General features: G+C 40.7%; 7 protein-coding genes across 7 annotated transcripts; 3 read left to right on the plus strand and 4 right to left on the minus strand.

Moving 5' to 3' along the window:
- Window positions 1-1,493: 1,493 nt before the first annotated feature.
- Window positions 1,494-6,592, minus strand: slc30a1a (solute carrier family 30 member 1a). The gene is made up of 2 exons (XM_068576939.1): window positions 5,579-6,592; window positions 1,494-4,089 (listed from the first exon to the last, which is right to left on the minus strand). Exons 1-2 carry the CDS (start codon window positions 6,150-6,152, stop codon window positions 3,194-3,196), a joined length of 1,470 nt encoding a protein of 489 aa, XP_068433040.1. The 5' UTR covers window positions 6,153-6,592; the 3' UTR covers window positions 1,494-3,193.
- Window positions 6,593-7,401: 809 nt separating this feature from the next.
- nek2 (NIMA-related kinase 2) lies at window positions 7,402-11,594 on the minus strand. The gene is made up of 9 exons (XM_068576940.1): window positions 11,229-11,594; window positions 10,226-10,443; window positions 9,837-10,077; window positions 9,643-9,725; window positions 9,402-9,528; window positions 9,088-9,322; window positions 8,633-8,687; window positions 8,430-8,506; window positions 7,402-8,153 (listed from the first exon to the last, which is right to left on the minus strand). The coding sequence occupies exons 1-9, from the start codon at window positions 11,322-11,324 to the stop codon at window positions 7,948-7,950; spliced, it is 1,338 nt and encodes a 445-aa protein (XP_068433041.1). The 5' UTR covers window positions 11,325-11,594; the 3' UTR covers window positions 7,402-7,947.
- Window positions 11,595-16,170: 4,576 nt separating this feature from the next.
- On the minus strand, window positions 16,171-53,670 carry lpgat1 (lysophosphatidylglycerol acyltransferase 1). Its single transcript, XM_068577348.1, has 8 exons — window positions 53,072-53,670; window positions 52,144-52,396; window positions 39,412-39,530; window positions 37,837-37,932; window positions 34,830-35,109; window positions 30,415-30,541; window positions 19,760-19,866; window positions 16,171-19,044 (listed from the first exon to the last, which is right to left on the minus strand). The coding sequence occupies exons 2-8, from the start codon at window positions 52,379-52,381 to the stop codon at window positions 18,893-18,895; spliced, it is 1,119 nt and encodes a 372-aa protein (XP_068433449.1). The 5' UTR covers window positions 52,382-52,396; window positions 53,072-53,670; the 3' UTR covers window positions 16,171-18,892.
- A 1,365-nt stretch (window positions 53,671-55,035) lies between these two features.
- On the minus strand, window positions 55,036-63,971 carry ints7 (integrator complex subunit 7). Its single transcript, XM_068577705.1, has 20 exons — window positions 63,768-63,971; window positions 63,483-63,612; window positions 62,714-62,860; window positions 62,503-62,640; window positions 62,367-62,413; window positions 61,734-61,933; window positions 61,051-61,173; window positions 60,848-60,965; window positions 60,548-60,682; window positions 60,314-60,411; window positions 59,908-60,147; window positions 59,471-59,608; window positions 59,060-59,266; window positions 58,609-58,803; window positions 57,850-57,953; window positions 57,686-57,754; window positions 56,741-56,873; window positions 56,287-56,385; window positions 55,724-55,909; window positions 55,036-55,435 (listed from the first exon to the last, which is right to left on the minus strand). The coding sequence occupies exons 1-20, from the start codon at window positions 63,859-63,861 to the stop codon at window positions 55,154-55,156; spliced, it is 2,883 nt and encodes a 960-aa protein (XP_068433806.1). The 5' UTR covers window positions 63,862-63,971; the 3' UTR covers window positions 55,036-55,153.
- Window positions 63,972-64,904: 933 nt separating this feature from the next.
- On the plus strand, window positions 64,905-70,988 carry dtl (denticleless E3 ubiquitin protein ligase homolog (Drosophila)). Its single transcript, XM_068577177.1, has 15 exons — window positions 64,905-65,082; window positions 65,438-65,575; window positions 65,673-65,765; window positions 65,847-65,908; window positions 66,145-66,265; window positions 66,585-66,650; window positions 66,794-66,909; window positions 66,997-67,070; window positions 67,182-67,288; window positions 67,383-67,487; window positions 67,949-68,061; window positions 68,172-68,261; window positions 68,389-68,512; window positions 68,722-69,371; window positions 69,934-70,988. The coding sequence occupies exons 1-15, from the start codon at window positions 65,031-65,033 to the stop codon at window positions 69,997-69,999; spliced, it is 1,977 nt and encodes a 658-aa protein (XP_068433278.1). The 5' UTR covers window positions 64,905-65,030; the 3' UTR covers window positions 70,000-70,988.
- Window positions 70,989-71,252: 264 nt separating this feature from the next.
- ppp2r5a (protein phosphatase 2, regulatory subunit B', alpha isoform) lies at window positions 71,253-106,283 on the plus strand. The gene is made up of 13 exons (XM_068576688.1): window positions 71,253-72,362; window positions 87,421-87,617; window positions 95,136-95,237; window positions 95,691-95,783; window positions 100,271-100,401; window positions 101,268-101,327; window positions 101,813-101,921; window positions 102,246-102,299; window positions 102,473-102,523; window positions 102,611-102,730; window positions 103,125-103,252; window positions 103,677-103,778; window positions 104,285-106,283. The coding sequence occupies exons 1-13, from the start codon at window positions 72,215-72,217 to the stop codon at window positions 104,544-104,546; spliced, it is 1,557 nt and encodes a 518-aa protein (XP_068432789.1). The 5' UTR covers window positions 71,253-72,214; the 3' UTR covers window positions 104,547-106,283.
- Window positions 106,284-108,814: 2,531 nt separating this feature from the next.
- opn8c (opsin 8, group member c) lies at window positions 108,815-114,199 on the plus strand. Its single transcript, XM_068577702.1, has 4 exons — window positions 108,815-108,908; window positions 110,641-110,934; window positions 112,910-113,241; window positions 113,690-114,199. Exons 1-4 carry the CDS (start codon window positions 108,815-108,817, stop codon window positions 114,197-114,199), a joined length of 1,230 nt encoding a protein of 409 aa, XP_068433803.1.
- Window positions 114,200-118,203: the final 4,004 nt, after the last annotated feature.

A 118,203-nucleotide genomic window follows, 5' to 3' on the forward strand; every position in this document is an offset into this window, starting at 1 on the left:
GGATACTGCAATTATGGACTAAATGTAATTGCAGTGTGACACTTCACAACTCGCTCTTCAGGCTTACTTGTGACCATTATTACTGTTTAGAGTCGCTGTCTGAGGTTCAGCAGACAGAACCATGAGCCACACACTTCCTGTTGTAGATCAACATGTGTGAAGCTGAACATACAATCTGTTTGTTCATGTGGTTTATGTGGCAGTTAGATTTAAATTCTAGCTCTGTTGATGGTATCAGTTATTAATATATCAGTCTTAAAACATGTATTTGTTCTATGGTCTCTTATTGTCATTCTATTGTTAACCTCAATCAACATTGTTGTATTAACATTATTTACTTATTTACTCAAGTAGTCCACTGTAAGTTTTGAGGTAGTAAACCTTGAGTGCACCACATTTCAGTTAGGAATATTGTACATTTATCAATAGTTATTGTGTTATATTTAGCTGTGTGCCTCTAAACTATGCTGCATTGTTCAGGGAAAAAAGTAAGATTAGAGAATAAGTCAAAGGGAAAACATTGGGAAAGAAATCTGGCATTGGAGTTAGGATATTTCAACCCGTTTCAAATGCAAATCAAATTGGTACAAACTTTGGCTTAATTGTAGTGCATAGTGTCTTATACTTTGTTTTAAGCCACAGGCACTTGTTCTTTGTAAATTTGAAAAAACAGTTAGTTTGAAGATATACCAGGTTGTAATAATTTTACTAAACTGCAAATGATTCTTTTAAAACAAATGTATTGAAATACATTTGTTTTAAAAGCTCACTGAAATAAAGGCTCTGAATAACTTCTACCTTTACAGTGTGTGTAGGATTCTTTTGTGTATTCGGTGAGTTCTCATAGTTGCGTGCTCACAAGATGTGCTTTCCAGAGCAAAGTAAAACATGGATAATTTCTGTTGGAAACTGGAATGTAGACATGAGTGTATTAAATACCGGCCTGTGCACAACCCCTGTTCCTTTAAACCTAAATCTCCTCTTTAATCTCCTTTCTTTGGCTAAAGTGGATTAACTCTGCAAAAGTCAACTACAGATCAAAGTTTGGATCAAAAAAATAAATTCAATACTTTAAAAATAAAAGTTCCTCCAGTTTTACTTTTAGCAATTGATTTGGCCCAAAACATTAAGACTCTAAGAATTTAAGTTAAAAACAGCACAGTATTAATAACTCCACTATTTGTTCGATGTAATAAATGAACGCTAAATGAACAAAGTATCGTAGCATGAAACTATACCAATTAGCCTTGAACCGTGTACAGATTAAGAGACAAGTCTCTGGATACAGACTATAAACATTATATAGACGGGTAAAAAGCCCAAGCACTCGGACTGGAAGAGACGAAGAACATTCACGACAGCTTTGTGGTCATTGGAAGTCTTCGTGGTCAGTTTTCTCTCTTTGGTCTATGAATGTAAAAAAAATAAATAAACACTACATTATCTATTTACTGAAAGGGTTAGAGAAAGTAGAAATAAGGCAAAAGACAAAGTTGGGTTTATCAACTGTACCAAGCAGCCATTTTTTATTTCACAATGACACATTGGACAGGTACTGTAGATATATAGTATATCAAAAACACATCAGTTGACGTCTTATATCTAAAATTAAAAAAACACTTGTTTTCAATTTGCACATAGAGGTCAAGTCTTAAAAACAACAGAATAAAAGTGACCAAACATGAAAGAATGGGTCATAATACATTTCTATATTGCATACACATTTACTCAGGAGTGGGAATCCAAACCACATCAATACACCACCATTAAATGATATCTGTGGTGATGAGGGAAAATTCACCAATTGCAAAGGCCACCGTATGGACTTCAATTCAGCAAAAACAGCCTGCTCAGCTGCCCAAAGCAGGAGACAAAAGCTATAAGACGAGTCATTCCCTACAGTTATATGTAATGTTGGAGGATACCAGCAGGTACTGGTAAGCAGCAACTGGAGCTCCAAGTAGCGCTCCTGAAGTTTGGTCATGCAAAATGTAGAAGAACATCCTAGAAATATAAAAACTCCCTCAGCACAGATTGTGACATGGTGCCAAACACATTCATGAGGATTTTAAATGAAAACCAACAGCTATCACCAGAAAGCTTTCCAGTTCGGATTCATACAGAGAATAGTGTTTCATTAATAGCGTACAGTACTCATTTTCTTCACAACACACCCAAACTTCAGGCTGCTGACTGTACCAATACAAGACGTTCAGTTACACTATGTCCCCTACTTAGTATATACCGACCGCAGGTCTTTTGTATTTAAAAAGGCAAGGTGAGAGGTGTTGATACGGATTCTGTATCCAACTAATGACTGCAGGTAAAACTGAGTCATGGCCAGAGAAGACTCCCGAGAAACAAAATCATTAGAAAATGTCACATTTCAAAAAAAAAAAAAAAAAAAAAAAAAATGCCTACAGCATAGATGGTCTGTCAAAAAAATGGAGACAGAAAAATTGCAAAAGGTTTTGCTATGATCCAAACTAAATATTACAAACAGCATTTCACAGAGAGAAATATATCCTTTCTAATAACTTAAAATACTTAAATTATTAAACAAAACTCTTCCATTTGGGGCCAGAGGGTAAGAAAATAGATCTACTCAAAGCCTGCGCAAAAAAACAAGGTGCCTACAGGCCCAAATGCTAAGCAACATAACCTAGTGAAGTGTGCTCTGACTTGCATGTATTGTGTGTCCATTTAGAGGAGAGGATGTCTCTCAGATCCCTTCAGTCTTGCAGTGAGAAGCTTTGGCACATAAACACCGTGGGACTAGATGACGCATCACAACACGGTGCTAATGAGGAACACTCATGCAGGCCTCGCTCCAGTCCTGGAGGAAATAAGGTATGTGAACCCCAACATGCATCGCGGCCGTACTGCCAGGGCAACAAGAGAGGGGCCAAGTGACATAGGAGAGTGTAGGAGAGAGGGAATGAAAATAGGTACACAGAGAGAGGAATGAGGACAAGAATGACTCAAATACAAGGACACAGAGGTTTTTTTGGGAGGGGAGTGGGGGAGAGGGGGTTCAGTCATAACAGGGGGGTACTGACAGAGAACAAAAGCTATGGAAAAGGATTTCTTCTTCAAGCCACAGGTCAAAAAGATAACAGCACCCATGACAATGATTTCAGTCCAGTGTGGTGGTTCTCCAGCTTTTCCTCCGTTTCTCTCTATCCCCTCCATCTCACAGAGACGACTCCACCTCTCTAGTGATAGTGATCTCAGGCTCTGACCGAGGGACAACCTCAACCACTGCAGCTTGCTCCGGGGTCTCAAGGATCACCTCCAGGGCTGAAGTGGCAGTGGTCTTGCCATCACCACTGTTCTTCTTATCAGTGTTCTGTTTGTCTGCAGAGCCGCAGCACAGCTTGGGAGCACACTGAGTCCGACAGGACAGCTCACACAGGGAGTCTCGAGAATCTGAGTTGAACGTGACAAACTCGGGCTGGATGGTGGTGGCGTGGATGCCCTCATCGTGGAAGAAGTCCTTGATGCGCTTTGCCACCTCCATGTAAGATGTGGGGTCGTGGCACTTGATATGTGCCGTTGCGATGATGCGACTGCCAGCCAGCTGCCAGATGTGCAGCTCGTGGATAGCCAGGACGCCTTCCAGACTGAGTAGGCGCTCGTTGAGTCGGTGCATGTTGATCTGCTTAGGCACGGTCTGCAGCAGGATGAGGGCAGACTCTTTGAGCAACGGGTAGGTAGTGTACAGCAGGATGCACACCATGATGATGCAGAGTGTGGGATCCAGGTAGAGAACCCAGCAAGGGCCGGCGAACTTCACGGCCGACATAGTGGGACCATCCAGCAGGTCCACCAGTGTGTGATTGATATGCTGGTGGTCTGTGGTGTGGCTGTTGATACACGGGTTCACACATATCTCACCTTCTAGGCAGGGCTTCCACACAAAGGTAAATATTAAAGAATTGACCACCACAATGACAGAACCGAGGGCGTCACCCAACACATGGAGGAAAACGCCACGCATGTTGAGCTGCCCCGCAGTGTCATGGTCCATATCCTCATAGTGGGGGTTGCCATTCATCTGCACCTCTGTGTTGTCTTTACAGCTGATTTCTGAAGAAAAAAACAAAAGTTTAGTCTAACAGAACTTGAAGTGAACTTTTGATAATCAACTGAACTTCAACACTGATAAACTACTACAGCATTCAAAATAGATATATAGACAGAACTGAAACCATCAAAAATCTAAATATTTCTTTGAGAAACTTCAGGAAAAAAATACAATAAGCTGAATGCAGATCCAAAACAAATTAGCCAGCAAGACATGAGATGCATCGATCAGATCAGTGGCAGCCACTTGCTAAATTGCCGAGTTACATCATTTGAGGTCAAAGCCCAAGCCCGTTCGAAACTTGAAACAAAAAAGCCAAAACTCAGCCTCCGATGTTATTAGGTGAAACGTGTTGCTCTATCAAAATGTCAGGAGGATGATGACTAAGTGCAATTTACTAAGACACATAGTGGTGATTTTTGTTGTCTTGCCAACAATGCCCGAGCTTTGACCATAGCAGACAATGAGTGACCGAGTCAGTACTATAACCGGTCAGGGCTACAAAGGCCATGCTGGATTATTTGAAAAGAAAACTCCCAGAATTTGGGATTCTAAATGCTATGAAGCACTCTGCAGTTATTCACATTAACAAATTAAATTAGTAATTGCAGTCAGTGTGGTAGAGTACACAGCTCTGAGGGAATAGCACCTGAGCAATGGCTGCTCTCTTCCAATCCCAGGACGCCACCGGGTCATTCATCAGCGGCTAATGGTGTGGCTGGGGCTGTAGACTCCACGGTTACACTGATGTATGACCCAGTAACAGCCATCAGTGCGAGATGAGGGCAGCGAAGGGGGGTTATAGCCTCCACTTATTGAAACCGGCAGGGCCTAACAGCGTGGGGGAGAAAAGGTTTTCTGCATGGGTTTAACCCTTCCGTGGACAAGGACAAACTATTGGGGGTTGGTCGAGTGCTTGTTGGTTTAATTTACTACTAGTGTATGAATCCAAGAGTACCTTTTCTCAGAAATTGTGAGCATTAAGAATCATGCTTAAAGAATTTTGATCGATGAGACGCTTAACATGCAAGTTTTAACTTGTGAAAAAGAGGGTGTTACTCATCTTCTACATATCTGTAATTACAAGCCATCTGATAGTGGTCATTGTTTCAAAGCCTGAAAGCCAAGGCCTCCACTCACGATGGCCACGTTTCCAAGGATAGAATAACCCACTCAGATAAATGTCTGATAACAGACGCATTTGTCTAAATGCCACTACCACCGCAGAAACAATAAGAATTAGTCATTGGGAAAAGGTGTCTCCTGGGACATCGAAGCTATGTACTGTTATGCAACCAGGACTACTTATAATGGAGACAAGGTTTGGCACAACGCTGTCAACGTCGATGTGGGACACAATGATGCTGGAGTCACAGGGTCGGGACACCATACACTGACATGCACTGTAACATTAAATTACATTGTTTTACATCGGGGAGAGAAATAATATACTCCCTACACACACACACACACACACACACACACACATACCATTTCTCGGTCTTGCATCTCCCGGGCTGTTGTGATTCGCCACCAAGTTGTTGGTCTCTTCGCCTGAAGATCCATTGCCAGCCTTCTGGGACTTGCCGGTTTTGCTCCTCTTGTGTTTATTCCCATGAGAGTGACCTCCGTGGGAGTGCCCGTGGCCTCCGCCGGCGTGGCCGCGGAACAAGCAGAGTCCGAGCAGGTTGATTAGGAGCCCCGCGGCACCGACTCCGGCGACCACCAACGGGGTATCGATCTCCTGGGGCTCGGTGAACCGCTCGACAGCCTCCAGGACGATGGTGAAGCACAGCGCCGTGAGGAAGACGGCGTTGACGAGCGCCCCCATCACCTCCGCCCGGATCCACCCGAAGGTGTTTTTGTTGGTCGCTTGGGTTTTCTCGGCGAATCGCACCGCGACCAGAGCCACGACCAACGCAATAACGTCCGACAACATATGAAAGGAGTCCGACAGCATCGACAGGGATGAAGTGATCCGACTGACCACCACCTCCACGATAAAAAAACCAAAAGTCAATGAGAGCATGCATAGCAGCCGCACGCGATTAGGCTCGCAAGCCATTTTCTATTTATTCTCAGTCCTTCGTCGAGTCAAGTTTCGAGTTAACGTTCAATAACGTTTTACTTTGTCTTGAAACGAGTTCACTGGGACATCGGCTAACGTAAGCTAACGCTAGCTATCCGTTTGAACACCTCTCCGCGCTAACGACTGGCGTTAAGCTAGCGGGCTCCCTGAGACAATACGGTCGATGCTAACAGCGTTTCTACACACTGTTGTTTCCCAGCGACGGAAGCATCACTCGGCTAAACTTAAGACAAGCAACGGCTAAATGAATCCGGCAAATTATTCGATCTCCCGTATACATATACTGCGGTCGACACCAGCATATTCCAGATACGTTTGCCGACGAGCTCCGGTTTGCAGACGGCTGAAACTTTGCACCCGAGCCGGTAAACTTTCCACACGGAACATGGCACCATGATGCCACGCCCCGGACGGTTCCTATTGGTGGAGAGGACCCAAAATTGAATCTGATTGGTCGGACTGTGCAACTAGCCCAAGAAGGCGGAGTAAACAGCGGTTGCTAAGCACGCTAACTGCGCCTGTAATCTCGCGATGACTAATATATGTAAATCTAAGTATCGGCCCCTCGTTTAGAAAACGTGATTAGATTCAATATTCATGTTTTAAAAAGGGGGAAAACGCTTGACCTTTGCCTCATTCGCCATTTACATTGATTACTTTAGAGTGTTTATCATTACTAAACATGAGGCAAACAAAGTTCTCATTTAAATATAGGTCTCTAAAACATTGGTTTGTTAAAGGTTTGATTTTGTTTGTCATTAAATACAGTTTAGTATTGTTTTATTATTGAGAATATGCTGTTTTACTGGTGATACTGTGATAGCTGTATTCCCTTACTGTACTGTGTGTTAATACAGAACAATATTCAAGAGTTTGCAATGGTGTTAAATCAAATGTGGTTATGTCTTTTGTCAAAACTAAATATTTGGTAATAATTACTTATCTTTTACTGTTAAAAACTTATCAAAACTGTTGATTATTTAATGAACTATAACTTGGAGGCTTTGAACAAAAGCATAATATAATTATATCCTCTCATCTGCTCTTAATCAAGCCCAAACAACATTCAGGTGTGAAGGCATATTGTCTATAATCATTGGCAAAAGCTCAATTGAGTGGCCAACTTTTCATGGGTAACTGATGACCCCTTGTGGGAGTTATCTTTATAAAATATGTATTTGTAGTAAAGTGTGATGGAAATTGAAAACAATTCACTTTAGAGTAATTGGTTTGGTATATGAAGTACATTTTTATATTTAATTTGACTATGTACATATATATTTGACTATGCATACTGAGCATCTTTGGCAAAAAATGTCATTCAGGATTCACAATATTCTTATATCTACAATAAGCAGCTGAAATTAAGGTATGCAAGATCGAAAGTCACAATCATTCTTTCAGCAGAGTTCATTGTTGCAGGTTCAGCGGTTTGTGTTAGTACTCTTGTCCAACCACAGTAGTTTTTAGATTTAAGTGCAAATCAATCTGTCCTTTTTTTCCCTCAGAAGCTGAGACACTTTACCAAGAATATACAGGAACGTCCCCAATAACCACCTATAAAAAAGGATCACATTTGCACATCAAACTAAATACAAATCTGACACTACAAAGCTTGCAATAACATACGCATGACTAAATTATTTGGTTTCCCTACCATCACAGCTAATGGATTATTATAAATACAACTTAAATTAGATCCAGTTATTATGACTACTCTCTTGCAGAAGATTTCACATCAGCCACAAGTCAGACAGTGGCAGAGGTACAATCAGCGGATGCCCAGAATCTGCCTGCTTTTGAACTGGCAGGTCTTCTCCACTTCATTTAGTGTTTGAGCACGTAGCTTAGTCGCCTGCAGCCTCCTGAAAATCAGCTCCTGGGACGTTAGAGTCTGTCGGCCGCCAGGCTTCTGGTTCTCTTTACTCTCACCAGCAAAGTGGACCTTCTTCTTGCCAGGGGAGAGGTTCTCGACATCTAGGACCAAACGGTAAGGAGTCACTGATTAACAAGGATCAACTTTACATCATCAAGTGGCCGCTATAACAAGCCAACATGACAGCTAGATTTCAGATTGTAAGGTGTGTAATAATTCTTTATTGATTTACAAAAACACAATTTACATGATTTTAAAAGTAATACATTAACATAGTTTAAATCATCCACATTCAAAACAGAAGTATAAAGCCATAAAAAATGTTCAGGTCTTGTTTTTGGTCAGTAAGTCCAGAGGTCTTCGTCTAATTCCATTACCTATGTCTTTGCCATAGAGCGGTGCCAGATCCCTCTGCTGCTGTAGACTGTTGTAATTCCTCAGCAAGGTCTCGGCTCTGTAATGGTAGATTGGAATAAAGAGTTTACACTAATTAGTTGGTAAGATTGACATTTTAGAATGAAAGGAGGACATATGACAAAAGTATTCAGTTTTACTTTGAGCGATAAAAAATACATTTTACCTGGTAAGCCTCTCATCTGACAGTCGCTCACGTGCACAAAGCTCCTGCTCTCTTTCTGTGACAATGGACAAAATAGAAGCCTTTATTTTTCAAATTTGTAGCACTTACTTGCCATGCGACAGTAACCGTTCTGCATTTGCACATACACATTTTACAACATTTGGCTGCAACTCTTCTGTCACAAGCAACACAAACACCTGTTCCAGGTACGAGTTTAGTTGTAGAACATTTAACTTTTAGGCCTCAGTGGTTTTAAATGTTAAATACACATGATGTCACTTGTATATCCCTAGTCACTTTATACATATATTATACCAGAATGGTAGGAAAAAAAATACTTTTCACAAAAGTGTTTTTCAATGCGACAACCCCAGCTACAGGTGAGGAGCCATAATGTCACACAGCTGTGGGTCAGCATAGGACAGAGGACAGTAGAAATAAAAAAAAAGTCTTACTCTCCAGCCTCTCCTCACGTTCCTTCAGAGCCTTTTCTCGGTCTCGCAGTGCCTGTTCCCTGAGTTTGAGCTCTGGAGCAGAGGCAGGCATTGGTTCAGCCGGCTTGTTAAGGGGACAGTCAGAATCTGCTGACCTCCTTCGGAGTCGCACTTGTGCGACCCTCTGCTCCTCAGCAACCGCATCAGCCAACAGGCGGCTCTGCAGAATAGACTCCACAGAGGGCCTCAAATAGTCCTGTCAACAAAGTACATGAAAACACAATCTGTTTCGCTGGTAGCGCAAGTGAAGTTTCTGACAAAAGTGTATTTCTAACCTTCAGGTTGAGCATTTTGCAGAGTAAGGTGTTCAGTTCCTCAGAGTACCGGTATGGGATTCTTCTGAACTTGCCCTCTCTGATCCTCTCTGCCAGTTCTTTTTGGTTGCGAGCAGTAAATGGAGGGCTAGACAGGAGAAATTCAGGGAACAGGTCAGATTCAATCAACAAACCACATAGTGGGAACATTTGCTCAAAGAGGCAATTTAAAAAATACATTAAAAAAATTTAAAAAACTTACGATAATGCACACAGTTCATACAGCAAACAACCCAGTGACCAAATATCTGATTTCTCGTTGTATGACATCCGGTCTATTTGTTCCTGAAAGATAGTGGCGAATGTGGTTAATTAGACTAGGAAGGCCATGTGATCAGGTCAAATTTTAGTAGTTTGCAAGTAAAACCGCAGACACAGCAGGATTAAACAACTCACTGGAGACATGTAGTAAGGTGTCCCAACAAATGTCTTTGCAAAACTGGTGTCATGGTTCAGGATCCTTGCAAGGCCAAAGTCTCCAAGCTTCACATTCTGTTTGATGTCGAGGAAGATGTTTGCTGGTTTCAGGTCTCGATGAAGAACCGTAGCCCTGCCATCACTGCGTCTGTGGCACTCCTTCAGGGCTAACATGAGCTGTGCCGTGACACGCAAGACAAAGGGTTCTTCCAAATAACGCCTGCCATGGTGAGAACACACACTTTTAATTCTGCGAGTATTTTCAGGAACGACAGAAAGACAGGAAACTGAACCAATATCCTTTACAATACACATAAAAACACACCCTGCAGTACTTTGTGTAATTCAAGACCAAGAATCATAGTCACCTTTCCTTGATGCACCGGGTGATGAGACTGGACAGGTCCCCACCTTCACAGTGCTCCATAACAATGTATAATGTTGCGTTCGTCCGGTCTATGATGCGGTCGTAGTACCTCACTATGTTTGGGTGCTTTAGCTCCCTAAGGAGGTTCACCTCCGACACCAACATCTGCTTTTCACTCTCCGCCATAGTGCCATAGTCCAGCTCCTTCCACACAAGGATCTAGGGACAAAAGAGTTCAAAATTATTAAAAGAGAACTCAACATTTATGATTAAAAAAAAGTAGTGTAAAGCAAGCAGAGTCGAAGATCAATTAATAAATCATCTTACGTAACCGACTTTGAGTCCATCATGATTTCCCCAACAGTTGCCACTGGTATTTATTCTTGTTTCAAAAAGCTACATAGTTGTATATACAAAGGCTGGCCTTCAGCAGCTATACGTTTTTACTTGTCAGACACAGAAGTACCTTTAACCTCATAGCCCACTAGACTAATCTGTTCAGCTGTAAATGTTGGCGATAGATCAAGGTGTGCGCGATTACCTAAACACCTGAATAGAAAGAAGCCATTGACATGACATTTTAACTAATTGACTTAACTATGCACACCTGGGGTTCATACTTTTGTTCGGATATGTGTTGGTTTTGGCAAGTAGAACAACGTAACACTACCTGCCATCTGTCGTTTTAGCACCCATTACCCCTAAAATACGCACGTTTAGTGCAACACAATTTCCATTCATCTTCCAGTGCCTGGATAGATGTTGTTGCTTTAGGTTGTGCTCAAATAATAATACAGGTTACATATATATTAAACAAATCACACCATCAATGGTATCACGGTAGACGGGTCAGCCGATAACTGTCTCTAACGTAAATTGGCGGTTACACGTTAACGTTTAGTTAATAGAGTACCGATAACAGACGGCAGGCAGGTAACTTCGCTAAACGTAACGTACAGGTGGGCAGCGGTTATCTTGTGACAAAACATGTGAACGTTACTCACTTTGCCATCATGTTTCCGTCTTATTTTCTGACACTTTCCATAGGAGCCCGAGCCTATAGTGAACAACACCTCGTAGTCCTCGACACGGGAGGGCATTTTACTTTTTTAAACCCGAATCTAACGTTTAAAGTTACCGGACTTAAACGAACGTTAAGTTTGACTGGGTTGCAGTTGAACCAGCGACTTCCGTATTAGCCTCTGAATTTACGTTTCTGCTGAGGATGCTTTTGTTCCCGGTGAAGAGGCTGAATTAGACCAAATGTTTGGTTTCTTCGGTCGTTCACTCGTGTGTATTGAAATTACGCTAAACAAAACAGGAAGCGTTTGCTCTTCGTTTAAATTGGTGCCTAAATCCTCAATCGTGATTGGTCAGCTCTCTCGTTATGGTGACTCCTGATTGGACAATGCGGTAATACAAGTTCGGAGGTTGCTAAGCGCCTGAAACCCGCGAGAGTAGAGCGGGTAGATGGCGCGCGCTCACCTCGCCACGGGTTGGCGCTAGAAACACGCGCTCAAGTCATAGCCATGTTCAAAGAAAAAGGGTTAAAATCATGAAATGCGTTCAATTGTTTTGGACAATTGATAAAAAAAAATGTAAAAAAACATTTCTAAGATAGTTTGATATATTTGAAATAAGATCAATAGATTTCTCTTGGTTTCACTTGCAACATGTGGTTTTATTTGGAAAACTAATCAAAACTTGTTGATATTGATTAGACCAATGAGGTTATTTCCTGTTTGATCACAGAGCCTATTCACGTGATGTCAGCATCACCTTGACAATGTCAGCAGCTAACTCTAAATGAATTAGTATTTAGAGGTTATTGTCTGTGTTTAGATATACTACATTTAGGCAGTATAGTCACATACCGTGTGAGGAAAATGTATAATAGGCCTGCTAAATGGATTCTGATTGTTTCATTAACGCTTCCCCTTTTTTATTTTATAACATTTTATAACAAGCAGAACATCCATGGCAGGATGTTCTGCTTCCCTCTCTTATGTTTCTGTGAATTGATCACCTTTGGTTTTGGACTGTTAGTCGGAGAAAATAAGCTATTTTGAGATGTTACCTACAGAGAGGCAGTTTTCACAAAAATATCTGACATTTTACAAACCCAAACTTGATTGTAAAGTTACTGACAGAGATTGATTATATATACAATATTATGTATATATATATATATATATATATATATATATATATATATATATATATATATATATATATATATATATATATATACATACATGTTTATGTATTTACATTATTAGGTTCAAACATGCCTTTTTTTGATATTTAAATATGTTTTTTCCCTTAAGTAAGTTGAGTGAACACCCAGATATGAATTCATGGTTTTACAAGGAACATCCTCCGTCTAGTCTGCACTGAGCTTATCTCTGTGATGTTGACGATATATTATTTACTGGTGTTATGTCTACGTTTCATTTACATAAAGATCATCTTGTTGAAACATACTGAGATCAAACTGGTTGGATCTGGTTATTTGCTGGAGTAATATCAGGGACATTATTTCATTGCATTTCAGATTTCCTGCATGTAACAGATAAAGGATTTTTTACATTTTTATTACAAGTTAATTTTTATATCCCCGCTCGAGTCTTCTGTCGGTAATGTCTCTCTCAGTGGGGAAGCCTCAGTAACAGTTGTGTTCAAACGATCCTCTTTCTGCTCTCTGCTGCCTGTACCACACACTGACAAAACTCACACCACCGAGCCAGTGAGAGCCAGAGCCGGTCTGTCAGTCTGCCTCTGCAAAGGTCACTCCTACAAAGAGCTGGAGGAGTTTGGAAATCAGCCAGGAACAGTGGAGAGAGGAAGGGAGGGAGTAGAGCGGAGAACTGATGGCTAAAAACAACAGTCAGGTACCCGAAGGCCGTTCAGGGTTCGCTGCTCCTGTTGAAGGCCAAGAGTTGAGAAAGAGCGACAGACAGCTACATTACAAGATGATCTTTTCACCTCTGCCGGGGTCATCGTGCTGCTGTTATGAAGGTGACCGACGTTTAGCTTAGCTAAGCATAAAGACCAACAGGTGGAAAAGGCAAGCCTGACTTTGTCTGAACACAAAATCGCAGTTCCTGCACCTCTAAAGCTCCCACAATACATATAATATGTATTATGTGCAGAGAGATGATATTTATACTGAGAGATTATGTTTATACTGAGAGATAATGCCTCTGGTGAGACGTTTTACCTCCATTTTATTGGGCTGGAGACAGAAACCATCTGCATGGTTTGACATAGGAGCTAAGGAGACCATATATTTCTTGTGATTTTGATTTGAGGAACATGTGATCCTAACAACACCGAGGGTCCGACCAGCCGCCATCATGCTCTCCTGTGACAGCAGGAAGGGCCGGAGACTCCACTGCTCCTGCAGTGACATTCAGCCCGGCCCTCCTCTTCATAGCTGGATGTTTTAGTGCTTGCTGACTCAAGGGACACGGACACCACCGCAGCATTCACGAGGGAGCAGGCATCAAAGTGTGACATTAAAGACCTTGGGAAGCAGTACCCGTGAAATAGTTCATTGCAGGCGTCCGAAGAGGAACACCACGTCTGCAGAGGACACACAAGTTCCTCTGGAGACTAATTGGCCTGTGTAATGTGGGTGACCTTCGGAGGAACCGTACTTCCAATGCAGGGTGAAACTACTCACCACACCATGTGGCTCCTGACTGTTAGCCCTTTGGTTGTTGAAGCTTTGTGCATATTTAATCCCATTTTCCAGCTCACATCCTGCTGTTTTCAACCTCAATTGCCATTGGCTGCTTGAAGCGTGTTGCTTTCCGTAAGACCCACCACAACGCTCAAACTGTTAGTATGATGGAAACTCATGTCAGCCGTGGATTGTAACTAAATACATTTATTCGAGGACTGTAAAGAAATTGTCTGATATTGCGGCACATACTCTTTGTCTTTCTTATCCAGAGTAAGACGAGAAGTTCCCCACCGCTACGATAGATATGAAGCTAAAGCAGCTAGTTAGCATAGCTTAGCACAACTACTGGAAAGAGAGGGGAAACCACTAGACCGTCTTTGTTTCAAAAGGAACAAAATCTGCCAACCAGCACCAACTAACTTATTCTCACTTAACATTGTGTATCTTGTTTGTTTAATCCAAATAAAAACATAAGTTATGAAACGACTTCTTGTTCGAGGATTAGTAACTTCCTTAGGTCTTTACTGGTTGCCTGACCACTGGTCCCAGTCAATAAATAATATAGTACATATTTAATGTATGATCTTTAAAGGGACAGCTGGACAAATAGTTGAACAGCGTAAGGCTAGCACTTTCCTTCCGTTTACAGTCTTTGTGCTAAGCTAAGATAACTGACTGCAACTCTCTGCCAGTAGATAAAATTCCAAACGTGTCAAAATATTCCTTTTCTTTTTACAGTTTTGCTGTACTTGACTCTCCATTGTATGCCTCATTTTACCACATTAATTCAAAGGGAAATGTACTACTTCCAACAGTTACTACTTTGCAGATTATTTTTTATTCTAATCCTTTATACAAAAAAACAAAAAAACACCATGATTATTCAAGGAAAAAAATGAAGCCTTACATTAATAACTAACAGCAACAAAAACGCTGCCCATATATCAATGCACAGGTGATAATACATACTGTAATATACTGTATAAAACAGTACTAGCAAGTACTTTCGCTTTTGTTCCATTAACTTTATTTTGCTGAGAATACTGTATGATTGTGAATGCAGGCCTGAGTACCTTTACATTGAGGTATTAATACCTCTGACTGGGCCTCCTGAGAGTGCTTCCCTCTGTCAAACCTTGAACCTCACCTCAATATACATATATATTTTGTCCATACAGTACTGCACAGATGTACAGAAGGGCTGTTCCAGACAGGTAACACGAACGATCCCTTTGTGGTTGATGCAGCAGTCGACCGCCTGCAAGGGTCAGAGTTCACACCAACACGAGTCCACCACCAAGAGACTGGGCATCGCAGCTAAAATCAGATCTCTGTAACGTAAACCAGTGACTTTCAACAGCTGGTGACTGACACCGTTTAAACAACAGACACAGGACGGAGCAAACACTGGAGTCCATTCTCAGCCATGACTGAGTGACGAGACAATGGGAAAGTTGACGTTTATGTTTGCAGATGGAAGAGAATACCTGGAACAAAAGTGTGATTTAAAATCAGTTACAAACCACGCTTTAAGTTTTTTAAATTTCTATAAGAACCTCAATATTCCTACAATTTGTTAAATAATAATTAAATAGTTTAACATAGGGAAACATGCTTATTGCAGAGTATGATATGTTTTTGCAGAGTTCATGTTAGACGAGATAATTGATTTGACTTGCTGCTTGTTAAACTTTTCTGGCTGGCGACACATAACCCCAAAAATACAGGCAAAATTAAGTAAAAATTATCGGCGCAAGTCACAAAAAACCCAGAATGAACCAAGAAATATGAGATAATCAAAATGAAATGTAAAAAGAAATATAAAAGCATCATCATTTTTCCTTTAACCTCAAATCAGTTAAATAAAGTAAAAAATAATTCATTTCTCAGCTCCATCCGATTCAATTTTTCCTTGCACGTTTTTTTATTTTCTATCAATCAACATTTACTTTTCCTGATCACATTTGAATAGTTTTTAAAGATTATTACGCTTCCCTTCCCTCATTGCTTGCAGTCTTTATGACAATCTCAGCAAGCTGGCTGCAGCTACATATTTAACAGACAGATGTGACACATTTTGTCATCTAATCCTCAGCAAGATGCATAATTCCAATATAAAAAATAAATAATCCTTCAAGATACCCTTCAAATGTCCAATGCATTTATACCCGAAAACCTTTGACTAAGGAGGAACTGAAAAGGGATACACTATTTAAGTGTCTAAAATGTGTTAAATGAAAAGCGTAACACTGTTGGGCTTCTTTATGATGTTTTATTCCAGCACAAGTCTTTTGTGTTGTAAAATGGCTGTGTAGCTAGGAATTAAAGGAGAAGTACAAAATGGAAAATTACAGACAGCTCTAGTATAATTTGTTTAAATCCCTATTGTGTTTATTTCCTAAAACCACATCTAGGAAAACATAACTTCCCTGCCTTCTTTGGAAATATGGTCAGAAAATACATTTTCAAAAAAGAAGTGAAAAGGTGAAGAAAAAGATAAATGAAGCTTTATTTCAAGTCACTCTCACGGTGGAGGGCACTCTGAAAGGGCCGCTGGATGCATCACATGTACTGCCTGCTGAAAGAAGGTCTTTACTACCCAGTCAGGTAGCCCTTTTTTCCATTTCACATAGTTTCTACCAACAGTGGCACACGGGGAGGGCAGTAAACTACTATAATGCACATTTTATGCATTGGTTTATGACGATGATAATTGCTGCTCTGCTATAATTTTCCTAATTTAAGCAGGCTATAAGAAATTACATATAATGGACCTCAAAACCACCAGACAAGTGTATTTGAGAGGGACCAGCTGTGTCATTGCAGGGCCCTGCCAGAGTTTCCCTCTGTAAGTGAAGAGCGGTCTCTTCCTCAATGGCCCAGTTTTAGCTTGACACCAAGAAACTATCTTTTAAACAAAGGTTTGCCAAGAGAGTGTGAAGAAACAGCATCATTTGGGATTGTGGTCCACCAGGACATCAGGTAAGGCTTGATATTCAAGGTTTTCCACTAAATCCTGATGAGTTAAAAGTTTGAAACTGGGCCCATTTGTCGCTGTGCAAACGTTGTGTCAGCCAGCACACGGGCGAACAGTAGCTCTGATGTTTGAAGCACACAACGACTTCCTGGTCAGGAACTCAACAAAAACGAACAATTAAAAAAACAAACAAAAAAAAAAGCACAAGGTCAACACTGAGAAATGATGGGAAAACCCTTTCTTTCTTTCTTTCCTTCCTTCCTTTTTTTTTTTTTTAAAAAACATAGATTTTTTTTAAACTAAAATTCTCTAACGTTATCACAGAACGAAAGAGAGAGAAACGCTGCCGTCATTTCCAACAATGAAAACTCTTCCTCAGCTTTGTTATGTACAAGATTTAAACATACCATGACATGAGGACGACAGTTTCATGTAATTTAAAATGAAATCAAATTTGACCACTTGTAGTGAAATTGCCGCCACACTCTGATGTCACAGAGCAACACGACATGAATCATAAATATCAAAAAGGGGAAATAGGACAACCACACACACACTCACTTAGGCAGGTTATGCTGTAAATTTACAGTAATGACACCTATAGTTCTGTAAGCCAAAATCTCTATTTTAGAATGCTGAACATTAGGGTAGCTTTCTATAAAAATCATATTTTTCATTTCTTTTTCCCCACCCGACAACACTAAGCGTATGGCTTAAATATTTGTAAAACTATGTAGTCCAATGGGGGAATTAGAGTCTCTGCCTTCTCAGTCTGGCTTGCTGAGATGATCCTTAGCGACAGATGTCTACTCTGCTGTGTGTAGCTGCACATGGCTGTGTATGTGTGTGTGCACATGTTTGTGTACGTGTGTGTGTACGAATGTTGGAAAGCAGAGCATGAAAAGGGGGAATCCACAACGAGGGCGTTAGATCAGACTGCAATTCTTGCTCTATGTGCCGCCATTTTTTTTCCCTTCCTTCCTTTTTTTTTTTTTTTTTTTTTTTAAATAAGCACTTCGGCACAGACTCCTCTTCCTCTGTTCAACACCTTACAAAGAAAAAACATCCTTAAATCAAGAGCCGCATCATAGCCACTATCCCTTTAGGCTTTCAGCAGGGCTGCCAGTGTAAACATGATCCTCCTTTTTCAGTGAGCTCAGAATACTGACTCGACAGTGGGAGATAACGGGAAATAAATTCAACAAAAAGACAACAACAAATACAATGGCCGTTGTTGTGGAGATATGCAGGTTAAGGGAAAAAACAAAAGAAATAATAACATTTGACAGCTACCACACAGGAATATTTACTGGGACAGGGAGCAGTTCGGGCAGTATGGATCCTTAGTGCAATGAAGGCCAGAGGAGCAGCGGGCTTCGCCGCCTCATCGTTCATACAGCCGCTCGCTCTGGAAGGTGTGGCCAGCCGGCTCGTCGGCAGCTGAAAGAGGTCCAGTGGGCTTCAACAACTCTCGCCAGGAAGAAGAATAAGGGCAGACATTATGCTTCTAGTCACATATATTCACTCACACAGTCCATACACACTTTATACTCTGTAAAACTACGACGGCTAAAGCCAAAGAGGGGAACAGAGAGAGTCTGGTCCAGAGCGTCCTCTGGAGGAGTCCTGAGCCTCATGTCGTTCACTTTTAATAAAAAGTTATGTACCTGTGAGCGTCTACGTGTATGAGGACGTGTAAACATCGAAATGTGTGTCGTGAAGAGTGCGAGAGATTATTCTGCTCGGCCGCTGGAGTGGGTGTGTTAGGGCTGTGTGCAAGTTAGCGATGCCTGTGACCAGTTTCCTATTGTATTGGTATTTGTCTTCTGTGTGTTTGTGTTCTTCATATGTTTTTTTATTATTTTTTATTCCTGTTAAGTCTCTCCACGGTCGTAAATGTACATTCATCCATCGTAGGGGGAAGGTGTGACGCTGGGCCACACACCAACTGATCCTGAGGCTTTTCCAGTGGTCCAATAAAGACTCTCGCCTCATCAGCGCACTCAAAATAAACAGCAGTAGAGGTACTGGAGGACGCTGTACCAAACGTAGCCGGAGGCGAACGCAACCAGCTGGATAAAGCACAGCCACACAGGGTCCAGGGTCATCTGCCGGGAGACCGCCTCCTTCTGTCCGTCTTGAGAGGGGAATGATCCTGATGAGGAAGGGAGAAGTCTGAATTTTGCTCTGATGCATATTTCTTAACATTTGTTGAACCAAGATGTTGTGATTTAAAGTCAGACTGAAATTTAAGTTAATTTTCCCCTTTTAAAAATTAGCATTAATGGCTATTTCAACGTGTGTACTTATTGTAAGAGTGTACGTTTCCTTTGGGAGAAATGCCAGTTTTATGCATTTCAGCTCTTGTCGATATGTGAACGTGGCGTTACTCCATGTTGGGATTGAGCCACAGAGTAACGTATGGAGGACCGAGCTTACAGGACTACTGTTGCTGCGAGACGGCCGACGCTAGCTTCAGTAAAACCTCTCTTTGCATTCGCTTGCAGGAGATGCCCGTCATAAATGTCAAGTTAGAGACTGCTTTATCTATAAAGAAGATATATTAAAGATAATGTGAGAAGAAAACTGATTTCCATAATCAGGGTTTTCCTGGAAAAACACAATTTCTTGGTCATGCGTGCTGGGAATCACATTTTTAAATTGGCTTGGATCTGATGCGCCAACTCTCCGTTCTCCATATGCCTGCTCACCAAAACGTGGCTCTGCATGTTGCGTCTCCGAGCAATTGTAGCCCTCAGAAGTCAACTGTTGGCATGTTGCTGTTTCATTCTAGTTTATATGCATTTTCATCAAATTGAGGAAACTCAGATTTCAGTTCAACTTCAACAAACTGACATGGTGAGACAGACCTGTGGCGTAGAAGTGGGTCAGCAACTCTTCTTTCTCCACAAACCTCTGATACAGCCAGTCAGTCAGGGCCTCCGCCTCAAAGGGAACCTCTTTTATTGGGTACATCCTGAAGGAAAAGAAAAAAGGAAATGGAAGAACGATGAAACACAAAAAAAGAAAGAATGACGTTTCATTTAGCGCAAATGGTCTGCGTCGATCTGTCAAGGATGCCGCCGTCCGTTTCAGACTATGTCCGTGTCAGTCTACTGAAAGCTCCAGCACGCTTTGAGTCTTCATGAGCGGGTCGGCTCGTCAGTGCTGTGGAGATCCTGACAGACGAGTTGTGAAGCTCCACAAAATGCTTTAGTGTGTGGGAAGAAAAAGTTAAAAAAGAAATTGTTCAAGGAAAAAAAAAGGGTGTTTAAAAATGATGCATTAAGAATACAGAATATGTCGGGAATTGAAAAATGTTAATTAAATGGGTTTAGTTTAAATATGTAATTTTCTCAAAAATATTCTGAAGACATGTTTTACTTTATGAATTTTTTTTTTGTATATATTAATTCATAAACACAAAAAAAGAAAGTGTGATGATACGGTTTTGTTTATCCATGGTAATTAAACAGCGCCATGCGCTCTACATACTGGGTAATAATATCAAACAAAAGCACATCTGTGCCTTTGAGGAGAGCTTCTGTAAGAGTGTTGCAATGCCTGTTACAGTATTGATTACTGGAGTGATCAATACAGACGTCCTCCTGTCAAAGACGAGATAACCAAAACCAGGCAGGAATGTTTTAATCTGCTCCAGTTAAACTCACACTACCTAACATTTGTTCATTCTCAAAGTAAGAAATTGTCCAATCAATAAGCCCAAAACCTCTCAAATATTCACTTTACTATCATAAAGGATGAAAGAAACAAGCGCATTCTTTTATTTAAAATTAAAGTCCCGAGTTTCAACTCTATTCTTTAGCCAGGCTGACATCTAATTGTCGACCTTTACTAGCTGTTTATTTATCAAAGTAAACATCTCCAGCTGGCAAAAACACTTAAATAAAAACAACAACACAATGACCGATGCACTGGTTGACATTGTGAAAGTAATGAAGGGTCCTTTTTATGAGCCTCGAGCAGAGTGCTGATGAAGTCTCGTCTCCAGCCAGAAGGGGTCCCTAGTAGGCCGAGCAGCTGCTGGTCACCTTCAAATAGAGGTTACAGTCTCCTCCCTCAGACCAGCACTTCCTCTGTGCTCAACATTTGGATAATAATATCAGCCATAAAAGTACATCTGCGCCTAAAAAGGGAGAGCCGCTGTACGATAACTGTATTATGTGTTACTGTATTGATTACTGGGTGTGATCAAAATAAATAAATAATACTTTATGATTATATTATTAGATTATAATCAGGAGTGTGTCTTTGAAAAGGGTCATAAATTCAGCCTTTTTGCTCAGAATGAGCCTATATTCTGAGAATTAGAAGTCATAAGGTGAGCGGAGAGGACTTATTGAGGCAGAAAATGATCAGCAACTAATTTCATGAATGATTAAGTAATCATCACGTTACTGTTCAAGCAAAAATGCCCAACAGATTTGACAGATTGTCAGATGAAACAAGAGACCTGATTTGAAGACGACTTTGTTTCTGGGAAATTTGAACCGTTTTCCTCACGTTTAAATTGAGAACATAACAAGCAGATCAGTTGATAATGAAACGTGTTGGATGCAGCCCCAATTTCTTCAAAAGTATTCACACAACCCCCTAAATACAATGATAAACGTAATGAAAATACAAAGGGCTGTCCACATGACAAATGTGGTTCCCATAAAGCTTTCTTTTCCTCGTTGAGCCCGTATACTGAATATTATTAGTGTAAAAAGCAGAGGACGTCAGTGCAGTAAAAACATGGTCTTTGTACTGAAGCAGCCTGTACCGCCAAACCAGGAAAAGACTCTGCGTCGTCGTTCCACAGATCAGAAGGGCAGGGCCTGACAATTCAGCACAGACTTCCGCTAGGTTAGAGTGTTTTAAGTGCACATCTACAGACCCTTCTACTTATTATCCGTCAGTTCATGGTGTGCAAGTCTGAACAAGATCCTCTTTGAGTAGAGCAACTTGTATGTCCCCAGAGGCATGGGACTCCAGTTGAATAAAAGATAAAACTGACTTAACATCCACTTTTCATTATTTACAGTTCTAGTAAAGCCGACTTAAAACAGCTTTCGACCAACAACAACTACACCAAAACTGGAGCTTAGCTGCTGTGGCCGCCTGATAGGCCAATTAGAGTATAAAGCAAGACGGTCCACAAGGTTTCTCCCACTGAGTCGGTGGATATTGGGCGTCTTTCATGTTACTGGTGTGCCAAAGAAACCAAACGGCTGGATCCTCAAAGCATCAGAAAGGACAAAGCACATTCAGAAAGAGGCTGACAGTAACAGACACGCCAGTGGCCCTTGAAAATAACAGATTCGATAATATGTGGACACAAAGTAGCAATTAAAGCAAAGTAACGCTCAAGCAAGCCATCACGAGAATAAAAGCTGTGTTTTTTTCCCTGTTCTGCGTCACAGTTTTGGCGATAGGTGGTAATTTGTTGTTTTGGGCTTCACACGTCTTTCCTATTAAGAGTAGTTTTTTTTTCACAGCAGAGATTGTTGAATGTGTCCTTAAATACATGTAATAATTCATTCATTTATTTACTTATAAACACATGGGAGCATGGAGAGCGTTTCACACCAACTTCAGCGCGGTCTGCTTGCCAAAGTCCTTCTACTCTACTCTTACATGTAAACAGGCGCCGTAATCCCGTCAGAGGAAAATAGAAGCCGGCTTGGGCCAATTATCAGGAGGTTTGAGCAATTAGGGATTTGAGTAGTAGGGGGCAGTCACAGAGCTTTCCTTCAGCGAAAATAGTCATGCAGAAACCTGAATCTTTTGGCGTGGAGTTGAGGTTAACGGAGGTGCTGCTGATTCAGTTCCAGAGCAAATAAACGTGCTTATGCTCATTGGCTTGTGAACCAGGTTGGTTTGAAGGACACATGTCTGTCGCCCCGCACGGCCAAAATCAAACCACATGTTGAAGTTCACAGTACTCACTTATTGAAAAAATTTCTCCTTGGAGATTAATAAAGTACTTTTTATTCATTCTCTGAACGTTCCCGACTTGCTACGTTCAGGCGGCTACCAACAGCGCCGCCTTGCTCCAGTCATATGGGCCATTTCAGATTAGGGCGACAGGTAACCGTAATCAAATCCTCACATTTGAGAAGCTGGACTGAGCAAAGGTTTGGCAGTAGTGGTGGTGGGATCTGGTGGCGGTGTGTTGGCGTGAGGCCATGGCAGCACTCTTATTTTCACCCTAACCCACTTGGCAGCAGCCGTCTTGTTACCAGACACCCTGGCGGACGCACAGACAGCTGCGAGAGAGCTGCAGTTTCTTCTGTAAATAACCATTAATCTGGTTTTTAACGTCTCTGTGTTGGACGTTTTTAGGCTAAATGTCAATACAATATATGGACTAAAAGTTCAGTTTAAAGCCAAAGTCACATGCGAGATGTCAGAGGCACTTTTATAGAAACATAAAATCATAGCACGTGACAAAGTTAAGCTATGTTTGCGACAAATAATTGAGGACTGCTTGAGTTCAATAAATTCAACAATATAATGCTGCCATCTGAGGGCAACACAGACCCTGGACTCTTTTAAGACTGGTCTAAAAACCTTTTTATTCAAGAAGGCGTTTTCACTTTGAGTTGACTTTTATGACCTTAATTTTATGACTTTGATTTTAACTATGTGGCACTCTGAGATTCTCGGATGAAGAGTGCCTTACAAATAAAATGTATTATATTATTATTATCATGTTAAAGAATATTATTCCATAATTAAAGTTATGATTTAATTTCCTCCCATAACAATTGTAAACATGCTGGGCTAAAATGAAACCAGTGTTTCCTTCTTATGCAAACTGAAACCGCAACTGTACATTTACAAACACAACTCCATGTGCATGTTTTGCAGAAGCGGAGGCAACATAACAGCAGTTGCACTTTTTCAATTGAACGAGCAACGGTTGATGCTGTAACGGTATCACTCACTTTAATCAACTCATCCAATATGTCATTTGCAAATATATCAATATGCCGTCTTAGTAGCGCTAACATCCAGTACCTGCACTATGTTTTATGAAAGATGGATAGAGTTTTCTGGACATGTGAACTCCTTACATAAAAGGTCCACGGACAAGTGACAACACCGGTAAATTCAGGTTATGAAGTTTGCAAATCAGATGCTTCTGATCCTCCATACTTCCTGCCCAATATGAACCATGTAACTTCTTTAAAGCTCTTATTCTTCAGGTAGTTTCCCCGTCGAACTGGCCTGGAAAGCTAATTTAATTTGGACTGTAGCTGGAAGAGTCTGGTCATTGTTTGGGGATTCTGTACGTCCCTAAATCTCTCTTGCTCTGAAATCTTGAGAAACAAAGAGGTGCCCTGGGAGGCCTGCTCTCGGGCAAAATGTTGCAAAAGGTGAATATTGAAATTAACAGCCAGTGTTGCTCGGGGAGCAAAGAAGTCTCCCACCCTGCCCTCTGTCTCTTTCTAGTTAAGATAACAGGCCTCGTCTGTGTGCAATGAAGCTCTTAATCTCAAACCACTACTTTTGAGTTCTTTCTCTCAACGCTCCTGTGACAAGAGGGTCACCAGCTTTGAACTAAAACAAATAATGAATAAAGTATGCTAAAGAATACATATTAATACAATTTGTGCTACACTGAATTACTTAAGATGGTGCTTTTCTTGTATAATTTTTCCTTTTGAGGCTTGTTTGCAGAACACCAAACACTCAAATATCTGCAACGAGAGAAAAGTTGAGTGCACTTGTTAACGCCTCCATTTAGACATTAATCTACTTCCTCGTTCACTCAAAGATTTCTATGTTCCAGGAAATAGTTTGGACATGACCAAATCTTCATGGAAAAATTTGCATCAGTTATTCTTGTTCTAATGCGCTGTCACATTGTTGCTCAGTATTTTTGCTGACTGATGAACATTTCCATTATGTTCTAGTAATCATACACTGATGGCTCAACATACACTGATGGCTCAACTCTCACAAATGATGTTACATGTGCACTAGTGTCACCTGATGTTGTCATCAGGTGTTTTAGAGTCGTTAAATATCACATCCTGGTTGCAGAAATTACACATTGTTTCAACAAATATATAATCCCCTTGTGTGTGCAGTGCACTAATGCCTCTGTGACGACACAAGAGCCAAGCGGCTGACACAGAAGTCTTGAATTTCCGTTTAGTTTATGATTGTCTTACTCTAATAAAGTAAACAACTGAAGGGGAAATCCCATCTTTAGTCTTAGTTGTTTGCAATGATGTCGTCGTCATATGTAGTAAATTCCTCGCATCAATAAGCTTAATAACGTTTCTAACTTGTGCAGAAAGTTGATATCATTATGTTTTGAGCATTATTGACTATCTGTGAGTTAGAAATCAATTTAGAAATGACCCAACATCTGTTAAAGTAACTCTTTGTTTCCATCATGCAGAGTGGACATCACAACACAATGTCACATTCTGCAGACTGACCAGACATAAACGCGTCATATTTATGCTTTCAGTCTCATATCACATGTTTATAATTCCCCTATATTTACATATTTCACAGCCGGTATACAAAAGGTGTCCGTATCGCAAGAATAGTGAACTGAACTCTGGTGGTGTGTCCTAAACCACTGAAGGTCTCGGCTCATGGCGTGAAAGCAGACCGTCCACGTGTAACTAATACTAAACCCATCTTCTGATTGTGAACTACCAGGAAAGTGATCTCTTGATCCGTTTCAGTAGTGCATATATACATGTATACACATACATACATACATATATATATATACATATATATATATATATATATATATACACACACTATATTTATACCAGTTTCTTTTCTAACCGTGGTAATGCATGTTCACGTCATCATGTGACAGACGCGTGTTGAGCTCAAGTCCCGTTCCTCTAGTAAAGGTAAAACATTGACGTGATTGAATGTAGGCGTGTCTCTCTGCTTCAATCCTTGTTTTTTTCCAACAGGCACATGTTCGGGTGATTTTTCCCTGACGATAGTGGGTGGACATTGAACGGAGATTTTTCCTTCACAGGACAAGGCTCACATGTCCCAGGAACGGGTGAACCAAAAAATAAATAAATTATAGCTCTATCATTTATATTTTTAATCATGTTTCATCGATGAGTCCCTAATTTTTTACCTGATTTTGAACTTTTTTTAGGGTCCCAAATGATACCTGTTATTAGTTTTATGAGAAGTTCTAAAGGGTAAAATAAAAGAAGAGTACTTTAATTTGCCTTGTATTGTTATATTTTGATGAGAAGTATTTTTTATCAGGTACATTATATATCGGGTAAAATACACCCGAGTGCATTACTATTTGTAACGTTTGTGTTTTAGGTTTAATGCCCCATTTCTGTACATTAGTAACCACTTATGATATCCCAGGACGAGAAGCAGTCAAAGAATAATGCTGATTATCAGTTATTTCTTTTTGTGATGCCACAGAGTATATATACACGCATAATAAGCACCAATTAAGTGTTGCATGGCCTGCTGATGATAAAAGATAAACCCTCAAAAAAACTGATTTATGAACTTTATGGTTCTCGGGTAGTAAAAAGTCAGCGTTTTCCTTCGACTGCACCAACTGAACCACAGTTATCATTAATGTCGGTTTTGGACGTGAACTCGAGTGACGAGCAAACATAACCATGCTTTTCTTTCACTTGTCCTCACTTCACTCCCGAGTCTACGTGGCAGGAGCACACTTTCACCTGGTCACTGCCCGGGCCAGATGGAAGGTGTGGGAGGAGCCATGTGCAAGTTAACAACAGCTTAACACGGGAGCGTCGACCTCTTATCAGTGCCGAGGTCAGACGTAGGAGGCCATAAAGCCCCCGTCATCGGTGGATATGGACTACACGACCTGTGCCGACTTTATAGTCACACAGATGTCAGCGCAACCTGATCTTTATGAGGGAGAATGACTGACCTCAGCTTCAGTGTAAAGTGGTGAGACGCTCTTTTTAAAGACAAACTGCATCTTCTCCAACACTGATTCTCAAGTGGGTACGAGTACCTCTGGAGGTACTTGATATTTAAAATTAGCATACATTTAAAAAATCCTTTAAAAATAGTAATTTATTAAATATTGAATAATATAATGTGTAAGTTTTTACACTGAATTATATATATTTTATAATAAATCAGATACTGATGGCACAGCACTGTGCATTATATATTTTTGTATATATTGCTGGTTAGGGAGTCCTTGTCTGGGAAAAACATTTCACAGAAGGTTGAGAACCACAAGTGTACAATACTTATTTTCTCTCTCTTCTGTTTTTATAAAGCATTCGTTCTGATTCTCCAAAGTTACACAACACAAAAAAAACCCGACCGATTTTCCTGATGGAAAAGATGTATTATCTTTTTTCCTGACCTGCGCATGTCGAAGCGTGATTGAAAGATGATTCATCCCGTCACCTGCCAAGGATTTTTTTTAAGTGCCGGCCCTACAAACAGTTCCCAAAGATGGCTCCTCAGATGGCTGAAATCAAGTCACCTTCTAAAGGGATTTGCTTTTTCGGTCAAGTCATTTCAGTGTCTTTTAATAAGACCTGCAGATACCCTGTCTTCACCCATCTATTGAACAAACTAAATAAGGACGGGGATGACTTCTGTAATGTGTTTCTATGGCAACAGATGTCCTCTGAAGACCCACAAGAAATGTTGGGATAATTGAGTCGAGTTTTTTTCTTTTTCTTCTCAAGACACCACCTCTAACAACTCATCACACTCACAGGTAAAACACATGTAAGAAATATTGATCCTCGGAGAGGTGTGAACCTCATGAAATAAAAAAGAAAAGACAGCGTCTGATTTACAGATAGTAAAGACTAACTTGCAACCTTCTTACAAAGTGCCTCGAGAAAATAAAAATATCAGGCTCAGATTTCCTAAAGCGGTAACGGCTGCTTCCCCGTCTCGGAGAGAACGCCAGGTGTGCAGCTGGAAAGCATCCGTGTGATGACCGGGCAGACTCGGACCCAATAAATCATATCACCTTTCAGATATTTTCAAACAGCAGCTTTCAGAAACGCACACAGCAGCACAAAAAAAAAGAGAACGAAAGAGCGGAGATGGTGCATTTAAAAGAAAAGGATTTCAACATATTTAACACCCACTGCTGCCCTTGCTGTGCCTCTGTACACCCACCTAGCTCTCCCATCTGCCATTCACAGAGGGCTTATGATGCTGCAATCTGGAAGACTGAGATTATACGGAGAGAGGGCAGGAGACACTGCGAGAGAAGGAGGGTGGGGCTGAAGGATGAGGTGTGGAGGCAGCAAGAGAAAGAGGGAGTAGAAGTATTTAAAAAAAGTGGTCAAGGTAGAGTCATCTAGATTCTAAAATAATGCAAAATTCTCAGCTGCCTGTTTGAAGGCGAGGCGCAGTACTGATCGAGCATAGTAAAACGTGCCAACATCGAGGTCAGAGAAACCACCAGACTGCCGTCGGATTTAGGGTTTAGGGCCCAGACACACCAACGATCATGTCATCTGTTACAGCAGTGGACTTGAACACACCACTGAGACGACAGCTGACTCCTGTACAGCTACATTCAGCGCCCACGAGGGAGGAAATAACTATTCAGTCTGTATCAATAGCCCCAAACCCATCTCACAAATAGAAAATAAAAAGAGAAAACTAGCCAACTATTTTCGTGATATTGTGTATCTGCTGAAACGGTCTCTGTCTGTTCGTAGAACAACAAAAGTAGAGAAGAATATAACCATTTAAAAAAAAGGGAGACTTTGCAGTAAATGGGTGAAGTCACTGATTTGCAAAGCTGAACATCCAATCAGGCAGCTCTAAAACACACAGCATGCAAACTGCAGATTCGACATGCTGAATCACAAATCGGAGCCAACAGCTGACACTCTGCTGAGGTTTCCCCTTTCTGCATGTTTTCTGACAACACCATAAATTGTTGGGTTATAATAATAGAAATAACAAGAATATAAAAGTGGATTGGGAGGCATGAAACACTCAAACTGAGGCAGTAGATGACGCATCATTGGAAGTTTTTTACTTACAATGAGCAAAACAAATCATTTTAGTTATTCTTGTCATGTCGGGTGGCCCTCTCATCTAGCAGACTCTCCTGTCTGTATCAGCAAAGTGCATCACACTGCTCACTCCCCCACAGTGTTCCCTTGATCGGCAGGCAGATTAATCCTCTTGTTGACTCTGCACCTCTCCATGGGCCTAACTTCTGGCTGATCAGCGTCATCTACACGACTGGAACAGAGTGTGCCCACTTGGACCTGGAACAGATTATTATCCCAACCTTTAGCTTGGTTGGGTTGGGAACCTCCCTGTCCCTCGCCCACCTGTAGAGCTGCTGACCAAGCGAGGGAAGCTGATTGTGTCAATGGCTGATTAGAGAGTCTCAAAAGGTGGGGTGGGAGTAGTGCATCCTCTGCTCTTCTAATTAGACTTAATGAGTGCTGAGCTTTAGCCCACATGGGAAAAGAAACCTCAAGAGAGGAGCCAGTAAGCCAGGGTTCATAAATCATCTTTAACTTTGCGTTTTTATACCCTGCACCCAGAGGTGAACACACACACACACACACACGCTGCAGTCAGGAGGTTTTTCACGACAACACGAAGATGACTTCTACTTGATGACTGTTTGGTTACATCACTAATGATCTACTCTGTCAAGACAATGCACAGAGGGCGATATATACACTGAGCACAGCCTGCAGAAAGTCTAATCCTGGCCCACCTTTATCATATCCTCGAGTGGTGTGGATTAGCAACAGAGGGGAACCTGGAGGACACCGACGGCAGGACAATATGGAGGCAAATGCATTTTCTCCATTAGAGAAGGGATATTCTTAGCAACAGAACATGTTTTATTACTGCTTTTTTTTTTTTTTAAGGTGAAAATCGGCAAATCCTCAATTAAAAAAAACATTAGAATTATGAAAATTGTTGCTGCTAATTGTTTATTATTGTTCATCTCTGTAAATGCTTAGAAATGTCACACGAGTGCAGGCGATAAACAAACAGTTATGGAAAAGTTGCTTCATACTCGAGGTCTAAAACATTAATGTCAGGTGTGTTCTGCTGACTCACTAAAAAGGTGGGTATTTCTGTCGTGAACATATTTTCACATAGTGGGTGAACAACCCTCAAATTCTCCAACGAAATAAGTAAACGCTGCTAATGTGAGTCACACAAAGTATCAAAGTCTCCGTTCCAGACCCAAGTGACGCGTCGCTTTTTTATAGACCGGTGGTGCGACTCTCTGGCTATATAGATTCCTCCTATGATGGAATGTATATTTTACTCTGGTTTGTTGTGAAGACACAGATATGAAGTTGAACACACAGATATGAGGTTGTCTCCAGGGAGGAGGGCAAGCCCAAATGGCTACTGTTTTGTCAAAAAAAACTATGCAGTATATTGGCAATAATACAATTTTCAAACACATTAACGATACAAAACTGCAAGTATTAAGTTGCACTTATTCAAAGATGCAATGTGATGCATCTTCATGTGATGGTATTCTTACCTGTAGTGTACATGTGTGACTGTAGGAGGTCTGTAGCCAAAGATCCAGGTCTGGATGTCCATGGGTCTTGCTTTGGGGTACGCTATGGTCACATCTATTACCCACTGCAGGCCTTTACGTTTATTACCTGCCATGGAAGAAACACAAAATACGGGAAGTTAGGATGCATTTGAAAAGGCAGGCATCTAGGCTCGAAGTTGATCCAGTATTTTTAGGACGGCAAATAATCCACACAGTAAAGCCTTCTTGGTTAGCCACAACCAACACGGCTCTGAGGTCAGGGAATATGCGGTAGAGAGTCAATGGCACTTCAATTAACCCTGGACATCCAGCTTAAAAACAGAGGCCGGCAGTTACAATTATAAGTCACAGGAAAAGAAACATGACAACAAAAACAGCAGAAGAAAAAGAAAAGCCTAGCGGACTCTCCCTTTATGGCAGGGTAGGAAAAGTAAGACAGAAGGATGAATGGTGACAAGAGGGTTTGCTAAACATGTGATAGTTAATGCTTATATAGGCACACTGCTGAATGAATGAATGAACGAACGAACGAACTGCTGAATGACCCGTGTAACCAGAAATAAGATTAAAAGAAAGCTGTATTTTCCTCTTTGTCAAACCTCTTGCCGGTTATTTATTGCAGGACTACGGTTGACATTACTTACTACAGTTTTAAATCTGTGTGACTATTGGGAGGGGTGAGAAACAAACAAGCACTGATCCACTAATGTGACACTGCTGAAAGCCATATTTCTTCACTTTTGGCAGAAGCTACTGTACATGTTTCCTTCTTGCATTAAGCATTAGAGCAGAGCTATTCCAAGCCAACCCCAGATCTGTCCTTGTACTGAACGCACAGATATGAAACGACCTGAACAAGTGCATGAGCTAAACGCTGGCGTGTTCCTTTTAGCTGAACAAGCTTGTCAAATGTAAAAGGAGAAAGCACCAGCAGCCTCAGTCGGCATGGACAGATCTATAATGAGGTTGATTCAAAGCAGTGCATATTTGACTGCTTGGCTAATGTCACAGGCTGCTGTTACTGAGCAGCAAGCACTTCCCTCTCGGAGCACACTGGCGTCTCTATGCGAGGTAAACATACCGCGCCTGTGTGACAGAGTGGCTCCATTTTTACAACTGATTTGCCAAGTTAACACACCATAAGTCAACAGCAGTAAAACTGGAAATGTTCCTCATGAGTATAAATTTTAACATTTCACACCCAGTCAAATGTAGAAAAGTGTGAGAGTCTTTTAAAGAGACATTACCAAGTTATTGGAGAACGGACAATTATGGTTTACAGAGTGTCTTTGATGTTTAAGGCTGATAGTATACATACTCTGTCAGTTATAGTCCCTCCCTCTCAACAGACCATGCTCCCAGTAGTAAATACAAGTCACTTTGAGTGCGAGCTACAGGTAGATATTAAATATGAAGTGAGATCGTGACGTCGCTGCACAGCTAATCACCAACATCATGAATGACACAAGTCCTTAAAATGAATGCACATCTCGGTATACTTAGTATATTCAGCAGCAACGACTAAAAACAGTTCAGGAACAGGCTCCTGACTCATTTATATCAATGATACAGTTACTTGATAGACATCCTTGGTACTAAAGGGAATGGCTAACACCACAGCTACCCCTGCGCGGGTAATTTGATCTAGAAGACTGTCCAAGTGCGTTGAAAGGCAGCCATCGTCTCTTGTGAGTGGACGGACAGCAAAGGAACCGGGTCTTGAGCCAAGGTATCACTGGTGCCTTGTGTGCTGTGACAAACAATACTGTAATAACAGTCGACACGGTAATTTAAAATGGCATCAGAGAGGCCCTGTGCTTCTGTAAACAGTCCAAGGAAGGAAACACACTGGCAGATATCTGGCGCTCCATCAGGCCACGTGGGCCAATTACAACACTTGAAACCCACACATATCCCCTCCCACGGACTAAAACGTGGACAGAAACAGCCTCTGATTGGTTGGTGCTAATAAACACAGTTACCTTTTGGTCACATGGAGCTTGATTCCCACCCTAAATGACTCACAGCTATGAACTTTGAAAACCTGCCAGCTGTAAACAGTTTTATTACACATACACCTCATCAGTCTAAGCTGCACACAGAGCCTTTCTGCAGACTGAACTTCACTGGTGACTAGTGACCCATGTGCCTTGTATCTGCACTGAGCAGTGAATTTTGCCCAGTTGACGTTGCATGGCTGATACACAGCGACACATACATTTACATCAAATCCTATTTTCTCCAAGTGGCCCATTTGTCTCTGAGTGAGTCAGCAAGCTCTGGGCACCTCTGCAGAGCATCAGGCAGGGTCAGAGACAGACAGAGCTGTGTCTTTGATCAGCCAGGCGCATGCACACACACACAAACACACACACATTATAGTGGGGGACATCGGATCTCTTTTGAAAGCATGTGTATTTTTCTTTTTTTTGCCCTCGTATTAATGCTATTAGCTAGATTCAAGAGGAAGGACGAGCTCTACTGCAGCAACCAGCTTCCTCTCCTCCTGAGCTGCTGGAACAGACCAAAGGGACACACGGAGAATAAGAAGAACTGGGATATGAACTGGAACTACACTACCCAAAAGCAGGGGAAAAAATGCATTAAAAAGGATTGACACGTCTAAAACCCTAAAATGTTTATAACTAGGTTATAAACAAAACATCTGCTGTCGTCAGTGTTTGTTGACTTTGACGAGAATTTGTGCTAAATTTGCACACAAAAAAGCCCAAACTAAAACTTGCACATGCAGCATAACATTTAACACATAAATAAAAGCAGTTCTCATCTTTATCTACATTTTACGACAGCTGATTAAGAAATACTCCTCCTTTGGTTTGACAGTCTGCCCTGCAGAGGGATGAGCAGACAGCCTCTTGCTGTTCGTGCTGAGGCTGTTGGACACAGAGCTGCGTTAGCAAACTTGTGGGAGGCGAAAGTCCCTGAGCCACATTCTCAATAATGCTGGTCCAAAGTCTCTCTAAATTACTTTTAACACAGCACATCCTTAAAATGGATTTTGAACCAGAGCCAGGAGAGTCCGCTGGGTAAATTGTGCACCGGCATGAGGGACTCATTGCATCTGTATGTTTATGGCAATTTTAACGCTGTGCTTTTTGCTGGCGGTTTACAGCGTTATCAGGGGAATGTTTCTGTTAAATCATGAACTTGTTTCTCTCAAGGTAAAAATAATGAAATTGGTTTAAAAAAAACAACTGACTATGGCATAATATCTGCATTGGAATCTATGTAAAAGACAATATGGATATAGACAAAGAGATAAGCGTAAGAAATTTCTACCCCAGTTTGTTCCCCCATGTTGATTGTATTTTTTCCTTTTCTTTTGCAGAATATCTTAAAAGGAAATGAAAGTAAAAAGTAAAATAAAATAAGAAATTTCCCTCTCAAAAGGTTGTTAATTACACAGTTATCTTCCTGCTCACTGCCTGTAAATGGGGCTGATCTCTTGACAGAAAGATTACTCTCCTGCCAATACCCACTGGGTTTCAGGGACTTTGATGCAATTTCTAGCAGCTCTCTGCACGCCACCCTTCTCTTTACCCCCAGCCCTCTTTCATTTAAAAACAAGACTCCGAGGGGACAGGGCGACACAATGATTTAATGCTTCATGTTTGAAGCATTCCTCTTCCGTGGCCTTGAAGCCAACATAAGATCACATTTGGTCATGAGCTACATTTCACTGAGATTGAAGTAAAGGAAGAAAGAAAAAAAAAAACACATAACTTCTGCGAGACCTCCCAATGAAAAGCATTCAATCAATATGGGGAAAAAAACCTGCAACTTTACAAAAAATCTCCAAATTCAATCCCAACCTCATTTGAGTGAATCCTAATACAATATACATTTAACATTTCAGATCCGTGGCCGTCAAAAAGAACAATAAATCAATCTGTTTTTACAGATTCAGGAGAATTAGAAAATAAAAAAGAGAGCAGCTGGTCTCCCTCTCAATGCTAGCATACACTTTTGTCTCATTTTAATGCGATGAGCCACTGAGATGAACACAAAACTGAAAACCCAAGAGGTATTAATGGCTGCCCACTTGTATTTTAGAAATGGTGGAATATATTTACAGCTTTTAAAAACCAAGTAAAACATTACTGAAGGCTAATTTTGAGGGAAGATGGTTCCCCTGGTAGCTTTGGGGTTAAACAGGAACAGACAATGCAATCCAAATAAAGCACAGCTGAAGACATGTGTTGCATGCAGATCCCCCACCTGTATCTACTTCCTACTGTCCAATCAAGGCATAAAAAGGCTAGGAAACATACTTAAAAAGCATTTAACGGTCATAAAACCCAGTCCTTATCAGGCCAAACTTCTTTGAACCAAAAAGATCTCCCAAATAATCCAGTTTAGTGTGCGTTTGTCACCTGTCTGGTTCGGGGTCCCAGTCTCGCTGCCCACGCTGCCGTTCTCCTGCTGGGCAGACAGGGTTTTCAGAATAACGTGGGTGGCTCCGAGACGTGGCAACGTGACGTGGTTCAAGTGGGGGAGAGAATGCTTCTTGGCAAACAACTGGCTGGTTTCCCGCCGCTTGCGCAGGAAGCCGCCCTCGGGGAACAGCACTATCCACTTCCTGTTGCGGCTGTGGTAGTATTTCTCTAGGTGATCTTTCAGGTAAACCAACTGCTTGTCTCGGTAAGCTTTACCCTGTAGGAACAATAGCAATACGGTAAACACATGCACAGTGCAAGCATTTAGTTTCAGATGAAAAGGTTTTGACACTAGTGTTTTCAGAGCAGTTTCAGTTGATCCCCCAAATTAAACAAAACTATTGAGGCTAAGCATTAAAATTGAGCAACTTCACACAATGGATGTTTTTCAGCATACAAACAACCAGACAAATGAAAACAAGCTAACACAAATCACAAGTTAGATGCAGAAGTACTGTTGAGCACTTAAAAGCAGCATTAATGGCACGATAGAAATAGATGTGACACGATGGCCTTGACTACATCAAGAGCATTAGCAGTAACGGTACGAGGGGAGCAGATTGATTTTTAGTTAGGCTCGGTCAGAAGCCATGTTAAATGCATTTCAGAGCCGGCATGGACTCTGCATGCGTCACGTGAGCACACATGCAGCTATGTGTAGTAAATGTGCTTTCAACACAATAACAATATATCTGGATTAAAACAGTCACATGAATCAAAGGAAATGTTCTCCACAATGTTGCCGTTACAGTCAGGTTTTAGTGAGGAAGAAAGTACCTCCCTGCTTTCCTAACGTCAGAAATTATCTGCATTTGAATGACGACGGTACCAAGTGCTTTGAAGCTTTGACCAGAGTCATAGTAATCAGTCTCCAAATCAGTATTTAATACATAATGTGCATTCCTTTTGTGTATATTACCACAAACATCTTAAATAGCTCAAAGAAGAATAGTATACCAATATTATTAATTATACATCAAGGTGAATTATTAGGAGTTATTCTCAGACAGCTAGCACTGTTTGTTGTGTGTCGTTGTGGTACTTCGAGGAGATCGATAGACTTCAAGGTCTCTTATAGGCTACGGCCTATTTTTTTATACATGCTTATAGGCCTACATATACAATTATATTTATAGGCCTATATATGAGCAACCATATTCTTTTGGGCTATGGCGTTTAATGTGACTATTGTCACATTTTGTCAGTGTTTACATTTCAATAAAAAGGAAATTCCATGAAGTTGTTGTGTGCAACAGGTGCGTGTGCTACTGCCATCAAAGGCTGCCATGTGGCGCCGTGCGTAATGATGTCAGAGACATGTCCGTCAGCCTGAGTGGACAGCAGATGCTTGGGAGGTTGGGGTAGATGCTGGCTGTGCTGTGTGGACAGGAAGTATTCAGGGGAAGGATGTGGAGAATGCACACACAAGAATGCCAGAGGGGATCACAGAGAGAGGGCATGGCAAAACTAGCCCGGCCCGCTCAGGCGTTGCACTACAGCCCGTCTGTCTGGCTGTTAGCGGGCTCCGGGTGCTTCACCCTCGGCACCTTGCCTGATGTAAAATTCCTTGGCAAAGCATTTTTATGACCTAAAAAAATGTAATTCCCCTTTGCAATGGCTGTGGTGTTACTGCAGCCCAAAAAGTGTGAGGGGAGGCGTGTGGGCGCACGGACAACAGCAGTGCTGTTATTTTAAAAAAATGTTGTATTTTATTTTTCAAATCTTTGTAGAACATTAACATAAAAGGCATCAAATGTACATGAACCGATGCATTCTGACACGCAGTAGAAGGGCTGTGCAATATCAGAATAAATTCAATTAGTTAAATATATGTTTTTGCATGATCATTTAAATGCCTTCATTGTGACGATCCTTTGACTTCAGATGTCTCGCTCGCTCAGGCTGTTTTGTAGCGACATAGCATTTGACTAGAGAAAAGAGACGAGCTGACGAAAAGACTGCACACTAATCTGTGCTGTTTGTTGACGAGCCATTATCTCTGGTTGTGAGACATATTATCTATATTATATTTTTATTGTGCTTCCGTCTGAAGCACAAACAGCAGATTAATTAGTGTGCAGAGATTTCAGCACCATCTGTTCTAAAAACTGATTAGAAAAGGAGGTCCATATTTTAATTAGTTGAAGGACCGACAGTCCTGACAGTCCAAAGCTGAACAAAGCTTTTAAAATTTTTTTAGATGCATTACAATGTGAGGCTGTTTATCATTTTTGTGTAACTCCTTCATGCATTGAGTCCGACAAAGTTTTATGTTGAAATCATATTTTTCTGGATTTTGCAAGAGTACAAATTTATTAAAATTGTCAATGAACCTCAAACATAGCAGAAACTCCCTGTTTGTTGTGTGGGATAAACCTTCCTGGCATGATATTTCAGGAATACCCTGACCAATAGAGCCCCGTCGGCCATGTGTAGGCCTGATAAAGCGGGACGCTCTGCTCCAGCTGCATCCATAACAAAGGGTCAGTATGACCCAGGAGGGCTCAGCAGACTCCCACACTACCGTCCGCTGCAGTTATCCTTCTCAGAGGACGCCGGGGCCGTAGGAATCCTACTAACATATCAGCTGTCCAGCTGGGACAAGCAGATGGGTCGTGACTCCACTTTGCAGTGTGCAGTAAAAACAAGCAGTAGCCGGGAGGTTGAAAGAGTTATGGCCGAAAGGTCTATGTTGTCCAGGGGAGAAACAAGGTGTTGACATGTGATGGAAATTGTCTTTCTTGTACCAGCAATGTAGCCTTGAGGCAAAATAACCAACTAAAAAAAACCTGCCTCACAGCTAGATGTTAACACATGTAGTGTTAATGTGATGCAGAGCGTGTTAATGTTCAACTTCTGATGACCAGATAACAGCCGTGACAATAAACACAGACAACTCACACAATGTTAAAATATTCTGACCTTTTGTGGCCAGGTCTCTTACCTGTCTGATGAAAAAGTCCCCATGAATCAGGGACACTAGGCCAAAGTTGGTGTATTTGAACACATGGTCCATCAACCACATCATTTTTTGTACCACCTAAAACAAAAAAAGGGAGAAACATAATGAAAGACTCAAAATCCCCAAATTCACCTGTAATCAAAAGCACAGGACTTAGCATAGGTCTAGCGTCCACCACCGATACCGCCCCTCTGAGCACTTCCGCCCTCATGACCTGCAACCACGCAGCTTTGGCTTACTGTCCTTTCAGTGCTAAGAGGATAAACTGGGCCAGGGATGCAGTTGTTGAGGCGGATCATGTCATCATGTTTGTGCAGCGTAGCTACGCAGAACCAGTGCTGTGCCGATCTCAGCCAAAAAGCACGCACGCATGCATGCGCCAATCTCCAGCATGATTTAAAGGGCAGGACAGCGAGTTGCACGTTGTAAATATGGGTTGGAAAAGATTCGTAGTGAAAAGTGAGCATATAGTAAGACTTTTCAAACCCACTTCTGCTCCTGACAATATGTTTGAGGAAAAGAAGCTAATTCTGTGAGTTTGCTACACGTCAACTCTGGTAATTAAGTAAGCAGCTGAGCCTCGAACAAAGTCCGATTAACACTGAGGAAAAAGCTGATCGGTCAACGCAGCTATAAAGTGACAGACACAACAGTCTGGGGTTATACAATTTGTTAAGAGCTGGCATTCCTGCCTGAAGAGTATACTCTACTGTAGTTTTGTCTCAGTCAGACATCTTGTTCAAATGAATAGAAGGGAGGTGTGTGTGTGCGCGTTTCTCACTTCCTTTCCATGTTGCAAATGATCAGTGTGAAAGAATGCAAAGCAGCCAACCCTCAAAACTTTACACATCTGTTGTTGACTGCACGAGAGGTCGTCTGCTGTATGCTCAAATACACTTGTATGCGCATACTTAATTTGAACTGAAACTTGTTCTTGTAAACAACTACCCTTCGGCTAAACAAACTGACAATTAAGGCCTTGGCTAACCTTTGACAACCATCCTAAAACCAAACATAAATAGCCTAAACTCACACTCGGGATAGACTGTCTGTGTGTGCATGCAGTCTATCATTGACAAAAATAGACAGTGAACATGATCCGTTACTGAATGTTGACATCATACAAGAAACATTACTACAATTTTGATGTCTACGACTGTAAGAAAAAAATTTAAAAAGTACTTATAACTCTTCCTGGGTATGTGCCGGTACTCTATTGTCATAATGTACAAATAAAGAGCACACACTTCTTACGCCTTTTCTGTCGAAAATGAATATCAACAATTATAATGAAATTAAACATTCTGGACATTATGAAAGGCCACTTTATGTGGAGACAGCAGTCACTATGCTTTAGTGTGATAGCTGTGCGTGTTATTCTTGAGAAACTCCATATTTGCGGCAACAAAGACACACAAACACGCCCAGGTAGCAGCTTGTTCAGCAAAGATACAAGCGATGCGAAGAACCCTGTGACCCGGTTCAATCTTGATGTTATATTCCTGGACTTCCTAAAAAGGATGGAATGAAGCAACACATTTCTCTCTCTGTTCTTACCATGCCCTTGTCTTGCAGGCACATCATGAGGGTGCACACGTCTCCTGTGGATTGGTGGTTGACGATGACCATGGCTTCTTCTTCAGAGATTGGCCGTACGTCGTCGCCCCACTCCGTAACTTCAAGGTGAAATGAAACAGAAATTATGGTTAAACAAGGTTGTTAAATCATATTTTTTTTACAGGTGTTCAATGAGTATTATTATCAACAAAACCTTTTTGTATTCAGTGTTTGTCATTAGAACTAATTTTGTTTATCTTCCGAGGGCTGACAATTTGAATGTCACTTTTAAAAAAGCAAACCCAATTTTAAAATAAATCATGAATTGGGTGCATACCAAGTCTCCTTATTGCATCTTCATACCCTCCCACCAGGGATGCAGGGAGTAGAAGGTTTTAAGAGAAATGAGACGTCCTTTCCTAAAGCGCCTTGTGAAGCGTTGTCTGTTTCTGATGACTGCGGCTGCAGACAACAGCTGATCAGCTGTTAGTCGGCTTTAACAGCTGGAGAGACTTTTGACTGAGTTAGTGTCTGCACACATGATCAGTGTACTTATACTAACAGAGAGACAGTTATTATTGCTGTCAGAGTGGAGCTGTTTTCTCTCTGTAGTTGGTTTCCCGTTTAACAGACTGCATTGAGTATTTAACAGTTTGTATAGTGTAGTATACTGTGTTTTGTTGCTCATAAGCTCAGGATCATTTTCTACTGGCAGAATGCATTTGTTCTATTTATGAATTATGTGTGTCTGTGTGTTTTGAATTTCTGACTGTGAAGTAATTATTAAATAGCCCAGAATATGATTATGGTTTCTTGTGAACACTGGAATGAATTAACTAGACTCAATGCTTTGGGGTAATTTTAAATAATTTAACTCCTCAAAGTCGACACTCAGGAACAATCAACCTCTGAATGAAAATGACGATAAATCATGTAAAAAGTGTTTCTTGTTGACAAACTCGTCAGCTCTCTTTTACTATAATTGTATTCATAATACAAATTAGATGGAATTAACAGATCATGGAGACAATTGTTTTTATAAATGAAGAATGTTGTTGTTCAGACCTACAATGAGCATATTTTAACCAAATGGTGAATCAGAAAACAAATCAAATATGAAACTTGAGTTAAATCTGTGATCTGTCTTCTCTCTGTCATAAAACTCAAATGATGTCTGTGATGAGAGTCGCCCTCAATATGGCGTCACAGAAACAACTTTCAGTTCAAGCGAGGAAATAACAAAAAAAGACTTGGGATGTACCCATAGTTTGCATGAATGTGTGCGAGATAGCCGCCTTCTTCACTGCCTTTATTGGTGCATTGGTCCTTCTCTTGGGACGTTGTACATGTGCCTGTACATCTGGATTAACTTTAAAATACACACTGATAAACCATAAACCAAGTAATTAACAAAGAAGCGCTTTAGTGGTGGCAACACGTTTGCTATGAACAGCAAGTTGTGACTCATTACACAAAAAACAGTTTTAAAAAAATGGGGTAAAGTAAGATATCTCTGGTATGTAAACACTGCAATCCAATGTGTATATAGAAAAGAGTCCCGTCAGTCCCTCACTACAAAACCATCTGCTGTCTGATCTGCGTACCCTCCCTGCAAAGAGCTAACACGTATTCCCATGCGTCCACTTCCAACAAGTAGGTTTCAAAAAGAAAGTTAACACTTCATTGAAACTAAATGAATGAAGTGTTTAAAACTAGATTTTGAGTATTAGATTAGTCTTCATGTGTATTAATCAGTGTTAAAAAGGAATGACAAATTGTTGGCCATGTGGTTGGAAATGAGAAAGCAGAAGTGAGTTTCAGGAAATGGTCCCACAATCACTCTCACTATTGACCACCAAGAGCAGAGCAGAGGAAACGGTCCACCAAAAACGGGATTGTGGGCAGTTTAATTTCATAGTACCAGACTTTCAAATTCATCTGAACAATTATCCGCACACTGTACCGTCATTTGTGGATTCTGATGCAGCTGCAAGATCGTCAGTGGTTAAACTATCACGATGACGCCGTTCTCTTGGCAGGATATATACTAAATAAATAAAAAAAACTAGAAATACCGCTTTGCGTTTGTATGACTGTGCCAACCAGTCAAGTCGCCGTTCACCTCCGTGTCCGTCCAAAATGTCAACACGACATGATCTTATCCTATTTGACATTTGTGTGAAATTGTCTTAATCAGCACATGAATTCTTGAGTTATGGCCAAAAACATATTTTCTGAAGTTGCAGTAACCTTTGATCACCAAATTCCAATTAGCTCATCCTTGACTTCAAGTGGACATTTGTGCCAAATTCCAAATAAAAAAATAAAAAAATCACAAGAATGGAGCAACGCAAGAATGTTTTTTTCAAACTAAAAACTTGAAACTAAAATATAAAAATACTAAAATGTAGCACAAAGTTTACTTGGGTGGATAGTTCAAGTAACGTCTATGTCGAGAACATGAACATACAATAACAAGAGGGTGTAAAGATAGTTCTTTGGATCAAGTATGGGCACATCGAGCAGGTTACACCGTCAACAGGTACACCTCATCTACCCACAGAACAAAACACAACAGCAACAATTTTGCTCATGATCTGAAAAGATGGAGATATGACTTATTTCTTGTTTTCGTGACTTTAGTCAGCTTCATTCAAATATCAAAGCCAAATGGTTTGGATTAATATTATCAAACGGGTTTAGTTATGTAGACACCAAATCAATGATCAGGCAGTTGTTGACGATTCACACCAATCAAAGCTTATGATCGTGTGTCTGTGGCATGCAGCATGGAAATTGATTGCAAGGACAGTGATTCAGCCACAACAAGCACACCACAAGAAATGGGATATAGAAAGTTCTGGGATGCTTTCAAGCTGACAACGACTCGCGTCTCTATGAGCACCTACAGGAGAGGATCTCCAACAGCCCCCTACTATCTCATGCATGATTTACATTGTAACACCTCGGAGCCTTTAGGCTACTTCACCAACCACACATCTCCGTCTTAATTGTTGACGGGATACACAAAGGAGCTGTAACAAAAGGAAGAAAATGGCTCAAGAGATGAGGGGTGAAAACAATAGCCCTCCTAAAGACCACATGAGCTTCCTTTGCAATGCAAAACGCACTTCAACAGCTGCATATTAACAGAGAACCATGGAGGTGAAAATCTTCAACTGGGGCTACAATCGTTTGCTGCAAATCCCCCCAGTTCAGGGCGGGTCCGACCGCCTCCAGCTCTGTGTAATGCAAACGTTGTATCACTCAGGCCGTAAGCTTAGTTTATACTCTGTGGTAAAGACGGCATGAGGAGCGCACGCCAGGAAATGATGTAATTACGGCGGGCGAATGGGGCTCGCAGACTCAACGAGTGACCCCAGTGCTGGGCGGTGCACCTCTGAATTTTTGTAACCTGGTGTGCGATCACAGGACTGTTAAAAGTAATATGTACATGTGTAGAGATTATACAACAAAAAGGTCAATTTGCTTTTAAATACTTTAGAAACAGGGGGTCTTAAAATAGTCACGCAAGTATATGTTTTGCAGCCAAATCAAATTGTTCACAGGATATTCAACCTTTTTTACCCCATATAATTTATTTCATAAAGATATTTACAATTTCTCCTTCTGCATTGGGGAGGGTTTTGTTTGTACACCCCCTCTGGCATTTTAGAGAATAACATAGCACAGTTCAAACAATATAAACGCTTCTGTACATACTGGGCCTTCGCCCGCCACGCCGTCTGCGGAGGCCGGCGCTACGCGTGAGAATAAGCAAAACATTAAGGTGCAGCGTGAGAGAGCGCTTCATCCGGAGTTATGGTTAGAGTTGCTGCCAGATAAACAACGATCAGAATTGTGTTTCATTGAAGTTGAACATATAAATCAGGCAAGAACACCAACACCAACACAAAACTAGACAGCTCCAAGAAGTACAAGTATTGCATAACAAAATGTTAAAAAAGGACCACAACATTATCTTGAGCCAAAGATACTTTAAAAAAAAGGGAATAATTCACCAGATTTATGAAAAAGAAAAAAAGCTTTTTCTGGACATATTTTGTTATAGTTTTCCTATTTTATTGGCCGATTATGCTGTGATAACAAATATCAGATTGTATTGCCTGCCCCTCAGAATAAAAAAACAAGTCACAACAAAGGCACATAGGGCAAAACCCCCGCCTCAAAAATACATTTTAGTGAGCTCCCACCCCTTCTTTACTGTAAAAACTAACTTTCTTGCACTTACTATAGCTCTGTCTTTGTACACAAAAGGCCAATCAACACTCTCTGTGGTCGTCAAACGCTATTCAGGGGAATGAAGAAAGGCATTACACAAAAGACAGCTGTGTTTTTTTCTTTAGGAGCAGCAGTCTTTGTACAGTTGGTATCAATAGTGAAAAGTATGCAAGTAGTAGCCCAGTATGGTTACGTTTATGAAGAAGGCTGAAGGTGATGGGTTCATGTTGAAAAAGAATTGCGCCAAAATAAAATGTTAAAGGATCCGTCAGAGCAGCACACACCACCACATTGAAGCTCCAAAACAAATACATTTGACAGCTCGCTTGCATAGAACTATTGTGAAGAATTTGCCGTGTGGCCTCAACATACTTTGATGCAAGGCACTTTTTGCATTAACAATATTAATTTGTGATTTTTCCTCACACGTTGCCTCTTTACTATGACTGACAGAGCCATTTGACTTCTTCTTTTCCATTCCAGCTTAGCAGAGACCAGATACCTGAGGCTGTTGCTCAGAGATGTGACATCTAAAATGCATCTTCAACGAATCCATTCATTGATCGCTCCACTCTCCGAGAAAATCATCAACAGGAAATGATAACCTTCTTAATTACTAAGTTAACCGAGGCCTAGGATTCCTGTATCAATTCACTGGAGCAAACTGTTCATCGTGTCAGATATAACAGGCCTTTTATGTTAAAAACTGTGCAATTATGAGCAAGTGTAGACTTTCAATGAATGAGATATACGATCTGCAGTCATAACCCCAGGAGAAAAAGCATGTCAAGCAACCCGTCAGCTTAACCATTTCTGCTGTAAAAGGCCAACTCATTTTCCCCGACAGCATCGTTTTTGATAACAAAAGGTTGCACGGCGGTCTCCCTCCACCTTGAAATTCCACCCACTATACCTGCTGCCATCGAGTCTGCATGTTCAGACTGAGATGTCGTCATGTATTGCTAACGCACAACTTAAGTCATTCAACAGTTCATTAGCAGACATTACTAAGCCCACTCCATGGCAGCATTTATACTCGAGGTTAAGCGTGGAATACCGGATATAGGCGACAATGCGTTAATCATTGTTCATTCCAGCTTCTCTAATGCACTTTGACTTCTGTGCTGTAGCCTGGCAACACAGCAATCTGATGGATCTTTTCAACGACCTCGCAAAGAGATCTCCTTGAGGTTAAAGAGAGAAAGGATGGAGGAGGGGACATGTTGTTAGCATGTTCAATGTTCAATTTAGGCCTTTGTTTCACTTCATGTCCACCGGAGAATAAGCTCAACTCCCATGAGGACAGGAATCAAGCGCATACCTCTGGAAAAGTGACATGTCTGTGACACCTAACAGCGGTGTGTGGGGCGTGTGTCCCCTGAAGCCAATGTCATTTCATAAGGAGCATGCGTTCATAGGCGCTGAAGTCCCCATCGTTGCGGGAGACTGGCATGAATGATATCAGAGAGATGGGTCATCTGTCAGATGGAATACATTAGGGAAATTGTCTTTGATAGATGACACAGTTAGTGCAGCAGCATGACAGCCACGCTGCCGGCACACCATCTAATCCGGTATCGGTGGTCAGCTAAACGATGTACCGCTGACCTTGCCCCCCATCACTACACATCTTTCTCCATCTCAGGAGAGGAACGGGGCAGGTCAAACTCACCACCTCCTTCCGAAACATGGAGCAAAGAGTCCCCAAAATTAAAAGACCTGTGTAGCAAACCAGAGTAGAAACCTTTCTGGTCACTAGGTTAACTTGGTAAAGAGCGACAATTCACAGAGTGGAAATGTGAAGCTCTTACTTTTACAATAACCCTGACCTTCAATTACGAGGATTTGAGAAAGCAGTAGGAATCACGTTCAGAGCTGGGCTGGTATTAGTTTTTGGCAAATACTGCTGTACATGTTGGTTGATGAGTAACAAGAAATTGCAGAACAAAAAAATCTGTAGCAATCAAAGAGCACCAACAAGTTCCTTTTTTCAACTGTAAAATGTTCCACTCAAGACAAACTTGGGCTGCTAAATTTGATTTAAATCAAAACTCAATTTTTAAGTACCAGGAGTACTATACATCATATTTTACACTTAAAACATCTTTGTTTGTTGAACACATTTTTTGTAATATTAAATTTTTTTAACGAAAATTAGAATGACGTAAAACTCATGATTCAATCTAATAACGCAATTAAATAACAAAATAAATTGTAATAACACATTTCATAATCCTTCAGCCTGAGGATTATTATTTTCTAAATGAATATTTGAGCTTCTCCCAGACTTTAATGTTGATATGGCACAAAAAAAAACAGGAACAGGTTAGCTGGTAGTCCAGTAGTCCATCTTGGTTTAATGGAGTAAATGGCCTTCAGTATAAGATAAATGCTAATTTGAGTCCATCCGCTGCTTCTAAGTTTTGTTGTATCATTTACATCACAAGGTACACTGGGGAAGGAAACATCAGCCTCCACTTATGCAAACATGTTTCAGAGCTTTAGAAACAAAAGTGATGTTAATTCCCACTCAAGCTTTTGCCTCTTAGCCCCAAACGGCAGCGCCATTATTCTACACTGGGATGCTAATTTCCCAACATGATTGCACAGGCATCAGCATGGAAACACACAGCAGGATGATCATGACCAGCAGGGTGTTATCATGCACGACACACGTTAAACTTCTACTAAAGGCTGTAGGCAAAACAAGCAAAAGTATCCCGTTACTGAATAAAAGCTTTCAAAAAGTACACCGTGCTAATGATTTTAGAACAGCTATTTGCATCGATCACGAAGACCCTGCAGGCATAAATCAAACATAAGGTTCAATATGCGGAACAAAAACATGAAGCTGTAAATTGTCTTTGTCGAACAGGCGCAAATAAGATAATTCAGGAGAGTAAGAGAGATGTCAATCAAGTATGATCTGTCCACACCCACACAGTCCAGAGAAGAAGTCTAATCAGCTGATAACATGCGCGTGGGTGCATGGCGGCTGGACCAAAAACAGAGAAGTTTCTTTTTTAGCTTCAAAGTGAGGTGATACACATTGGATTTACACCAGCCCTCACTACTGCTCAGCACATCTGAGTTTAGATATATTTTCTCAAACTCATGCATGATGCACAGAAATGGCCTCCTGATTGACAAGTCTGAGACACTGATCTATTTTTCTTAAAAAAAAGCAATGATGATAAAATCTGGTCCTTGCTCCTCAAATGTGAGGATAATGAAAATGGAAAATGAGAGCTGAATAACCGGGTTATTCTGTGTTAACGTCACATTTAAAATATGATCAAACCCACGTGGCACCAACAGGTTTTGTGGATGATCCAATCACAAGTGAACAGCTCTAAAGCAAAGTTTACACATCCTGACTTTGAAAGTTGTTAGATTGTTGTACTTTTAACACTACAACTTTCTGTCTTGTGATCATGAGACTCAGTGCGGTTACATGGATTCGAATAACTGGCTTAGTCCGACTAAAATCGAATTATCCAGTTCATGTAAACACCTTTATTCGAATAACTGTGGTCCGACTACGATCCGATTAACACCCCTGGATAACTCGATTCGATTGATAATTCGAATAACGCTGCATGTAAACGCTGAATCGGATCGGAACTGGACAATGCGTTTGTGCGCATGCTCAAGATCCCGCCGCCTCCTCCTTCCCTCCCTCCCAGGTCGTGACCCGGAAGTCGAAAGAGACGATAAGTTGTCACGGCCGGCAGAAACAAACAAACGTAAAAGTCGGGTTACGAGCCGATAGGACCTTCGGTGGGTGTCTCCGCTAGCTCCCTGATGTAGCCAGCTAGCGCTGCTGCTAGCTCCCCGACAACCACCGAAGCTAGCGGGGTTCTCTCCATTATGAAGAGTGAAGAGGTCAAGCGGAGATGGCTGTATCACCACTACATGTAATGAAAACAGCGCCACCTGTCGTATCGGATATGACATGCATTCGGCCAATGATTCGATTTATTCACTGCCATGTATATTCGGATAACAGCAGTTGCCCCGAAAGAGAGCATAGTCCGACTAAAGCAAGATTCGAATTAATGCCATCATGTAAACGCACTGACTGAGTTGTTGTGGTGTTTACACTACATGACCAACCAGCGTCAGGGGTGTGTCTTGCACTCTTATGGGCGGTAGCTCACTGACCAATGCCCCTACAGCTATTAAACTATATATTAATTACTGCTAAAAAGGATGTGGCCAGACTGCCTTCCAAATGTGATGTGAGGGGTTGGCTCTCAATGCGTTTCCATTCACATCTGTACTTTGAATCATCCCATTGCAATGCCAGGTCTGAACAGGGCCAATGACTTGGAAAAATAACTCAAAGTGGGAAACAATTTCTGCAATGACCATCTCTGATCTCTTCCCAGACATAACAGACCAGTCACTCAAGGAACATGCAATGAAGCCTAAATCCAGTTGACTTTAGTGCACCTGTTTGTGCATGTGACACTGCTCAGGGTGTGTTTATGTTTGTGTAACAAGTTGGGAAAAGAGGGCTAGTTCAACTGGCGACACAAGTAACCGCATAACCACAATGCCACCAAATAATGCAGTTTCCAACAGAACGTTCATACCTGACTTGTCTAACTGATGGACAAACTTTTTTCTCAGGGTGATTCATTCTAGATGCATAAAGCAAACAGATCTCTAAATTGTCATGTTTGAATGATCCATATTAATCCTCCAAAGTGGGCTGATGAATTGGAATTACCATAATGTGTTGCACCAATGACACAAACAAAAACACCATCAGAGTACGCTGTTGCGTTCACAGCAACAAAGCTTTCTTCTCTAGAATGACCAAAAATCATATGCAAGTATCTGACATTATAAAGGCATTACCATATAATAATACATTTAAAACACACTGGGAAAGAGTGTATGATGTTCAGCTTAGCCTAGCTGTCAAGGTAATGATAGCAATATTAGCTTTAGTCTGTTCATTAATAAAATGAGCATCTTTCAAAAGGAATGAAGCTCAGTTGTTGGATGAAAGACTTCACTGGGTCAAGTTGAGCTAAACTCCAGCAGTTTCTTTGACTAAACAAATGGGGAAAATTTGTCTGGAACAATAATAAGAATGCATATTCTTTCCTTGAATCAAACGATACAGCCTTTCTTTTATATACCAAGCAAATGGACACCTTAAGAACTAGTCTGATTTCGTCTCAACGTAAATACCAGTCTTGTATACGCCTCTGTGCATTCTCAATCCTGCATGCAGAGCACAGTTCTTGATTTTAAGGTTAGGAGTCCAGACACATTTAATTATTCACACTTGAGTGTGTTCACCACACATACTCTTACCTTCACCATTGTCAAACTAAGCGGTGGAATGTAATAAGGTACATTTACTCAAGTACAGTTTTTGCAAAACTTTTGCTACTTTTTTAAATTTTCTGACCGATAACTGACCCGTGTAAACCGATCATTAAGCTTTAACCGTGGTTAGGTGTTGTGGAAGTGCCTGACAAGCTGCCCAGCTGTCACAATAACCGAGGCACAGAACATATGAACTAGTCTCTGGCTGCAGTGTGCGCTCCAAACAGGCAGCCGGGTCGTGTGTTCACCGGTCAGAGTTAGCAGCCATGAGATGTATGCTTTGTGGTGGAAACATGGAGCCACTTTTCCCAGCAAGTTTCCAACGCAACACTTGCATAGCTTTAAGGTCAGCCTATTACACCCTGTTGACTTTACGCCGGTGTATTTGAAAGTACCACGCAACGTCAGCAAGTGTCTAGTCAAGAGAACGTGAGTGTGGGTGATGAGTACGAAGTTAGCAGGAACCTCATAGCTGTGACCGAAGTGTGAATAAATGCTTCACCTTCTCAAGACGCAAGTTCCCCTGTCAGCCTTTTAGAGTTAGCTCCAAAGCCAGCAACGTCCCAGGCTCACTTAAAGTGGGCTGAAGTTACCTTTTGGTTCCAAAAGTGAGTTGAGCTAAACCGTACCAAGCAAAGGAAACACAATTTATAAGATGCATCCTAACAAATAATGTGTGTCTCACCGATAATGTTTTTGAACCTGGCAACATTACTGTATAGTATCTAAGTACCATTGTGTCACATCTATGAGACAATAAAACTGCAACGTTGGACGAAACCCGGAGTATCTAAATTGTACGTGTTGTTCAGATTCAAAGGTCGTTTACATTACAGGCAATTGTAAGTTACACAAGATTAATGACTGAGGGAAAGGTAACAGAGTTGATAGAAGAACCATCATTGTCAACGTGTCCTTGGATGTGGGTCACGTGCTCTGATCCCTACACTAAAACAACGTATCTGGTGCCATGTTGATATTGATATTATTCATGATCCCATACTGATTAACTACTCAGATCTTGTTGATCTTATGTTTTTTTGTAATGTGACAGCAGTGAACTACAAGTCATCCTTCTGAGCTGATCCACATGTGCCAAACTATATAATACATGTGCCAAACTATATAATACCAAAGAGGTAACACTTGGCATGCCTGTGCAGACAAATACAAATAAAATGGAGGACACTTTAATTAAAATGGCTGCGCATGGCGTGTCATTGTGCCGTTACACAGCTTGATGGTTGAGCGCATCATATAAAATACAGTGTAACTAAGTGTAAAATTGCACATTACCCATCGCTGCTTCTTTTTTTGAGTGTGTGGCTTCTTAAACCAAGTTAATTTCGAAGCTCTTAACTTGGCGTTAAGATTTAACTCCCATTATCTTGTGGCCACCATCAGCAATCTTTTCTTAAATAGATTTTGCTGCAGTGAAGTGACGTTTAAAATGGTTATAAGGCCTGATTAATCACTGTTCCATTATAAATGATTGATGGCGCACTGTAGCGGAAAAAAAGCACATATTTTGATAAGACTATTCAGACTTAAGTCACAAACTCAATTATGGTTTGCTTCAGAATAAGGTGCACATATGGGATGGGCCAAAGCCTAATACACACAGCTATATACAAGTAAATAACATTGATTTAAGTAGTGCCAGATTGAAAATTACAGGTATGTTATATCCAATAGTCTAAATGTAACTTAAGCCACTATTTACACAACATGTCTGGATGGTATCTTACTTACAAACACTGTCAATCAAGGTGTGTAACACTAATCACGCAACACTAGGCCAGGTGCTCCATAGACTGCACACTTTGCATTATTAATCAGTATACCTTGTTGCTCCTTGTGTTCACCACTTAGCAATTTGTAAGCTCCCTACTCAGTGCAACCAAACACCACTGACTGCCGGAATCACTTCAAGATAGTCAGCCAGCCACCTGAGAGAAAACAACAAACAAACCCTCATGCTATCCTGCCGTCTTCATATCATGTCAGTTGTGTGTTTTTTGTAGTGTCTCTTTACAATTATGACCAAAACTGTCACAGTACGAAGTAAAAACAAGTACTCAGGGCAACAATAATTATTTAGTTACTGATCAAGCAACCCATCGTTTAGTTATTCTACGAAATATGAAAAATAGCAGAAAATTACATATTCTTTGAGAAAAGACAAATTTAAATGTCTTCCCTAAAAGTCCAAAACAAAAACTCAGTCATTTATGCCAAAGAAAAGCACAAAATCCTTCTCATTGAATGATTAATAGTGCCAGATGAACCAATCGTACAGATGTGATCATATGTAACTAAACAAAGAGGATAAGACTGATCTATGCATTTCAAGATGAGGGCGTTTTCATGACAACACCGTTTAAGAAGCAAGTTATGTTGATGATATGGAAATGTTCCATTGAAAGTGGAGCAACAAGCAGCTGTGCCACTTATGTTTCAAAACAAACAGAAGCATTTCATTAATTTTCCTTCAACTATCTCATTTTTATTCAGCGATATTCCCGAGCTCTGTTTCAGATAGATTTTAAATTCAGTTCCCTTTTCATCATGGCAGTGGGATAGTAACTCCAACTTGTGTCCATGTTCACAGCAGTTGAGTACTAATAGTCCTCGTCTGTGCCTCTTGTATTTACATTAAGTCACTGAGGTAAGCCTAGAAAAGCCTGGAAGGTTGTTCAACAAGACTTTCTGCTGTACTGAAGATACAAAATCCTTCAAACTCTTCCCACCGTCTGGATAAAAAAAATATTATATTTGCTGCACAACAAAAAAAAAGAAATAACACACGTGTTGTTTTCGAGCGGCCATCTTTGTTTGGGTTAGAAAACAGGCATGTAACTTGAATATTGTGGAGCAAACACAACATTTCCCATTCAGATGGTTCGAACAGAAATGTTTCTGGGTTTTTCAGATACTGCCAGGTTTATTTTTCAGGGAAACACATGCACCCATGTTGACTAAAAAGTAAATGAACAAATCATACTGAAGAGCAACTTAACTGGTTTTACAACAACCTTGTGTGCATCAGAAAGATGTAATCATCGAGTCCAGTATGCCCAAAGGTATCTTTGCATTGAAAGGTAGCATGTGGAACAATGGTGTATAAATCATTAACTCTCTCACCTGTATAACCTGCGAGCCAGCCCCATGAAGACACCATGGACAGCAACCATTTGAACATCATTCCTTCGAAGTGCCAGAAAGTGGAGCTGTCCCATATTCTGAGCGGTTGGAGAAGCACCAGGTAGAAGCAGTAGGATGGGATGGCGACACAGTTGTTGAAAAGCATGAACACAAAACGGATCACAGACTTGAGCAGGACCCAGCTCAGTGTGCCGGCCCCGTCCAGGAGCTGTGCCATCCTGATGCCCACCGTCTGCAACAGAGACACAGCGACAGTTAGCATATCCTTTGATCATCATAAGACACGACGAGCCATTCATTCCTACTGTAAACAAACTAATGTGGTGGGAGCAGTACGCGAATCCGCAAATAACCCAACGGTGTACAACACACACAAACAAACACACAAACACACACACTCTCTGGGGAACCCAGAGGACCGGGTCTGCCGAGAGCCGGTTGAGGGTGAGGCTATTTCACGTAATTTAAACGTGACACGCGCGTAGTGGACGACGTCTTCGTGTTATTCGGTCAAGAGGGTTCATTGTGAAATGTGGCCATTGGTTTTCCGTGACTGCCTGCTAGCTCGCGGCCCGGTCCTTGAAGTAATGAGCGCAAAGACAGGACCGTAAAAGGACCAGTCGCACGTGACGAGGTTGATCACTTCATGACTCGCGAGCTAGCAGTCGGCTTGCGTTCACGTTAGCATAACGGGAGCAGATGTTAGGAAATGTGTCGGGTGTGACAACGACCCTATGGCATGGCGACACAACACACTCACGCGAATACACGTATATGTAAAGTATTCGGGTATTTCACGAGGCCACATCAAACGGTAACTAGGGCGACTGCCGCAAAGAGCAGTTTGCCTCATCCAGACTATAGTCAGAGCCAGTAATTTAGTACAAATCTGGCGGCTCATACTCACCCAATTAATGTAACAGAAGCACCCAAGGGAGGGGTTGTATCTAATTGTTGAAACGAGATAAACTGTGTCACGTGCAGCTAACCCTAAACGGTTACGTTAGCATCATTTTCCAGTCGACATGGTTCGGTCTCTCTCAAATCCGGGGATGGAAACGTACTCCGATAACGTTACAGCGAACCGATGAAACCGCAGCAGCGCCCATTTAACTAGCTCTCGTGATCCAGGGCTGCTCGGGCTCACAGGACCCCGGCGGGCACCGTCAGCTCGCTAGCTAGCTAGCAAGCAGCTCCTCTCGAGCGTCGCTGGCTCCATCTCAGTCAGAGATACCGGGATAATTCCACCGATGCACCATCATCATCATCATCATCATCATCGTCGTCGTCGTCAAGTTAGCTAGCTACTGAGCTCCCATTTGAGATTATGGATGAGAGGCGGGCTGGTCCAGGCCTGAGATCGACGCTGCTGGTTACACGGACGCAAACACAAACTGTAAACGACATATGAACATGAAGAATGGAGGACGGCGATTTTTAGTTCGTCGGCTGGCAGGGACCCGTTATCTTCATCCAGACCGCGATCCAATGTACACAAAAGATCAAAGTAGCACGGCCGGAAACGAGTCCCGTCACCTTCAAAATAAAGCGTAAAGTGTCGAGAGGGGCATTTATCCAAAAACGTTTTTATCTAAACATAATAATAGCGACATATACAATTACCCTTATGTATATGATAGTGCAAGAGCGTCATCACTTAATTTAGAAATTAAATGATGGATTCCAACAAACATAATGCCGTTACCAATATCCAATGTGATGGTGTGATGAGTGACCAGCATTGGGAAATTACCATTATGTATCTTAACACAAAGAGGGAAAACTAATACATGCATATCTTAAATACGTCGACAATTTGGAAAACAAAAAAGGTAAAATACTTAGTCTGCAATGAAGAAAAGCAATCATTTGTATACGTTTCTTAACATTGCTAAATGGTCATCTGATCTGAATAAATAAATTATCGGAATTGGCTGAGAATAACATTTACTATCAAATATTTTAAAATACATTTCCTTGGTTTTAAGGTGGTATGGAAATGTTCATTAGATGTTCAGTAAAACGTTTTATTTTGAAACCAAGGTGCGTTACTTTTGTTTATACTCGTTCTCACTTGACGCTCGTGCGTTCACCTGACGCCAGCTAGGAGCCGCTAAGTGCGCAGACTCTGTGGTCAAGTGCTGATGGTTTCAGTGCCTTTGAGCAGCAACACTTTTCTAATTCAGTGACTATCTTCTATGACTTCGTCTTAAATATTCTGGACACATTTTCGACAACGAGTTATTGTCTGGTTACATCACCGGTGTGGAAGGGTGAGTGTGTTCACGGTTACAATCCACGAATTCAGTTTAATTTTAACCGGAAAAGGCGGGGGTTATTGGGAGTTTGCATGAATTTTGCATTATATTATTGTGTTAGAATTTAAGCTAGTTTGGAGCTTAAGAATAATGTTGGCAGATATATGAAAAGCTTAGGGTTATAATTGTATGGGGTAATATTAAACGGTACACTGAATAAACACGTGCAACTATCTAATCACAAAGTCTAAATGCTGACGTATTCAAGCTGTTATTCCGACATCTGTAAAATCAACAGATTTTAGTGCTTTTGCGACTCATGTCTATTTAATGACCATGGTCTGCCCCCTGTTGTCTCTTTGTGGCATTACACTTCATGTTGAATAACTCCAAAGACTCAATCTCAAATTACCAAAGAAATTACTGCATACATAACATACATAAGAGTACGAATGGGCAGGGAATTAAAAGCAATGCTAAACATTTTCCTCATCAGATTACATTTCAGGCCAATAATGTGTGGACTTTGGGTGTACTGTGAAACTGCATTATCAAAAGTCCTTTTTCTCCTAGTCAATATTATATCGGAAAGGATTACATTCAATATGCAGCCTTAAAATTAAATCTGGTCTTTTAATCACTGAAAAAGTATGTACATATTCAGGTTCTACAAAACAGGTCAAGAACATTCGCTAAAACAGTTTCTAACGCTGATGCACAGAGAACATTCGTTAGAAGCGATTATATGCCCCTCTCTGTGGAGCCGGCTGAGTTCCCCCCTGCTGCAGCTGATGGCGGAGCTGCTGGGAGTAAGGATCCTCCAGGGATTTGACTGACACCGTCGTCTTGGGCCCGGTCTTCCACTCGATCCCACTCTCATCCACCACAGAGGCCTCCACAGTGACGGTGTGAGTGCCCAGGATGGAGAAATTCAGCAAGAACTGGGTGCTGAAGTAGTCGTTGTGGGGTTCCACTTGCTGCTCGATCTCATTAGTTTTAGTGTCGAGTGGAACCTAAAAAGGGAAAAGTAAGACAAATATTGATAATTGAAGCAGCAACAAGTGGGAGTACAAACATCAGAACAGTGTGATCTGTGAATACATACAGTATAAAGCTGTGTTTGCACTGTTTATACAGGTTAAGAACACCATATTTGAGCTTAAATACATAAAAAGACCAACATACTCAGGAGACTATATTATAAGCGCACAAGAGAATGTGCTTCAGATTTTATGATTTTGAAGTATTTGCATTTCCTCAACTCTCTGAACAATAACATAAGAGTAAGGCTGACTAGATACCTTGTAGTCAGGTCCAGTCTTGCTCTGGAGGACTGAAGTGACATTGAGACAGACAGACTGGATTTTTCTGAAGAGTCCTGGCGTTGAACCATGCTGCACCACCCCCTCCACCTTTAAAGTCAGCTGCTGGCTGCTCTGCACTGGGATCGGTTCACTCGGAGTTCGAGGGGAAGGAGATAGGGCAAGCTGGACATTTAAAAAAAGATGTACACGAGTCAGCTTTAAAAGAACTAAAGAAAGACTGTTTTTGAACATTTAAACACTGAAAGTGAAAGTCTGAGAGACTTACAACAAAAGGTTGATCGTTTGAGGGTGTGGCCATTCTTTCTTTTTAATTGCTAAAAATTAGAGCACACTTATGTTGCCCTGAGGATATGTGAATCTAATAAAACTACACAAAGAGTAACTACAGACATTTATCTAATGAAGTGACAAATCATACATTAGTAATAGAAAGTAGTGCAGCGAGTTCTAAGTTTTACAATCGGTTTGGCATTTATTGTCGTAAATTGGGATGTTCATTATTTGTTTTGAATTAAAGTGAATATAACGTGTGACTGTACCTTAATGCTTGTTGACTGGAGCTTTTGAAAGAAATACCTCTGGAACGACAGCGGGACCTTGAGCAAAGCTATGACGGCACCACAGAGACAACCTGTATGCTGCACAACAACAACAACAGCAACGATTGACATTAGAATAAGTCTGTTGCTGTGTACTTTAAAGGTTATGTTATTATTTAACAAGATAAAAGTCTTGCTGCGATTAAAACACATTAACAGGCCAAAATAGAAAATATCCACACTGAGAAGCATAAACAGGTATAAGTTTCCGAAACAATCTCCAATTAAATAAAAAATACATAAAAAGTAAACATCATACGCTCTATTCAACAAACGCAATACATATACATAATACTATATGAAAGCAGAGCATTTGATCTTTGAGAACTGGACACCTTGCAGCTGAATTGTTAGCATAAGTAATGTGGCCACAAGTATATTTTGTATTAATTACCAGGTGTGAGACAGGAGGGTGTTTTTGGGTGAGGCCCTCTACTTCCTCCAACACACGACTGAAGACTGACATCATGCGTCGCTCATATTCACTCTCGGTCTGGACCGACCCCAGGTTGCCATACTCCTGAAAACTAGAAGACAGAACAAGAGACAGACAATCTGTTACAATGCGTGCCAGGAGAAAGCCTTCAGGGTTGTCTGTTATGGCAAAGCACTTTTAAAAGAAATGGCATCTTTACTATCAAATTAAATAAAGTGCATCTGTTTTTATTATATTGTCATCCATGTCAAATGTGCAGCTTTAAAAAAAAACAAACTACACCATGTTGGTTAAAAGAGGATGACATTTCCCTCAATATAAAACATTTAAAGGTATAATATGCAGGCAAGCATGACTCGAGGGAGCTACGTAAGTGAGAATGGGTCAGTGAACTGAGAAATAAAAACATTGTTTCTGTGTCATCCAAGGTCGTCAAATATCCCTGCTTTGTATTTTACAGACGTTTAGAGTGGACTTGTGCCTCGGTATCAGACAATGAAGGCGTGTCCCGAACACAGCAACAGAAGAAGGGGAGAATACAGGCAGTATCTGCAGGCACAGACACCACCGCACACGTCCAGTGGGTTGCGAGTGAAGATTGTGAGGAATTATCTTCAGTCAATACCTTTTTTTTTTCTTCTTTTTTTGAAAACTTTGCGTGCTATACCTTTAAAACTAAGTTGATATTTTTTCTTCACACTTTCCTGGCAGTCTGCCACAGATAATCCGTCTTTTCTCAGCCAATGAAAACCCTCTGAACCAAGTTAATGAACAGAAGTCATTTTACTCAAAAGCAGTTTTCTGCAACATTTAGTAAAATGTAATTTTGAAAATGTCCACCACCAAAACCCCAAACAAAATAATTCACATTGTTCCAGCTTGGTGGACGAGAACAGCTCTCACCTGGCTGCCTGTGGGTCCAGTATCAGCGCTTCAATAACATGGGAGACAAGCAAACAGCTCTGTTGTTGTCTGAGTAGCAGACAGTTAAAGACAACTACAGCAGAGTCAACAAGGTTGACAAAAAAGACTAAATTTTGATGTGACTGAGGCTTGTTTCAGGATACAGCTCCACATTGCGAAGGGTGGCATAATCAGCATCAAACGACGACTGGTGTAGATCAGCATAGCGAGCTGCAAGACTTCTGAACTCGTCCATGCATACCTTCATCTGGAAAAAAGAAGAAAAGCAAAGGCTTGATGATTAACATTTGGACAAGTGGGCTATTAATCATCTCATCTCCATCTAATTAAATTTAAGTCACAGTAAATGATACGTGTCAGAACTTGCCCTAAATGTTGAGAAACGTATCCTATCTAGCAATGTGTTGAGTATGTGGTGTGCTGTGGCATGTTACAACACGACTACCTGAAACCTTAGAAAAAGGACTTATTTCCTCATCGCCCAACTGTAACTACCAACATGGAATCAGGCAAACCATATTTTTTTGTGGAAGAGAGAAGGATGGTAAAATTAGGAAACACTGGCAGAGAATACCAGCTACATGGCATTGCCGTTCAAAGTTAAAATATTTTAACTTTTTGTCGTCCTCTGTAACAAAATTTGCAACTGGATATTGTGTAGCTTGCTCACAACGTTGTTTACGCTTTGAATTTAGAGAAAGCTGCATCATACAGCGACATGTATTGCTAGAAAAATTACATACAATAGTAGAAACAAAATGTGTTTTATTTAATATGTTCCATTCAATCTCCACAGCAACATATAGTCATGCGTGTTTCGTTTCCTCACCCTGCCATCAGACTTTGTTTGTTTTTCCATACGGTGATAGTCTCTGAAAACTAAACACACAAGTGTTTTTTACCTGCATGGCGATGCGGCCGCAGCGCTGCAGGTCATTGCCTGAGGTGAGGGCGATGGTGGTGGCAATGGCAGGAGGGGGGCTGGTCTTCAAGCTGTTGCAGGTACAAACGAGCTGCGACAGGGCTTGCAGGGTGTCGATCCGCAGCTTGATGAACTCGCACTGGAATGTAAGCGGACTCAGAGGAGTGCTGGCAGCCTGGAGGGAGGGATTAATCAGATCAGATCACATAAACATTACAGTTGAACAGTGTCTTGTTGAGTTGACCTAACAAGATACAATCAGCTATTGGGTGACTTAATCCATTAACAATATCAGATGCTGTAAAATGAGCTTCAATGTAATACTCTCAAGACTGAGTATCACCAGTGTTTAGCATCTACCATTAGAGAAGTAGAAGGAGGCATTGTACAAATGTTTTTTTTGACAAACAGATGCCTGAAAGTGAACTGACTGTGAGGGAAGCGATGCCCTTTTGGTAGGAGCGCAGGGCCTCGGCGATGGCGGTCATTGCTCCGCTGTAGTCTCCGTCCTCCACGGGACTGAGGCACTGCTCGGCCTGGGAAAACTCCTTCAAGCTGTTCAGCCAGAAGTAGAAGTGCTCCGATGCCACACGGGTCCGGAGACTCTGGTACAGCTCGCTGGAGAACTCATGGCATCCCTGCAGATTCATGACCATATTCATTATGTTTCAGGTGCAGGATTTGGCAGCACCACCTCCTTGGCTTCTTCAGCACCTTGTGATGCTGTTTAGAGCACACAAATAGATGCTTCTACCCTGGAAGACATTTAGCAGCTGTACAAAAACACTTAATAAAGTCATTTTCTAGTATAGATCTGCTTCAGTACAAGCAGAAGAGATTACCATGCGTGAGGCTTGTCGTGCGATGCGGTACACCGTCCAGCCGTTAGCAACATTCTCCAGCTGCTGTTTGATGACAGTCTTCACCTCAGCTGACAGAGACGACTGGCTGGCAACAAAAATCACTGTTGCCAAGGAAACCTGCAGCAATCACCGTGGGAAGGATGAGAGTTAAACCCAAAAGAGACATACAAGTAGAAATACAAGAACATTTTAGAGCTTAATGCCATGTCAGCTATTCTAACATAGTTATGGGTTAGCAGTAAAGTTATATTTACAATTGAAGATGATATAACACAAGTACAACTGAATTGCCATGTAAATGCTGTTGTGAGTCTCCAGTGCTTAAAGGCTACATTTAAAAGCTGTTATAAGTCTCTTAAATCTTTAATTTACAGTTGGCGCAGTAGCTGATGTCCGACTCAGGCACAATCTCTCACCAGAAGCTCTTGCTGCTTGTCAGTGGAGGAGTGACTGGCCACTCTGTAGAGGTCCACCAGATCCTCCAGCATACCGTCGCCCAACACCGGCAGGTGGGTGGCGATGGCTGCCAGAGCGTGGCACATGAGAACGCGAGAGGAGTCGCAGGATAACTGGAGCTGACCGAGCAGGAATTCCACCGCTGATTGACTAAGATGTGGTCGATTTTTTAGCAGTTTGACCAACGAGGTGAGGGCTGTCTGGGGTTGGCAAAGGAAAGTAGAACAATGGGTATTACTAACTCATAATGTAGAGAAGGCTTGGATGATGTATGGTGTGCTGGTTTCATTGCCGTCACTGTGAAAGATAACATTTAGCTATCAGGAGCAATGAAGTACTATGTGCTTGCCTATACAGTCGTCTTACTTTGAGTGTGGCCTGTGCGCTGGGACTGCTGTCCTGACTGCAAAGCATCAGAAGGGACTCCATTACCAAAACTGTGTCCTGCTCCAACTGCACTATATCTAAAGAGAAATACAGTAACACTTATTCCTTGGCACACAAGAGAAAATCAGTGGGTTGAATGTAAAGTAAAGCTGTTGATGAGCGATTGCCGTTCGAAGGATAGCTAAACCAGGTGCATTACATGCTTTAACTAACCTTTTTCGGGACAGGAAATAGCAATGTTTGAGAGCACTATGACCCCATGAGCAGCTACTGCCAGGTTGCTATGGTAACAACATTCCTGTGCCAGTTTAACCAGGTCAGTGAGCCGAGGGGAAACCGAAGAGCCACCTGAGAAGAGTGTTTGAGAGAAGTACCTGTCAGTCTAGAGTCCATGCCTTCTTCACCACAGAAAGAAAACAGCAATTGAAGTCTGGTCAAAATAAATGTATTACAAACTGTTCATACATAGGCAAGAAGACAAGATCATGTTTTAGATTTAAAAGTGAACACAACCTGTTAAATTATTAAAGTACTGCTTGATTGCAATTGTTCCAGAGAGGGTGGAGAGGACAGACAACATCCCCAGCTTAAGACTGTTGTAAGGGCTGGTCAGGGCACATTCACACAGGGTCTGCAGAGATCAAACACAATATATTGGCTACAGAGTTTAAACCACCATCAAAACAACACTACGGTGTCACAACCTGAAACTCTACCTGAGTATTTTCTCTGATCCAAAGGTGAGGAGCCTTTTTAGCCAAAAGCTTCAAGTCATTAACTGCGAGTCTCTTCACAGCTTTTCTTGGGTCATCTTTCAAGTATTGAAGGAGGAGCTGCAACTGTACAGTAAAGGAATCAAATAGAGAGGCCAGTGTTTCTGGGGACCCACTTTTTAAAAAGCATCGCAACCCTATTAATTACATCCCTTTTCTATTGACTGTGATCAGGGCACATTTGTGCAAAAATGAAAGTTTATGACCATTTTAAAAATATTGAATAGGTAAACTAGCCATTTTAAAGATTTATCAAAACGGTGTTTGATTCACTGATGTTGAAAACATATTCACACACAGACCAAATAAATGCATATCATATGAGCGAAGTTAATAAGCTGCTCTTTTCCAAACAGAATGTACGCTGTCCTTTCATATTTGATTAAATGTAAAGTAGGCAACAATATTCAGACAAACACAAACATTCAGGTTCCCTCATGTGGCTTAATTGGGTACTGCATATATAAAAGACTACCAAAGTTTATATTTATCTGGCCACCATACTAAAATCTACTGAGATCCATCTCATTAACATCAAAACGTCAGCGATATATATTTATATGTGTGATCATCACAATACAGAAACTAACCTATAACTATGGGGTATAGCTCTGTCATAGTATTACCTGCTTTGGGATATCGATGAGGGAGGACGCGGCCAGCTGGGTGAAGGTGTGCAAGGTGACGATGACCATGGGGGTGGAGGGGTAAGAGTTTACCAGGTGCTGGAGAAGCTCTCTGCTGCTGGAGGCCAAGCTGGCATTGTGGTGCATGTGCTGCAGCATGGGGATCAACTTCAACTTCAATTCCACTGGAGTGTCTAACCCTGAGGTTGAGAAATAAGTTAAAGACGATGGTCTCTACAGAGAACACTAAACCAGCCTACCAACACCTATCTGAACACTGATGAGGGATTTGAGGACTACATTAAACATGTATAGACAGAATATCAATTAGTGCCAGCTGCAAACGTCCAGACATTCAGATACTTCTTCAGTCAGTATTCGAATGTGCAATATTTCTAGAGTTGCATGTTTATTTTGAGTATCAAACAGAGTGTATTTATTTTAGTGTGGAAGACAATGTTCACACTGACCACATGTTAAAGCTCACTTGTTTAATTAAAGTTGTAAAACCTTGTAAACTTTGACGTCTGTGGATTAATTTTGGATAGTTGTTTGTCATGTTTACCAATACTTAATTGGCGGCTCATGAAAGTGACCTGTGACCTTTTAAGTATTGAATAGAAATTTTTATACCTTGAATCATCTCACTGACTTTGTTGCAAATCCCCGCTGCAAAGTCTCTGTAGAAAAACACACCAAATGTATGTTAAAGAAAATATTATCCCACATATATGCACAACAGCTTAGGTTATGCAACAATTTATCTTACTTTGATTGTGCAGTGAAGCTTGCTGCAGCAAATATGGCAGCCTCTACTTCTACATTGTCATGGGAGTCCAGACTTTGGCGAATATTGTGGTGGGCGTTCTTCCTGTCTGGGATAATAGAGGCCAAACTACCAAGCATCCTGAACAGAAACAAAAGGTATTAGATCTGTGGAGTAGTACATTACCAGATGGGGGTACGTTATGCCTCATTACCTCAGAGTGATGGCTCTGGCCACAGGGTCGTTGCTATGGATGACTGAAAACACCCTTTTGACAAATTCGTCAACATTAAGGATCTTTTCGAGATGTTTCTCACTTTGTTGAGTTACTTTCAGCACACAGAGGCGCAGAAAATTGTTCCTGAAACCAGAGCGACAAGCTTTTATGAACAAAGATCTGTACCACATTGAAACTAGTTTAACTAATCACTCGCCATGCACACATTACTAAAGATCTCATACTGTAGATTAACTAATCTTTCATTTAATGTTTATTCAAAGTTAAAAAATATTTGTTCTCAGGAGTCACCAGAGCACCAAATTGCTTTCTAAGAACAACCAACAGTCCCAAAAAAATATATGAAACGTATCAATGCAAGCTGTTGTAAAGTAGGAAACGAGTAAACTAGAAACGTAGTTTTACCTGATATGCTCTCTGCTGTCAGTTTATAAGATACACTTATTATTACAGGTGAATTTAGTAGACTCTAACGCACCAATCATGCATTAAATCCCACCTTTAGGAAGGTTATCTGTTTAAAAGAGACGTTCATTCTACTTAATGATAATTTTCCATGTTGCTGTTTAATTGTTTTGTATATTATTGAAAGGTGTGTGTATTATTTATGTGTGGCTATTTTTATCTTATCATAGGCTGCATTAGTGTTGACTGACTTTAACCAAACAAGTTTAGTCGGAATCATCAACCGGAGATACATTTAGTCAACGAGCTGTCGTCTTTGAGCCACGTTCAGCATCCGTACCCGAGTCTGAAGATGTCTGCTAGCTTCAGAAATGCAGAGTTGATGAGGATGGGAAACGGGTACTTCTGGAAGAGTTTGGGGAAGAGCACCACCGCCTCGCACTGCTCTCCCAGCTTAACCGACCGCAACCCTGCAAATGAAGCAGTTGCACTGGTCACAACAAAGCAGGCAGGTCTCACATAGACGGGATTAGTGAGCCAAACCGCACACGCAGAACACACAACACACAGGACCAGACTTCAACCGAAGCTAACGCACTAGCTAGCTAGCTAGCTCGAGTCGCACCTTTGTCCAGCTCCATGAGAGCGGAATTGGCGTCAAGTTCTTGCTCTCCATAACAAGCCTCTGACAGGAAAGAACGAGCAGTTGACATCGACATTATGGGGTGGTTGTGTTTTTCACCAGGACAAACGCAATCTTGACAGCAACCACGAGCCGTCAGTGTTTCAGGTACAGGCGGCGAAGTAGGCACTCTCAGACCGGGTCGTGTCAAGGCAACGCCATTTCCGGTCTCGCTTTGATTTTCACAATAAAGCGCTCGTAACTTGTTAAATGTTGAAGCCAATTTTCTTTGTGTTTAAAATGAGGTACATTTTGAAGCTATGCAGTATTTAAGTACTGCTTGTAATAATGATCGAGTATCTATAATGCTGTATTTACATGACTGTTGACGTGTTAACAATGTACCTGTTTTATTGCTACTTACTTGTTAATACTTCTGTACTTTTAAAAAGTGTACTAGATATACATGTTTTAAGACATAAATAGATTTATTAATGCTTCAAATAAAAATGTCTGTCGGATATTGCTTTTCTTTGAATATGCAAACATTTTTTATTACAAATATTCAACGCTTAATGTACAAACTAAGTTTAATTGACAGTGAAAGGGGACATTTTTTCTGGATAGAGTGCTTTTACTTTCATCATTTAAGTTAAGTATCATTTTCAATGCAGGAATATAATTTTGCTACAGTGCATTTGTATTCTTAGTGCTTAGGTGAAGGATCTAAATACTTCCTCCATCAATGCCTATATCCATCTAAAACAGAGAGTATGTATGTTGCTCCAATTCTTAGAATGCAGTGTACTGAGCCATTCGTTTTATTGTAGAAATCAAAATTTGTGACGTTTAGACAAATTATAAAAACATTTTAACATCATAATGACATAGGGATAACATCACACACATGCATTAAACTTGGTAGCCGAACAAAGGGCAACTGTAGAAGAAAAATAAGAAGAAAGATAGTGTACAATGATAAATTAACAGAACATGTAAGCAAATCAATCCATTACTGATCCGTCGGTAAATTTGACGGAAGCGGATGTGGCTGTGACGCGCGCGCGAGGAAGTGGCTGTTTTGACCAATAGGCGCGCGTAACGCCGGTTTAGCGGGGGATTCGGTCCTGCGTCCACACGATCTGTTCGCGGGAAAGACGGACCACAGCAACGGCACGGAAAAAGACCACCAGCTAATCCGACAAACTTCTCCGTGTCTTGGAAAATAGCTTCGGGTCGTCCTCTGTTGTAGTGTCGGGCACAGGGATGCTTTTCCACTCAATAGTTAACAGAGGAGTGGGCAGACGAAGGCTGAATGGTGAGATAATCTGTGCGTTTTGGAATGTTTGGGGCTCTCTTCGGGTGTAGCTTTGTGGGTTATCGTGCTATCAAAACTCAAGCGAGATTATCATCAAGGGTAATGCAAGATTACCTTAGTGTGTTCTGATAACTGTTGTACTACCACCGTAGCTTAGTTGGATCTTTGGTCGTGCGCTATATCTGTTACCATAACAGTAATATAAGTGTTCCAAATGAGCTTAAACTGACGTTAGTTTACCAACAGAAATTAAACATGGTGTTGTATTAAAAAAACGCAAAACCCCGTTTCTCAAATGTGTTTAAAATCAATATCACTATATTGATGTGTCTAACCAAATGCACTTTCTTCCCAGGCCTCCCTGTGGACCTCCGGCCCAGGTATCCTCTGAGCTCTCTGCTGGGAGGCTTCGAGTGTGTCCGGCATGATGAACACATCTCCTATGGAAACCTGGGGGACTCTGTGCCGCCATTTGGGTTGGCTTTCTCCTCTGGTAACCCACCTAAACATCACACTTTATCCTCAGATGATGCACAACAGAGCTAGCAGCTGTTGCCATTTATCTATCTAACGGGTGTGTCTCTCTCCAGTGGGGCACATGCAAAACGTCCTCGCAGTAGCTAATGAAGAAGGCATTGTAAGGATCTACGACACAGAGAGCCGTGAAAAGCCTCTTCTTAAAGGTATGTGTAAAGACCCGGGTTTCTTTCACAATACTTCTGTTATGAGAAAATATCTGACTGATGGTATGTAAATGTTTGCAGAATGGCTGGCTCATGAGAATGCTGTCTTTGACATAGCCTGGGTACCGGGGGAGCCTCACTTGGTAAGTTCAATTCAAATGTATGACAATGACAATGTCACCAACATCTTTCAAATGGTTTATGCATTAGGCATGAATAGATTTTTACACTGATATTTTTGACTCATTCAGTTTATTTTGTTTACAACTCTTTGTATCTCCTCCTCATCTACTCCTGTTTGTATTGTATCACTTAAAGCAGCTTCTAACAAACACAGCCTTGTTTAAAATACATTGTATTGGTCATGTGTCCCGCTTAGGTGACTGCTGCTGGTGATCAAATGGCCAGGCTGTGGGACGTGAACTCAGGGGAGCTGTTGGGCAGCTTCAAGGGTCACCTCTGTAGCCTCAAGTCTGTTGCATTCACACCCTGGGAGAAAGGTATACTATAAAGTCACCAAATATATTGTGTCCCCTGTTTTTTCTCAAAAGACACAAGAAAGCACTGTGTTGGTGGGGAGACATTGGATTCTGTGTCTATGAAAGCTTGTTATTTATTGAAATGTTTATATACACTCTCACCTATTGTTGTTTCTTTAATAATACCAGTAAAATACGTTATTGCCAGGATAAAAAATGCAATTGTTATTGGATTTAAAAAATCAAGAAAATACACTGTATTTTCATTTCCATACAATATATTTTGCATGAATGACACTTTGTTGCACACAATGTTGATGCTTTGTCTTCTATTAAACAGCTGTGTTCTCTACTGGGGCCAGAGATGGAAATATTATGGTCTGGGACACCAGGTGCAGCAAAAAAGGTATCAATTATACATTTCAATTACATAGGTTTTTGTATTGTGTTGCTGTTTAGGATTTTGTCAGACCCTCATGGGTGAAAATGCATAAAGGTGTGTGTGTGTGTGCTTGTGCGTGCGTGCGTGCGTGCGTGTGTTCCTCTCAGATGGTTTCTACAGACAGGTGAACCAGATCAGTGGCGCTCATAACAAAGCAGAGATGAACGCTCCCACCAAAACAAAGAAGAGGCGGAGTAGCACACGTGGCATGGCTCCCAGTGTGGTAAGCTTCTTTAGCATCTTTAATGAAATAAACAGTAGGGCTGTTGAACAGAAAGGCTGACCGTTAAGTGCGTCATGTCTCTTGCAGGATACCCAGCAGAGTGTCACAGTGGTTTTGTTTAGGGATCAGCACACCCTCATCTCTTCCGGGGCTGTTGATGGGTAAGGACCTACTGTGTCTTGTTTCTAACATGCAGCGAGTCAGTATAGAATGACTTTCAATAACAAATAGTAGGACATGATCCAATTAATTTTCTATTTCATCTGAACCAGAGTGATCAAGATGTGGGATCTGAGGAAGAACTACACAGCGCTCCGTCAGGATCCTGTTCCACTGCAGACGTACCCGTACCCGGGTTCTTGCATGCGCATGCGTCTGGGTTAGTTTTGTACAAAAACATCTTTTTGTGTTGACCTGAAATATGCGTAAATAGCGTCCGTAAATAGCTGGGTGTTGTTTTGCATGTGTTGCAGGTTATTCTGGACTTGTTCTAGACTCCACGAGATCCAACGTCATGAGTAACTGTACTGATGATAATATCTACATGTTCAATGTCAGTGGAATGAAAACGACTCCAGGTACACAATGATTTCCTCTGACTACAGATATTGTGTGTCTTTAACAAAAAGACATTTTCTAATTCATCCCTAATTTATTTAATGACTGTTGCTTATCACTAGATGGGGCTGCAAACACATTTCCTTTGTTTTAACTGGCATGGGGAGCAGAGGGTAAAGCAAGAGGGCACTGTTTGTGCTTGCACAAGCATATTCTAATATCTTTATAAAGTCAGAGCTTTCATGTGAAGTCCTGAGGGATATGGAGCCCTAATCTGACTGAATCAGCTCTGAATAAACTGGTTAATACTAACACAGTTGAGTTTCTCTGGACATTCTGTTCTTTCATCTTATTAAGGTGCATGTCATTTGTTTGTATTATCCTATCGTTTGTTTTTGTGTTGTTTTTTTCTGGCTCTTTTGCTTTTTTAATTTAATTTTCATGAAATGATTCATATATTGCTGTTTGTTTTCCTCCACAGTGGCTGTTTTCAGTGGCCACCAGAACTCCTCTTTTTATGTGAAGTCCACTATCAGCTCAGATGACCAGTTCTTGGCCAGTGGTTCAAGTGACAATAACGCATACATCTGGAAGGTACGGCCTCTATTTTAAGTTGCCATAATAAAATGTTGTCATATTTGTTATGTTTTAGGGTGACTGTGATGCTATATTTTAGCAACTTGCATCTAAATTTTACATTTCAGATCTCTGATCCTAAACACCCTCCCATGATGCTCCAAGGCCACAGCGAGGAAGTGACATCTGTTGCCTGGTGCCCAACTGATTTTACTAAGGTAAGCTGACAAACTTTTATGCTTCTATGATTGTGTGTTTTTTATATTTCCCTGCTGTAATGTTAAGCTTTTTTAATAGCCCAGAAAAATGGATTAAATCTCCCTTAATCCCGACTGCTGTTTTCAGATTGCTTCCTGTTCTGATGATCACACTGTACGGATCTGGAAGCTTCACCGGGAAATGGATGGAGCACAATCTTCAGTGGGAGAGGCCAACCTTGTTGGTTGGGCACGTCCTAAATCTCTCTCAAGTAAGCATTACGATTATCATGACATTGTAACAAAGTATACAATGATATTTGATGTCTGTTGTATTTTTCCTATTGTTTCCTTACCTTAGAATGGGATGTGCAAATGGAGAGGTGCTTTGTCATAGATCACTGCTGTTCTGCCCATGAATGCAAAATGAGTCATTCAAAGTATTTATGGAGAACTAACAAGGACTTCTGCTTTTCTTAAGGGCCTTCAATCAGAGCTGAAACAACTCCTGCCAAGAAGCAGAGGACAGAGAGTCTTGGAGGCTTGGCGTCACCCCAGCTGGCTGCCTGCGCTCCCAGTGGAGCGGCCTTGCCTCTGCCCTCCAGCACCACCTCACCCATCCCTTCCCAGGGTGCTACGACTGCTGCTGTTCGCCAGAGAACGCCATCTTCCCTCAAACAGTGGTTATCCCCGAGGGGTGGATCTCCTGGTCAGATCAATCCTCTGACCCGTAGGGTGCTGAGCCCATTTCCCCAGAGCCCGGCGAGCAGCATCTCTCCTACAGAACGACGGGCCAAGCGCAGGCTGGAGAACGGTACCGGTGCATCTGCAGCCTGTGAGGGTGCCGAACAGTGCGACTGTGTTACTGAACTCTATCCCGTGGGCAAGAGAAGCCGGGCCCTGTCTGGGATCTGCTGCCCTGCTCAACAGAGCCAGCTCCAAACAGACTGTCACACAGAGGACAACGAGCAAGTCTCATCAAGGCAGACGGGCAAGGAGAATTGCTCTCCCAGAGAAAAAGACTGGTTGTCAGCGATGGGCCAAAAGATGAGGAAAGGTCAAGGAAGCCCTAGTACTCCCAGAAGCCCCAGTGCCTCTAAGAAACAAGAAGGCAAGACACCAGCTTCACCGGTAAGCACAAACGTCTCTGATTCTCAAGTTACTGGTGATCAGCTTTACCTTTTCTCAGTCGTTGGTGTAGCATTTCATTGTCGGGATATGGATATCTTTGACACAGTTATTAGGTTATGGAGGACTGAAATGATTAAGTTATTTTAGGAAAAGCTAATCAGTAGCTGAAAGCAATAGTTTGACATTTTAAGAGAAAAGGTTATTTGCTTTCTTGATTGATACTGCTCTGATATCTGTTGATAGCTGAATGGTTGCCATGCATAACTGCAACATCCCCGGTTTGATTCCGGTTGGGGACTGTTGCTTCGTGTCATACCCCGCTCTCGCTATTCCCACATTACCTGTCCACCTCTATACTGTCCACTATCTAATGAAGGCAAAAAGGTCACGGAAAAGTAGCTATCTGCATCATGTTAGCTGAACTTGGCCCAAAGACTGGAAGCAGGGAGAACTGCTTGAGGCCTGTTACTCCTCATCATTGCAAATGTGTACGTGCATGGGGAGGCTTTATAGCTATTAAGATTAATATTACAGTTCACCATTTTTGTTTCTTGTTTTTCAGATCATCCGCTCACCACAAACCATGAAGAAAATCTCTCTGTACTTCACAAGAAGGGCTCTGGAGTGACACTGAAATTGCAGATATTTTTATTTTAAGTATTTTTTAACCAGAACTGACAGACAATAAGCCTTGAATAACACTGATCTAATTACAGATTATATGAATATATGAACCTGGGCTGCATAGATTGACAGTCATTCTGAATATTTGATGCTACAGTTTTCAAAACACAAGAGGCTATTTTTCATTTTTATTTTAGTTGGACCATGTTTTTGCCTGATACACAATTTCCTTGTGGTGTACACAATCTCCAGTTGAGGAAAAGTTGTATGTCACTGATTAAATCTTTAATTTTACTAAAACATTAAGGATTAATACAAAAACACACTTAAAGAAGTTGTTCAGATGGTCAACAACTGCAGAGAGAAAAGGTTTGTCTTCAGATACGAACATTTTAAATTCTTCTTATTTGATGCACATCTTTGAGCCGTTTTGTGAACTTCACAACTTGTATTTATTGCTTGATCTTTGAATTATTTTTTTTGCATGAATGGGTGGATTTATTTTATTCTTTTTTTTCAATTATACCCGTATCAAAATGTTCTAAATATTATTTCTTGAACTAATGCTTCAGTTGTTCATATGTACAAAATAACTAATGATTGTTGCTTGGTTCATTTGTATATCATTGCAAATGATCTGTTGTCAGATTTTATTAAATTGAAAAGTTTTTTTTTAATGTGTATGGTATTGGTATTGGTTGCATTTGTCCAGTGTAATACTTGTGATATGGAGTTCTTGGTGAGACACATGGGACATTAATGTGAAGACTGTGGTTGAATGACTATTGATTCACGGCAGTGGTTACAAAGCCTATACAGGTTGCACATTTTTCTTCTGTTTTATTTGAATACATTTCAGAGTATAGCGTTAAAATGTCTGCAAATTTGTTTTCTCACAACCCATCTGACTTTTTGAACCCACGGATGTACTGTACGATATATTCTTCTTTTCTCATGTTTTTATTCTGGTTAGGTGAAATGTGGACGATTGCTTTCCCCTGATAAAATACAAACAATATTCAGAATAACTATTATTAAAATATATGTAACGCCTACAATAGCTGCCACTCATTCAACTGTACAACGCATTTGACTGGTACACCGTCACATATTTGTTTTCACATGTCACATGTTCAGGGCCCGCGTTCTGCGCGACTTGATTGGTTTAAAAAGTTTACACTGTTTTCCATTCGCGGCTTGTGATTGGCCATTCGAGACGTCACTCAGTGACGTACACCTGTCAGGCTCTGCAGTCGACCGAACAGTGAAGTGAGACAGACAACGTCTGAACGACTGTACTGGGAGTGTTTGATGGCTACCTAGGCTACTGAGCACGACGTTCAGTCATTTGTCGTATTTCAGAGGAATCTGTGTATTTTGAGGCCGTGTAAACGAAACCACGCATCGTCATTCAACGATGAAGGTAGTTAGGACGACGTCGACTGAACGTGGATCCTGCTAACTTTTAACCGCTAACGTTAAACGAGACTTGGTCGTCGAGCGAAATCTAACTTCATCGATCGCGGATAACTGAAAAACCTTCAACGGAAGTCTAACGGAGATCGACAGAAGTGCTTGAAGACTTGGACTCGATGTCACACGAAGAACTACATGAATGTACCGGGGCGGCCGCCCTTTGTAACTTTTGTCCCTCGCCAACCAGCAGACTGTTGTAGTAGCTGCGTACATAACCGTCGGCTAGCTGTAGCACGCGAGCTAACGTTGGGTGCATTAGCAGGCATGCTAGCAATACAGTAGTGTGCTACTGTCCGGACTTTAACACTCAATCGGGCAACTTTTGTATGACAATGTCTTTAATACGTTTTGCAACAGGTATACCTTTTGCAAATATGACAAACCAGTAAGAAGGAGAAAAAAAAGCCAAGCCGCATTTTTGAAAGTTAGGCCATAATTTTCTTGTTTGTAACTGCGGGGAATGCCATGAGTTGTAGTTTGGCTTTTTTCTGGGTTCGTGTTTTGAAGACTGCCCCTCGTGTTCCAGAGTACTAGTTATCCGGATGGTGCGGTCTTTGGACACAGTCTACCGAGCGACCATGTTGGATCATACAGAATAACATCACACTTGGACGGGAGGCTAGCTTCAGGTCGTGCAGTGGGCTCTGTGCTTTTTGTGCTAATGCGAACAGAAGAGGAAACATCTCAATTGTCCTAGAGATACAAAAAGCTCGTCTGAAGTCTCCATCACTTTATGCATCAAAATGTCGGCCATCTCTGCATCCGAGAAAGTGGACGGGTTTACGAGAAAGTCCATGAGGAAGGCCCAGAAACAGAGAAAATCCCAGGGCTCGTCTCAGTATCGCACGCAGAGCGCTCCGGTGGAGCTTTCGCCGCTGCCGCAGCTCAAAGGTACGGTAAGAGGATGAAGGGGTCTGCCGCTTAAAATAGCCTATCAGTCTCGCGCAGTGTATGATTATTCACTGTTAGATCTGTAACAATAACATTATGCATGTAGCCCATAACAACAATAACAAGAAACATACATTAAGCAGATGTTTATCAGTTTCCATACAGTGCTGCGCATGTGTATTATGTTAAAACCTGACGATCAGGGAAACATTGGGAAAACTTATAGAAATGATTTGTTGCTTAAGTTGACCCCAAGTCATTACACAACAATACACGACAGTTGTGTGAAAGGGCATTACATCAGCTGTGTGCTATTAATATAAAATACTGCATTTTGTCAACAGATGTTCTCTCCCCCGGCCCTTACTTCCCATGCTTCAAAGTTGCTTTGTGCTTGTTTTGAGATGTTTTTATGGACGCCGAGAGTAGCCTCACTGGAGCAGGTTGGGCTGTATTGACATGCAGAGGCACATCCAGAGGGATGTTTGAAGGAGGGGTTAAGAAGGATTTCTGATTTGGCATCGCAGACACACAAAAGTGACGACAAGGGAGAAACTGTGCAAGCATAATACCTGGGATTGGTCTGCATTCGTTTGCGTGTGTTTTCCTCCTGTGTGTTGATGCTGGTTGAACATGTTGATAGTGAAGATAACGGTTGAAGAATGGTTCAGCCATATTTTCTCTATGCCTTGACAAATTCATCATTTGTGATTTTACAAAGTCATAGCCAGTGCAAACATGCTGAATTATAATTTGAGTGCTGTGCAAGATGCAGGATTTTTGAAAGGCATTAACAAAGAAGCACATAGATGGCTTAACACAATCCAATCCATTCCAGCAACTCTAAGAATTTGAACTTGTAGCCTGCAGCTAACAAGCCACTTGATCCAAGACTGACACTGAAGCTTACTCAAAAAAACTACAGTTTTTTTCAGCACTTTACAAGACTGAAAGGTACCTTGTAAGAGGTACCATAGCGCTCCACCTGAAATAATTAGAACTTCCTGTTGAGTATCAGGCCTTTTGTTTTTGATTTCTTAATTTCTACAGCTGGGCTCATCTATACCCTAAAGTGACATGTGTGTTCATATCACCAAACTATGAATGGATGTCAGTAGCAACTAGCAAGTGCTAAGTCTTCAAATAATACAGTGGAGAGTACAGGGCAGCATGTGAGGTGGAGGCCGGATGAGGTTTGCCATATGGCCTTATCAAGGAGTCTGTTTCCTACCTGTCGAGTATAGGACTGCACTTCCTAAAATTAGAGATTCCTAATATGTATGTGTTACATAGTGTTGCTTTCCTGACATTGTCCTAACCACAAATGACACAATTAACTTTTTCAATATTTATTGTCAACTCAGTATTTATTTTAGATCGATCGATCGATAGATACTTTATTCATCCCCAAGACTACAATTGTTGTCTATACACAGTGTTTCAGGCAGGTTGGCAGTTTGTTTCTCCAGAGTAGTTATCGATGTTATACTTGAATGTTGAACTTCAGGCTGTTTCAATTTTCCCTCAGCATTGACAATGACCTGTTGTCATTTTAGTTCATTAAAATGCTTTTGGTACTTTGCAGCAGATACATTTGTGTTTGGAAATTGCAATGCCTTGAACTGGCCGCTTTATGCACCTGGACTCCTTTGGCCCAAGTGTTGTGCTATTTAACATTTCTTTCTTTCAAACTATCACCTCTTTTATGTATATTACATCATATGTCAAATCTGAGCGTGCACCTGACTAGTTACCTGTCATTTGTCTTCCTGCAGTCTGACAGAATTGAGCCTTTCTACAACCATGTTTATTTAAGTTCCAGTCACAACAATGTGTGCAATTGCTACTCTGTGCTTTGGTACACAAGGTATTTCACTGTAGTAAATATCTTGCATTGTTTTCAGCTAGCCCATTGGAGTGGATTTGAAATCCAGAATCAGCTGAATCTAGCTGAGTCTCATAACCTATAACACTATATGACAGTAATAAGTTTAAATCCTATTGTGATCCACACAACCTGAACTTGAGGCTTCATCTCTTTGTCAATTTTGCTGAATCTTATAACAGTATATATGTATATGTAGTTTTCATTCAAGATGTTGTAAAAAACAAAAAAAAAGTAGATTGCTAAGATTCTTACAGACAAGCCTCAACATCTTATCACCAGTGTTGATCTTACTGGATTAACAATAACAGTCTCTGACTAAAGTGAGAAAGACTTGCCTGGTCAAGTACTTGGAACTTTTTAACATGATGCAACTTCTCAAGGCATTGGAAACTAAATATGTCTCGACTGAGTTATGAATGCTTTCATTTAGATTTTAGCAGATTTTAGAAAATGTAGTGTGCAGTGTTTTGAATCTTGTATGATGCATTTGGAGAACAGATAGGGGAAAAAAAGCACAGGAATTGGAAACACTTGATTCTCCAAAACTAGAGCACCACAACAACACCCAGAACTGACTTGAACCAGCATGGCAGCAACCGCCTGGTTGACGAGCGTGAAAGTGACAGCTAAATTATCCGACTTTATTTCACCATAGGCTTAATGGTGATTTATGCTTGTCATGGTGACTTTTGCTGGTGTAGAATTAAGTAAATCTATGTTTCAGTTATCCTCTTTTGGGTATTTTGAATAGGTTGTGCAGATTATTCACCTGGTTTTCACATCAAAGTCATGAAGCCCTTGCTGATGAAATAATGAGGTACATCTTATTAAGGGATGCAAATCTGGTTGTCCTTGAGACCTTTTTCTTTTTGATTCATTCACTAGTCTGGATGTGTTCTGAAGTCATTTGTTTGAGTATCAGTCGAATGTTATTTATATTAATTAATTTATATTAATGCCAGGTAACAGGCTTTTAAAGAGTTTATATAACCACTTTTCATTTCTGTGTTGAAGTTGTGGAATGAATTATTGGCAGAGCTGGAAAGTGGTGACTGAGAGGGAGCTATTGGTGCGTAATGTACATGGAAGTGTTGAGCTAACTGAGGGTTTGCTGCTCACTAAAAGTTAGACTCGTATAGATCAGGTTAAGGGAATTTTTGTGCCGGTGAATTAGTTTGAAACTTAGTAAGAGAGCTTCTAAAAATCACAGCAAAGTGGGAAATTATGAATTTAAGGAATGAGAATAATAAGCAAATGTTAGAATTGCATTCTCAAAAATGAGATTAAAAAACTTAAGCGCTTGAAAAATGGTACCAATAGTTTGGAGATGGCCTTCAATTGCAACAAACCCAGGCTTATATTGTCGGATGCTCCATCAATACATCAGCAGGAATGACTGAAACTAAACGACAGACGGACAACTCTGATGTTGCATAGTAAACGTGTCCTCCATAAAAATTAAAATGTGTTGTACTATTTGTGCAGCTGTTTTTTGTAGCGAAGTCTGTTGTGTCTCATCACAGATTGATTCATGAAATCAATTGATTTTTTTTTTCTACTGTGCAAGTCGGATACGGTCATAAATGATCACCATGACGACTGTACAATTGAGTTTTCCTGATCAGTGCAGATTATGACTCTGTGTTTAGAGTCATTCACTTTATGAGCGTCTCCTGCCCTGTGGCATACACTACATTGCTGTTCTTCTCTGTGCTTTCCGGAGATCTAGTCCATGTTCAAGGAATTTAATTTTCATCTTATTAAAAGATAGGAATCCATAAATAATAAATTACTATTTCTTTTCCTTTTTTCTCTTCACCACAGACAACATTTGGGCCTTACCTTGAGGTTTTCAAGACCAATCACAGTTGTTTTTAAGCTAAGTTTCATTGATTCACCATCTGTTGCCTAGTAGCAAACATTGCCTGATTACTCATGATTCATATACAGTGCATAAGCCGGTGGTTACAAGTAGGCCAGGTTCACAGGCATAGCTGTCCACAAATAATATATGTTAAGACAGTGGTCCTCAAATAGGGGTATGTGAAGGCAGTCCAAGGGGTACGTGAGATATTTTCAAAATATATTTAAAATGAGCATCCATTAAAAATAAAATATTCAATAAGATATGAGTGGGGAAAAAAAATCGAAAATAGATCTCATCTCAACATACAGCATGCTCACTGCAGTCACTAATGCTGATACAACCTGATGCTCACACATCTGCACAGTGCATTTTTTGCACAGATAGAACCTTATTTTTATTATTTTTTATTTACAGAAAAAAACAGTGCTTTTGGTGTTTGTGTCATTGGCGGCTAAAAATATTTTACAATGGGTATATCACTGAAAAAAGATTAAGAACCACTGTGTTAAGGACTTCATTTGTTGCAACGGTTTGGATGTACAGACCCATATTGATACAAACTGAAAAAATTACAGATTATTTTTTGTCACCTGCCGACAACTCAAACCATCTCTAATTGAGTGTAGTAGTTGTAGTTTTGGGGCTTGATGGACACATGGAAACAAAGTAATGGAGACGTCCAGCTGCTCCTGGAGTAACCAGACTAAGAACGGTTTCAGGTTTGACTGGATGGCAAAGATGCGTCTTTCTTCCTGCATTGGGAAGGCTGGAGTGGTTAAAAATCCTGTTGTGTGATAGACACTGAAAAGATGAGTCACTCTGAGACCAACATTGTTGCCATGGCAGCCAGAAGCCTTGAGAGCCAGAGAAAGGTTTTACTTTCCAAATACAGACTGCTGCATTTAGGTTGATATTTCTGTCACTGCAGTGACATTTTGAGCTCAGACATGAATCTTAACTAGACCCAAGCTTGTATTTGGGTTGTGTGGTAGTTGTTGGTAATAATTTAAAGACAATACTGATACATTACAACTCAAAAAATGTAATTTCCTTAAGATTTAACTCTTTTATGACTTTGTGTGACGTTGTGGTGTTTTACCCATTCTTCTTTCTTGTAAAAAAAAACCTGGCTCTGGCCTACATTGCCCACAATGCAACTTGACTGCTGACCATATTCAGGTGTGCTACGCTAGTAGCAGTGAATGGTCTCGAGTGGCTAGTTTCAAGAAGAGATCCCTTCTTTCTAATTCCAATTTATGGTTTTCAAACTTGTAGATTTCACCCTCAACCCACAGTGACACTTGAGTTGATTTGTCAGACTTTGTTTCTGCCACACAGTTCCTTCCCCAACTTTTTCACATAGTTTGAAATAGTTCATAAAAATCTACTTTCTATTTTAGCATTTAATATAGTCTCCTCTGATTTAACTCTTTTAATTGGACCAAAAATGATTTGAGGAGATCATCATAGATTCTAAAAAATTGCGAGGGACATTTTGTAGCCTTAATGATTAATCAAAATAAATCAACATTTAATTGAAAATTAGCCAATTTTGATTACACCAACCGTTAGCAAGGGCTCATCATGGAAAGATGTTCCCTCTTGTGGCCTATTGATTGACATGTCTGTGCTGCACACAGTTTGTTTCCATCATTCCTGCCAGCAGATGGCAAATCAATAAATCATTTTCCAGGAAATGATGTGACAACGCTTTTGTGATACCCTGCGATTGTGTTGGTGTTTATGTGTCTGTTGTTCTCCGTGTCATAATTGTGGCCTGCGGCAGGTTAGGGTCTGCTTCCACCTCTTTGTGTAAAGCAGCTACATCAATGCTCTTTTATGCTGGCTGTCTGCTGGCTGAAGACAGGGACTGTTTGAAGCTGGGCTCTCATAATGACCTGCTGCAATTGGGCCTTGGCGGCACAACATGTTCAATTTTCTCATGAAATGGGTGGTTAAGATGTTTACCACAGCATATTGTTTCCCCTTCTTAAATTGACGATGTGATCATAAATGGAGTTTAAATAATTTGTTTAGCACTTATTACTTTATAGTGAAAGTTGCATTTTTCTCAACTTCACATTGTGGATGCAAAAATTGCCGCTGTAATTTAATTGAAGGTCAAGTCATGGCACCTCGGTAGAATGTAGTGCAAATTCAGCCATTCCACTGCTGCCAACAGTTTTCATGGAAACTTTGTCTTAAAATCCATGCACAGTTATGGCGTGTGTCATCCTCCTTCAAGCACTGGCTTTTCCTCAGCAACTAATTAGTGTCTCAGGCAAGAACGTCTTAGTTGTGGCTTTCATTTTCCCACCACAGTTAAAGCTGCAGTGAAACACATTCTCATGCAATAATTATACTTGCAGAAAAGTTTCTTGCCTGTCTTCATCTTTTCACCAATCTTTTATTAGCATGCACTTATGTGTGGAGTAAATTAAACAGATTCTGCACTTCCTGGGAATTAAAAACTCTGCTATGCCAGAATAAATAACACATAATAATGGTGCATATATATATTGTGATATATGGTGCATATATCTTGTGACGTATATCTGGGACTGCAACACTTTATTTTTGTTATGGTCTATCCCATCATTTGGAACCATTCGGGATTGACGAACATACCTGGACCTGTAAATCTATTATCCGTGGCAGAAAAAAAGAATAGTATGGTCATCCAGCTGACTTTTTTTTTTTCTCTCTCTTTTCTCTTTCTCTGACCTCTCTTTGCCTGGTTGTCTGACCTTCATTTTTCTTATCAACTGTAACACATGCTCAAGAATAAAGTTTCTCTGCGACAAGCTGGATAACTGTTCTTAGTATCACGTAGAAAATGAATCGAAACCTTTAAAGGTTTCGATTTTTTTTCAAAGGATTCATTTTCCTTTGAGATGTTGTCATTCCTGGAAAAATAAAACCGTTCTGGCTTTATGCTTTTGTACTTGTGTTTTTTCTTCTTTGTTTTGAAATATACCTGTAATTAGTAGGACTAGGTGAAAAACGACACCACATAGTAGCACGATAGTTTGCGTGGTGATATTGTATCGATACACATAAGCAAACAATTGATCTTTTATGTAATCAATTATGGGAGGCATCGGAAGAAAGAAAGGAGAAATGCGCCAGTTGCGTGTAAATCAAATGTCTGGACTTCCTGACACTCGTAGCCCCGCTGCTCGCACAGCTGTTGCACGGGACACAGGAGAACATACGCGACACGGCGTTGGTCAAAGACGTTTTTAAAAAAAAAGCATAAATCAAACCGGCTACGGGTACTCTCGTAGCACTGGAAGCGGCCGGTGTTACTGATTAACAGGTGGCCGTGTTAACGGCCGACTTTAAGCTGAAAGTCGCCAGTTAACGTGGCCGCGTGTTGATCCGTAACACTGTCATCCCGTTGTATTATAAATGCTTGCGTGCATGCCTGCTTATGACAAGGTAAATACAGTTAAATTGCCCTCAAATTTCCAGTTAATTCCCGTTAATTCCTGTGGAAAGTTTCCAACTTTGAATATTCCCGGAATTTTGCAACCCTACTTATTATGTCGACTTGATCTATTCTACTTAAGACTCTGGTATTGATTTTCCGAGTCCTATCAGTTAATTTTTACACCCCAACTTCAAATCGTCACCAACTGAATTTACATGGAATTGTGTCGTGACTGTATGATTGCATTGTGTTTTATATTTGACCAAATTCTGCTTCGATTAGGATTCCAAACTAATTGGAATGATAATAATGAAATAATGTTTTCGGACAGATAAAACACCACGTGTTAACTGCATGGTGTCTTACACTCCCACACACACAAACAAACAAACACACCCTTCTAGCAAACCGAAGAAGGAAAGCTAACAATGTTTGTTATGTGGGATGACAGGCAAGGGAAAGTATTGGTGTCAGGATAAGGCTTGAAATCATTGCAGAACTGCTGTGTCTTTACTTGTTTTATTGCTTCTCACAGATGTCTCACTTGGTCTTTATTACCTGCTATACTGTTGCTCTGATGTTGGATTATCGTGCAGATACAGTACTTCATTTAAAATTGTATTTATATAGATCAAATTGACTTTAAATAAAGTAACAGCAACAGCAATTTAAAAATGAATATAAATGATAATATTTTACCACTTGAAATTGTACAGTGCTTTTTTTTAAAAACTATTCTTAAGTTATTTTTTTCTCTGTAGCAATCCTAATGTGTATTATTTGCATTTGACCTGCTTTGTCGAGTTACTCTTTAAACAGTTTGTCGGTTGCTGTTAGGATTATAGTGCAGCATTATTTTAATTCGTAAGTCTGAATCAAATTGTGCATGTAATACCAGCTCACCCAAACAGTTCAACAGCTGCAGCATGACCTGCTATCATGCATTAGTGGTCACATTTGGCCTACAGTAGACTGTAAGTTTTATTTTTTACACTATTGTTTGTTAATCGTGAACTTATATCTAGGTAGGTTTTTATAAGGGTCAACCTTGTGTGCAAAACTAAACTCTTAATTGTACAGTCCTATGTGAGAAAGCCTGTGCAGTACTAATCTGCCACTGACCAGAGGTCACCTGACCTGCATTCTTTACTTCAGTTTGTTTTGGTTTCTTTCTGCTCTGCTGTAGTTCTTTGAAATGTTGATGGGTACCAAAAGGGCAGACATTGGTGTAAAGCAGTTTTGAATTGATGTGGTGAGCTTAGGATTTCTGAAGTATACTATAAATAATGTTTGTTTGTTGTACATTTAACTGTGAATAGGTCAAGACCACCAGTGTTTCTACCATCATGGTGTTTATATGTTCACATTGCTTATCTGTCCTTGTGGTTGGGCCAAAGCACGAGAGACAGACTACTGAACCTGTCGGATGAGCCCATGTAAACGATAAACCTTAATACTAAGATTAGTTCCCTTTTTATAACTACATTTTGGATTGAAAAAAACATGCAAAGTGCTTTTTCTACTTAACAATAGTAATCAAAATGCAAATGGAGGTCAGGCACTTCACTCAACCTGCACAGTGTCAAACTATCCAGCTCTGAAAAAGTTTTTTTTGTCCATTAAATGTTCCTAATACAGCAGTGAGGCTGGGCGATATGTCCAAAATCTTGTCTTATGATATAGGTAATTTCATCTTGAGAACATGATATATGTATCTAGCATGATATATATTGTAGCATGTTTTCTGGAAATTTAATAAATAGTCTATATGAAATAATCACACGGTAAAGCCTGTTCTTTTTATACTCCTGTGTGAATTTAAAACGTGCAAAGCACAGAGTATTGTCTTATTGTATTTCAATCTGACCGCAGTGTTTTTTTTAAGCATGTTATTGTGTACAAAAGTATTATTGTGAATTTATCTTTAAACTTTATACTTATAACTTATACATTTTACACAAGTCATTTATGCACATTTGTGTTCATGATAATCTACAAATGCACCCTGGTGAGTGATGCCTTTGTGTTTTCTCTGACTGTTAATCTCTGCTGCAGCAGAACACTGTTCATCCAAGGCTCAACACACATCGGTTATTGGGGCACTGAAACATGCGATGCTGAAATGGAAACTGGTTGTGTAACTGCAGTTATCTTCAGACAACATCACTTGTATTGCATTCTGCTTAAAGGCAACACATTTTTTTTAATTATGAGGCATACTGTTTTAATGCTATGATGCTGAGAAAGTTGCTGTTTTCACTATTATATTTATGAACAAATTTAGTTCAAGAAGAAAAAAACATGCATCTTACAATTTGTTTACTTTTTTAAATGTCTTTCTAAGATCAGAGAGGTAGACATATTTAGTACACAGTTTGACTTATCACAATAAGAAAATGTTTGGTTCCAACTTATGCATTCAGGAAACAGGTCTAGACTTCATGGCGTTATGTTTGTTTCTCTGGTATACATTGTAAACTGTACACTGGACTTTATTTAGACTGGCCCTACTAAATAATGTGCAGGAAAATGCATTTGTCTGAACTCCACACAAGTTATTTAAATAACTTCTGTTTGCTGCTATGGATGCTATCGGGTACTAGAAACCTGGCATTAAAAAAAAAGAGTACCTAAGGGTACTAAGGGCTTGACAGTGATGGTTGGCACTAGATACACACGTTTGAGAATTTGCCAACCAATTCTTGGTCCTACCACTTTTAACATTAAAAAGTAGGACAACGTCAAATTGTTTAAAATACATTTTAAAAGGGAAAACATATTTTTGTTCAGTCTCAATGCTCATAGACTCAGTCAAGACTCTACCAGAGGGATGAACACTTTCCCTCATTCTGTGTTTTGATGATGATAGAAAGCTATTCCCTCCAAATCTTCCTTAAGTGTTCAGTTGGGTTGAGATCTAGTGACTTTAAAGGCCATGTTGTACCGATCAACCTATCCAGTGACCCCTCGTGCATCGTACAGTGCATTCGTTATTCTCCTCCTGTTCATTCAGGTTTTTTTAATTTTAACAATTCACCACATACAATCTCTTTGCAGCGCTTCGGTTGTAGAGCTGAGATCCTATTCCTGTTACTGAGAAGCCACTTATTGAGGCCTAAATATTTTTTTTAAATAAGTCAATGATGCAATAAGTAGAAAATTAGCATTTTGTGAAATATTAAAGCTCTTGGATTTCAGTTTCAAGCCAAAACATTATTGAAATTACTTTTAAATGTACTCTCTGGCAACGTAGATTCATGTATTTATTTATTATCGGGGAAGAGTATAAAGGTGCAAAGTATGATTTTGGGAGCTTTTCAATTGCTTCTTGACAGCTCTCAACATGACTCCCCCAGAAACATATACTCACAAAGCATGGAAAATGTTTAAAGATGGTTTGGCTGGGTTGCCGACATCGCTGCAGACCGGTCCCTGAGGACGGTCTGCCCCGGTTAACGGATATCCATCCCTCCACACAGGGAGATGGAGCACAGCGGGAACTAAAAGTTCACGGCCCCGATAAGCGTCAAAGTCAAAATGTCAGCCACCCCACCGGTTGAGAAGTGTAAAAATATTTCATATTCATGAAACTGTACTGGACTAAAAAGTCTAGATATTAATGATAAACACTGACAAATAGTTGTTTGCTGCTGCATTAAAGCTTTGAACGTTGTTGGCACCTTTCTAATTTCAGCACATCAATAACAAGACTTCATGTCAGCAAGTCTTATGCAATTATTGAATTTTGGATAAACAGTATCGTACAATGCGCAGCCGGCCAAACATGCTTTATTCTGCAAGTATGACATATAACAAACTCTAACATAGTGTGTGTCTCATAGTGACACATCAATGTGGTACTGACCCAATTACAGTAGGTGGAAAGGGTTAGACTTTGCACTTGGTTTGACAAACAAGAAATAAGACCCAGAAAAAAACATCATGGTTAAATAAATAGCTTATGCAACATTTGGTTTCTACATCAGAACGGTTGGTAACATCTAGTCTGGTTTGGCTAAATACAGAGCAGATCAGCTGCTGTGTTTCTTTTTGTACCGAGGTCTTTTTCACACAAGAACAGAAAAGGCGGCAACCTATTTTAGGATTCGGTAGATGTGTGTGATTCTTCTCAGATCTTATTCCAGCAACACTAATATGGTTGAAGCCTGTGGGTGATGAATACAAAAAAATATGCATTTAAGTTCCCTGTAAATGCTGTTTTATAACATTTGACTTGTAGCAGCCTCTGTTCTCATTAATTGTTTTTTGGGACAGAATTGTGCTTCTGGTGTCAGTTGAGGTCATGCTGTCATCTTTGAGATATTCGAAAGGTCTGTAATGAATAGTAAGACCTGTAATTCAGAGCTCTAGTTACAAAACCCCTCTCAGTAAAATGATTTATACTCCAAAGATACAGTAGTTCAGCTACAGGACACCAATGCCCGCAGAGCTCAAGAGACACAATTAAGCCCTTTGTGTCATTTACTCTAACTCTAAGGAATAATTATCCATCCTGTGCTGTAACCGTTTCTCAGTTTAACCCTGCAACTTTCTCACTCTTCTCCATGTGGTTATGAAAATTCATGGCATTCCATCAAGTATTTAAGTAATTCCTGAAGCTCTGTGTAAGAAACAGCGGTCTGAATATGCAGTACATCTACCACATTGTAACAAGATCAAATATTTCAGTAAATCCTAAATTTTCCTTCAGATTACCATAACCATTTATTGCTCTGAAACTATATCCATGTAAACTGTATGCAGCTTGATTCATTTAGATTTTCTATCTGACTTGCTTAGTGTTTTTCAGGCTTCTTCGTTTTCATACATAGACTCATAGCTCCAGTGGAAATATTCTCCCTCCTTTCACCCTGAGGAATTTGTGCACTCATGCATCTGTATCTGAAAGGCAAAAATAGCTTCACATTGGTAAAAGCATCTACATGTCAGACTGCATCTAACAGGCCCAGCATACTCTCCGCTCAGGGGGAGTAAGAGAATTCCTTGTTAAGAAATGAAATGATTTGGGTCGTGTCTACTACCGAACACTTTACAAAGTACACTGCAATACAGTGCACTATAACACAGCGCACTAACATATGTAGTGCACTGTGTCGCTGATAAGCGCTGTATCAAATGGAACACTTACGTTAACCAATTGGCGGAAGTGACGTCCGCAAATCTGCTCGCGATACCCGCGAAACTAAAACTGACAAAATGAACGCACTTCTTACCCTATTTTTGTCCCTTGTGTTCCCCTTTCTCCAACCTATGTGGAAACTGTGACGCCTCCACAATCGCGGCAGGAGGATATAAATAAATTAATAAAAAGCTGGCGAAATGGCTCCTCCTCTTCCGCTATGTAGCCAAGATGGCGCCCGTTCAGTGCGAGTAGTGTCCATCGCTTTACACTACATTTTTGGACCGTTTGCAGTGCGCCATCCGGGTACTTTCAGTGCACTGAATCCTGCTGGTTTTGTCAGTGTGGCGCACTAAGCACTGAAAGTCAGTGCTCGAAGTGCGCAAGTGCGTGGTAGTAGACACGGCCTTGGTTACTCTTGGAGAAAACACATTATAGATATGTGATAGATATGTGCTCCAAGAGTGAGCCTGTCTCCATAGACTCCCATGTTAACGTGCCCAACTTTACAGCAGTAATTATGTTAATTGCCTGGTATCTGTGTCTCTGGGTAATTTCCCGTTCATGACAACTGTACAGTAGGTGAATTTGTATACCCAAAAAAAATTATTTAAATGATATAAATACTTAAAATTAGGCAGAGTCATTGGCATGGCTGCTTGAGTGACAGGTGAGTGCTGTCTCCGGTTGCTTGGTGCGAGCTGCCTGCTGTGATGCACCCAAGCCGCCTGAGCTGCATCAACGATCCACCTTATTGCACATGTTTAGAGTTGAGCTGTGTCGTCACTGCCAAGATGGGGATGGCCGGAGCACCCACTTTTTGAGCTTCATAACGTCTCTTCAGCCACCTTTTGGGGGACGAATTTGAGACTACGTCCATTCAAGCACATTTTCTAAAATGTCAACCAATTCCTTTCAGGTGCAGTCAGAGTGCTAAATCTGTCTTAGAGGTTAAAACACGTGCATTGTCCTACCAGTGCTGTGCCAATCACTGAAGGTTTGAATCCAGCACGCAGGTCCAATGTGATGACACCCAACTTTACGCGAGTGGGAAGAAATGTGAGCCCACCCAAGTGTCGTGTTAATATCAGGACACAGGCATCATGGTACTTTTTCCTTTCCGATTCCAGTTTGGTATTCAGTCTGCACTTTGAATGTTGAATCATTTGAGATTTGATACTTTGGAAATTTGGCATTAAGACAAATAGTGCGTTAACAAGCCATCCCGGTGCAACTACGGTCCGATATTGAGTTCACCCAGAGCAGCAGCTAGTGGTCTGACCTGTAGAGTTCAGTTGCATAAGTACTCCGTCAGCTGTCAACACCACTGGAACATTTTTACGAGGTGTGAGGCGCAGTGTGAATATTTTTGGCTGTGCCTGACTGTGCGTTGTCTCTATGCTACACCATTTCATGGGCAATGCCTTTTCAGTTGCATAATACTGCTCAATAAGAAACTCTGCACCCTGACACTTCTCACCCGGACTCCTCTCCTTCTGCGGTTTTAAAATACACTCTAGAACACTGAGGCACAAGTGAGTTGTGTGTTTTAGGGCTGCAACAAGCAATTCTTTGAAATTATTTGATATTTCTTTTGTGTTGACTGTGAAATGCAAGAAAATAGTGAAAAGCTGCTACAAGAGCCAAATCTGTACTCGCATTGCTTTTTTCAGCTCAAAACTCACACATCTTCAGTTTATTCTCACATGCGAACAAAAAGCAGCAAGTTCACACATTTAAGAACCTGGAACCAACACGTGTTGTGCATTTATGGTTGAAAAAAATACTTTTATGATTTCACAATTAGAACATTTGACAATTTAATTTCTGTTATTTGACAAATCAGTTAATTGACCAACTGTCTCACACATTATTACTTGTGTATTTGAGTGTCCCAAGCTTTTTAAAGTATATTGAGAACTGCTTCACAAGGAGGGACTTCACATGACATTTAACATCTCCTCTGTTCTGGTAGAGGTGAGAAACCGCGTGAATGAAAAGTTAAACAAAGAATTAAAAAGAACTAATAAAAGATCCAAATGTATTAATACAAGACATGTCGCCATTAATAACAACCTCAATGTCAACAAGTGTCATGGATGGCATATATATTTGCGTAACCCTACAGCCTGGGTCACTGCTTCTTGAGGGGTTGTAAATCAGACCTGCAGTGCTGGTTTACTTTACTGGGTCCTTTTGCCACCGTTAGAGAGTCCTGTGTCTGCAGCGATGCGCTGCAGCAGAACATCACTGTACAGTGTGTCACTGCATTTCTGGACAGCTGCCAAATGCTGTTTATAGCTTAGTCGGGGTCAAGTTTGACAGCTCTAATAACCCTGAACACACTCATCGTCTAATCCATAAAAGGCTTTACAATCAAAGCCGAGCTGGGCTCGCCTCTGTGTGGCAAAATACATCAGTGTATTGTGTCTGTTTGTCCAGCGGTTAAGTTGGATACGTAACAGTGTGCAATAAATCAGCAATTTAGGACATTTTTAGGACTTTTTCTTTTTTCTTTAATCCCATCCATTGGTGATTTGAACTGGTTCATGATGTTAAATAATGTGTTAATACATTGCTGCAGTTTTGCATAAGCAGGTCGTACAACCTAGGGGACAGGTTGCAGCCATTGTCCCTTCCCGTCTCACCTGTTTGCATAGATCCCTACACTATGCTTTCTTTTGTGTGTATGAGCAGTGACTCAATGTCATTTCTTTTGTGTGGTTCCAGATGCCCCCTCCACAGAGCAGCAGGAGCTGTTCACACAGAAGCTCCAGCAGTGCTGCATGCTCTTCGACTTCCTGGACTCTGTGATGGACCTAAAGAGCAAGGAGATCAAGAGGGCCACACTCAACGAGCTTGTGGACTATGTTTCCACCAACAGAGGGGTGCTGGTGGAATCTACGTACCCAGAGATCACTAATATGGTGAGCATTGATGTAAATGGGGCTTTAACTTTCTGTGGACCTTTTTTAAATTTAGAAAATAACAGCAGTTAATTTCTTACAATACTGGTTCCATTTAAGCACAAAATCTACAAGAAAACAATATTCTGGCTGCAATTAGAAGTTGTGTATGTCTGTTTCTTTCCTCCTCTTTCTCTCTCCCACTGCAGCACCTACTAAATACAGTTCATATAGAGTTCATAAAGTTTCAAAATGTCTGACACTGGTTTTGTGCTTTTTTCTTATTTTTCTCTTAAAAACATGGTTGATTACGAGAAGAATAGCTGCTGTCTTTCAACACTCCAACACTTTCTACTAGCAGTTGCTGCTGTTGAATGCATATATGACGACACACACATGAACCAGTACGAGGGAAAATACTGCTGACCTTGATTGTGTTTGCCAGAGGTTTCTAACCATCATATTCACTGTGCGAAATTCATCTACTGACTAAGATTTAGACTAATTTCTAATCTCATTTATAACCTAAATAATATACAGTATGCTAAAGACGGTGTCTAACACAACAAACCCATATGCAATTATCTTTGTGGAACATATTTCCGTCTCTTTTGCTCTCTTGAATCCAAACCCCAAGAGGCGGGGCTCTTCTATGGGTCAGTTTTGGTAATGCAGGTCACATGACATCATCAAGCCAAGAGAGACTTTTCCACCATACACATTTATAATAACCGTCGAACAGCTGTTTTATTTATTAATGTACAAAATTTGTTGGACCTTTTTCATCGATTCACCTGTCACAAATTCAGGCGCAGAGGTTCTTTTCAAGTTTTCGAGGACAAGAAATCTACCTTTTGATCAGTGGCATATTGCCCAGTAATTATATGCAGTAATATTTTACTAATGTATTATCTGGATATAGAAAGTATTTTAATGTGTACATTCACTCAAAGTCAGAGTGCAGGGCCAGATTAACGGTGATTAACACTTTGGCTGCTGCGGGAATCTGATGACGCAATGGTCTGTTTGAAAACCAACCCCCTGCAAAGTATCTGAGGCTAGCATAGTGTCGACCTGTGTTCATGGAGCAGGTGCCCTGAGCAGCCTAGTTTCCTCCTACAGTACAAGAATGACTCATGTGCAACATTTACAGCGCTGTCAGTTCTGCAGTGATTCACTCCACACTGCAGATTATCATGATGGATACGAATGAGCACAGCTGAGTCAATTAGTTTTCAGATTATTATTGGACTGTAGGCCGTAATCCAGGTCATACCTTGCAACTATTGATTTAGAATTTGGTTTGTCTCGCACTATTGTCTTTAAAAGTTTTTTTCAGGTTCATAATTACTTTGTTTAGGCAGTAGATATGAAATATGTTGCTCAATGAAAAGGACCGGCAGAGCAGGCAGTCTTTGAAAGTTGTTGAAAATATGTTATTGTATTAAATGACTATATTTGTGTTATTATTGACATTATTCCAGCACATTTTCTTGAAGTATTTAGTTTGCTCTGGATAGTAATCACCAGTGTCATGAAGTGCAAAGTCTAAGACCCAGTTTCCACCAAATTCAAGTACAGTGCGTGCTAATATTTCTTGAGTACTCAGCTGCCACATTCAGAAAACAGCACTTGTGCAGCTGGTATGTGTTAAATAATAATTCCTGGATTTATTTGTCTTGTTTGGTTCAGATGTCTAGTTATAGTAATTGAAAAATAGGCCATTTCCAATAAGATAATAATCATGAACAGTGAACAGGGAAAGTGCTTCAGTTGTATTTAAAAATGCAAAAAGAAATGCAGGTACTGCTGCCACACTTTGCCAAACATTGGCGGCAGGAATAAGCATGTAATAAGAAGGTAAATAAGTTGATGTGAAAGCCATCTAACATTTAATGTCCGTGTTTAAACTGCTGTAACATCTGTGTTTAAGGTACAGTATTTATTAGCAACATGCTGCACACTGTTATTGTACCCTTCTGATCCTAAAAGCAACTAAAACACACAGCAAAGACGTCGTTTGGATTTCAAATGATGAGTTATGGCTGCTGATAACACTAGAATTAAACTAAACACCATCTCTCTACCTTCACTTTGTCAGCAGTTGTTAAAGATGTTAAGCTCTACAAAACAAGCACAGCAAACAAATACAGCTCAAATAAATAGAAGCGAACCTAAATATATAGTTATTTTCAAACTGGGTTTTATTTTCCAAGTTTAACCATCATGGATTTCTTCCTCCTAAACATGTCAGCAGTCCACAGTAATGACAATATAAGTGATCATCACTCACACCAATGCAATCACAGTAATAAATCACAATAACCAGAAGCAGTTAATTTTTGTAAGGAAGGCTTTATTTCTTATTTATTTCCCACTAAATATGCAACAATTATACCTTTTCATTCATGCTTTGGCAGCAAGGAAAGTGCACCAATGCAAGTGTGTGAGAAACGGGTCGTCAACTGGATGATGAGCTACTTAACATGGAGTATCTTGGTTGCACATCAGTGTCCTCTTGGGTTCCCGCACTAGCAGGTTCACAAGGCTTGAGTAGTTTCAATGAAGGACTCTTGCCAGTGCACAGGTATTGTCAGTGGTCCTTCTTGGTAATGCCATTTTTCTGTTCACGGCAGTACGGAGGGATGTGGGTCGAGCTCAAGAGAAACCCAGTCCTGTACTACAGACAGTGTTCTGCATGAGGTTAAGCAAATAGCAGCTGCACTCAGAAGGCCGGGTTGATAATAGCTCTCCCGGATACTCCATGCTTGGCATCACATTATAATGAAGAGCTGAGGGTTTAAAGTGCTGTCCATTATTCCTCTGCAGAGAGGACCGCTTTGATCACTGAGGTTGTCAGGAGTACAAACAGCCAGGTTTCTCATCTATGTGAAAGGAGCTTTCGCGTTATTTGCCAATTCTATAATTAGTGCTTATTATAGAAAATCTCATCTCTCAGACAGTTCTGTTTGTATTCTATCTTATCTGTGCCATAGATGAGTAAATAGCCAGCAGGGTTAGTTGAAAAGAGCATCGTTGAGCTATAATTCACCTTTTATTTGCCTTAATTTCCTTTTTGCCACCGCTGCATTCGATGCTTACGCGTTCTCTCTCTCCGTTTCTCTTTTGCTGTCTTTCTATGCGTTGCTAGGTGTTGGGTGCTACTATTGTCACCCTGAGTTTGACCCCATTCAGAGCTACAGCCTTCTTTGTCATCAGCATGTGTACACTGGCTTCACTTGCAGTCACTTAGAAACAGACTTTTTTTTGGATCCGCCTACGTTAGTTTTACACACAAGCCCCGGTTTCCTTTTTTTCTTTCTCACACACTTCCCGTGTTTGCTATCCTCCCACAATATTTTCTCTTTGTTTGTCCAACTGTATTTATTTTTTGAACCGACTGGGGGAATTAAATATGCTGAATGTTTGTGTCGTGAACTATGTAACCCATCAGCTTGGGTTGTGCATCTTTGACTCCTGACAGAACCTAAATATAAAAGTACTATTATTGTTGTAATTTATTTATGACACTACAGTTCCCAGTGTATAGACACAGACTGTATGTAAAAAGTGGACGTAGTCATCGTGACCTCACCCACTGGTTTGTTGAATGCCATTTTGAAGCATCGAGTTTGAAGATTTGGTTGTCGCCATCTCTGCTTTTTGCAACCAATAAACAGAAGTTATTATGTTTGGACTGTGGAGGAGTGAAGTCATGACGCTTTATACGGTTCTGGTGGTGGCAGATACCTGTCAATCACTGTAAGCCCGCCCTATATCACACCCTGCTCTATTCGACTCACTCAGTGGAACAATAATTTACTAAATAAACATCATGCTGTATTGAAGAAGACTTTAAAAAGGCGACTGAGACCTTACACTCATGTTTACCGTATTTACTGAGATAATAAGTTGAGTGGAAGTAGGCTCACTTTCTCATAGACTTCCATAGAATCTGACTTTTCTTTGCAACCAGAGGAGTCGCCTCCGACTGGTCATTAGAGAGAATGCAAGTTTAAGAAACTTTACGTGTCAGGACCAGAGATTGCTGCCAATGTCTACGACGTACAGTACATAGGTTGCCATGGGGACATTGACTTTGTTGTGGATACAACTTGAGCTCAGTTTTTTTCTTTACATTTTGAGAAATTGGCATTTTCCATTCAGGTGGTTTAAACAGAAATGTTAACACTACATTTCTGGGCTTTTCAGATATTGCCAGGTTTTTTTTTCAGAGGAACGCATGTTGACTCAAAAGTAAATACACGAGTCAAACTGAAGAGCACCTTAACTGAGTTCGCAACAATATTTTGTGCATCAGAAAGCTGTTATCAGTGAGTCCAGTATGCAAAAAACAACATTTTTGCATGCAAGGTAGCGCATGGAACAATGGTGATGTGTATGAATCTTTGCATATACCCCACTGAATCTAAAAATATATTTATTATGTGTTCAGGTTTGACTGCATTTTGAACTATGAGCATTCAGATGCTAAGAGTTTTAAAGTGTGGTAATTGTCATATGTGTTGCGTCCAGCGTGTGTTGCGACCAGCGTGTCACTGCGATACCTCTCGTTCCAGTGTTTTAAGAACTACAGCGTCCGCTTGTCCCCGTCATCTCATGCAGTATGTTTTCCTCATGTCTCTCTCTGTGCACCTTTTGCTGCAACCAATGAATAGACAGATTATTACTCTCAATGGAGACAGGCTGCCAGAGCAGTTGTGTTGTTGAACAATAGTTGCACCTCACCGGCAATACCAGGCTTTACGTTGTTCAGGTTCTGCTCCTGAGGCCCGTGTGTGCCCACATGCTACCAGCAACACGGCCTCATCTTCACTTAGTGAGCATTTGGCCTCAGAGTTCTCTTCCTGGAAAAATGGTCATCACGCTGAGACACAATGTCCCGCCTGGCAACCCGCTCTGTGAGTCATCTGATTCAGCTCAGCCAATGATAGGCCGCACACCAGGGAACGCTACGTGATATGCCACAGAGAGCTGACGCACTGATTTATTTATCTGCCTCATTATCAGCATCTGCATACGGGTGCTTATGTAAAATAACTAACTATGTGCCATTACTGTGGTCAAAAAGGCTGTTCAGAAAGTTGTTATGATATATTGAGAGAAAAGATAATTTCAATGTATGTGATTTTGATATCACTAGAGAGACTAGAGGCTCGCTCTATTTCCTGAAGAACCTTCAGTACCCATGTCATGAACCTTGACTTAACCCTCAGATCAATACAGTAGACGTAGTCCAGTCACAAAGATATGACACCACTGGAGCCAACAGGTGAGCAAAGTCTTCGGAGTAAGACGAGTCTGAGGCTGCTATAGTGAAGGAAACCATAGATAATTACATTAATTGGTGATTAATGTAATTGTTAGAATTGTTAGGTGCTCTATATATGATATACATAGCATTGGTGTCTTCTACTGATATCTTCTACTGACGCGTAGTGTCCATCCTCGAGTAAACACGGTTAGCTCAGTCCACATTGTTGCCTTTGTTGGCATCGTTAGCTGCCTGGCCTCGGCTCAGCCATGCAGAGAACCACATACAGGCTATACAGGCTATAGATATTCTCTCAATTCCATATGGATGACCTTCAGGGGAATTTATTTTAAGCTGAAAGGCCAAAATGTGAATACCCACTGTAAACAGGAAGTATATTGTTTGCTTGGTTACAGAAAGTCTGACTTACTTATTTAGTCGGACTTAAGATCTTCCTCTTTAATCTTCTCAATAAACCCAGGTTTAGTCAGAGGAAAAAAATTTTTTTTTAAACTTTGTTACAAGGTGGGAGGTCTTTCTTTCTCAAAATGAACACTTACAAATCAAAGTTTACCAGATGATGGGTCAATAAGTTCAGTCAACTTGCATCTTACTCGTAGCTCTGCTGGTATTCTTTTATTCAACTATTCACAACAGTTGTGCAGAACAAAATGAGCATAAATGAGAAAAGAAAAGTCCTACATTTTGTGTCAATCGCCGTCTTTAAAGCCGCAATCAGGAAATGCTTATATGTGCAACTTTATTGCAAAGGTTTCAAAAGTGCTTCTCCCTGCAGACAGATATGCATTCCACCGTGTAAAAAAGCTTGCTGGCAGTGAACAGGATCTCTTACTGTTTGGCTAAAGAATGGACGAGATGCTGGACGTTGGGCTGTTTGTACAATTGTTGTGTCCAGATGGTGTTTTCATCAGCCCAGAAACAGCTGCACTTACACTGTCAGACCTCACTAAAATAACAGGAAGGACACAAGCAGGCAAATAACAGCTCGGTACAACAGTGCGTTCAGAGATGCCCTTCAGCTCGCCACAGTTCACTCAGCCTTGAAGGGGAGAAGGGCTACAGCAGCAAAGACCATGAGGGTACCCGTCCTTTCTGCTCATGCCAAGATCAACCTAAGATACAAACTAGATCACAATGTGACTGTCTCAGCACAACACATTGTTCCGGCCCAGGTGTGCCCCTTTTCGGTTTATTCTTTGATTTAATGCCTCCAAGAATATTTTTAATATTTTATTTTTTATTTTAAATGTAATTTAAATATATTTTTAAATCCATTAGTCCCACAATGGGACATGTGTTAGTGGGCTACTGCGAAGCGCCCGGGGGGTGACTGAGGGTTCAGTGTTTTGCTCAAGGACACTTTGACATGCAAACTATGGGGAAACTGGGGATCGAACCGGCGACCTTTCAGAATGACCACTCTCCCCATGAGCTACAGACTTTACTATGACCCCATAAAATAGTATAGGAGTTTACGTTTGTGTAAGAGCTGCAGTCAAATTCAAGTCTTGTTGAATTGGTAGTCGACGTTTGATACTTTCAAGTCAGCGTCAATCAAAATCAAAAAAACATCCAGTAAATTTAAATAACTCTTTTGAACATTCCTAATAATTAGGAAGCAAAACCTGTGACCAAGTAATACTTGGCAGGCGTGCCTCATGAAGTGGCCCCTCAGTTACAAAAAACCTTTACAGTTTGGCATATCATGATGACAATAATCTTACTGGAGAGAAAACATATTTTCCAGCTCCCCAATGCTGTGTGCTCCTCTCTCAAATGTAGCTAAAAATAACCAGGTGGGATAGAGGTGCCGCTGCTATGTCGACAATGATAGTCTTTGGTACAGATTTTAAAATGTCATACCACTGATCACAACAACAGCCAGATTGCTCAAAAGGTGGATGCCAGTGTCTGTAGTCTTGTCTGAGTTATTTGGCTTACAGGCAAATTAACTGTAACCAAATGTATTTGAGGTTTGTCGCACTATGAGAACACGGTCTTACTCCTTCAGTCTACACAACATGGTGTGTTTTCTATAAAGCATACAAGTGGTGCTTTATAGGCATTGAGAAGATGCATATTATATTATATCCTATTAGATTTCACTATTCTACCCATCAAGCCTCAGCATTTTAAAGTAAGGGACACTTCCCCCTCTCATACTCTCTTGGGATGTTAAAATAGTGTGTTTTTTTAATTATTCATGGGCCTTTATTGATCATTTTGTTCCTCCTCTCATCCAGATCTGCACCAATATATTCCGGACTCTTCCACCAAGTGACAACCCAGATTTTGACCCAGAGGAGGATGAACCCACTCTGGAGGCTTCCTGGCCTCACGTTCAAGTAAGAGTCCGATACCGAGCCCTCTGTCCTCATCTCCCTTTTGATTACATCGTTGTAGGTTGAAGGTATTTCGATTTATTTGTGTGCCTCTGCCTCGTCGACAGCCTTGGCTGGAGGCATTATGTTTCTGGTTGTCCATCCATCTGGTAAATTATTGTTAATGCAATATGAGGAAAATTACTCCATGTGCAAGTTTCTTAAACCTAAAGCCAAATCAAAGATGAACTGATAAGAATTTCTTGGTTGAAGGTCAATATGACCTCAAAACATGTTTTGAGCCATAATTCAAGAATTGATAGCCTAATTCTGACAATTTCACACAAATGTCAAATGGAAAGAAATGATGAAGTCATTACATTTTGAACAGATGTGAACTGCAAGTTGAGGTGCTTGATGGAGGCGAACGACTGCGAGGCGGTGATTCTAATTCTTTTTTTCTTCTTCATCCTCCAGCTGGTCTACGAGTTTCTGCTGCGCTTTCTGGAGAATCCGGACTTCCAGCCCAGCATCGCGAAGCGCCACATCGATCAGAAGTTTGTTCTGCAGGTCGGAGTCTATTTTTAAATACATTTTTAAAAGGCATGTAGCATTCCTTTACAGAATGATGATTGTGTAAACATAGAAATATGTTCAAAGTGAACCTATTTTATTAAACTGTACAATGTTTTCAGTTACGGACAATAATCTATATTTCTTAATAGAAGGATTACATTATAATTAAAATATTACCAATAGTATGTGTAATTGCAAATTCATCAGGGCTTGGTCAGCAGTCAGAGAAACCAGTCACGGCAGTCACAGTTTTTATAAAGTACCAACAACAAAACACATTTTAAGATGACTCTGTCCAATCAAAATTAATTATCAATAACTTTTCATAATGTGTTTTTGTTATTTAGATATCTGACTGAATTGGTAGTTTTGTGATACTATTAGGACTGCTACTACAGATTATTTTTATTATCTATTAATCGACAGATTCATTTTGTATTTTCTAATATTTAGAAAAATGTCAGCAAATTGTGAGAATTGCTGACATTTTGCTGTTTTATAAAAAGCTATTGTGACATCTTTAAATTTCCTGTTGTGTCTGACCAACAGTCCAAACCCCAAATATGAGTTTAACATCATAGAACTATAAGAAAACACATACTCACATTTAGATGTTACAACAATTGAGTTTTTGGTTCCCATTGGTTGTAACAGATGTTTGTTCAAATTACTGGAATTTCTAATGTGGTGAATAACTGTAATTAGCAACACAATGTGATGTGTTTTGGGACTGTGCAATATTATTAGTCAGATGAGTCAAACCATTAATGAGCTGTAGCTCGGCTACATCTGCCTTGGCTAGGTACCTCCTCCTCCAGGAGGGCCTCACTTCTTATAAAGCAGCAGCTAAGAGAGGACCACAGGGCCGGGAATGTTGCCCGGGCCACATCTGAGGTGCCTGGACCAACTTTCCATGATGTGAATGTGTCGCGGGGCAGCTTTTAATAGCTGACTCTTGTTTACTCTCCGGGTTGAGAAAAGAAGGACTGTGGTTGGAGAAATGGGAACAAGGAGGTAAAGGTTTGGGTGGCAATAAGGGCAGGAAAAGACTCCGGTTCTCATAATACACAGCGCAGGAACAGGTCTTCCAAGATTCACATACATATTCACCAAAGAGAGCAAAGCAGAAGAGCAGCCAGGACGTTCAGTGGTAAAAAAAAAAGATGAGGTATCAGGGCATCCACACAAAGCTGCAAAGGGGCGGGTGGATCCTTGTTGGGGTTATCAGTTAGATAGATGGATGTATACTTTATTCATCCCTAAGGGGAAATTAGTTTGTTATAGTAGCAAGCAACTTACATAGAAGACACAAATAAAAAAACAACCTGGGTTCATTGTTTAAGACTTTGTCCCAAGACACTTCCCACCTCAAATAAATACAAGACAAACCGTGGAGCTCATTAACGGTATTCTACTTTTGTACTAGACCTTTGTTCATGTGTTTATTATGGTGATTGTATTATTGTCTCGAAGCAACTTTGATTAGTTGGCCTGAAAATCCAATCATTCTCATCCCGAAGTAGAAAAACATTAAACTTGATAGCCTCGGTGTCGTATCCTTCCAAGCAGCTCCTGAGGATCCAGCTCACCACTGGTTTCCTACCCGACTCACTACTTAATTAGTTTTTCTCACAATATAACAGCAGGTGAGTGAATATGAAGTGAGACAGCTACAAACTGTGTGGTAGTTTTGTCCTGCTATATGTTGAAAAGGCAAATAGATACACACTTTTGCTTTACAAATAACTGTATGTATGGTTAAAATAATCACAGTCAAGCATGTCTTTGACGTGTTTTTCGGTTGATTTCAACTGTGAGCAGGGTGATTAGTCAGTTTTATTTATATAGCCCAATATCACAAATGTTCCTCAAGGGGCTTTACAATCTGTACAACAATCTGTCCTTGGACCCGCGCTTCAGATGTGTAAAACAAAGAAAAACCTTTTTAACAGAAACAGAAATTAAAGAAACCTCAGGAAGAGCAACGGAGCCGGGATGCCTCTTCCAGGACGGACAGATGTGCGTTAGCTCTTGTGTCCAGAATAAGCAACATCATGAAATTACAACACAAGACAATGATGCATGTAATGTCAGCGTTTATTTAAATGAAGGGTCCAGGAGGATGTCAAGCAGCTTCGAGGTGTCTTGAAACGGACGGAGCCTGCACCAGGCGACCTGCTTTACCTTGTAACCTCGAGAGAGAACAGGCTACAAAAACATAAGAAGCAGTCTCAAGCGAGACGCATGGGAACACATTTAATCATAAAACAATGTACAATCGTATTACTGTCAATTTTTCACGAAATTATTTTAGATTCAATTCGGCTCGCACAGTTACTAAGAAGTTAATTTAGAAATGAGCTAAATTCAGTTCAGATGAACTCGAGGCTGAAACATGTGACATCATCCAGCGTCAGATGGAGCAAGAGGTTTTGTACGGAAATAGAAAAACTGCTGTTGGCTTGCTAGTCTGGATGTTATTATTATCATTACTTATACATGCGCCCTTTTTTTCCCGTCTGTTTTTGAAGTCTTAAGCTCAATCATATTTGGTGGACAGGCAGGCTTTTAGCCGGTGGTGGGTTTCTCATTTAATTTTAGTAATGACCTGGTTATCTCACAGTGGTTAATCTTCCTCTCACAACTACGAAATGAACAGAGATGGACTGTTTATTTGACTACCAAGAGTTTATTTTTCAACCATGGAGGGGAATAGTGCTCTTCTTAATATCTTAGTTTTATTCCTAAATATTGAGATGGGAATATGCCTCTCTGATTGACTGCAGATGAGCTCAACATGTAGCAGAGTAATGATTAGTTTTTCTGCACCCACTGAGTTTCTCTGGGACATTTACTGGTACCAGTGTGACCTTTTGTGATTGATTATTGAAGTTACCTCAGGCTTTTCTTTCATAATAAAGTCTGGTCTCATGTCTGTACGTTGGTACTACCATAGCGGTAGCGGGCGTAATAAGGGATACAACTACGGCCCGGCATTTACACAACCCATAACATAAATAATCAGTTTAAATCAGTCGATGAGACTCCCTTAAATTGTACAGCTGAAAAAATAAATAAACGCCGCTACTGTTAGTGATGGTGGCATATGTGCACTTCAGTCTCTTCAGCGAGCAAGCGTTTGGGCCGCTAGGTGTGGAGGCTGATGGTTAGGAGAAGACTTACCACTCGAGGGTCTCTGGCGAGCACTGTATTTATGTTTAATTTAAATCTATCGCGGTGCAGAAAAAGAGCATGTGTGCGCGATGATGGAAACCTTCCCCGGAGTTGCGCAGATGTAAAAATAGACCGTCAGGTCCGTCACCAAGGTGCTGATGGCATGCAAGTTAAAGATAAGTACATCACTCTGAAGCTGATGTGAGCCTGTAAACATTCCTTTTGAGCTCTGTGGCATTGGCTGCCCTCGACAGTACTGTAATAATGACGCATCACATGTTGCTGTAAATAGCTGTTGCGTACCATCTGTTTCAGATGTAATTACAATGCAGAGCATTCACACATGCGTACTGTATGTTTGTTTTATAAGTTGCTGGTAGCTGGTGTGATATGACTTGATTATTGACACTCACTTACACAAATGACTGCCTCACAGAGTGCGTAGGGACTTTGTTCAGCCTGAGAGAGACGGCCTCTGTACCAGACGGGTTCTTGGGTTTTCATGCTCTTCAATGGTCTAGCGGTGGGCGATGTCGAGAGATCTATTTTCACAATAAGTTATCGCAGCACCCAGAAGTATCAATATCGAAGTGGCCCGCAGCTTTTTAAAGTGCGGAAAATGGGAACAGTAACACACAAAACCAACATTACGTTAATTTCACACTAATTATTCAGAGAAGTGCAACAAAACAAGATAAAAACCTTAACAAATCGGAACATTTAGCGCAAACTCTGCATTTGTGTTGAAAGTATTTCAAATGGTACAAAAAAGATAAATTGTAGACACGTTCCTCTTATTCAGTCAAAATGCTTTCGTGTTAGCAAATGAAACCCAGTATGAATGAGTCATCTCAGCACAGCAGTGACAACGGGTTCGTACGTTCATGAAATCTTAAAATGCTTATTTCCAGGCCTGGAAAAGTCCTTGGGGAAAAACATAAAATTCCAAAGATTTTGGTAAAGTCATGGACATTTGTTATATTCATATGTTGATTTACGCTGAGTTTTTTAAATAATGAATATGCTTTGAAAAGAAAGACTCTCAAAATGTAAGCCGGCATACGCTCTCATACTCAAGTAGTTTAAATAATACATTTCCTCACTTTTTCATGTATACACTTATATGTCCCAAAAATATGTGGTCATGGTAATTGGGTTAAAAGTCATGAAAATCCATTGGTCAAAATGAGTATAAACCCTGTGAAAAGATATGATCATTGTATTATCAATTCACAAAAAACAACAACTTTTAAACGAATCGGGACTGCACACTGAGGTGGTGTTTGTTTGTGTGTTTGTCCTTTCAGCTCCTGGAGCTGTTTGACAGTGAGGACCCGAGAGAGAGGGACTTCCTGAAGACCATTCTGCATCGGATTTATGGAAAGTTCCTGGGGTTACGTGCTTTCATCAGGAAGCAGATCAACAACATTTTCTTGCGGTGAGTGAAATGGTTAAAAAAAGGCAGCCAATGTGACAGGAAAACAGGTTTCATGTCCTTTCCCGTGGTCAAGGTCTTCCTCTTTCTTTCATTTCCTGTAGTTATTTTCTCTTATTGGCATTACAAAACGACCAGACTAATCCCAGCTTTTAAAACAGAGTAGGAAGAAACATGTTCAGATGGAGGCGTCAAATATTCTCAACAGCGGTGAAGTCATTCTTTACGGCTCCTGTTGCTGTCTGACGACGGGCTATAGATGATTGAAACAGGGGCCCTTGATGTCGTTTCCAACATGCAAGGTGGCAAAACGACCCACTTTGACCATCTGCCACTGAGAACAAAAATAGTGGCACAGTTGTCAGGCTCTGTACATACCACGGCTGCACCGCAAGAGATGGAAATGGGTTACGAGGGAGGCCAATGCTGTTTGGATCATTTAGTCGCATGAGAGCAGCGACACATGTAGTTTTTTTTCCCCATGTCCTTCTTTGTTGGATATTTAAATGAGACTTCTCATAAAATACAGAATTTACAGTCTTTTGATCAAGGACATACTACTGATGCCTGTTTTCTGTACTGGCTCTACCTTTTATAGAAGACTTAAAGCTTTCTTATCAAACTTCATAAAAAAAAGCTCTATTCTAAGAGTTTTTTAGTCTGCATGTGAAAGAATCATGGCATCCCGGAAACATTGTGTTTATACAAGCCAACTCCCAAGTCACAGTGACAATAATTGAACGGAGCACAGTATTGGGAGCAGTCTGAATCCATTGTTCTGATCCCTGTGCTTGTCGTGTGTGCTTGTGTGTGTGCGTGTGCGTGCGTGCGTGCGTGCGTGCGCGTGTGTGTGTGTCTTTCTGTTGCAGGTTTATCTATGAAACCGAGCACTTCAACGGCGTTGCTGAGCTTCTAGAAATCCTGGGGAGGTGAGCAATAATGTTTTGTCAATCATTAATAATCATGGATATCAAGGTCTGTGTATTGTCATTCTACAATACAAGGTTGCACAACGAAATCTAAGGTGTGGTCCCTTTACGCTACACAAGAAGTAGTAATCTGTGACCATTAATGTCCTCTAGCTTTAACTGCTGAGTGTGCAAACAAAACGTCAAGACTTCTTCACGACACATTCAGTAGATGGTAAACCCGTTAGGGTGTAAAATACTGGATGCTTTTAAAAAAGTCAACCCCTGGCTTTGGGTACTTTATGTATATAATTGGTAACATTGACATTTTTTGCAAATATTTGAATTGCTATTAAAGAAAGCTGGATTTGAACAATCTGTAGTGAGCAATATCAAAGAAATCTGGTCTTTATTTTGTCACAGCTTTACTGCAAACAGTCCATGTTGTGTGTTTGTCTTCCTGCACAGTTATCTGTCTAACACGGTGCTGCTGTTTCTGTTTGTAGTATCATCAACGGGTTTGCGTTGCCTCTGAAAGCCGAGCACAAGCAGTTCCTGATGAAGGTGCTCATCCCGCTGCATACAGCTAAAGGACTGGCCCTTTTCCATGCACAGGTAGGAGAAACTGTTTTTAATATTCATTGTGTTTGCAGCTTAAGGAGTGTCTCTGCAGGGATAAGCTCCGTCATCATGTCATTTCTGGACTATAGCACCTCCTGGTGGCTTTGAAGTGAAACTGCACTGTTTCACAGATTGTTGCGGTTTCAAATATATCAACGTGACCAGACTGTGAATTTATAAGAATATTAACATTTATCAGAGGTTTTCATTCTAAATACATATTGTGGAAGAGATATCGTTTCAGATGACATCAGTATTAGCCTGATGCACTTTTTGGGAACAGTGTGTACTTTTACTCTTTTCTCTTGTGTCCCTCAGCTGGCCTACTGTGTGGTCCAGTTCCTGGAGAAAGATCCCACACTCACTGAACCGGTACTTATTTTTATCATTCCTCCCACTCAAAGCACAAAGCCTTGAGCACTAAATGAGTCTACACTGCAGAAAAATGTGCCAGCAACCACCCACTCAAGCAGGCTGTTTTATTTCTTTTTCATTTTTATTCTTGAGACATTTTCATGAAATTCTCTGCTATCTTTTCTGTGCAGGTGATCCGCGGGCTGCTGAAGTTTTGGCCAAAAACCTGCAGCCAGAAAGAGGTAATCCGCATGTCTAGAAATACACCAAACGCACGCGTCAACCAGATCTTCGTGTTGCTTCACGTTCTGCACCTTGTGTCAAATTAGGTGATGTTTCTGGGTGAAATTGAGGAGATTCTGGATGTCATTGAGCCAACACAATTCAAGAAAATCCAGGAGCCGCTGTTCAAGCAGATCTCTAAATGTGTGGCCAATCCACACTTTCAGGTACTCTCATGGCACACACACACACACACACACACAGTTCAATCAATCTACAACCTTTGTCGTATATGCTGACAGTTGTTTCTATTATTTAGTCCACGCCATTTTTACCAATTGGGCAGGCTGATTAGCAGAAACGCCTCTGTGTAATGAAACACAGTTCAACAGCTCCACAAACTGCATCCTTCAATCAGAGTCAAAGATTGCTGCTGTGACTTTAAAGCGACTCGGGCACTTATTCAGACCTGACATGGGGAATTGCCATCATGTTAGTGTTTGACATAGTTCTTCTGAACTTTCATTTTCTGCCGAGTTAACTTCAATGATTGAAAAGAAAAGGGGTCATTAAGCAGCACAAACACAATCCGACTGCAGCCGTTTTTTCTTGTCTTGGCAGGTGGCGGAGCGAGCGCTGTACTTCTGGAATAACGAGTACATTCTCAGCCTCATCGAGGAAAACATCGACAAGATCCTTCCCATCATGTTTGGTAGCCTGTACAGAATCTCCAAAGAGCACTGGAACCCGTAAGTCCTGCAGGCAGTGACGCACACGGACACTGAACCCGTGAACTATCTGGTTCTATACTTTGTTCCCAAGCACCGAGAAGGAACATTGACGTGCACAAACCTGCAGTAATGTTGCTGGCACGTGTTATTCTTAAGATTGTGTTTACACATTACAGACCGACATGTAGGCGCCGCCGTGGCGACACACTGTCTCACAAGTTGTTTACTGTTGTGCTTGGACACAAAAGCCATAAAACCTTTGCATACACTTTCTATATGTTTCTCCTGAATAACTACGTTTTCTTTGAACCAGTTTGTCTCCTTAATTATTGTATACGTAGAGTTCACATTAATGAACGACACGTAAAAACATAACAATAACACATCGGTTTCACCTTGATTCACTGTTGATGTGTTCCCTTTGTGTGTCTGTGTGTTGCAGGACAATCGTAGCTCTGGTCTACAACGTGCTGAAGACGCTGATGGAAATGAACTGCACGCTGTTTGACGAGTTGACTTCCTCCTACAAAGCAGACCGGCAACGGTGAGTCGCAGGTTTACATGGACTCATCAAATCAGATTTAACTCTGTTTCATCTCATCATGTTTGACAAAGTGCAGCATCTCCGTCAGCTCCTCGGGTCACAAGTACTGCTGGGTCTGTTCCAGACGGTCACCTTGAAAGCCAGACGTTAACTCGATCTGACAAGCGCGATGAATTGAGGGACCTTTCTAAATCATGTCCAATTGATTGAATATGCCCGAGGTGGACTCTAGATCTATCCCAGGATGCACCTGAGCTCAATTTTGAGTGCCAGATCAAAGTCTCTGGATAGTAGGGCTGTAAATGTCTCCTTTTTTTTTTTATAAATTCAAAGCTTCTTATGAAGTTTTTGGACCTATGTCGTTATATTTTTTTTTGAATTGAGTGATTCATCGGATTAGATCGGTTGTTATTTAATAAATTAAACTTTCTTTCATGAATATAACTGGTCAGTGTTTTATTTTTTCCTTTTCCTCTTTTTGTTTTTTTGTATGTTGTCTTCTCCAGGGAGAAGAAGAAAGAGCAGGAGAGGGACGAGCTGTGGAAGAAGCTGGATGAGTTGAGGCTCAGCAGCGGCGCGCTGGTCCAGAACAACAGCCACAGGCTCCCGAGTGTCCAGAACAACAACAACAACAACAACAACAACAACAATAGTAGTAGTAATATTGACAACCAGGACAAGAGCGCGGAGGCTGCAGCTGTCACCACAGAGAACAAAGATCCTGACGTCGGGGCGGCCGCCAGTGAGAGCACCCCATGTGCCAAATGACACCGGATGTCAGTTTTTTATTCCGTAACGGTTTGACATCGTGTTCAGGACTGTCAGGAGAGGATTAACGGAGACAGAAAAAACACAAATTACACCTCAACAGTATATTAAATCTACTAGAGTGACTTAGAACGCCAGCATTTCTTTGGCAGAAAATATATATATATTTCAACTTAAGACTATTTTTGGATGTTACAGTGTGGCGGCAGTATATTGTTTATTTGTCTGATCAAAGATTTATCCATTCACATTTAGTTTCTTAACTGAAAATGATTTTTTTTTTGTTTTGTTTATATTCGTTGTATGATACATGGGGGGGGAGAAAATAATGACTTGAATTTAAATGTTTCCGATTGTGCTGCGCGTAGACAAGCTGAATAGCTATTTAAAGATGTCTATTTTTTAATGTGCTTTTCCTTGTTGCTGCCAACACGTGGGTGCATACCTCAAGGAAGAAGGGAACTGGAGTATTTGGGAGTATTTGGGGGCAGATGGGACCAGATCATCACTATACACGTAATGTCCATTGATGGACAGAAAAAGACTGGCATCAGGAGCAGAAGAGATGGTGAATGGGAGGTTCATGGCCAAAAAAAAAAAGAAAAAAAATCCTAAAGATTAATAATCCCAGGTATGGATTGATATCTCTGTAGATGACTTCATTCACAGTTAGGGCAAGATGGAACATTTATGAGGTTATGTTTGTGTTTCAGGTGTTGGTAAATATTTTTTTATCTGGGTGAAAACGTGAAATGTCGTGACGCAACACCTGCATTTATAAGATTACACTAGTGTTGAGACGGGGCTTTCAAGAGATGTTCAGCCTGACTGGGATTGAAGGAAGAACTTCAATACGTTTGAGGAATGGGTTTAGATGAGAAGCTTCATACCACGGTTAAATCTTCTCATCTAACTCTCAGCAAGAAAGAGAAGGAAAGTATTTCCCAAAATGTCCAACTATTCCTCTTAACGTAGTAGATTAAGAAATACACACACGAGACCGACAAAGTATTGACGAGGCAAATATTTTTGAATGTTTCCTTTTGCAGATGGTTTATGACAGGATGCGCTTGAGTGCATATTTGTCGAGTGCGTATAAGTTAGTTTGGAGGCTACTTAAAGTGAAATGCCACTCAATTTAAGGTTTTCTGTACAGTGTGTCGTTTCCTCGGTCTGAGAACGTGCGGTCAGCGCTTGGGAACATTACCGGTTCACCGTCAACGCTGAGAAGCAAGGACCTACACTCGTCTTACCACTTATTTGGCATTTTTACAATTCACAAGAAGCTGATGTTGTGTATTGTGAGTATTTATATCCAAACGAGGCTCATCACAAAGTAGTCACATCAAGAAAATGACTCCAAGTAATCTCTATCATCAACGCCTGTTCACTCCCCGCATTTCCTGACTGTAACCTCACGTTTGCTTTTAGTTTTTGGCGTTGGGAGTTGATAAATATGTTCATGAACTTAATCGGACTGCCGTAGATCATAGGAACAACTTGTGACTTATTTTTTAAATTGAATGGTGTTCCCTCTGAACCCAGAGTGTCTGCTCTCTTACTTCTTCTAAGTTCATATTTTTAGGTCCAGTCTTTGTTGATGCCTTTCTGTCAGTACAGCATTCCAACCTCTGTGACGTTTAAAAAAAGAAAAAAAAAACTGTGTGGGGAACCTGTTTTGTAATCGCAGATCTTATTTAGGTTTCACCATAAAATAAAGTCTACTTTATCTTTCTACTCAAAGCATTCCTACCGTTGTCTTTTTTTCTTCTTTTCTCTCTCACCAGTGTGTTGCATTGCAGTACATCGTGGAGCTCAACAGATGGAGCCAGTTTAGTCACCAGCATCGAACCCCCGGGCTCCACAGTCAAGAGCATTATTGTTGTTGCTTCATGTGACAAATGCTTTTATTTGAATAGTTATCATTTCAGAATGTATGGAGTCAGGTTTTCCTTTTTGAGCACAATATCTTTTCATTAAAAGACTCTTGAATACAGCACAAGAAATATAAACAACAAAACACACGCACAGAAACAAACACTTCTACAAATGTCCAATTTTTTTATCTTAAAATCATCTAATGGGAGGAGACGTTTACATGGTCATGTCCTTTGACGCTCTTCCCATTGATAATGTGCTACGTGGAAGAAGTGCTCGATCCTGGCGATAGCGAGCAGTGATGTAATCTATGAACTTCACACGCTTAAGCCGAGGTCTTGATTGACTCACAAACTACTGCAACAATGACCTCCGCTGATTCAATCGCAAGCTGCCATCACAGCTCATTGTGCTGCATTGTCGTTCTCGCTGAGCAAACATTCATGCTATTTGTTCCTTTTGTGCTTCTCATCCACAAGTCGGTGTTTGATTTGTGACGTTGACGCATCATTGTGCGTCAGTGTCAGAACTCATTCGGGGTCAATCAAAGTAAGTGATGTGCCATTAAAATTATGAATAGTATTGAGGTTATATATGTATTCATGAGAGAGACTAGAAAATGAAGAGCGAGAAGCTAAAGGGAAAAAATGGACCAATTGGAGGTTGAAGACCAACAATGAACTATTCCTAATTAATATGAAGAAATACACTTTTTGTATTCATCATTTTTGTTATTGCTACTATGTCCGCCACGAGGATCATGCCATTGGTCACGTGTGTGCCTTGCTGAGTGAGTGTGTACATATCAGTAATGGAGCCCGGGTCCGCCATTGACTGACCCTTTCACCTTCAGGACCATTTCTTCCTCTTACCGGTCACTCCCCTGCACATCCCTTCACACCTGACATTTATTTATTTAATCACACATGTCACTTTAACACACACTTTAACTTAAACACACATGTCACACTAACACACACTTAACTTAATTACACGTGTCACTTTTAACACACGCTTTAACTTAAACACACATGTCACTTTAACACAAACTTTAACACACATGTCACTTTAACACACACTTTAACTTAAACACACATGTCACTTTAACACACACTTTTACTTAAACACACGTCACTTTGACACATACTTTAACCTAAACACACGTCACTTTGACATACACTTTAACACTAACGTTATTTGTTGTCTGAGCTCTTCATCTTTACCTCGTACTCAATTTAATACACATTGCACTGTGTTGTCGTTGACTGATTGTTGTTTGTCTCATCACATGTCTAATGTTGCACCTTCCGCCAAGTAGATTCCTCGTTTGTGAACACATTCCTGGCAATAAACAGTTTCTGATTGATAAAAAGTAACATGCATGAATTTTTTTTTGATTTTTAAAAAATCTTTTTCCAACATACTAGTATTTTGAAAAAAAGTAAAAAGACATGGTATGTTTTAAAAAAAGTCATAATATTTTCATAGTTTAGTATGTCAAAAAAGTACAACAAAAGTGATAGTATAGTATGTTGGAAGAAGTCGTAAAAAGTAAAAAAAAAGAAAAAGTCCTAGAATAGCATGTTACAGAGTAAGACTGGTTAGAGGAAACAAAGCCATCATCATGAATTCACTGCTGGCAAGTTTGAGATTTGTGTCACTTTTTAAAAATGTATTTAATATATAGAATATGTATGGATTAAATAAAAAAAATTCCCTCAACATTCCACACACAACATCCCATAGTGACAAAGTGAAACAGGGGAGCCCCAGTCACGTGACAGGGCTGCCCAAAGGCAAAGCACTGGACAGGCAATGCCACATTCTCATGTGTGGTCAGTTTAATTTGTAATGTCCATTGAAATGTAATGTTTAAAATGTTTTTATGTTCTAAAAAGTTTTTTTTTTTTATTAATAGTATGTCCATGCAGGTGTCTGTAAACGCAGAGGGTTAAATTACGTATTTCTGCAGATTTGTCAACATGCGTTTGTGTTTGTGTGGAATAGTCAGACGTCAGCCTACAACAACAACTTTGGTCAAGGCCAGACACCTCAGGAAACAAACTAAAACATTTCATTTTCATAATCAAAATGCACGTCCTCTCACGTGCACGCGCACGGTTTCAATGTGCGCGGGTTTAGAGACCAATTAAAAATCCCGAGCTCACAGCTCATTGGCGCCGGCAGCTAATTGACAGGGGGAAGTTCCTGCAGGAGCTGTAAGGACATGCGAGTCATTGTGGATGACGTGCACGTGCTTTTGTCGGACCAGGTAAGCACGTGCTGCAAGTAACCATGGTGACACACCCACCCGCATAAAAGGCCGTCCCCGTGCACATTTCTCGCTTTTTGAGGATTTTACCCGCAACAACAAGAACCGGCTTTAACCGATGACTCTGGACTCTCACAACCGGACCTCAGCCTTCACCTCCAAACTCACGCCCGCTGCTGACATATGCGTGGGACTGGCCATCTTCTCCGTCGGTACGTGCATGTTTATGTGTCGCTTGAAAACATATTCTATGGTGTCATTGAGTGGACAAATAAAGCCGCAAAGAAATTTTAAGAATGTGTTGTTGTTTTTTTACCTGCTATAACTAAATACAAATACACTTTAGTTATACTTTTAAAGCGAAACAATCCGAATTATTTTAATAAACAATATAAAGTATGCAAGTTTACTGAAGTATGGAAAGTGATTTTATTTGGAATTGATGAAAAAGAGCACTTTTTATTTTATTTTATTACTATTTCATTTGTATTTATATCAAAGTAGATGCATTTGATTATGTGAGATTTAAATATATATATATATATATATGTTTATATATATGTATATATATATATGTTTATATATATGTATATATATATATATATATATATATATATATATATATATATATATATATATATATATATATATATATATATATATACTTATGTTGCCTTTTTATCTTTTTGTCAAGCACAAATTGAAACATATCTGTATCTTATGTTGTTGTCTTTTATTAGAACAAATATTTACACATAAATAATTAAAACACACGTTTCTCCAACTAAGGCTGCTTATTCTAACACAGAAAATTACGTTTTGTCAGAGGCTTCAAGGCGTCAGTGAACATGTGGTTAACCGTGTGGATTCAAACTAAAGCTCTCATCAACATCAGAGTTGGTCATAAAATAAGTGAACTAAGAAAACAACATATGTGAAACACGTCACAGCATCACTAACGAAACTTCTCATACTCAACAAACAGCGGGCTGGAACACAAGTATCTTCGTTTAAAGTGTTTGTGTAACTGCCTCGCTGTGTCGTTCATTACGTCATCACTAGTTAAGCCTAGTTTATATGCTTCTGCGTCAGGTCGACGGCGCAGCTTGCCAGGATGCGTCCCGTACAGGAGCTAAAGGGTGCCTTGTGCGCACCTCGGGGCGCGACAGCGCGTCATTACTTGACGCACTGTTGACGCAATGAAACCAGGCATAATTCAAATCCGTCATATTTCTGATTTCAATTAGTTAATTTCTGACCACATTCAGCCCTGATTATAACAAACACATATTCCAACATTTTCAGAATTTTAAGTCTGTAAAAATGTTTGCATAATGTCCTTGTTGTTTTTGTCTGAACAAAAACCATTAAAACATTTTTAATTATTGCCTAATAGAATTTTCATAGAATAGAAACAGCATTCATTTGGTTGCTTTTATGAAAGACTCATAAAATAAGCGTCATTTTACGCTTCATTGGATGTGGGATCAAGAATTGTAATTATAAATAAGTTTCAATGGGGATATTTAGTATTTTGTCGACACAATTTATTTATAATGTACAGACTTATCGTACTGAGGTTGAATTTCCAAAATTCAAGAAAAAAAACCTGACATCTTTGTTAAAATGTTTTCCATCAGCATTGACACAATGATTGAAATACCACAAAACAAAAGTCACAAATGTCCCTAATGAGGCACAAGGCCTAATTAAAATGGTTTGTAAGACATCCGGTTCAACCAAACTCCTCAATGAAGGTTTGCCAATTACTGACGGTTCCCTTGTTAATCATTAAACTAATTAGATGTACAAGTAATTCTAAGGTGTGGTTATTTGTATGCGTTCTCATAACACACCAATGCATCTGTGATTTCATAATTTTCCAGCATCATAATTGATCTTTTATTTTGATTATTTAGAAGTGTTTCTGGGTCTTCTCTCTAGTTGTGCTCTCTGTTCTGGGCAATGGGCTGGTTCTGGTGATTTGCTACCGCAGGAAGAAGAAGATGGTGGGCTCGGAGATGCTGTGCGTCAACCTGGCCCTGGTCGACTTCCTCTGCTGCATCTGCTTCTACCCGCTCTCCATCATGTCCTCCTTCCGCCACATGTGGCTGGGGGAAAACCTCACGTGTGTTTACTACGGCCTCGGCTGTTACAGCTTCGGGCTCTGCGGCATGTTCACCATTGCCGCCATCAGCGTGATCCGCTACCTGAAGACCTGCTACAGCATGGTTTATGGTGAGGCCGGTGGTTGATCGGTTGGTTGGGAGACAGTTCAGGGACCTAATGCTGGTTCAAGACACAGGAGAAATACAAGTCATTCATTATTTCTTTTGTGTAAATTATGTTTTTTCTTAAAAGCACACAGTACACAGTTACAGTGCATCTGGAAAGTGTTCACAGCGCTTCACTTTTTCCACATTTTATTATGTCATGGTCTTATTCCAAAAGGATTCCAAAATCATTTTGCGGTCTATTGCAGCAAACTGCACAATATGTTGGGTGCATATTTTGGGCTGCGTGCTCAAGGCCCTCTTGTGGTTGTGGTGACTCACACTTTCATAAAACACATTTTATTTGCAGTCCCTCATGACGACCCAGCTGAAAACATCTCCAACCTTCTGCCTCCTCTGTTTGTCTGTTTCGCTGACAGCTGATGGCACGACTCTAGGAAGATTGTCACCGACCCTGGACATAAACTGTTCGAGACCCTTCCCTGCTGCTGCCACATTTGAGATTTCATTCTATCAAAATGTATTTCATGTTGGATATGTATGGATTAAATTATTTTTACTCTACACACAACACCCTATAATGCCAAAGTGAAACTTTTTTTTTGCAATTTTTTTCAAATCTATTAAAAATATAAAATGAAAATATAACATAAATACACAAGTATTTACAGTCTTTGCCATGACATTCAAAATAGAGCTCAGGCGCATCCTGTTTCCACTTATTATCCTTAAGATGTTCCTACAACTTGATTCGAGTCCACTTGTGCTAAACCCAGTTGATTGGACATGATTTAGACAGGTGCACACCTGTCTATATCAGGTCCCACAGTTCACAGTGCACGTCAGAGCACAAACCAAGCCATGAAGTCCAAGGAATTGTTTATAGACCTCCAAGACAGAATAATGTCGAGGCACAGATCTGGCAAAGGGCAAAGAAACATTTCTGCAGCATTGAAGGTCCCAATGAGCACAGTGGCTGTGGAAGAAGTTCAAAACCACGAGGACTCTTCCTAGAGTTGGCCGCCCAGCCAAACAGAGCGATCGGGGGAGAAGGGCCTTCGTCAGGGAGGTGACCAGGAACCCGATGGTCACTGTGACGGAGCTCCAGCGTTGCTCTGTGAAGAGAGGAGAACCTTCCAAGGCTGTAACATAACAAAATGTGAAAAAAGTGAAGCGCTGTGAATACTTTGCACATGCCATTTTGTATTTTTATGTTTTTGTGTTTAATCATTGAAGTGTGATCTCCATTCCTTTGAATATTGTATCAGTTTATCGTTCTTTAGTGCATTTGTTTTCTTGGTATATCTACAACAAAAGCTGATTTTCTAAAGCATCCAGCACGCCGATCATTCTCAATATACTGCAAGATCTTTTATACGTCGAAGAAGCAAAGTAGAGAGGTTGCTCGACCTTTTATGTGCTCTTCTTTCTGTTAAGATGAGGAATAGTGAGAAAATGACATGAGAGTGCTACGTACGTCTGTGCTTCTCGTTTTCACAATGTCTGGCACAAAAGGATAATTATTATTCTGTGTGTTATGTCATACATTAATGGTTACATTAAAGAGGTTTCTCAGAACAGACCATTATCCATTTATCCCCTTAGAGGGCACTGGAGCTGATCCCAGCTGTCATTGGATGAATGCAGGAACAGGTTGCTAGTTTATTGCAGGGTTTACTGTATATAGATTCACACAATCATTCACGCTCACATCCACACCTACAGTAATGTAGAGCCTGCAATTGCAGATCAGGTTAATTGCAGGCTCTACATTTGTGGACGGTGGGAGGAAGCTGGAGAGGGGTTGAAGAGCCACAGTTGACATCAGAGAGACAGATCAAAGAAAGCGGTTTGAAGAAATATTTTGACATTTTGTAAAATAAATAAACATTTCCCCTATTTTACTGACAGTTAAGGCATCATGCATTTAAAGGTAGAGCTTACTAGCGAATAGATAACCAAACAGGTTTTCTTCACAGCTGTGTGGCTGGAAGGAGCTAACATCCAGATAGCATGCTGTGCCATCTGGCTCGTGGCTGTCGTGTGGTCCAGCTTCCCTCTGGTCGGCTGGGGCGAGTACGTCCCCGAGCCTTACGGCCTGTCTTGCACCATCGCCTGGAGGGCTTATCACACCTCGGCCAAGGACGCCTTCTACGTCATCTCCTCCTTCGCCTGCTTCACCATGGTCCCTGTCCTCCTCATCATGGTGTCCCAGTGTCAGATCCTCTACAAGGTGTACCGCTTCTCCAACTCGCTGTCTGCAAGAGGCATCCCCAACAACCTGAAATATGCTGAAAAAAGGCTCTCCGTGGTGAGCGAATAACTTATTTTTAACTTATGTAGAGCTATGAAGCGAGATTCAAGATACAAACAGTTACTGTATACAATTAAAAACTGACTTTGCTCGGTACTCCTTCCACACAGAATTACAATAACTTAAAACTTAAATTCAAGATCAAAATTTGAATTAAAATTAAGAATAGAGAATACAAAATATAAAGCACAGAAATATGACAACAGTATTGGACAATCAGTTTCACAAGGTGTCCTCATTCACTATTGAAGATAAAGATTTAAAGTTATTATTTAAACATCTATGAAAGATTACTTTTGAACCTGTTTTAGGCTGCTTGACCACATGACCAGTGCTTTTTGTCTAAAGAGGACAATCTCATAATCATGGGAAAAGAAATAACTGAATTCATTAAATTTCTGTTCCAGAGTAATAATCTTCTGCAATCTGCTCCTTCCTCTTCCAGATGTTTTTCTGTATCAGCCTGGGTTTCGTGATAGCCTGGGCGCCGTACGCTGTCGTGTCCCTGCTCTCCATTTTCCACAAGGAGAACCAGTACATGGCTCCAGAGGGCTTTGTGTTCCCCGCGCTCTTCGCCAAAAGCTCCCACATCTACAACCCGTTAATCTACTTCTACTTCAAGAAGACTTTCCGGCGGGATCTTCGCTGCCTACTGCTCTCTTTCTGGCCCAAGCTGGGAGGTAATCGCGTAAGCGTTCACACCGCCACGGTCCACGAATATCCCATCCACATTCAGCTTCAGGAAAGAGTCCACGTCCCAAAGAGGACCTTTGGTTTGTCTCAGGACCGAACTCTCAGCAAGAGCAAGAGCAAGAGCAAAGGCAGAGCAACACACAGCAACGATGGCAACCCGGTCCCTGGCAACCCGGTCCCTGGCAACCCGGTCCCTGGCAGGCCGGTCTACACCTGCTGGGAGACCACATCGGGAAAAAAAAACCTCCAACTTGGACAATAAAGTTGCCCGAGACTCGCTGTCAGTCTCTATATGAATTGTGTTTCACTGTTTCTACGGGTATTTATCAAGCCATCAACCAAAAGTCTGGTTGTGTACCGTTTCATTGACAAGTCTCAGATATGAATCAAGTCCTATGGTGCTGATTTTGTTAAGTAATGTGCATATAAAGTGTATATCTGCTAAGCAGCTTTCATTCTGTTCAATCCTAAGATCATATATAGTCTCCATCAGTAATGTAGCTGTATAGCAAAGTGTTTACTTGTTGTCATAAACCCCTACTAAGGGGACAAACTCAAGTTTAAATTGTCGTTTCAGTGTTATATTCAGTGTTTTACATTCATTTGGCACATTTCTTACAAACTAACAGCCGACTATAACCACTGGTTACATGCACGTACTATCTGTGGTAAAGGGCTCATAATATTGTGCAGATTTTAAATGCTGGTGTTCGTCATCTCAGAAAGTCGTGCGGTGCCTCTTGCTGCATTCATGTCACATCATAGCTATCAGTGGGCAATTTGTAAATAGCATTCACACCAACTTTGCAGTCTGAATAACATGTGAGAGACTGAAGAAACGTCCCATTAGTCCAATGAAGTGCTAACGTGGCTTGTTCCTATAGCAACTTCATACGTCACAGGTCCTTAAAATGTTTTTCAATTTCTTTGTTCTTATACTTTTAGCCTGCCTCGGCCTTTTTTTATACGGTACATCTTTTTGTGAACATTCGCTGCTTCAACTAGTGAGCACAAAGAAACAGGAACTTTAATGTTCCTGCAATACTGAAGGTTTTTCAGTGTGGGTTTGGATGTGTGTGTTTGTGTGTGTTTTATCTGTAATATTTGGTCCTCTGGTTGTTTTGTTGTTCAGTCTCTACCTGTAACAGGCCAGCAATGATATTATGTTAAATTATGAAACATTTCATGTTAAGTCTGATGTTTTGACTTGAATTTAAACCTATTTATCAGTTTTTTTTAATCATATGTGAATGTGTCTTTGTACCTTTTATGTGTTTTTCCTTTTACGAAATGTTACTCACTATGTGTCTAATGCAGCATTTAAATGTTAACCACTTTATATTATTATATTCGACACTAACTCTGTGTCAGCGTCTAGCTCTCGGATATTAACAGAAAGTTGTGTTGTGAATTTGTTTTCTTTCCGTAGCTCTAAATACTTTTGTTTATTCTCACTGGTCTCTTGTGATATTGAAAACATATTAAAATGTATTTCTATAAGGCACCAAAGTTGAAAATGCTGAAAAAGTATATTAAAAAAATGTATTAAAAAAAACAATACTGCAGTATAATATCAAATCCAGTATAACTGAGAATAATAAACAGTTCAAAACACTATTTTCTGATTGTTTATATTTATTAGTTAAAAACATTTGTATTCAGTTCGTGGTGTCTTTCTGCAGAAAATCAATATCTGCATAAATGGAGGGAAATCAAAACCCTGCACAGAGCATTAATGATTTGTATCTCTTTTCTTAGTACTCTTCTGAGTGGTCTACCAGCTTGTTATACAAGACTTACCAATGTATCTGCCACCCTCTCTGTGTAATGAACTCCTTTTAGTCCATTTCTGCAGCAATCAGACAGTTACAGTGTGTCAGACATTTTACAATGTGAGAGCAGGAACTCATCTGAAGTGCGTTAACTGTCCTGTCCTCTTGATGATTTAGCTCATGTGAAGCTATTCAACGCTATTCTAATCACAGCCGATTAAAGGACTATAGCTTATATAACAGTTCTCAGGTATTATTATTATTTAAAAACCAACAGTACGCTCCAGAGGAGCAGAGGACAGGCAAAGTTAGCGACTCACTGGTGAACAGAGTGGAGCATCTAGCATCTCAGGAGCCGGATACTTTGCTCAGGTGTTGGTGGAGACCATAACAGAGGTAAAAGAGAGTGAGAATTGGTTTCACGCTGTGATGACACAGGAGATGTAGAGCGACCCGCGTGTTAGAGCAGCAGCTTCAGGGCTCCCTCTCTGTCTACTCAGGATGCATTCAGACACAGTGTTAAGCATAGGTCAGTCATGTTTTGGCAGCGTTTAGCATCCAATACAGATAAAACAGAAGAAAATGGACTTGGTGACGCACATTCAACAAAGTTTAAAAATACTGCCAAAAGCAAGGGAAGAGCATCGATGAGCTGTAAGCGGCAGTGTGTTCAAGCGTTCTACTTTGAAAGGAAAAAGCTGTGTGGGCACGAGGAAGCTTTCCAAACAGGCATATCGGCCTGTGGGACCTAAATGACTTTTCACTACCGATCAAAACACAAACGCACTGCTACAAAAAACTGTTTCAAAAGTAGAACGAAGAACAAAATATGTGAAATTGCATTAATTGCTGTAGTGACAATAATTGAAAAAAAAAGCCACCAGACATCAACAAAGCATCAAACCATTCATGAAAACGAGCGACCTACTCAGAAGTGGCTCCATGCTGAGCTTTTGACAACTGGATGGAAACCATTAACTTCTGGTCCTCTGGGCCGACTCAAAACACGAGCAACACTCGGGCAAAAGCGCTGTTTGTTTGTCTTAATGTCGCCCTGCTGACAAGTTATCTCTGCTGGGATGCTTTGTCCAAATAATTGCAGGTCAGTTGGAAGGGAAACCCTGAATTTTACACAAGCTCATCAGAAAAGCATCTCTGCTCTTAGAAGACTCTCTCTGAAACGCTTTGCAGCAGAGTGTGAAGCGGTCGATGTGAGAGTCAGTACCCCGAGTCTGAGGCCAGGTACGGGACTCTATGTATGCCACTAGAGCACTGCGATTGCAGGGTTTCTTGTGTTTCCTTGTCTCCTAAAAAAGAACAAGAGACTTTTAGCGACCAACTTCCTGTTTCATATTGAGGGTGAGGGAGGGGGGGCAGATAGTTAGGAGCTCATAGTTAGGAGCTCATAGTTAGGAGCTGATAGTGAGGAGCTCATAGTGAGGAGCTCATAGTTAGGAGCTCATAGTTAGGAGCTGATAGTGAGGAGCTAATAGTTAGGAGCTCATAGTGAGGAGCTCATAGTGAGGAGCTCGTAGTTAGGAGCTCGTAGTTAGGAGCTGATAGTGAGGAGCTCATAGTGAGGAGCTCATAGTGAGGAGCTGATAGTGAGGAGCTGATAGTGAGGAGCTGATAGTGAGGAGCTCATAGTTAGGAGCTGATAGTGAGGAGCTCATAGTGAGGAGCTGGTTATGTTGGCCGACATACACGGGATACACGGTATTCCTCCGTCCTCCCTCCGTCTCTTCACAGCCAGTCTCCCAGCAAAAAAAGAACATTTCATGCTGTCCTCCCCCTGTGCATGTATTCAAGTGCCATCAATGCATTTTTCACTTGTGGCTTTTACCTTGGAGCCTTTGTGCTTTCATGACTTGCAGGTTTCCTTGGTTACACCTAGAGCGTGGCTGAGACCACCACCCACTGCTACTGTCATTATTACTATATGAAAAGGATATTTTTACAATTCACGGTGTGCAATTTACTCTTTTAGACAGGCATACAATGTAACTCTCCTATCTATCAATGTTTAATAAATAGAAAGTTAAATTCCTCACTTTAAAGTTCACCACACCTGTTCCATATCTAAATATCTATCGTGACATTTTATTTCCTTTATGCTAATTTTATTGTTGAACTTGTTCCTGCTTGTTTCTGTCAGTCTTGCCCTCGAATGTAATGCAGACAACAATATATTTGGCTTTAGTGTAACATGAAAATAGCCTCAAAAACTCAACTCTAAAAGTACTTCTGCGTGTGTGCGGCTATTCATGTACGTACAGCGGGGGATGGGGAGAATCTGTGAGACTGTTTTTCGGAGGCACTGGCAGCCACGGTATCTCACCCTCGTTATCCTGGAAATGGGGACGAGGTGGTCAGCCCTGATGGGAGGCACGGCTATCTCATTATTGGAGCAACCTGCCCCGCTGGAGCGGAACAGGAAGGCTGGAATGGAGAGGTGGAGGGAGAGATGTACACAGTTTTTTGGGGGTGGGTGGCT

The sequence above is a fragment of the Clinocottus analis genome, unplaced genomic scaffold, assembly GCF_023055335.1.
Source record: "Clinocottus analis isolate CAN_PGR_092001 unplaced genomic scaffold, fCliAna1.0.p SCAF_15, whole genome shotgun sequence".
NCBI lineage: Eukaryota > Metazoa > Chordata > Actinopteri > Perciformes > Cottidae > Clinocottus > Clinocottus analis.

Coding starts and splice junctions, on each gene's coding strand:
- slc30a1a (XM_068576939.1), bottom strand. CDS start 6,152: ATGGCTTGCGAGCCTAATCGCGTGCGGCTGCTATGCATGCTCTCATTG. Junction 4,090..5,578: donor AGATGCAAGACCGAGAAATG/GTATGTGTGTGT, acceptor TTTTTTCTTCAG/AAATCAGCTGTAAAGACAAC.
- nek2 (XM_068576940.1), bottom strand. CDS start 11,324: ATGCCCTCCCGTGTCGAGGACTACGAGGTGTTGTTCACTATAGGCTCG. Junction 10,444..11,228: donor GACGGAAACATGATGGCAAA/GTGAGTAACGTT, acceptor TTTTGTCCCTAG/ATCCTTGTGTGGAAGGAGCT. Junction 9,726..9,836: donor CACCTTACTACATGTCTCCA/GTGAGTTGTTTA, acceptor ACTATCTTTCAG/GAACAAATAGACCGGATGTC.
- lpgat1 (XM_068577348.1), bottom strand. CDS start 52,381: ATGGCACAGCTCCTGGACGGGGCCGGCACACTGAGCTGGGTCCTGCTC. Junction 30,542..34,829: donor TGGGACCCCGAACCAGACAG/GTGACAAACGCA, acceptor CTTCCATGGCAG/GTAATAAACGTAAAGGCCTG. Junction 19,045..19,759: donor GACCCACTTCTACGCCACAG/GTCTGTCTCACC, acceptor CTTCCTCATCAG/GATCATTCCCCTCTCAAGAC.
- ints7 (XM_068577705.1), bottom strand. CDS start 63,861: ATGTCGATGTCAACTGCTCGTTCTTTCCTGTCAGAGGCTTGTTATGGA. Junction 60,148..60,313: donor GCGCACAGGCCACACTCAAA/GTAAGACGACTG, acceptor TGCCAACCCCAG/ACAGCCCTCACCTCGTTGGT. Junction 59,267..59,470: donor CACGACAAGCCTCACGCATG/GTAATCTCTTCT, acceptor ATGAATCTGCAG/GGATGCCATGAGTTCTCCAG.
- dtl (XM_068577177.1), top strand. CDS start 65,031: ATGCTTTTCCACTCAATAGTTAACAGAGGAGTGGGCAGACGAAGGCTG. Junction 66,651..66,793: donor CACCAGGTGCAGCAAAAAAG/GTATCAATTATA, acceptor TGTTCCTCTCAG/ATGGTTTCTACAGACAGGTG. Junction 67,488..67,948: donor TGGAATGAAAACGACTCCAG/GTACACAATGAT, acceptor TTTCCTCCACAG/TGGCTGTTTTCAGTGGCCAC.
- ppp2r5a (XM_068576688.1), top strand. CDS start 72,215: ATGTCGGCCATCTCTGCATCCGAGAAAGTGGACGGGTTTACGAGAAAG. Junction 102,524..102,610: donor AAACCTGCAGCCAGAAAGAG/GTAATCCGCATG, acceptor GTGTCAAATTAG/GTGATGTTTCTGGGTGAAAT. Junction 103,779..104,284: donor TACAAAGCAGACCGGCAACG/GTGAGTCGCAGG, acceptor TGTCTTCTCCAG/GGAGAAGAAGAAAGAGCAGG.
- opn8c (XM_068577702.1), top strand. CDS start 108,815: ATGACTCTGGACTCTCACAACCGGACCTCAGCCTTCACCTCCAAACTC. Junction 108,909..110,640: donor ACTGGCCATCTTCTCCGTCG/GTACGTGCATGT, acceptor TCTTCTCTCTAG/TTGTGCTCTCTGTTCTGGGC. Junction 113,242..113,689: donor CTGAAAAAAGGCTCTCCGTG/GTGAGCGAATAA, acceptor TTCCTCTTCCAG/ATGTTTTTCTGTATCAGCCT.